At 36.2% G+C, this 140821-nt stretch overlaps 19 protein-coding genes across 20 annotated transcripts; 9 read left to right on the top strand and 10 right to left on the bottom strand.

The window, feature by feature from the left end:
• Window positions 1–6908: 6908 nt before the first annotated feature.
• On the top strand, window positions 6909–7976 carry LOC6643815 (telomere-binding protein cav). Its single transcript, XM_002066831.3, has 2 exons — window positions 6909–7101; window positions 7166–7976. The coding sequence occupies exons 1-2, from the start codon at window positions 6982–6984 to the stop codon at window positions 7811–7813; spliced, it is 768 nt and encodes a 255-aa protein (XP_002066867.1). The 5' UTR covers window positions 6909–6981; the 3' UTR covers window positions 7814–7976.
• Window positions 7977–7998: 22 nt separating this feature from the next.
• On the bottom strand, window positions 7999–9162 carry LOC6643814 (juvenile hormone acid O-methyltransferase). Its single transcript, XM_002066830.3, has 2 exons — window positions 8493–9162; window positions 7999–8425 (listed from the first exon to the last, which is right to left on the bottom strand). Exons 1-2 carry the CDS (start codon window positions 9145–9147, stop codon window positions 8175–8177), a joined length of 906 nt encoding a protein of 301 aa, XP_002066866.1. The 5' UTR covers window positions 9148–9162; the 3' UTR covers window positions 7999–8174.
• Window positions 9163–27155: 17993 nt separating this feature from the next.
• Window positions 27156–29449, top strand: LOC6643813 (protein disulfide-isomerase A6 homolog). The gene is made up of 3 exons (XM_002066829.3): window positions 27156–27390; window positions 27459–27679; window positions 28126–29449. The coding sequence occupies exons 1-3, from the start codon at window positions 27378–27380 to the stop codon at window positions 29200–29202; spliced, it is 1311 nt and encodes a 436-aa protein (XP_002066865.1). The 5' UTR covers window positions 27156–27377; the 3' UTR covers window positions 29203–29449.
• A 956-nt stretch (window positions 29450–30405) lies between these two features.
• Window positions 30406–31871, bottom strand: LOC6643812. The gene is made up of 2 exons (XM_002066828.4): window positions 31702–31871; window positions 30406–31603 (listed from the first exon to the last, which is right to left on the bottom strand). The coding sequence occupies exons 1-2, from the start codon at window positions 31739–31741 to the stop codon at window positions 31236–31238; spliced, it is 408 nt and encodes a 135-aa protein (XP_002066864.1). The 5' UTR covers window positions 31742–31871; the 3' UTR covers window positions 30406–31235.
• A 1260-nt stretch (window positions 31872–33131) lies between these two features.
• LOC26529869 (protein chiffon) lies at window positions 33132–43281 on the top strand. Of its 2 annotated transcripts, none has more exons than XM_023176779.2 (3): window positions 33132–33190; window positions 36499–41566; window positions 43108–43281. In XM_023176779.2, the coding sequence occupies exons 2-3, from the start codon at window positions 36518–36520 to the stop codon at window positions 43213–43215; spliced, it is 5157 nt and encodes a 1718-aa protein (XP_023032547.1). In that variant the 5' UTR covers window positions 33132–33190; window positions 36499–36517; the 3' UTR covers window positions 43216–43281. The 2 variants fall into 2 exon arrangements, with proteins under 2 accessions (XP_023032547.1, XP_046866544.1); XM_047010588.1 differs by lacking the exon at window positions 33132–33190 and adding an exon at window positions 36091–36363.
• A 44-nt stretch (window positions 43282–43325) lies between these two features.
• LOC6643811 lies at window positions 43326–43784 on the top strand. Its single transcript, XM_015178003.1, has 2 exons — window positions 43326–43566; window positions 43624–43784. The coding sequence occupies exons 1-2, from the start codon at window positions 43326–43328 to the stop codon at window positions 43782–43784; spliced, it is 402 nt and encodes a 133-aa protein (XP_015033489.1).
• A 119-nt stretch (window positions 43785–43903) lies between these two features.
• LOC124460344 lies at window positions 43904–51087 on the bottom strand. The gene is made up of 4 exons (XM_047010943.1): window positions 51027–51087; window positions 50583–50930; window positions 49162–50529; window positions 43904–49101 (listed from the first exon to the last, which is right to left on the bottom strand). The coding sequence occupies exons 2-4, from the start codon at window positions 50926–50928 to the stop codon at window positions 43904–43906; spliced, it is 6912 nt and encodes a 2303-aa protein (XP_046866899.1). The 5' UTR covers window positions 50929–50930; window positions 51027–51087.
• LOC6644346 (uncharacterized protein CG42266) lies at window positions 51001–54827 on the bottom strand. The gene is made up of 7 exons (XM_002066824.3): window positions 54146–54827; window positions 54009–54077; window positions 53894–53950; window positions 53772–53810; window positions 53671–53715; window positions 51833–51874; window positions 51001–51777 (listed from the first exon to the last, which is right to left on the bottom strand). The coding sequence occupies exons 1-7, from the start codon at window positions 54466–54468 to the stop codon at window positions 51084–51086; spliced, it is 1269 nt and encodes a 422-aa protein (XP_002066860.2). The 5' UTR covers window positions 54469–54827; the 3' UTR covers window positions 51001–51083.
• Window positions 54578–56595, bottom strand: LOC124459670. Its single transcript, XM_047010587.1, has 2 exons — window positions 55547–56595; window positions 54578–55488 (listed from the first exon to the last, which is right to left on the bottom strand). The coding sequence occupies exons 1-2, from the start codon at window positions 56511–56513 to the stop codon at window positions 54578–54580; spliced, it is 1878 nt and encodes a 625-aa protein (XP_046866543.1). The 5' UTR covers window positions 56514–56595.
• A 314-nt stretch (window positions 56596–56909) lies between these two features.
• On the top strand, window positions 56910–57960 carry LOC6644344 (39S ribosomal protein L4, mitochondrial). The gene is made up of 2 exons (XM_002066822.4): window positions 56910–57618; window positions 57688–57960. The coding sequence occupies exons 1-2, from the start codon at window positions 56948–56950 to the stop codon at window positions 57905–57907; spliced, it is 891 nt and encodes a 296-aa protein (XP_002066858.1). The 5' UTR covers window positions 56910–56947; the 3' UTR covers window positions 57908–57960.
• On the bottom strand, window positions 57903–58947 carry LOC6644343 (NIF3-like protein 1). The gene has a single exon (XM_002066821.4). It carries the CDS (start codon window positions 58853–58855, stop codon window positions 57968–57970), a length of 888 nt encoding a protein of 295 aa, XP_002066857.2. The 5' UTR covers window positions 58856–58947; the 3' UTR covers window positions 57903–57967.
• Window positions 58948–59069: 122 nt separating this feature from the next.
• Window positions 59070–76430, top strand: LOC6644342 (EF-hand domain-containing protein D2 homolog). The gene is made up of 2 exons (XM_002066820.4): window positions 59070–59648; window positions 75335–76430. Exons 1-2 carry the CDS (start codon window positions 59407–59409, stop codon window positions 75747–75749), a joined length of 657 nt encoding a protein of 218 aa, XP_002066856.1. The 5' UTR covers window positions 59070–59406; the 3' UTR covers window positions 75750–76430.
• Window positions 76431–77880: 1450 nt separating this feature from the next.
• LOC6644341 lies at window positions 77881–80949 on the bottom strand. The gene is made up of 2 exons (XM_023176625.2): window positions 80789–80949; window positions 77881–80709 (listed from the first exon to the last, which is right to left on the bottom strand). The coding sequence occupies exons 1-2, from the start codon at window positions 80857–80859 to the stop codon at window positions 78249–78251; spliced, it is 2532 nt and encodes an 843-aa protein (XP_023032393.1). The 5' UTR covers window positions 80860–80949; the 3' UTR covers window positions 77881–78248.
• A 755-nt stretch (window positions 80950–81704) lies between these two features.
• Window positions 81705–83833, top strand: LOC6644340 (L-2-hydroxyglutarate dehydrogenase, mitochondrial). Its single transcript, XM_002066818.4, has 3 exons — window positions 81705–82165; window positions 82265–83128; window positions 83190–83833. Exons 1-3 carry the CDS (start codon window positions 82044–82046, stop codon window positions 83575–83577), a joined length of 1374 nt encoding a protein of 457 aa, XP_002066854.1. The 5' UTR covers window positions 81705–82043; the 3' UTR covers window positions 83578–83833.
• Window positions 83819–86778, bottom strand: LOC6643946 (transport and Golgi organization protein 6). Its single transcript, XM_002066817.3, has 3 exons — window positions 86655–86778; window positions 84386–86596; window positions 83819–84329 (listed from the first exon to the last, which is right to left on the bottom strand). Exons 1-3 carry the CDS (start codon window positions 86713–86715, stop codon window positions 83830–83832), a joined length of 2772 nt encoding a protein of 923 aa, XP_002066853.1. The 5' UTR covers window positions 86716–86778; the 3' UTR covers window positions 83819–83829.
• Window positions 86779–86990: 212 nt separating this feature from the next.
• Window positions 86991–88136, top strand: LOC6643945 (protein YIPF6). The gene is made up of 5 exons (XM_002066816.4): window positions 86991–87108; window positions 87169–87388; window positions 87463–87634; window positions 87698–87855; window positions 87915–88136. The coding sequence occupies exons 1-5, from the start codon at window positions 87091–87093 to the stop codon at window positions 88025–88027; spliced, it is 681 nt and encodes a 226-aa protein (XP_002066852.1). The 5' UTR covers window positions 86991–87090; the 3' UTR covers window positions 88028–88136.
• Window positions 88137–88143: 7 nt separating this feature from the next.
• Window positions 88144–94204, bottom strand: LOC6643944 (alpha,alpha-trehalose-phosphate synthase [UDP-forming] 56 kDa subunit). The gene is made up of 5 exons (XM_002066815.4): window positions 94005–94204; window positions 90226–90766; window positions 89271–90163; window positions 88580–89201; window positions 88144–88514 (listed from the first exon to the last, which is right to left on the bottom strand). The coding sequence occupies exons 1-5, from the start codon at window positions 94136–94138 to the stop codon at window positions 88275–88277; spliced, it is 2430 nt and encodes an 809-aa protein (XP_002066851.1). The 5' UTR covers window positions 94139–94204; the 3' UTR covers window positions 88144–88274.
• A 3501-nt stretch (window positions 94205–97705) lies between these two features.
• On the bottom strand, window positions 97706–100415 carry LOC6643943 (protein asteroid). The gene is made up of 2 exons (XM_002066814.3): window positions 99389–100415; window positions 97706–99329 (listed from the first exon to the last, which is right to left on the bottom strand). The coding sequence occupies exons 1-2, from the start codon at window positions 100334–100336 to the stop codon at window positions 97773–97775; spliced, it is 2505 nt and encodes an 834-aa protein (XP_002066850.1). The 5' UTR covers window positions 100337–100415; the 3' UTR covers window positions 97706–97772.
• A 3525-nt stretch (window positions 100416–103940) lies between these two features.
• On the top strand, window positions 103941–135328 carry LOC6643942 (protein Star). The gene is made up of 5 exons (XM_023176567.2): window positions 103941–104058; window positions 123001–124064; window positions 134229–134740; window positions 134821–134985; window positions 135053–135328. The coding sequence occupies exons 2-5, from the start codon at window positions 123077–123079 to the stop codon at window positions 135278–135280; spliced, it is 1893 nt and encodes a 630-aa protein (XP_023032335.1). The 5' UTR covers window positions 103941–104058; window positions 123001–123076; the 3' UTR covers window positions 135281–135328.
• Window positions 135329–140821: the final 5493 nt, after the last annotated feature.

Genomic DNA, 140821 nt, shown 5'->3' with positions numbered 1-140821 from the left:
CAAAAATTTTGCAAGAGCATTGCAGGCGTATGTTGCAAAAGTCACCGTGGTTAAGATGGATTTGCTAGAAAATTGTTAGAGAAACTATAAAAGTGCTCCAAGATGTAACTAAAAGATCTTAAATGGACAACAACTTTTCACAGAATTTATATGTTTTTAACTTTTGGTAGGTATATTAAGGAGTTTAGTTATCATTTGGTTATATAGTTTATTTAAGAGCAAACTATATGTAATAATATATTAAGTTAAACAATGAAAAAGACTCACATCATTATGTTTGAATACTTTATTTTTTAAGACGCAGTTAAAATATAACTATATCCCAAACATAAACATTTTCAAATTTAATTTTAAGTTGTTATTCATTTCTTCTCAAGTCTTATTCAATGAAGCATTGATGTTTGTTTGGCGAGTATATGAAAAGGATTTGAAAAACATTCAATATAGATTGTTTGAACAGTTTAAAGTGCTTTGAAATATGTAGATTCCATGGACTTGTAGCCACCTTTTGAGAGCTTTTTTTCACTGGAAGATTCTTCTTTGTTAGCAATATTTATATATATCTTTTTAAAAATGTGTTTTTTAGTTCCAAATGTGTTTTCTAGTTATTAATAAGAAACAACCTTGAAGGGAACATTGAGAACTTGGTGAGATATCTGTCTATACCCCATTGAGTTATAAGAATTCTCTTAATGTACCCCACTGTATACAGTTGTTCATCTTTGGCATAAAAACACAAAAACTGTGGGTTAAATAAATTTACTATGTACACTTAATGTCTAGACAAAGCCTCCAATTACCTTATCCGATTACATGAAGATTTGCTCTCAACTCAACGAAGTGTTGGACGTTGACGACCACGAGGATGGTAAGCCTTCCCCTTTAGTTGGTTCGGCAAAACTGTCGAACCCTTGACCCGGCAGGAAGAGAGAAATCTTCATATTACTGTTGTCCCTTTTTGGTTTTTTTTTTTTTGGTTTCACTCTGTTTTGTTTTGTGGAGTGAACATAATTTTGGGCCAAAGACGAGAAATTTTAACTCACACCTTAGACGAAAAAAGGAGTTAAAAAGGCACTTAAGTGCCTGGGCTCAGGATACGCACAAACACACACATACATACAACGAAAGGCTTTTGGGGTTTTTAATTGAAGTAGTCCTTGTGTCGTTTTTCAAGCAGGTGTAAAGTTAAATCATAAAATGAAATTAAAATAAACCAAACAAAAACAAAAAAAAGAAAAGCAAAAAAAAAAAAAACCAACAAAGCTACGAAAACGTAATGAAGTACGGAAATCTGGAAAAGAAAAAAAAAGGATTAAGCAGGCATAATTCCCACAAGGTTTTCTTTATAGAGAGTTATAAGTTCCCTTGATGCCCATAATTAGCTCAAAAAGTTGGTAAAAATTTTTCTAGAATTTTTTTTCTTTCTGTTCAGTTTTGTTGGCAATTTTTTTATTTCAAGAATTTTTAGTTGAAAAATTTATAAGCAATGCCTAGGAACACACACACACACGCGGAGGCAGGGGGCGTGGCAACTCTTTTGTATTATACAATTAACCACGCCCACTCTCACACTCCCACACAAGCACAGACACAGAGAGAGTCGACAGACGCCCACTCAGGCGTTTTTGTCATATTACAATATAATTTATTAAAATTCTTATTTAACCAGGCAAAGGACAGCATCAAATGAAAAGTGGCAAGTGGAGGAAAAGTAGCGGGAAAATGGGTTTGCCGTAGAAGGAGAGAGACATGAAAAAGCTCTGCTTCTGGCATTTAAAAACAAAGGCATCTCGTTAGTGTTGCATTTTTAATAAAACAAAAAAAAAAAAAAACCTTTCTCACATGATATGCTTACAGACAACAACAACCAAAAGCCAAATTATTATATATCCACACTTTTGTTTATTTTTCTCTCTTAGTAATTTTCACAAATTTATTTCTTTACATTCTTTTTATAATTGCCACTTTCTGGAAGAGTTATTAAATAGATAGTCCCTTCCCTTCTTCTCTTCAGCATAGAAATAAAATTAGAGTCGAAAGTAAATTTACTTGCTTAAAGAGTTTCTTACCTTTTTTTTTTAATAAAAAATAAAAATATGGCTTTTCACAATTTTTCCATAATTAGAAAAATTTCGAAATGAATCATGCTGACATTGGTCAATCTATTGAGATTAGGCCACAATCTATTTGATTGAGTCCAGACTTTGATTATTTGTGGTATAAAGTCAAAAAATGTACACTTTTTGACCAATTTTGACAATTCTCTTTATATTTCGTAATGTAAGTCAAATTTCAGGTAAGAAATTTCTTTTAAAGTCTAAATCAAAGCAAAATTGGATTGATTGGTTTGTAAAAATATATAGCAATCAAAATTCCATTTTACATGAATCAACAAGATTGTAGTTTGAGTAGGTCCGTCCCACTTGAGCCACAGACCAGAATATTCCGATGATACAATAATCACACATATTTTACATAGAATTGGGATTCATATGCATTCGAAACATAATGAAGTAAGTCGTCTCGCCGACTTAGGTATACCATACACCAGTAAAGCAAATATTTCAACTTTATTAAACAAATGCATTTTCACATGCTTCTTACAAGCATATCTTAGTATCTCGCTCACTCAATCATACGAGCACCCTAGCGCCCCCAGCAGACAACGGCCAACTTCGGCCTTATGGAAAAACGTTTATATGCATAACTCGACTGTTTTTTGTCCGATTTTGATCAAATTTGGTATTTTGCTAGATTTTAGTATTAAATTTAAGTGTGCCAAATTTGATTGCATAAGGTAAAAAAATACGGAATATAATCAAGTTTTTCAAATTACGGGGGCGGAAAAGGGCGTGGCAAAATTTTTATACATACAAAATGTGTGCACTTACTAAGCGAATATACATACCAAATATGGTGTCTCTAGCTGGAATAGTTTTTGAGATAAACGCTTTTTTTAAATTGCGGGGGCGGAAAGGGGCGTTGCAAAAATTTGACTACATCAACTCGGCTGTTGATCGTGATCAAGAATATATATACTTTGTGGGGTCGGAGATGCTTCCTTCTGCCTGTTACATGCATTTTGGCGACTTTAATATACCATTTCACCCTATGGGTGAAATATATATATATTATAACTTGCGCTATATATTATAACTATGCTGTTATGTGAGCACAGGTCATTGTCAAGTTAAATCCTAATATTTCTAATAAGAGTATGTTGCTATGTGGGAACATGCCGATCGCACATGTCGGAGTTTAGATAGTTGGTATTATTGACAGCATGTTTATAAGCCGCCAGCCACTATTCTCTTTCTGTTTGGTCGATTCATTCTTATTGATCGTGATGGAACACAGTCGTTTTGTAGCTTGATTATTTGTATTATAATCAATAAATATTATAAAATTATTGGAATTAAAATATAAAATTATTGGGGATAAGATCCCATACCCTCCACGACAAAGGATTTAATTAACATGTATATGTTAGCATTAAATGCAAATAAGTTGAATTACACACATTTCTTATCTTTAATGTTTGTTAAACAAAAAAAAACAGATGAATGATTTGTTGATTGATATTTTCTCTATCCAAGGTCCAAATAAGGTAAGCAATCACATGAAACTATCAATAAATGAAATTTTAATTCAAAAGGATATTTGAAAATGTTCAGAAAGCTTTTCTATACTTTCGAAATCACATAGGTTTTGAATCAATCTGGAACAAATTTGTCATATATTAAATTTGCCACCACTTCCACATTCAATTTGCTCTAAACCTGCATCGTTAAATGTTTCCTTAATCTATGTAGATCTAGCTTTATATATATGCTATTAAATATATTTGTATCTGTAGGAGGCAGTCATCTGAATTCTCTGAAATGTTATTTCCAAGCCAAAGCACAAAAATGTAATGCCTTAAGAAAATTAGCTAAACAAATGATGCAATGCAAACGGCGAGTAACAAAAAGAAAAGAAAAAACCAAAATGCCAGGAACAGGGCAATTAAAGGACCACCAAAAACAGCTACAGCCAGGAACTGGAAATGGAGATGAAGTTCCTTCCGCTATGCCAACAGCCCCAAAAAATATCCCAAACCCCAGAGCCTAGGGCCAAGCAACGAAGCAAACGGAAAATTCATTACAAACAAATTAACAAATAAATCAAATTTCAATACGTAAATTTGTTTGCGAAAACAATTTGTGAGACTCTGTTTTGTAGATGGGGTTTAAAGGGGCGGGTGGAGGTGGAAGGCGATTTACAAATCGTCTGTGTGATGACTGACAGGCGGCAAATCGGTCTGAAGTCGTCTCTCGCTACAGCACTTGAGAAATCATTTATCTAAATTAATTCCTGTCGTTTACATTTGCCTCAAAAACAAAAATCAAAGATTAAGACAAACATTTACTACTTTTCAATCCACCACCACCACCAACGACGCCACCATTAACAACAACCAGAGAGGAATGGAGGCACTCAGAAGTCAGCATCAGGACCTTGACTACCGCTTGCCAATTGCCTGGAAGCTAGACAAACTCACGCCTTTGCCTCATCCCTTTGCTTGATAAATGACATGGCTCTGTTGTGTGTGTGTGTGTGAGTTGGATCAACATTTTGGCAAAAAACGAGCATCGCGTCTCATAATAACTGAACTTTGAAAATTCCAAGAAAACTTCTATATATATATATGTATATGTATATGTATGTCCGTAAATGGAAACACAATTAAAATTGTTCATTTTCAACCCTTTCAGCGGGTGGTCGCTGAAATCACTTGGGAATCGCTAAAACAATCGCGAATGTGTGTGTTTCCAAATGCTGAACAAATCGGTCGGAGTGGAGTGGAGTGGAGTAAAGTGCCGTGACGTAGCGCTTTATGGAATGAGTCAACTGACTATATATCTGTTGAGTTATATTCTTTAATAATTAGTTCTGTCAGTGGCAGGCAATTATCAATCAACAAATTGTAGCTTACTTTGAATCTGCCTTTAATCACATATATATTTATATGTATGTATGTATATTCATTCACATATATCACATATGAAATATAAAATTCTAATTGACTCTATTGTGTTACGTATAGGACAGGAAAAGTGTTACAAAAGCCATGTAATTCCATTGATCTAACATTTGTAAGGGGAGAAATGTGAAATAAAATAAACTAACACGCAAATGATATACACTCGTAATCACATGAAAAGTTGCCAAACTAGAAATATCATTGGGTGAGGTTCGAGCATTTGGTAGGGAGATGTTTGTTAAATTAAGAAACTCAATTATAATAATAAATTTTCATTTAAATGCAGGTATTTTGCTATTAAATTATTGCATAAATAAATAAATATAATTCACAATTTTATAGTTTGTCATTTGTGACTAAAGTTGAGTGAACAAAAAATAAGTTGTTCACTAATCTGAGCAATTGAACATGCTCTCTCCAAAGTGTTCTTTTTTGTTCCTCGTATTTATCAAAATTAAAGTCAGAATGCTTTTGCTAAGTAACTGAACAAGCGAGCAACTGAGCAGTGAGTGATTAATATTTACTCAATTCTATTTGAACCTATTTGTCACTTAATTTCGGGGTTCTTAGGCTAGACTATTCAATAATACAACTTTTTCTGTGTAATAATATAAAAATCCGCATACTTAATTGAATGAATAATAATTATAAGACAAAATAATGATTCACAGAGTTCAGGTAAGGTTAAGAACATCCCCCGTCTAGAATACGTACAAAGTTTAATTAGTAAAGTGAAATCATAGGTAAATTCAATTAGAATAAAAATAAATAAATTTACACATTTTAAATAGATTTCTAATTAAATATGTATCTTTAATTTTCAATATTTTAATAACTGGAATACAGGACAGAAATATGCATTTTCCACCCCCAAATGTTACTGATCTACATCAATAGACAAATCAATCGAGCCATCTGTCTGTTGGCCTAAACACCTAAATTTCAAAAACTTTAAAAACTTAAAATCAATAATTTTGATTAATATGAATTGTAATAATTTATTACAGGACATTTTTTACAGGACTTTATATTAATTTTTAAAATCTATCGGTTAGCTAAATTTCATAAAATCGGATAAAAAATAGCCCTAAAAGTTAAGTAGTTTTTCCTGACAGTAGCACCCCTATTATCCGGGATGAAGTTGAATTTGTTTCATTCTCACTGTTAACCGTGATTAGCCCTATTATCCGTGATTTTAAACGAACATTTTTTTCTAAAATAATAACGAATTCGGGGCTTCCCCGTTATAGTTAGCAATCAATGTGAAACACGCGTCTATACACATATTACATATTTTTAAGGTCAGTGCGCGGGACTTAAAGATATGTAGGTATGTACGTGAAATTTTTGCGGTTTTTCGATTTTCCGTGATGGCTCTGGTCCCGACCGTCCCGGATAATCGAGGACCAACTATATTTCGTTTTCTATGTACGTACAGGGTATTCCTGAGTCAATTCGACAGCTGTTTTTATTTACATACCTACATACATATGTATGTATGTCAGTTTCTACTATACATACATACATACATATGTAAGTATTTTCATTTATTCGAGTCTCTAAAATATAGGAACTTATTTAGTAAATGTATGTATCATTAAAATTAATGGTAATCTTACAGTTTTAATATTGCATTTATGTTCTTTAATCTGTCTAAATGATCAATTTTATATATTAGTCGTTTTTTATCTAATTCACTGAAAGTTGTATTAGCTTTGGATCACAGTTTGTATTTATACTGTTTTCTTTCTCTTTCACACTCATGGTAATCCCAAAATCATAGTGTGAAAGAGAACAATATGGTTTTTTCATTTCTTTTCCTCTTCTTGTTTTGTTGAGCAGAGTTGCCAACTGTAAAATAATCGTGAATCGATAACGATAATAAAGTGCACAATCTCAGTCAAGCTGTCAACACGTGAAATATTTAAAGAAATTTTGTGTAAAGTTTTGAATGCGAAATGTCGCTTTTGGATTCATGGGAGATTCTTCGACTCCACCAGGAGGAGGAAGAAAGTTTAATCTTGAGTAAGGCCACTGATGATAACCTGGAATTCGTACGCCATATAATTGAGAAGACAGTAAGTACATAATCTCGGTTTATTGGCACAAAGAACAGAACTATCTATGTAGTTTCTATTACAGAAAGTGACCGAGGAAGATTTAAGACGCGAGTATACCCCGGAAGAGGAACGGCAGCTCTGCCTGCGGACCAAAGTACGGGTGAATATGGCGTACGTCAATTGCGTATACGATGCCAAAAAGCGGTTGGACGCAAAGGGAAGCCTGACCAACAAATCCTATCGTTTCGTTAATGCAATGTTGATCAAGGCCATCAAGCGTCACATGGTAGTGCCCTATCCGGACGATGTTGTCGCTAGACATCAGTATATTAATCATTGCGAGCTCAAAAAAGATAACAATTTGCGGCTTGATCGTTGGAAGAAACAGCTGGAGCGTCAGAAGCTTTTGGAGAATCCACCTAAAACCGAGCCAGGAGATGTTAATTCGTCTATTATTGAACTATATGACGTAGATGGCATTGGCGATGATGATAATACGCAAGAAGCAGGTGTTCAGGCGGCGCCTTTGCCCCAAAAGAACCAGCAAACTGACTGGCTTCTTGCCATCGATGAGATCAATTCGGAATCCATGACTCTATGTGATTCCAATTATTCGCTTCAGTCTCAGATCTTAAGCCAAAGCGATGGCATGGCTGCCGATTACGCAACATTTAATACTCAGGTTCCAGCCAGTTCTACTCAGGATTCGGAGGCCGATAAGTTGCTGTAATTCTCCAAAGAGAAGATACAAATACTAGATATTAGATACATCATATGGAGTTTGGTTCGTAATTGGAATAGGATTAAAACATTTTATACCATTATAATTAATAAGATAATGCTTCAAATCCATTAATTAAACATGTTCAGAAAAACCTTTTTTTAAGTTAAAATTTATGCAACAAAAAGCAAGTATTCCCAGAATGAATATTGTATTTTTTGTTAATTACTAATAAAACTACATTACATTTTTAGGAATAACAATTTAAGTATGTAAAGGCAATAGCCATTTTCCTGAGTTTTAAAATAAATTTCTACACTAAACTTCTATTCTATTTTTGGCATTTCTAGATAATTATTTTACAAAGGATCTAATCCAAACCCTTGGCACTTTTTTGAGGTCTCATGGTATCGGCTAAAACACTATTGACAAAAGCAGGTAATTTACGAGCATAGGCCACAACCAGTTTATAGGCCGATATAAAACGCTGATCATCTTCATTCTCTTGATTTCCCTCTTGTAGGTTCATTGAGTTGACCACATCCATATAATCATCGAGGAATTCCTCATGCAAATTTACAGGCATCCGATCCAAAAACGGGCAAATGGCCTTGAAGTTGTCTGCAAGTGAAGAGCAAAAAAGGCTTTGGTGTTCAATGTTTTCCATTAATTTGGTTGATGAACTTACTCTTCAGAGTCCTTACGCCTTCGTAGACAAAGACCTCATTGCGTACTTCTACATTGTGCTGCACAAAGCCCACCTCGTTGAGCAGTTCACTGAATTCCTCTCCAGGATTGGAACTGTAGTGCAGGGGTGATATGAACCTCTCCACATCATGCATATATGCCGACCATTTGGATTGAGTACGCAAGATCTTGTACACTTCATACACAGGATTGGAGGCCAGAAATACTAGAAGGCAATCGCCACCTTCGTCGTTTCGCAACAAATTGTGTATATTAGTCACAGCTGCACGTAAATTTTGTACCCAATGCAAACAATAGAAGGAGGTGACATGATCAAATTTTCCCCTCAGCTCCTTGGGCAAGTGATCGGAGCCAATGTCAAGGACTTTGAATTGCGTACTCGGATCCTGATGATAGAATTTGCTGGCAAAACCAACCATTTGAGTGGATATGTCGGTGCCCACCAGTTGTGCCTTCTGCGGCATCAGAGGCCTCACAAAGTCCATCAGCACATTACCCGAACCGGAGCCGACATCCAGCAGCTTATCCTGACCATCTGGACGCCATTGCAGCGAGGAGGCATACTCATCCAATACCAATTTGGCATCGTGTCGCTGCACTTGGTTCGAGTGCTGATAGAGTGAGGCCTGATTCATATTAACAACTGATTCCGAAACGCATTCGAACTGTAGCTTTTATACCTGGACCCAAATATCTCCAAGCTGCCGTCGATCATGACGCTGGCAATGTCGTCAGCTCTTACAATCTGCTCTCTCGACAGAGAGATTCTCTGTTGCTCTCTGGGTTATGACGTTGCATATTAGAGATGGACTTGATTTATTTTTAAAGCTTCGCGGGGAAATTACGTTAGTTCCGGCTAAAGTTAAAGAGAGAGAGAGAGAGGGGAAAGAAAACTATTTACATTACTTACCTCCCAGTTTGATCTACACTAGCCTACAAGTTTTTAAGAGTTTTTTTAAAATAGGAAAGATATCATACCAAGTAGAAGCGAAATCTAAGAAGATCAATATATACCTCGAGGTACACTAACCTACAAATTCTTTAAAAAATTTCAAAAAGATTATACAAAAAAAAGATAGAAATATGAACATGTCTCATTGAATTTTAAAAATCAAAATGTTTTAAATGTTTTTAACAAAAATTGTGTTTCAAAAATGTAAATAGATCTATAATTAGTTGTCCTAAATACTGTATTAAGAAAAATTTCATTAAGTGTTTCTAAAATCGAGAAATTCAAATAATTATTTTGGCACTTACTTCATGTAGATTGAACATTCATCGAAGTTCTTATAACAATATATTTATTTATTTCAAAAACAAAAGGTGAAGTAATAAAATAAAGTACTAAAAGTCAATGGGCAGTGATTAAGCCTTGCAAAATTGCGTCGACATAATGGTAATCATTTTTAATGGCAAAAACCTACAAAGTATTGCAATATAAGTAATGGAAATGACGTAAACTCTCAGACCATAAACGTGATAAACTTGAGTAATTAGAAAATATGAGAGAAGAAAGGGTAAAAAAAAGCTTCTATGACACACCTTTGCTTACTTTATTTTACAATTCTTACTAAGATCTTTAATACGTAAAAGCTCGAGAAAGTTTCGACCACAGCTGAATTACAAATGTCATTCAATTATAATAAAAAATAGACAGTAAATCTTCGATAATTCGAAACAATTCTCACCAAACAAATTATATCGTTCGATATAACCTAAAAATATTGTCCATAATGAAATTGAGATAAAAACAACATAGTGACTTTATTGGTAATTATTTTAAATAAAAAGTAATTGAAATAAATTTATAAATATTAATAAGATTACGAAACAGACAAAAAACTTTGTACTTAATTAGAATTTTACACTACACTATAAAATGTTAAAAGTAATGATTGAAATCACTTTAAGACTAATCAGTAATTAAAATTTACTATATAAGAAATAAGTTTTTGGCAACTAATGTTAAAAGAATTCCAATGTAACCACTTCAAGACTGATCAGAGATTTTTAAAACCCGATATGGTATTCTTTCAATGATCATAGCTCAAAAGCTTATTTTATAAACTTTTCACTGACTTTGAAAATATATGAGAATGTTTATGCAATAGTCTTAATAATTTATTTTTTTCCTGTATGCCAGTGTCAGTGCCACATACTCGTAAAAAATGAACCTCGCCAGAGACAAAGTTGTTTTATTATTTTTTATCTGAACAGATCGGAATGAACAAGCTCAAGTTCTAGGTCAATAGAGCTTAGCTAATGCTTCCTCTCTCTCTCACTCTCTGAAACGTAATAGTTATATGTATTCGCTCGCGTCGTCTATAGAAATGTAAATCACATTGAACTTGTAGATCCCCCGATAAATAATATTAGCATATCGCTTTATTTGTTATTTCGATTTATTTAATTTTTTTGTTTCAGTGTAACTTAGCGACCCAGAGAAACGAAGTAGCCGAAATAAAATTTAAAATTATATTTTTGGTTAGAGAATTGGTATCTTCACATAACGGTTCATTGACCTACCTCAAGAAAAATATTTAGGTATATTCTAAAAAAAATATCCAAAAGAAATGGTTTTCTGTTTTGTCTTTGACAAAGTGCTCACATAAATTCTAAATATAGTCAAAATTTTTGATTTAATTTCAAGTTTGAGTCGGAGGCGGGGGAAGCCGAAGAGACGATGTAGTCACCCTTTTCCCGAGTTATTTTTCTTTTCTTTTAGTGGGGGGAATATATGTATGTACATAAATTCATTAAAAACATTCCATTTAGCTGCAAATTACATTTGTGTAATTGCCCTCAGTCCCGCTAGATGCTTATGGATATTCCAAATATTTCACATATGAGTGCGACGTTTGATGTATCCCATATAGAGGACGATGATGGCATTGATGGAATCGTCCTATGGATATGCGACATCAAAAAGCCAGGCAATCGTGGTTATTTTTTGGGTCCGTGTTCCCTTTGGATTTTAATGTGTGGGCGTCATGGCTGGTTAATTGCATTTGGCTTGGCTTTCTGCTGAAAATACTTTGAGGGGGTTTTCGCAATTACCAAAAGCTGTCGATTCGATAGCTGTCACAGAAACACACGGGGAATATCAATTAGTTTACGAAAAAGGGGTTTGGGGAATGGGTCTTGAATTCCTAAATTGACCGGAAAAAAGCGACATTGGAAATATTAAAAACGTTTTCGATTGATTTGTTGTGCATTAGGTGGTGGAATAGATACACTTTTATTTCCAAACCCTCAAAGGAAGACTAAATCATATCAATATACCATCGAGGGTATACTCAAAAATTAAGTTTTGGTACGGGTTTCAAAATAGGCTTAGTAAGAAGTTATCACTATTCAATTTAACCCTCATTGCGTTATTTACTATACTGGTATTTAGTTATTTAGTTATTGAGCACCTACTCAAAAACTTTATAATATACTAAGAAATAGTTTTCGAATTTGAGTAGTAATCAAATAAAGCTTATATTTTTGATAAATTATGATAATAATCCAATGATAGCTATAATAAATTATGATTGAATAAAATTTGCTTAAAAAGTAAAATTTTTTTTTGATATGGTCGAACCTGGATAAAAAGTACACACGATATAAGGGCCATACCTGACACTAGTGATTACTTAAATTTTTACAAAGTATACCACAAAAAACAGTAAAAAAAAACCCATTTGTTAATATATAAATACTTACAAACTCTTTTTAAAACCAAACCTTATCTATTTCATTACAAATTTTTGTGATTTATGTGCATAAATGTAAATTTGAAACAATTAAAACAAGTTTTTGAACATAAACTAGCAAACTCAATAGAGTGAACAACCTCAATACAGTAACCAAAATTCAATTCAAATTCAAATTGATAAAAAATTCACTATAAATAGAAGAGCCTTCATAAAAATCAAGACTTTTGTTTTGAAAATCAACGATTCTGTTCATGGGTATTATACTAAATTAAAAATAGAGTTTAAAGATTAAATCCTGCATCATTAAAGGGCAGGCTGTCTAAATCACAGGCAAAAATATACTATACATATATATTTAAATACAGCCACGTCGTCTAAAGAAGTAAGCTGCAAACGACCACAAAACTGTTTTAAATTGGGGAAAAGTAAGCTACAAAAAAAACTTACTTGAAAACTGTTTTTGATCCGATTCTGAATACTGCTGAGTAACAGGCCACCAAGCATTTCCTAACATTTCTGATAGCCCCCGAAGCTATTATTATCTTTCTAATTAAATAGGCAAAGATGAGCTTACTCTTTGATCATAAATGACTCCGACTGATCTGAATCAACTGTCTAAGACCCCTTCCTTTAATAAGTTTCGAATCCTTCTTGAGTCATATTTTTACATATATATGTAATTGACTAGTTTTGTCGATTAATCGTGTGCAATTTATTATATAATTTATTATTTATATTTTGTATCATATACAACTTCTTTTCAATTCGTATTTTAATCAAAAAGGAAAATTTAATCTTTGAATCTTCAAGAAGGTTTAAAATATACTCATCAAGGTGGTGTTGGTTAAAATAGTTATCCAAATGATAGGTGAAAGAGAACTTCTATAAGTTGGTCGAATTCGCGATGTTTTCAATCAATTATTCGAATTTTTTACTCAGTAAATTCAAGTAAGACACGTCCTATAAGCAACGTGTATCCAGTAGAACATCCTGGTAGAATCTCTCCTACCAAAATCGAGACAGTAAAAAACTCAGAGGCAAGTTTGAAAAGATTATCGATTACACAGAAAAACAATAGAGAACTTTTGTAATATTGCATGGAGTTTTTTCATTGTTTATTAAATTGGATTGTGCTGATCTCAAATCTCCACTCTTTAACTCTAGTTCTTGAGATCCAAATACCATTTTGAATTTTGATTAGTAAGTAAAAGTAAGTTGTTCTTCATTATTTAAGATGGGATAGAGGAAAGATAGTCTATATTACGGTGTCCTGATTTTTCTTCTGAAACCGAAATTGCCAAAACGATAGCTAGAAGATCTTGAAATCCCATTACATTTTTCATATTTTCGAATTTTATCTCATTTTACAATTCTTATTTATATTGACGACCTAATTTTTTGATTAATGATTCGCCCTTAAATGAGATATGTTATGTTAATATAAAATACAAAATTCATGAGATAAACATATGTTAATCTTAAGAACTACAAAAAGTGTTCTTATTATTGCAAATGGCTGCAAATTTTTCAAATTTATTTCTATTTATCAGTTTTAGTTAAATTTAATATCTATCAGTTATTAATGGATGGAATTAGATTCTTGAATGAATTGGCCGATTAAACCCTTTCCTTTTGGTCGTTTTCATAGTGTGTTCTTCTTAGTTTTCCCTTCGTTTCGATTCCTGAGCAAATGCAAATATTGACGCCCATTTGACTGAAGATGTTATGTGTTCATGTATGACCAGGCAAAACTTGTGGGTGGATCTGAACTATAGTTCGACCCCGTCAAAAAAGGTAATGCAAACAAATGCTCATAGTTTTATGTGATTTCTAATGGATTCACACACACTTGCCACACCCCCATTATACACCCACCTTCTCATCCATTTTATCATTCGCACACACTTGAGAATAATTTCAAGTTTATCTAACTGAACTGTAGACACACGTACATATATATATATTGTGAGGATATATACCAACATAGTAGTAGCAAAAACTTTTGCATATGTTAAAATAACAATAAGAAGAAAAGGCAGAAAACGGGGGTTGGGTTTCGGTCTATGCTACGAATAGTTGGCAGGGAAATGAGTTTTTAATGTCCCAAAGGGGAATACCACAGGGAAACTTATGTACGTATAAACCATATGTGAGCGGATTTAAAACACAAAGTAAACGGTGATTTGTTGTTATTGATTAGAACGGACATGCCACGGGAAGGCCAGAAGGGAGGACTGGGAGGCCTGGGAGGACTCGGAGCAGGACTCTAAGAAAGGCAAAAGATAGACCGACAACAGGAACTCATCCCTTTTCTTTGGCTCTCCCAAAAGAAGACGCATGCCGCAAACTTGATGAGTATTTAAAAGTTTTCCATTGTGTGTTTGATGAATATTTAATTAAGCATAAAAGGAGTTGAAATTTTCCTCTGTTGCTACAACATACAAAGAAAATAAAAACTGCCAAAGACTTGGGCTAAAGGGGTTATTCTTGGCTCTCACTCATTCTTGGCTCTTATTTTTTATTTGCCTTAAGAGTTTAGGCCAGGCAAAAGAATAAAACAAAATCAATTAACGCGTTTCTCTCTTCCTGCTTTATGTTTCTTTTTTTTTCTCTCTCTCTCTCTCTCTGTTTTACTTTTGATTATTTTATTATTTTATTTTACAAGTTGCAAGCAAAAGGCCAGCCTCAAATTAATTAAATAGTCAGCCGAGCCTCACAATACCCTTTCTATGTTTTTGCCCTACAACTCTTTGACTTTGCTGGTTTCTTACGATTTCTCGAGTTTTTTTTTATCGTCCTTTTCTTTGATACTCTTTTAGACGAAGGTTGCAATAAAAATTATGCTTTAATATATGCTAGGAATTAAAAAACAAAAATATTTAAAAATAAACCTGAAATGAAGCTTCTTTAGTATGCAAAGGAAAAATGTCCAAGTTTTTTACTATTTATATTTAGTTCTTTAGTTGTTTACTAAGTTAGGGATAATCATTTCTAATCAAATATCTTTGACAAATTGCTTTAGTTTGGCATAGCATTCCTATTTTGCAAAGAATTCCATCAAATCTTAAAAATAGTTTTGGTTTTTTTGATTAAAACTTTTCGAAGGAATCGAAAGAGTATTCCCAAGTCTTCATTTTAGTTCTCTTCGTTCTTAAATTTTTTTGTTTTTGGCAACTTCTTTTTGGCTACTCATTAAAATTAAAAGGGGTGAGGAGGTGGAAGCAGTGGAAGGATGAAGGGCAAAATAGCCAAAAGCTAGTGAGTGTCGATGGCAGCATGCAGCCTTTGACTTTTCCCCTTGCCTTCGCAGCACCCCCCACACTTTTTTTACCGCCCACTTCATGTTCGTGTTTTTCACATTTTTTTCTATATTTATATCTTCGTTCTTATATTAATTTGTTTTCTTTTTGTTTCGATTTTGCGGGCGATGGAAAAATTAATTAAAAATTAAATGAATGAACGTGAAATGAGAATGGGAAAATGGGTGGTTGGGTGGATGCTTCTCTTGGTGGAGGATAATGAGAGCCCCTAAGCTGATTTTGCGCTTAAAAAATATGCAGAAAGTGAAACAAAAAACGAAACAAAATGAAATGCCATACAATTACAACCCAGCCACGCCCACTTCAGGTAAATAAAGAGCAGCGACAACAACAACAACAAAAGAGAATTGTGCAATTTTTTGTCGCTACAATTTTTGTGTTTTTTTTTTTTCTTTTTTTATTTTTATTTAATATCATCGAGAGAAGCAGAAAAAAAAAACCCAAAAGAGAAAGAGAAGGAAAAGACAGGAAACCAGAAAGAGGAAAAAATGGTGAAAATTTTCTTTAACGTAACAAAATATTTTTATAAAATAATCAAGTTTTTCCTTTACTCGCTGTTTTTGTTTTGCTGCAACATTATTTTTAGCTTCAGGCCGGGGTGGAGGTAGATGGAGGTGCGGGTGGTGAGGGTGGTGAGGGTGGTGGGTGTGGTTTCCCTCTGGTTTGGGTGTAAATTAAAACTGTCCAGGGAAATTCAGGAGAAGCAAGGCACAAAGTTGGGAAAATGCTATTGAATATCCAGCATATCAGAAGACAAAAAAATAAATATATAATGAAAAAGAAGAAAAATTAATTAATAGCAGCGCGAGGCAACGGCCAAAAATTCAAAAGGAATCGAAACTCAATTGGAAAATCGAGAAAAAAACAATACTTCTAAAGAAAATATCTTTGCCCTCCTTTTGGAATACCATTGACAGACTGCGTAATTGTGAAATTAATTATGCATCTTCTATAGGAGATTCTCTTCAATTAAATTGTGATCAAAAGTTATATTTAATATGCGAAAAATTGGGTTATTGCCATTCCCAAAACGGCAGAATAGTTAAAAGAGCCTTTACATTTTGGCCTTGAATTCAGATAAATTTTAAAATACTTATTCTAGGTTGCCAAATATTTTGGAGAAAATATTATATATTATATTTTTCGACCAGATAACACGGACTCGAACACGGATCCTCGTTGTTCAGTTGTCTAATTGACTGAACCACTTATCTAGCGAGAACTGAAGTAAATTGTTCTCAATTTGTAACATTTGAAGCAACACTAATGAGGATATCTTGCTGATGCTTGAATTAAAATACTAGAAAACCATTTTTGGTCTAACTTACGAAATACTTCAAAAACTTTTTTTAAATGTCATATTTAAACTTTAAAATGAAACAAAAATAATATTTAGATCTTCAAATCAGGAAGCGTAATTGTAATAATTTTTGAATTGAAATTGAATTTAAATTATTTGAAATTTAAATAAACCGCAAAATTGATTTTTTTTCAACAGCTATCTTAAGTATAAAAAGTATCTGAAGAATCTTACTTTAGATTGAATTATATTGAAACAATATATTGAACAAAATAAAACACATTAAAGATTCGAAAACCCTATTTAATTTACATAATAAGTATATTGAGCAGGGTCGGTTCCGTTTCCAATTTCGCAATTTAGTAATCACAATTGACATATTTCTTCGCTTTTTTCCAAATGAATTTGCTTAATTTGCATTCAATTTAATACATCCGATCAAAAATATTTCAAATTCATGTTATATTTCTAAAATGCTTGAAAAATGAAACAGATTATCGTTTTAAAACAATTTTGAAAAAAGAACAGAACTGTATTTATCTGCATTTTGGTATAATTCGTATGACAGTTTATTAATACCATGAATTTGTATTTAGGAACTAGAGAGTTTTAAAAACTTGTACCATCTTAGTTCAAATCTTATTGAACAGAAAGAAATACTTGCTAACTTTTCCCTACAAACAGCAATTTAAATATTATGAGATAATATCATTGACACTATTCAAAGCTCTCTAGAATTGGAAAAAAAATATTATTGGAAAAATGACTTTCATTCACTTCCAACTTTAAGAATTTTTATTGTTACCATTTTTAGAGGTTTTATGAGTGCTATGTGGTTTATAATAATGTTGCTAGCAAAACTTATTGTTAGATGATAAATGATTCTATATTATAGAATCCTTCTCTTGAAGCTCTTTGGCTCAATTTTTAAATTAAACAAAAATTAAAGTTTGTCCACTGGAAATGCGCGTCGTGAATGAATAAAGTAGCCTACAACAAATTTTAAACTTATATTAAGAACCTATTTAATATATACTAGACTTCAATAATTCATTATCTGATTCCCTCTAATGATTCCTACAATCGTCAATGTCCAATATCCACACCCTAAGATCCCCAAGACATTGCCATCTTGTTTTCAATTTACTTCATTCAATCCCTGCTCCATCTTTTGGTAGGCCAACCAAACCAAACACTATCAAAAGTCAATTACAATGCAATTATTATCCGACACCCCCTCCCCCTGGCCGAGTCAAGACTTTTCGTAGTCTCTTTGCCTTCTTAGCTTGGCCATTTTTTGTAAAGCCATTGAAAACTTTAATTGAAAATATCAAATTATTTTCGAGTTAACGTCAGCAAGAAAAAACATTGTGAAAAACAAAAACAGCTCCAAAGTCAAAGTCAAAGTTGCAGATAAGGCAAAGGTATCACAAACAAGTATATAGATGTACATATATATATGTATATATATATCTCTGTCTTTATAGATGTATATATGTCATTAATTACATGGTAAGGAAGTTGGTTGGGTGAAGCAGATTGTTGCCCAAGAAAGTTGCCCAAGCCAAATTGTAATGAGTTGGCATTTTCTGAAATTGTCTCAGACACTTTACACCCACGAATGTGCCCCTTCCCCTCGTAATACTACTTGAAAATATCTTCCCCCAAATGAATTCTGGTTGTAAAGTAGCTGAAATGACATTAAAAAGGCAGTAGAAGGACGTACAGGATGCCCTGGACACGGACACAAAGAATGAGAGACACACACATGAAATGCTTTGCTAAGGATAACTCTCGTTCTCCCTCTCTCCCTCCCTCCCTCTCCCTCTCTGTCTCTTGCTTTCCTCTGCCTTTTCATAGTTTACAATCTTATTATCTTTGTTGGCATCTTACACATACCATCACCCCCCTTGTAACCACACACCCAACTCCTCCCCCTTGTTTGTAAGGGCAATTAAAAATCTTCCTTCCACACATTGAACGTTGAATGTCCTTTTTCGGCTGGTTTCTTGTTGCCATTGTTGCTGTTCTAGCGTATCCTCTTGATTTTGTTTATTAAACATATTTTGCATAAAATTCACTTTATTTGCACTTTATTTCATTTTCATAAGAAAATTATAAGGTTTTTGTTTTTGTTTCAGTGTGTGTGTCCCTTCACATGATAGTTTTCCGCCTTTCCCACCCCTCCACCTCGAAATAGAGAATAGGCTTTTTGTTATGGGGCCCAGCAGAGCGGAGAGATGGAGTACCTTTGTCTTTGATTATGTTTGATCACGTCCTGTTTTAAGGTTTATTTTAGTTGGCATAGTTTTCTGAAGATATGGACTGAAGCTGTGTGAAATGTTTCCCCTAGATGAGCATAAAGATTGCTGGGCAGTTAGAAGTCTCTGCAGTATTTGTACAAAATAGAAGCAAAATTTCAGGCAATTCTCGAGTGTAAATAAACAATCTTGGAAGGAAAGCCTCTGGATTTTTTTCTGGAGCTTGAAATGTGACACCAATTTTATTGAAAGTTTATTTCGTCCGAAGAAACCGAATTCAATCCTAATCTACACAGAAATGAGAAGTAGTCTAAGAATATCTTTCAATATCTTTGAGGCTTTTTACAAGAATTTTATTCGTTTTTTCCCAGAATTTTAAGTCATATGGGATAATCATTTATCCCGATATAATGAGACCTACAATCATATATCATAGTCTTCCGATTTTCAGGAAATTTAGGACAGATAATAGTAGGTGTATAAAGCTGACTAATATTCAACTTTATAAGAATAGTTTTGAAAATAGCAAAGTTATTATCGAAAATTCCATTCTCAAGCCATCATTTGAATCGATTAATGGAATCTATATGATTTATTCCTTCGTAGTTGGTGACGGACAGACAGACAAAGAAACATATCGATATGATCATTGCTGATCAAAAATATATATCCTTTTTGTAAAATTTATCTAAGAAAACAAATTAGTTCTCAATTCGCAGGTTTTACTGTAACCAAATAGTTGAAATGTCTCAGAAAATGTAAAACATTTTCCACGTTAATCTACTGAAACGAATCTTGCATTGTTTAATGTTTCCCTAATATAGACTTTAAACTGATGGAATGGTGTTATATTGAGAAAACCTCAAAAAAAAAAAATTAAGTTACTAAGTCGTCTTGACGACTTCGGTTTACCATGCATCAGGTGAAACCAGAGGGCCGGGGCTAACTTCGACCGCTTCAAAGTTTGTATACCCTTGCAACTTTTTTGGTAACTGTTTCCCTTTCTATGGCCATCAAAGGGGAAAAACGTTTAATCTAAATAAGCTAAAGTTTGCGAAAGAACGGCCTACAATATTAGCATAGGAAATAACGAAGATATTGATCAAAGTCACTGTTTTCCACCGATCCTTCCTATGGGAGCTATATGATATAGTAACCCGATCTTTATCAAAGTCGGCACAGTCATAAACAGATATATTAAACTAACAAATGTTTAATTTGAAAACAATCGCGTCAAAAGTAACGAAGTTATTGACAAAAGTCACTATTTTCGACCGATCGTTCCTATGGAAGCTGTATGATATAGTCACCTGATCTTGATCAAATTTGACATGGTCGTTTATAGCTGTAATAAACTCACTAATATTAAATTTCTTTGACAAGAGCTCAAAAAATAATGAAGTTATTGAGAAAAGTCACTGTTCGTGACTTTGCCTTTTGTATGCGAGCTATATGATATAGTGATCCGATCCGGCTGAATCCGAGATATACACTATATACAAGCCTACATGCGAAATTTCGGACGGACGGACATGCCTATATGAACTCGTCTCGTCGTGCTGATCAAGAATATATAAACTTTATATGGTCGGAGATGCTTCTTTCTATGCATTGCACACTTCTTACCAAAATTAATAAACCATTTTTGCAAGGGTATCAAAATGAAGTAAGTAAGTCGTCTTGTCGACTTCGGTATACCATGCACCAGGTGTAAAGGTGTATTATAAATTTCAAACACGAAATGTATGTCTATTAAATTCGCCTCACCCTCACAAAAACTCACGAGCACTCTAGCGCCGCCACTAGCTTGCGGCCAACTTCGCTTTTATGGACCGCCTAGTAAAATTCGTTTATACGTATATTTTCCTTGTTTCTAGTCCGATTTTAATAAAATTTGGTAGATATTTATAGGACTCATTGGTGTGCTAAATTCTGTTTCGATAATGAAAAAGGAGGAGGAAGTGGGAAAAGCTAATCTCCGCGCATACTTAGCCAGTACACATTACAAATTTAGTGTCTAGAGTCTTTGAGAAAATCGGGTTTATCCAATTTGCGGGAGCGTAAGAGCGCGTTGCAAAAATTCGAAATAAACTTGAACACCGTAGGTATTACAGGGGTCTAAGTACCAAATTTGGTGCTTTATGGGGTCGGAAATGCTTCCTTCTGCCTGTTACATACATTTTGACGACTTTAATATACCATTTCACCCTATGGGTGCATGGTATAAAAAGTTCGATCCCACAACAGTCGCAGGTTTCTATTTTATCTACAAATTCCTACTTCCTTTTACTCTATAGATATGGGGCATTAATAATGCTATGTACATATATCCACAAATCCGAAAAAAATTATATTCCATAAAATTAGTTATTTAACATTGTTCGGGCTTTTATGAAATGTAATTTTATATTTATAAAATTATTTATTAGTTTTTATAGACATATACATATGTACGTATATATGTATAGGTTACGAAAGTACAAAAACCAAACTTCTCCAAATTAATTGGAGATTATTATCGATAGATCATTTTTATTCCGTGCAAAGTTGAATGAAAATCATTTTTATTCCGTGCAAAGTTGAATGAAGATTGTTGCTAACCGGTTTAAAGAGTATTTTTCAGATAAATAAATGTAGCTTTCGAAACTCTATACGTTGGCTAATAGTTGTGATTAATTATTAGGTACTTAATTGCTGTGTCCACAACGTTGGCTACATGTTGCTGGAATGATTTTTCTTTTGGAATTTCTACCTCTTATAAGTGCTTGGTTGGGATTTTGTCTCTTCATATATTCAAGAAAGTTCCTTGAATTGCATCTGCATTGCCAAGGATTGCCAGATATTTTGACATTCATCAAATCTGATATGAAATCAGTCACATCGTCGTCAAGCGTTGGCAACTTGTTGTTTTGAATATCCAAAACATAAAGACTCGGGGGCAATTGGGTTATGCCGATGCTGGTTAAATTGTTATTGGCCAGATTGAGTAGAATAATGTTGCTGTAACCCTCTGACAAGATGTTGGGCAAATGGGTTAAGCCATTACCTTCGAAGAGGAGAACTGATCGTTGTGTAATTGGAATAGGCAGCTCCGGAACATTTGTTAGTCCTTGATTGTTACAATCTATGACAACGGCTGCAGAAACAGCTGCAGAACATTTACAACTCTGCGGACATCTTCTGCCATTAATGCCGTGATTGAAATGACATTCAAACCTTTTGAATTCACAGATAAAAGCAGTTGTATTCGTACTGGAAATACTTTGCAAAAAATTGGCTAAATTATTTTTGTCCACTATGATTATTATTAGTACCTAATAATTATTCTCAAGCTTTTTGAAATTTTCAAAATATTTAACTTCAGGCACGAAAGTTCCAACAATAAATATAACTTCCAAACTATTTTGCAAATTGCTGGACCTGAAAGTAATTAAATAAATTAGAGCATTAAGCAGAGATATTGGAAAAATGGCCAATATATACAACCTTAGAAATTCGGAATTCTCCAAAGTACAATTCTGAATTTTCAGAATTTTCACGTGTGTCATGTTTTTAAAAGTCTCTGCATTCAGATTATGCAAAATTAAATTCCCAAACTCAATCCGTTTTAATTGAGGATTATTTTGAAATAAGTTGTCGGGCAATCGAAATATTCCATGGCCTTCAAAATATAATTCAGATAAGTTTTCCGCACGCTGCGCAACGAAGTTAATAAAGGGAACTGAGAGATTTGTATTATAGTCGAGTTGAGTAAAAAACGCCGCTTCCGGTCCACTAGTCACATCAACAAAAGACTCTACTTTCAAAAATGCAGAAGTCACGTGGCGACACCTTAATACAAAGTCCAAATTGAGAGCTTTCATGTACTGACTGCAGCAAAGAGATTCATCATCTAATAGCCAAGGGGCATCATCTGATAAATGTTGTACAAGAAGAACCGCAGCCGTGATCTTTGTGTTGGATAAACTTAGTTTTTCAAGATGTTTTAAATCAACTGGATTTGTCTTCCATGTTATTGTCACTTCCATGTCAGAGTATTTCAAATCATATTTGTCAGTGGTAACGTATGTCCTGTAAAATCTGTCATTTAGTTCACACGTTGTGCCTTTGTAATCGTGGCAATAATCCTCTCTGATACGCTCTATAAATCCCTCGTCGTTTTCATTCGATTGACATGGTCCGATTGCCAGGACTAGGCAAAATATAATAAATTCTTTGGGCAACATTTAAAATGGTCTTTGAAAGTCCGAGACAAAAACTATACTAAAATGAGCCAAAAATGTCTACAAACTAACAAAGCTTCTCTGAGGCAGTCGTTCTTATCAAATTTTAGTTTGTACTTTTCTTTTCTATGTGAATTTGTGAGTACGAGGGGTGCCTTAAAGGTTTACCATCAAATCATAAGCAATTTCTTTTATGATTGTGGCACATCGATCGGCAGATTGAACTAATACCTCTCAATTCTATCATGGGTTCCACCTAACTCTTTCCCTCGCTGTTATATTAGATTATATTATATATAAGACCAAATTATCACTCAACGCTTGTGTGTAATTTGTAGTCGAATAATAAACGAAATATTTTTAATTTTATTCATTTTCAGATTAAACCTTGAATTTTTTTTTTTTGTTTAAAGAAAAGAACAAAGAAAAAAGTTGCTCTTAATTTATGTGTAAGTGCCAATTTTGATATTTAATAACAGCATTCGGTTATATAACATTGTTTTGAAGTTAATTCACAAATTAAACCACATTTTTTTGGCATTTAAAAATTCCAAAGCAGTTTTTTTTAGGCTACCTTTAGGGAAGGGATCGCCTTAAAAAATTGAAACAAAGTTAATCTACACTCAAATTTCGAGGATGTAGCCATTAGAATGTGTCTATTAATCTATTATAAAATACTCCTAGAGAATTATTATGTATATTTATATTATATTTTTTGTGGTGGATAACTTTTACTTTCTGCGTTTGCTAAATAATAAGGATGGCAAATAAATATGTTTATTTATTTATAATTGTGATCTTCTACTAGCTATAGCTTCTAGTTCTTAAGCTAGGCAAATAAATATAAATAAGCTCAAATCAACTAAAATCGCTACAAATCGTTCTGATACCCTCCATACCTACATACATATTTTGTTATATAGTCCATATTTATATAGTCCGATTGTCAGCCCATTTCAATAAGGGAAATGTTGTTGAAAATAAAAAAATTAAGGACCAACCAAACAACTAGAAACAATAATATATATATGTATATTATTTATTTATTCATAGATTCAGCTTACCATTTCCTTTACTTAATATTTTAGTGGAAATCTGCTTTACCCTTTTGTTGGTGGTTTATGAAAATTTTGTCGTTGATATATATGTTCGATTCCAAAAAATCTATCATTTTTAAAAATTTACCAAATGTAAACAAAAAAAAACGAAATGTAAGTTATGCTATTTGGTAGAAGCTACTACTACTACTACTAGTACATCTAAAGGGAAACACGCAAAGCAATTCGTTTCTAAATTTTCAAAAAATAAATGTTGGTATAGATACGGAAAACATGGTTTTGAAAAATACCATTTACATATATGTATACATACATATATCGCATTAAAAGTGTCAGAAGTCACCCTCAATGAAGCTCTTCAGCCGCAATAAAAATGATTTTATTCAACTAATCAATCTATTAATATATTTGTAAAAAGAAAGGACTCCATATCTTGAGTATTTCAAAATATATTCACTTATCATAGTTAGGTCAAAATAAGTCGGCAACAATAATAGCACTATGCAGTCACTATCCAGTCCTAATGCTATTGTACATACAAATCAAAATAGATTTCTTCCGACTTCCTAGTTCTAAAAGGGTATAAAATAAATTTTTGAAAATGTCTCAAGGACGTGACAAAATTTTGTAATAACCTCAGACTTAAGCTGCCGCTTTTTATTTTTAACTCAGATTTAAATTTTGGTAAAAACGAATAACCCAATAATTCTTAATCTTTGTAAGTTTTAAACGCCATCAAAAATCATAAAAACAATACGTTTTTGATTTTTAAAATCCGGTAGTTTGATTTGCATTGAGACTTGATCAAAATAGGCTTAAAATTTCTAACCTATTCAAAAGAATATCGAAAATTGTGCTTACCATTTCAAACGCCTTAGACCCAAACCATTTTTATGATCTTCTTATCTTTTGCATACATACATGAATTGATACCCTCGTATTGAATGGTAAAATGCAGTCACACATGAAAATCCCCATAAAATTTGACAATAATAACCCACACATATCATCATCATAGTCATCATTGAGCAACCATCAACATATGTACATGGCTTCCCCCTCCCACACACACTCGCACACACACACACACACATATGGATAAGAAGTCAATGTCAATGTCTGCAAATCAACCAGAAATCGAAACACTTTTCGACACTCACACCAAATCCCCCAGACGGACAACCCCATAGACAGTGGCAAACCCTACACTCATCCACGAAATCCCATAAAAAACAGTTCAATGATATAGAAAGAAAAATAGATAAGGCAAACAGCAATGAAGGAAGAAAAAAAAAAAGCAAAACATCGATGGTAACGAGATGGAAAGAAGGGAAATCAACTTTAAACTAAGCCGCAAAAGGCACTCCAACTGAAGAACTCGCAAAAAGAAAAAGCAACTGCTGCCTGTTGTCAAGTGAATAATGGGCCAAAATCCGTAAAGTAAATATGACACGTTGCAAAATGGTATTTGACGATAAAAATATGGAACACCCCCCGGAACACTGCCTACCATTGGTTATTGTATGCGTACTCAACCGCCGACTGCCTGGCAAGTGACAGGCGCATATCCGTGGCGAAAAGGTGTTTTGACATAACTGAATACCCATGGGCAAGGGGTTAATATGGGGCCATGACATTCCCCCTTCAATCTTCTTGCTGTATCAATAAAAATATCGCTCCGTTGGGCAAATGTTTGTTTCATTCGATTTTCTTTCTTTTTTTTTTATGCTAAAAGGGTTGTGACTTTTTGTGTCATTGAATCTTTATATACAATATTCCATTCGATATGCATTAAAATTCAATAATCATAAAAATAACACCGAAACAAAGTTCATTTCGTTTTAACCACCCCAACCCACTTATCTTTCCCTAGGACAAAACAAAGAACCCCAAAAACGAGAAATCACAAGGAGCAAAAAATAATTTCTTCGACTATGGCCAATATTAACGTCACATAAATCTTGGCAACACTACTACTAAGTCGCTATTAAGTAAAATTGACCACATATTTTATCTGAAATGCGCCACCACACACACGCAACACTCAATGGTTGGGAAGGGGACCATATGAGGGGAAAGCATTCGAGTTGGAACAGAAAGCTACAGTCTTTATATAAACCAATATTCCAAGTAAATTAAATAAAAGTCCCAGGCAGGACTCGTTGAATTGGTTACATTTGTTGAAGATTAATAAACAAAGCATACTTAAAGGGGCAAGCAATAAACGAACACTAACCAAAACGGAAATAGTCCTAAAATTTATAAGAAACTCATTTATTAATTTTAAGTGGGAAGTTATAGGGTCTACTTTTATTTATTTATAATGCTAACTACATAATTGCTTAAAAAAATGTTAACTATTAATAATAATTTAAAACAAAAGGGAGCATATTTTTGAGTAACGTATTTTTTTAATTGTGGCGACACTGAGTTAGCTCGTCTTGCTAGCCATCTGGCGACAGTTTTTGTAACAACAAAGCAGTGGTAAAATACGGTGTTGTTTAACACCAATATACACAGAATCGAAATTTAAAAACCCAATTTTATTAAGAATCAGTTTTGATTTTAGTTAGGACTACAATAAACATATTTACATAAACCTGCACAATGTTATATACGCTTTTCGTTTACTTTATGCTTAATTTCTTTACAAAGGCAGTCATCCATAACCATTTCTCTCAGTGTGCCACCGCTGAAATTTTGTCTAGAGATGGTGGCTTCACTCGTTACAAGGGATGAAACAATCGATTAAAGATGCCATAGATTTTTCACGAGCCGCCACTAATTCTTCTTGTGACGTGTACCCTGCCGCATATAAATTTATAAGCTACACGTCTCTCGATTCGCATTTATTTATGAAACACAAGTGATAAAACATTCGGCATACGCATTGTCTTAAACATTTACAGTTAAATCTTAAAGTAAACCTAAATATAGATAAGTAGAAGAGGCCACGTAAGCCAGAGTTTATACCGGCGAAAATTCTTCGTTTAGCAACAACAATGAAGCAGCTGTGTAAGATTTAAATGAAATTGACCATTATAAAGCAATTATTAACATGTAAATTACTTTGTTATAAGCAGCAAGCCTATTGTTGTTGGCATTTATTGCGGGGGCTGCTCAAGCCGCCTTCTATTCCCCCTCCGATGGCGTTGTGGAATTGACGCCCTCAAATTTTGATAAACTAGTGACCAACGATGATTCTGTATGGATTGTGGAATTCTTTGCACCCTGGTGTGGTCATTGTCAGAGCTTGGTTCCTGAATATATCAAACTGGCCAAGGCATTGAAAGGTGTTGTCAAGGTGAGTTTTAAACCCGAAAGAGAAATCTGAGTAGTTTCTTCTTTAATTTCTTATTTCTATTTTAATCATTTTATTTTAAATCATTATCTGTAATATCACATTCTCGGCTGTTAGCAGGCTCGTTCGCAGATACAGTTTTCATCCGATTTCTATAGTCAAATTCATCCATTTGTCTTATCATCAATACTATTATATCACTTCCTTTCTTAAGGGTATTTGTTTTCAAACTTGTGAATTTTCAATTAACCTTCTGGGGAAACTAAAAATATTTACTACTTTACTAAGTTTCTTTAATTTTACTATAATTTTCATTATCAAGCTTATAGGTAATGAAGTTAATCTTTAAGGGTTTTAAAATTTCGGAAATTTCTTTTTTGTTAAATATCGGAAACATAATTTTTCCTTTTTCATTCAATTAATATTTTTGGTCTTTTTTCTATTTCCAGGTGGGCTCTGTTAATGCAGATGAACATAATTCGCTTGGTGGCCAATTCAATGTACGTGGCTTTCCCACAATCAAAATATTCGGAGCCAATAAACGATCGCCCACGGATTTCAATGGCCAACGCACAGCTAAAGCTATTGCCGAAGCTGCTCTAGCTGAGGTGAAGAAGAAGGTGCAAGCAGCTTTAGGCGGCGGCGGCAGCAGCAGCAATGGTGGCAGCTCATCCAGTGATGATGATGTCATTGAACTGACTGAAGATAACTTTGACAAACTGGTATTGAACTCAGATGACATTTGGCTGGTCGAATTCTTTGCACCATGGTGCGGACACTGCAAGAATTTGGCTCCCGAATGGGCTAAGGCTGCCAAGGAGCTGAAGGGCAAGGTTAAGCTAGGTGCTCTCGATGCCACAGCCCATCAAAGCAAGGCCGCCGAGTATAATGTGCGTGGATATCCAACAATTAAGTTCTTTGCCGCCAATTCCAAACGGGCCAGCGATGCTCAAGAATACGATGGTGGTCGCACTGCCTCTGATATTATATCCTGGGCTAGTGATAAGCACGTAGCCAATGTCCCAGCCCCAGAGCTAATCGAGATCATTAATGAATCCACATTCGATACAGCCTGCGAGGGCAAACCATTGTGTGTAGTTTCTGTATTGCCGCATATCCTCGACTGTGATGCCAAGTGCCGCAACAAATTCCTGGACACTTTGCGTACTCTGGGCGAGAAGTATAAGCAGAAACAATGGGGCTGGGGCTGGACTGAGGGTGCTCAACAGCTGGCTCTTGAGGAATCATTGGAAGTGGGAGGATTCGGTTATCCTGCCATGGCTGTGGTTAACTTTAAGAAAATGAAATTCTCTGTCCTCAAGGGCTCCTTTTCCAAGGATGGCATCAATGAGTTCCTACGCGACATCTCCTTTGGACGTGGTCATACAGCCCCAGTACGTGGAGCCAAGAAGCCCGCCATTGTCAGTGTCGATCCCTGGGATGGCAAGGATGGTGAATTGCCCGCCGAGGAAGATATTGATTTGAGCGACATCGATCTAGATGATAATGGCAAGGATGAACTGTAAACATTTAACAGAATCCTTCAATCAAGACTGCTCAACTTTCCAACTAAAAACACACACAAATGAGAAACTTAAACATTTTTATACATATATCTAATATATCATAAGTCAGCCAGAGTATCTAAAACACATTTAGCTTTTTTTCTAATCAACCTCAATTTAGATGTATGTAATAAACGAGAAACCAGCGAACATGAGAATTGTGTACAAGAAATGGAAATAAATTAACATAAACTGTATAACAAAAAAATTAACAACTATAACTAATTTGAAATGTAACTTGAAAGTGTGAAACGTTTTGCGAGCCGAATTGGTCATTCAATCGTTATGAGATTTACTAAGAACTTCTGGTATTCCATTCATTGAATGAGGAAAAAACTATTTAGAAATAGAATACTATTTACGAATTCGAATGAAAATTGGCTTTGAAATCTAAAAGACTTCTGTGAATGAACAAAATGATGAATCATCCATTTAAGAGATACGAATAGAAAGAGATACGAATTCTTTAACTCAGATTAAATTTTTAAACGTTCAAATCAATTAATTGATTAATCGTTGGATAAACATGTTTTATAAGATATATTGTAGATGTTTAATCGAATATTAATTGCAATACTTTTGAAAAACTCTACTGAAGTTTTCTAGGAATTTGGGTTACATTTTTTTGAAGCTGAAGTGTTTGATCATGGTGACTTATTTACAGATAAGAGTTATATCAGTGTAAAGAAGTTATCCCTTTTGAATTGAGTACCAAGCTTATGTAAATAAGACATCTTCTAGATATCGATTGGCTTTTCTGATCCACCAAATTTAAAACTGCCCTAAAATTTTGACTATGAATTCTTTATCGAAGTATCTTTCGCATCGAAGAGAAACAATTAATCGAATGCTCTTATATCTTTATATAAAGAAATCAAATTTAACTCCTACTTCAAAATACTATTAATCAAATAATAAAGAACTAGGAATATTTCATGTCTAATTTAACCTTAAAAAAAGGTAATGGAAAATTATTTCTTGGAACAAAATCTTTGAGAACTAAAAAAAAACTTCATACACACGATAAAAACTTAGTGACTTTGCTTTACATTGGCTTTATATCGATTTAAAATAATAATTTATGTATATGGTGCTTCCCTCCTGAAACTCTCGAATTCTGTCCTCTTCTTCTAAATATTATTTAATTTTAACAAGTCAATAAACTACCGTAAAAGAAACAAAATTTTTGTTTTATTTAATTTTTCTTTTTTTTGTAAAAATTTGCATTAAAAAGGTTCAAAAATTTGTATAAAAAGGTAACTTAAACTAGAAGAACGTCTAAAAACGTTCGTTTGACACATTTGTTTTGTTGCTTTTGTTATTTGCTTTGTTTTCAATACATACATTTTGTATAATATTATGTACTCTAAATGCAAAATTTTATAAATTCTTTAATAATTAGTGGCGGCAGATCGGCACTTAAATAGTAAATTAATTATATAAAAACTAAATATAAACATAAGTACTTGGTTTCAAAAGTAATTTAAGTACAACCTGTGAGCAAAAATGGGGCAAAAAAAAAACAAACCGAGATTGCTTTTTAAATGCAAATTAAGGTTCAAATTTTAAATCACACACACACACCACAAACACATATACATATACTCGTCTTGTATATGGTCATATATACTGTATATAAAGGTTTCAAAAGAAACGTGACTCAATTGCCATACATTTTGGCTTTGTCTTCATGATGATGATGATAATGTTGGTGGTGTTGGCAGCAGCAAACATTTTCTACCTGCAGCAAAAAAAACGGACAAAGAAAACCATAAAAAACGAAGGGCCCGATAGGGAGAGTGAGCGAGAGAGGGGGGTGGAAGCCAACTTGTTGCGCTTGTTCAAGGAAAAATGATTCTAATGTACAATGATTGTTAAAGAATGCACTTTCCACCGTGTTTAAACACTAGTTACACTAATTATTTATGCATTTTTTTGAATTGTTTTTTTGTTTTGTTGTTGTTAAGTCTTTTTTCGCTTCTGAAGACCTGTAATCAGGCAAGTTGATGATGATGGTGATGATGATGCTTCTGGTCGACAGGATAATTCTCTATGGATTGTATGGATCGCGAGGTGGCCGCCGTTATGGTCGAGGATACATCCATAAATCGATACTTTTTCTCATCTCGACAGAGCAGAGGATAGCAAATGATGCCATAATAGAATATCAAGCAGAGCACAATTATCGTGAAGATAATTAATATAATGCCAAATGTGGATATACCAGCCTTACTATCCAAAAACTCCTTCGGCGTCTGCGGGGGTGGTGGAGTGGTGGGGGGCTCTGTTGTTGGTGGATTACGCTGATAACCGCGACGTGAGTTGCGCGATCCATGAGCTGTCGAAATCAGACAAGTGGAAGCTGCAACAAAAAAAAAAGAAAAAAAACTCAAGATAGATATCAAAAGAAATAAATAGATACAAAAGTATCTTTATTTAGATTTGATTGCAATTTCTCACCTATCACCAGGAAACACACTAGATATGCTTTATTCGACATGTTTAGCCCGGTGGTAAAATGTAAAATACAAATTTTAAATCACAGAATTCTCTTTTTCTTTCTTTTATTTATGCGACCAAGCACAGACGCAGGCGCAGAACGAGAACAAAGTGGAAATGAAAGATAAAGATACAACAAAAGAAGAAGAAAGATACCACGAAAACGAAATCACCACTGTTCCCAACTAAAGCGGTGTGGGAGTGGTGAATATTTATCGATGCATTAGAAAAATAAACATAAACAAATAATTCGAATAATTTGGCAATAGTTTTTCCTGCATCACCTTAAAAAAATCTCATAGTCGCCAAAAAATAAATAATACATAATCATTTACATTTCACATTTCAAGTACCGTTGCATTTAACGAAGCGAAAATGAATGCCAAAATAAAGTGCACACTAAAAACTGTAAATTGGCGAAATATTTTGTTTATTATGTTTTGTCAGTTCTTTCTGCTGGAAAAAAAATTAACTAAGGCAACGCTATGTCAAAATATATATGCCGACCAGTGTATAATACAATTGATTCATAATATTATGGAATAATGCTAAACTGTGACTAGAACTGTGACCGTATAAATTTGCAATTGCCCATCACTAGCCTATGCCTATCGAGTTGGCTCAAATGTTATCGAAAAGTTAATTCGGTCGAGCGTGTGTGTGCCGCAGTCGTAAGCATTTTCAATTACAATTGGATGTAAATTCGTTATAAAATCATTGAAAAAATATGTGAAAGCAATTTTAAACAGAAATTACATATATAGACTAAGCATGCACAACGACAAATGCAATGCCAGATACATAGAAATTAGAGAAATTGCACAAAAATAACAAAGGCGTATACAACGACGAATGAAAAGGCAACATACAAAAAAAGAGACGCTCACTCTCCTCTTTTCCTTCTCCTATATATCACTGTTGGCTCTCTCATCGTTTTTCCCTCTCTGCCTACTACCTACATAAAGTTAAGAAATATTTCGTGAGAGCCTTACAACTAATTTAATTTAAAAAGTAAACTAATTAAAAACTTGGGAAACAAATAACATATACAAATTAAAATAAAACAAACTAATAGGAAAAGTAAAGTGAAAATTTTTCAGTTGTGTCGGCACGACAACGAATAAGAAATCAAAAAAGCAATCGGAAGAAACACGAGCACAAAGTGAAGTGAAGAAGAAATAACAGGGCCAACAACAAAAGCGCCAAGAAAACCAAAAGTAAAAGAGAATTAGCAGGAGAAAAAAAAAACAACACAACTTTTGTTGTTGCTGTATGTGTGTGTGTAAACAAAGGAGGGTGAAACAAAATAAAACAATCGCAAACAACGAGTAAATGTGGAAAAATTAGAAAATGTCACATTTGCCTTTAGATGCACGGGCCATACTCCAACATTTAAATGAATTGGGCTATCGAAATATATCAGCCGAGCAACTACGTGAATTTCTAAAAGGTAAGACCGCCCCCCCTCCCCTTCTGAATGGAATATTCAAAATTCCCGCCATTGTTTGCATGTGCCAGTGTGTGATTGTATACAGATGTGTGTATGTGTGAGTATGTTTTTAAGTTAGTTGCTATATTATGCATCGAAAATAATGTTTAGTTTCGGTTTCGTGCGATTCGTCACCATCTTTTTTTTTTGTATTTGTACACTGCATTGAAATGAAAAAGAAACATGGGGGAAAAAATACAGAAAAAAAAACGAGTATTACTCGGAAATTGTGAATAAACCTCGCACACACAGGCCACCGGACAGAGAGGACAGAGGAGAAACAGAAACAGCGCGCAGAGCCAGCAGAAAAACAGGCAAAAGAGCCCAAAAAGTATGTTTGTGCGGCGGGGGTTGGTGGAGTGAGAAGCGCACAGCAAAGTGAAGTGAAGAAGCAGAAGAAAGAAGAGACCAAGGTAGGCAAAGATACATGCGGCTCGCGGAGTGTAACACAAACACACACACATACGCGTACAGTGGCAAACATAATTCTATATACAGGAGGAAAGTTTTACTACACATATAAAAATATCAAACGAAAGGGAAAAATTCCTCGAGCCCCACTTCGCCTTGGTGATTTATTGCATAGTTTTCGTATTATTAACAATATAGGGAAATACGCGGACTCTTCTAAGTATACTCTACAAACGAAAATAATGTTGAGTTAAATATGGCTAAAATATAGTTTAGTAAACAATATTCGGCCAAAAAAATGTCATTTTACCAACACTAAACCTTACTTTAACCGATATTTCCACTTGTCAACACTGAAATCTCAAAGCTTTAGTAAATCTTGACACATAAATCGGTACAAATATTTATAAAATCCAAAATATAAAATCAACTAAAGTTTGTGTTGCTTGCTATCCCTAGTCTATAACTAAAAACAGCTGTGACTAAGTAAAAAAAACGCTCTGTCCCAATTGAAAATTCCAAATTTTCATGAATTAGTTATTCATTAGTCACGATTCACTGAGTGAATTTCACTTATAACAAGGGTATAAAAAAAGTGCTTGGGAAATGGGAACATTGACCAGATTGTGACATTTCTGTACATTGATACCTCATTAAATTGTTGATAAATAACAAAATGGACAGACGTGTTAGCGTATCTATGCGTGACAATCTTTTCTCTCTGTTAAATAACGTGCTGTACTTATATTTATGAACATCACTGTATATGTGTGTGCTATGTACAGGCGGCGAACGACCGACCAACCGATTGCAGGCGGTTTTAGAGCAAAAGCAACGAATGTTTCGTATTTAGTTGCTGTTGTTGTTGCCCTGGGCTTCAGTGGTGGCTTGTATCTGTGTGTGAGTCTGCGTGTGTGAGCATGTGTGTGTGTGTCTTTCGGCCTCCACGTACAAAATGTAAATACATACAAACAATTTTATATTGTTAGTATGTGCATATATATATGTACATATGTTGCCATAGCCTCTGCTGTTGGCTGAAGTCGCTTCGGTTTTCGTTTCATCTGTGACTTTACATAAATTTCTATATACATTTGCTCCCCCTTCTCCCCTATATTTCTACTGCTGCCACTCTTTCTCCAACATTACGCGCGTGTATGTGTGAGTGTTTTTTTTGCCGTTCAATTTGTAGTGTTGTTTTTTCTGTATTGCTTTATGTGCTCTTTTTCTTCTTTCTTTCGTATATTTTGTTGTTGTTATTGCTGTTTGCTGCTGTGAATTCCAGATTTTTTCTGTTTGCTCTTCTTTTTTGTTTTATTTTTTGTGTAACTGCCAACACGGCTTTGAGAATAAATAAATGTAAAAAGAACTGTTGCTAAATTTTATTCAGTTCAGATAAAACGACAACAACGACGACGACCTTATTACTCAAGTTTTTTGTTTTTGTTATTTTTTTTGCTATACAAAGTTGCCACCTTGTCGAATAAAATGTCATCGCCTTCTTTGCTTTGGCTTTGTAATTCGCATTGTTTTTATGCAGGTTTTTCTTATTCGATATTTTGGTTTTTTTTAATGCATGAATAAGATTCTATATTATTGCATAGCAACTGTAAATGCATTTTGTACGTGTGGAGTCAGTCCGAATTGACGGCGGCGACCACATAAAGAACAGACGGAGGCAATAAAGACGATGACGACGGCAAAGGCAACGACGACGGCGACGACGACAACAACAAACGAAAGAGCAAATAAAGAAATCCAACAAAATGTGCTGGTTTCGTGCTAAAAACCGTTGCCCTTATGGTGTGAGTTGGTCGGGTGGGCACGCAGTGTTTGTAGGGGGTGGAACTGGTGTAGAAAAAACAATTTTTTTTTATATCTTTCATGCTATGTTCTATCTTGAAACTACTAAAAACGTCTTCTTTATCTATGACGGTACATGTATGTAAAAGTAGTAATCGATAACAATTTGTGAACTAATAGACCTTGCTACCATTTATACCTATGTATGTATGTGTGTATGTACATTGGTTAACGTTTTTAAATGTCTATACATATGCATTACATGTGTTCTTTTTTTCTGTTGAAAAATTAACAACAAAAAGTGTATAAATAAAACAGGTTTTGGTAAGGGAATCGGGCGGAAAAAAACAGTTCCTAAATGCGGTTTAAACCATCTGGCAACACATTTTTTTTTTATCAAGGATGAGTAATAAGGCGATAGTTTTTAAATTTGAGAAATGAAATTTTATCAAAGCTTACTTCGTTAAAAACTTTAGGAATAAAAGAAATTGGAGTTAAGTTTTCTTTGACATTTTTTGTTAATACTACTAAACATAGGTATAGGAATTATATTCGGTCTAGGTAAATTTTATTTTCTTTTTGTTACAATGTGACTGTGACTTGTTACTGTTATCGCTCATCTCTAGCTGATGATCAGTCCGGCAACGTTTCGTGCAGCTGCCGCCCGCTTGGGTTGCAATTCGCTGCCTGCAGCAGCTGCAACCTCAAACCCAATAAATTTTGTTAGTTTTGATATAAAACAAAACTTAACTCAAACTAAATACTTGTGATACATACAGAATGCTGCAAAATTGTAAAAGCAAGAATATATAAAGGCCAAATCGGAATTGCATAACCAAATAACATACACACTGGCATACACACATGTAAAAAGGATATAAAGCATCTTGTTTTTTTTTCTTCGAAGAACCAAAATTGCGGTATAAATTGAAATATATTTATAAAATAAGTATTCTACAGAAAAATAAATAAATACAATTTTCCCTTTTTCTCTCCCTCTTTTTTCCTCTCTTTTTGGTTTTTAACTATCGTGTTGTGTGGTATTCACCTTGTAGCTAATTTGCTATTAAAGGTATGCAACCGCGACAGTCGGACAAGCCCAGCGCTAGCAGCAAACCAGCAACAGCAACAACAACAGCAGAAACAGCAACAACTACTCCAACAACAACAACTGATCTGCGTCCCAAAGTAAAAGTCATCAAAAGCAAACGTCCACTTTGCCATTTTAAATTCTATTTGGATATTTGTGATCATCAGTTAGCGAAACGCGTAGAACAGGATATCAAATCTTTGGGGGGACAATTGGAATTCTTTTTAAGTGATAGTATAACCCACTTTATAACTGATAAGCCGCAACTTCAGCAGGCACAACAACAACAGGGTCAGACGCCACAGCCACACACTCCCTTGACGCCAAATCAATCGCCTCTTCATCATCAACAACAACAACTACAACAAGATGAGGTACGAAAGACTCGTCAATCACGGGCTGATGCGATTTTAAGTCGCGTTAGAAGACAAACATCGGTTGGAGGAGGATTAGCATCAGCGGGAACAGGAGGAGCAGGTGTAGCATCATCTGCTTCGCCGGTAACACGTTCATATATTGTTTGGCAAACGGATTATGCCCAGCGTTTCTTTAAACGCATACAAACTGAATTAAAGGCCTATTTAGAGGGAGCAGCTGGAGGATCGGGAACAGGAACAGCAGCCGCTGGGTCAATACATCTTAAGGGGCAATTTGTTAAAATTGAATCAATTAAACGTAACTATAGGCCATATTATCATTTGATAAAACAACCCGAAGATTGGCCCAAATTGCAATTGGATAGTGACGACGGAGCCTTTCGTTTGCAGGAGAAACGCCGTAGATCGAAATCACTTCAAAGCGGCATGACCACACGCAAGTCAACAGAAGATCAGCAACAACAACAAAATAACAAAGCTGCCGGTGCTGGTGCAGAAATTACAAAAAAGAAGCCGCAGGAGGAGAATATTATAAAGGAAAAGGAATCAAGCGATAAACAGTGTGGAGTCTGTGAGATTTGTAAATTGGAATACGATACATTGAGCTTACATTTACAGAGCAAGGATCACGAATTGTTTGCCAAGAATCCAGAGAACTTCCTTGCCTTGGATAGTCTTATACAAACCTCGGCGAATGTTAAGGAATTTTTATTAGAATTAAACGATTTAAATGAAATGGAAGAGCAACTAAATAGCAGCAGTGGCAGCAAATCCTCGCCAGCATTAAGAGAGAAATCGAAAAGGATAACAAAGGGTAAACATTCCTCGGAAAAGTTTGCCTCACCGCCAGCAACAAAACAAATCAACTCACCTGCCTTGGTGGCCAGCAGCCTCAATGGAGGAGCAGCAGCAGCGGCCACAGCCACAACTACGCCCAGTCGACGCTCTAAAGTAGTAGTACAAAACTCAGGCCTATCGCCACCCATACGAGCCATGTTGCCTCCTTCATCTCTATACAAAGTGGTTGAAACGATACCCAGAGATGATTGCAGCAATACGACACCCTTGAGACGGGGACGAGCGGCTAATAATCAAAATGTGGATTCACCATCTCTAATAGTGAAATTCCAAAAGGTTCGCCAATCCGAGTTGCAACGGCTCAATGGTGAGGCGGAAAATTTCATGTTCCCCCGGACAACTGCAGCAGTAGCATCGGCAACCACAAGAAGAAAAAGTTCCAGTGAACTTGCCACGGATATAGATCGGCAGACTACATCGGATATACGAGGTAGACATAGCATATCATCGGCAAGTTTGGATACCACCAGCACAAGCGAGGCTGAGATCGCAAGTGGTGGAGCCGGAGCAGGAGCAGTAATACCAACAGCAGCTGCAGCGTCAGCAGGAGGACGGGCCCAATTGGTGGCTAGAAGAAGAAAATTGGGTAATCAGCAACAGCAACATCAGCGCTTTCCAAAAGCCCCCATCCAGCCAGAAGTGGAACTAAAGCAAGACCAACAACAGCAAGAAGATTTACTGGTGGTGGCCACTAGAAAAAGCAGTCGCATGGCCACTGCCATAGTGACAGCAGCCACCACTAGCAATCAATTGCAATTGCGTCAAACGAATACTAGAAAAACCAAACTGGAGGATAGGATGGGGGATAATAATAGTAGTATACAAACTCCAACTAAGACTAAGAACAAAAGGGAAGTGAATAAGAAGCGAAAGGCTGAAGAACAAAGGCAGGCGGCGGCGGCTGCGGCGGATACCGATAATAACAATGAGGAAGAAGCCGCTCTTGACGAGGAGGAGGATGACGATGTGGAAGAGCAGGAGGATGAGGAGTCCAGTTGTTGTCCCTCATCAGGCAGTGACGAGGATTATGTTGCCAATCGCCGTCGCCGAGGACGACAAACTAAACAAACTAAAGCTGCTGCCCGGCGTCAATCTCGTTTAACCATTAATCGTAATAGTTTAGCTAACAAATCATCATTGAATCCCAACAATACGATCAATCAAGATCAAATATTTGATTGCTCCAAAAGCGAGAGACTTACCAAAATGCGTTATACTTTCGAATCCCTACCCACGGGGGAGCTGTGGCACAGAGTCTTCAATCGTCAGGATAGGGGAGAAGAGGAATATTATACATATTACGGATCCACACGATATCGTAAATTGCCCTATGAAATGGGACCCATACCCATGATAAAGACAACACAATTGGGCAAGCATAAGTGCCGTCTATGTCCTCCAGAAGCCGACGCGGAAGCCGAGGAAGAAATTGTGGACGAGCCACAGGAGGAGGATATAGGAGATCAGAGAAAGGAAACGCTCAAAATGAAAAAAGATGATGTCGAGGCAATAGTGAAAAAGGAACATTTAGATGAACTGCCAACCTCCTCCACCATCAATGCGAGCATCACTTCCTCCTCGTCCTCCTCATCTCTGTACAAGCACAAAAAGTTGCATTTACTGCAAAGATATCAGCAGGAGCAAATGCAGCAACAGCAACAACAGCAATGTGATAGCAAGGCCAGCACTCCGGAGCTCTTGGAACGTGAATTCGGCTCACTGGGTCCCCTGGGGGCCATCAGCCGAGTGAATCGGGTACGCAGCTCATCCAGTTCCAGTTGCAGTAATAGTCAAAAGAGTGTCAATACTTGCCGTAATAAGCAATTGGCACGTTTAACCGAACTGCCGCCACGTAAATCTCCAAGAGAACATGCCTCCACTTTGGCTCTGGTCAGTTGTATTATACGCCAACGACAGGATTCTCAGAATAGTAAAACAAATTCAGAAGCGGAAGATCCGCCACCGCCTCCAATTAAAATGAAGACTCCTCCTCCACGTGGATCAGTATCCGTTAAAAAGGAACCCGATATAGTAGATGTCGTGGTGGCCTCCAGTCCGCGTACTACTCGCTCTCAGGCAGCCACACCCATTGAAGAGTTGCGTTTTGCAACCGAAATTAGTGAGACGGTCAAACGTATGAGACGTGGACAAAACAAATATGATCATTCCCCGCCAGCTCCAGCACCAGCAACAGCTCCACCACTTGCCAGGCAACAGAGGCCAAATAATAATTGTTATTCCCGACGTCTACAGTTTAGTTCCGCCTCCGTAGCCACCACCAATTCAGCAAGACGACGACCTCCGAGATCTTCGGCTGCTGCTGCTGCTGCCAGATCATTGCAGTCATCGAATCATTTGTCCTTTGGCATGGGTATACGTAAATTGCCAAGCAAGAAGGGTTTACTCGAATACGAAATGGAACCATGTGCCATGAAGGCATTGGATGCATCTATGCAATATCGTAGTCCTCACCTGATGGCCTGGCAAATTGATAAATATCTGGAATTGGTGGGCAAAGAATACGACTTCAACGACAGTGGCATCAATGACGGTGAAGAGGAAAGCCAAGGGTCAAGGCAGGAGGAGGTAGTGACGCCACCGCCTACGGATTGTAATTTTACTAGCGAATTTGATTTGTGTGATTTGCTTCAGGGCGGCAGTGCCGGTAGTGGAGACGATGATCCAGACTCCTCATCCGCAGTTCCAGTGGGTGGCGGCAGTCGTCGGCTAAGCTCTACATTTAGTCTATACAGTAGTTATTATCGTAAACGTAAAAGTCTAAAATCGAATCGTACGGGTTGGCCGAAGGCCCAAAGAAGAAGACATGGCGGAGGAGGCTCACGTCATCTGGCAGCCAGCGATCAACGTATTTGCTTTAAGGAAATGGGTCTTAATGAAATAAGTACAGCAGTTGCGGTCAAGCAAGAGCCGCTGGAAGCGCCGCCATCTCAGACTACAGAAACCACAAATGCTGGAGTAGTCGAAGTCGAAAGATCTACGGGAGATGCTGTTGTAATGACTCCACCTGCTACTGATGTAGAACCAATTGAGGCGGAAAGTTTGCCAGATGTCGGAGATGATGACGATGATGCAGATGATGATGAGGATGAAGAAGATGACGACGACGACGAAGAGGAGGAGGAGGCAGATGAAGAAGCTGAAATTGAAGCCACTGATGCTGATGTCGAGGAAGAGGAGGAGGAAGAGGAAGATGTCTACGAAGATGCCTTTGAAGAGCCTTCCAGAGATTTAGTAACTCCTCCACCCAAAGAGCAACACAAAATGCCAAATGTCGACGAGGAACCACAACAAAAGAGATCAAAATTAAATTCATCGTCGACCACAACAACTCCGACAAATGCCAATGCCGCCACAACGCCCACAAAACCGGATTCGGGCAAGAAACTATTGCTCACCCTGCACAATGGCCAACGTCTGACCTCCACACCCAGTTCCACGCACCATCATCACCAACCGCAGCAGCCCCAACAACAACAACAACAACAACAGCGTCTCAATGGCAGTTTGGGTAGTTGCATTTCCCCTAGCGAAAAATTGGGTGATAATTCCGATATATTCACCGTCTCTTCGGATGGCTTGGATACAGATCTTGATTTAAGCAATCATCAGGCGGATTGTCCACACCAGCAACAACAGACAACGTCGCCGCCGAAGCGTAAATTTGACATCTCCAAGTATGCACCACCCAATAATGGAAAGGCGGCCAGCAGTTGTGCCGCTGAAGCGGCAACCGCAGCTGTCAAATCTTTGGCCATCTCTCAGTTTCTCAAGAAGGAGGTTCGTGTCACGTGCCGTCGTCTTAGAGCGCCCTTTCGACGCTTTCGTTATCGCCGATAAGCACCTTTATCATCATCATTATCTTCATCCCCCAAGTCACCATCATCAACTCAATATCATCTCATATATATGTATATACACATATGTGGAATGTAAAAAATGATATAGACTTTAGGTTCTTCACCCCCCGCCCCTCCACACCAATGGACACATTTGTGTTTAGCTTAAATTTAACAACAGATAAATCGAGAAATATAATACGTACATAAGCCTTAGTTTAAATCTTAGTTTAGCATCAATTTCCATCCCTAACACAAAAGAAGAAACAAGGATGAAAACCAAGTAAACTTTTCAGACAATTCCAAAAAGATAAAAACAAAAACAACAAATTCAAATCCAATTTTTTAGTCCATAAGTAGAAAAGTTTCTCCAGTTTTGATTTTTCATTGACTAATTCTATTAATTTTCATTTAATCTCCCCCCTTCCTCCTCCTCCCCATCAAGTCGAAGCTCAAAAACAACAACAAAAACAAACTACTATTGTAAAAGATTAAAAAAAGAAAGAAAAAAAACCAAAAGAAATTGTAAAAATATTAAAAAAAAAAAAAGAAAACAAAAAAAAAAAGAGTAAATTAAATATCAATTATAAATATAAATTACAAAGTTTTCTTTAATGGCATTTATTTTTCTATGTTGCACATTTCGATAAAAGGGAGAGCAAAATTCAAAAATCATCATAAAAATACATGGGTCACACACGGCATTTTCACATTAAAACCAAAAAAAAAAAAACACATTTATCATTTTATGTATAAATATTTTTTAGGAAAAACATTATTTATTAAACTTATAAAGTATTTTTAATAGTAAAATTCTGTGAAATTGTGAAAATCACAATGAAATCACGTGAATTTAGAAAGCCTTTCCACGAGTTATAGCTAAAAAGATAAAATTATATATAGAATTTGACAACGAATCGATCAAGGTTAAAAACATTTTAGATTTAGATTAAGAGAGACTTGAAAAATGATCTTAAGTCCCAAAATGAAACTAATCCCTGTTTAGTATGCATTTCAATTGGAAAGACTTACTAAATCTTGTCATTATATAGTAAAGTAGGTTAAAGATAAAAACTCTCTGGAATAACTATATATTCTCAAATTCATTCTAATGTTTCTTATTCATTTCGATTTTTGAAGTGAATACATTTCCTAGGATTGCATATTTTAAAAAGATTTTGCTAATTCAGTTTTAGCAATTCCTAAAATTTAGCTAATATTTCTTAGTATATTGATAGCTTATAGTTCACCTATTAGATTACATCTAAAAGGATAATAATCTTTCAAGTCATTCATGAAACATTTTGTTTGTTTAACAAATTCTCACACAAAATCGAAAAAGAGAACTTCACTATTTTCCAGGTCCTAGCACAAGATATTCCTTTCATGAGTCCCAAGCAATTGCGTATATTATTTTTGTTTGTTCTTTTTTCCTTTTGTTGATCTTTACCTTACCACCACCTCCCATTCCGAAATTTCTAGACCTACGTAAGCTCATCAAGCATGAAGAACGCATGGCGGCGAACACAAAGGAGGACTATTTCGGTAGCCTGCATAAGCGGGGCACAGTCAGCTCGCGTGCCAAATTAGGTGGAGATGGAGGACAAGGTGATGACAAGGACACAACTAAAGACAAGGAAAACCAGCCGCCGGCATCCGATGATAAGGAGAAGGCTCGCCTAAGCGCTGGCGGCACCAAGATGGCCGATTTGACACGTGAATTTTGCGAGAAACTGTTCATTGATGCTCCAGTCAAGTCGGCAAGTGCTCCAAACATTCGTCGTAGTCGCAGCAAAACCCGTGCATCGAATCCTCTGATCGACGTATGTCCCTCCAGTGGCGAATCCACTGTGACCAGTCCACCAACCAATCGTCGTCGTTCGAAATCTCAAGGCAAGGGCAAATCCCGTCCACGTAGTCGCAGTTGCCGTTCTGCTATGGGTAAACTATGCTCTATATAATCAAGAATTTAGATTAATGTTCCTTTTTGCTTTGCAGCTCGCCGTGCTCCGAAATCGAAGACGAAGCATCCTCAAAACGATCCTGTGGCTCTGTATCAGTACTATCAAAACGAATGGGCTCACTTTCGTGAACAAATACCAGGAGCTACTCAACATGCCGACGCACGCCGGAACATACGCCATAAGCTTCCGAAGTGATCCGAGGAAGTCCTTTAAGAACATTCCATTCACTTTACAAAGAATTTCAATTCAATTTCATTCAAATATTTATAAAATACATTATATTTGAGATTTCCATTTAAATTAATTATTTTATTTTATCTTCTTCGTAAATTACAATTACAATTTGTATTATTTGAATTTTGAGTTGTGAATATGTTATAGAAATGATTTGCATTTTGTGATTCGTCATCATTTTCATCGGAGGAGTCTGCCGAGGAATCGCAATCACATGAACTATTCGAACTCGTCGATTCGTAGCTCTCAACTGATCTAGTCGGAGGTCGACAACAAGTGTAAATTGGTGGCGATTCAAGTTTATTACATATCACATAATTGTGTCCTTCGTGGTCTGGTATCTGGCGAGTTCGGGGATTATAGCAGATGGTTACTTCTTCCTCACTGGAACAATCGCAGAATCGAGAACTGCAATCAAAAAGTACCTTGACCTCTTCAACTTGTCTGGGCTTAGGGCATGGGCATTCAATTTCCTCATCGTATATGTTTCCGGTTCTTGGTGGCTTCGGCGGTGGCTCGGGTTTTTCATTTTCCGACTTCTCTCCTTTCCAGCAAGGTGTGAAACTGCAGGATCTCTTTGATTTGACATCCTTGGACGTTTCTTTTTTCTCTTTTTTAGACGCTTTCGATTCTGCGTCCTTGGATGCTTCTTTTTTCTCTTTTTTTGATAATATGCAGCAAGAGAAAAGATTCTTGGAAGGCTTCGACTTTGGCTTAGCATCCTTAGGTGTTTCTTCCTTCTCTTTTTTAGGTCTTTTACAGCATGAGAAAAGATTTTTGGATGATCTCGCCTTTGGCTCAGTGTCTTTGGGTTTTTCTTCCTTCTCTTTTTTGGGTCTTTTACAACATGCGAAAAGATTTTTGGATGATTTCGCCTTTGGCTCATTCTCCTTGGGTATTTCTTTCTTCTCTTTTTTAGATTTCTTACAGCAAGGAAACAGTCCTTTGGATGGCTTTGACTCCACTTCTTTGGAGGTTTCTTTTTTCTCTTTCTCGCGTTTCTTGCAGCATGCGAAAATTCCCCTCGAAGGCTTCTTTTCCGTCTCCTTTTTCTCTTTCTCTCTTGTTGTTTTTGGCTCCATTTTTTTATCGCCTTTTTCCTTCTTGCAGCATGCAAAAAGTCCCCTCGAAGGTTTCGTCTCCACTTTTCTGGGTTTTTCTCGTCTTTCTTTTTTTGGTTCCACCTGTTTCGGGGCTTCTTTCTTCTCTCGTTTTGGCATCTTACAGCAAGCAAACTTTACCTTGGAGGTCTTGGGCTCAGCATCGTAATGGATATGTTCATTTTCTCTTTTTAGCTTCTCCATGCAGCCGGAACAGAGACATGCAGGTCTTGGATTTCTTTGGTCAGATTGATTTGATTGATCCGAGCAAGGGCATTTGGGAGGTTCCTCACATTCACAACCCGATGATGTCTCTTCAGATATTGGTTGAGGAACTTTTTTGGATTTCTCAGATGTTGGTTGAGGAACTCTTTTAGATTTCTCGAAATCTCTTAAAATGTGTTTATCATAACTGCTAAGTCTTGATAGGGCCACGTTAGAATTGGTATGCTTGAAACGGGAAACAGGAGTAGTTGGGATATCCTCTCTATTTTTACAATCGCAGTTTAGAATACTATTTTCCCCTGGCTTTTCACTTGTCCAACAATTTTGTTCCGTTAAGAAACTACTTTTATTTAAAGCAATCGTGGAATTTCTTCCTTGTAGCTTCTTAGGTTGCGGCCATATGGGTACTATGCCTGGATTTGACTCACAGTTTGGTAGGAAATCTCTTGTAATCATTTGATTGCGATTATCTTTATCCTTAGACGGCCAAAAGTGTTGCTTTATAAGAAAACTGTTTCCATTGAGGGTATTAATTGGATTACATGTTTGTGGCCATTTGGATTGGATTTTTGGGCTCAAATTGCTCCTCTGCCCATTTGCTAATTGCATTTGCATCATGTGACTTTGTTCATCGTTTAAAAAATCACCCGATTGACCACTAATTTTACGCAATTTATTATCCATTGGTACTTGAGGATCGGTAAAGCCTACGCGACAAGAGGAATTGGACGCTTGAAGGTGATGATATAATTTTTGTGGACATGGCGACTTATCACAGATATATTCTTGATGTTTTTTAGTTTTATATTCTACCTGATCTTGGCAATATTCAGGGTATTTATTATACTTTTGCATAGTCTGATTAAAAGGCTCGTTTAATCCATAAGGATGAGTAAATTTTACGTCTTCGATGCAGTCATTAGCTGAATACAATTGAGGTTTGGTTTCGTCTAAACTTTGTGAAGTGCTAAATATCCTTTCCTCATGCAAAGAGCTGGGATCCCGCTGGTAAATAGGCTCACTTACCTGAAATCTCACAGGTCTTAAGTGATACATATTAGAAGAATCTTGGGGATTTTGAATAGCTTGACCACTTTGTCGACGAGTTGGCATAGTTCTTCTTTCTTCCCTTTGGTCCTGATACGAAATTGGCGAAATTTGGCTTTGATAATTTTGATTTAATGGGGGATATGATGTTCTACGACCCTTAATATCAGGTTTTGTAGATGATAATATCTGACCTTGATAATATAAAGTCTGACCTTCAATATTCGCATTCCCATTCGGCATTATATTCGGATCTGAACCCTGCCTTTTGGTATAATTCTGCGCATCTGCAGCTGACGATTGATATATTGAAGCCTGATCTTGTTTAGACATTCGATCTTTGTGATTTATGTCTTCTATATGACGTGAATACTTTGCAGGTAATCCTTGGTCATCTTTATTTGTTTGAAAAGACATTAAACCTGGCAGTTTTGTAAGGTGCAATAATGGATACCTATCGTTAGAGTTTTTTCCTTGCGTATTAAAGTCCTTAAATCTAGGAGACTTGAGTTCAGGATTTGAAGAACTTAAAGTTGGATCCTGACTCCTTCGGTCTTGAGTATTAAAACGTTGATCTTTATAATTTGGAGAAGGAACTTTTGGGATAGACAACGGCAAACTGCGGTCCTCGCGTTGACTTTTTCGAATGGGTTTTCCTGAATTTTGGTTAATTGACTGTTGTTTGGAATATTCATTAAGGGCATATAACTGAACATTTAGAGGACATGCTTTATTATTCTGGCAGTAATGCGGTTGCATCTTTTGAGTAGCATAATGAGGATGATTTAGTGGACACGAATTTTTTATACAGGGTTGTTGTGGTTGTTGGTAGTCCGCATAGCTCCCCTGATTGCTTAAGGGTACATCTCGACCTCCCTTTGCGCCATTGCGTGGTGGAATTTCTTCTTTAGTATTCTGTTGAAGTTCCAAACCATTTACTGCTTTATGCAAGATATCTATGATCTGTTTCAGATCGCTCTGACTGCCAATTGCCACACTCGGATAATTGCATTCTGCCTGCAGATGGCTCGGAGTACAGCTTTTATCACCACAATGATATGCTTTTGGGTAGTTGGGAAAATGTTGTAGTTCAGTTTGTCTATATCTACGATCAATAGATGATCTTCGGCTATGATTAGTAAATTTGTTGAACATACTTTTCGAGGAATTTTTTCGATTTTCCGTACAGTAACAAAATCTATCTGGTCCGTACTTGGAAATTTGGGAATATTTACCACTAAATGTGCTTGCCTCTGTCCCACTATCCCTTCGGCGTGAGCTCGCCTCGCCACAGCGAGCTCGCCTCATGGCAACACCACAGCGCCGACAGCACAAGCATCGATAACTTGTTTGAGTCACTGCCTCTGCACAGGGACAATAGCATCTTAGCATGAATTCTGGAGAGAAATAAGTTTGTGTCACAGCCTCAGAACATGGACGGCATTGGCTAAAGCATTTTGAGTCACCACAATGTTTTTTATCCGGTGCATCTCTTTTAACATCTTCATTTGCATAATTTTCCACATTTACTGGAACTTCTCCTAGAGATTCTCTGGTAGTTAACTTACTAGTATTTTCCTTAGGTCCACCATGTCTGCTTATAGAACTCTCTAGTAGTCCTTCGCCACTTTTTGAATTCCTGCGGCTCTCTTTTCTCTTGGATTGATCATCCGATGAACTTCGATCTCTGTTCTTTGTGAAAGAAATATCTTCTTCGACCTCAACGGTTTTTGATATTCTGTTTCTGTAATCTCTAGAATCTGTCGCCTTGGTATCCATTGAACGTTGACTTCCCTCTTTTGAGAGATCAGGAGATCGACGTGTTTCAGTTATGGTACTCCTTCGGGATCCAGTATCCTGTGGACTTCCTTCTTTCGATTGACTTTCTATCTTTTTTGGACTGTCACGAGAACGGCGCTGATCATTTGCGGATGATCTCCGTGAATTGGTAGACCGATTATCAAGTGAACCTTGACTTTCTTCTTTCGATTGGCTTTCTATCCTCCTGGGACTGTCACGAGAACGGCCCTGATCAGTTTTGACGGATCTCGGTGAAGTTGTTGAGCGATTATCAACTGAACGTTGACTTCCTTCTCTCGATTGACTTTCCATTTTTGTTGGACTGTCACGAGAACGGCGCTGATCATTTGCGGGCGATCTCCGTGAATTGGTAGACCGATTATCAAGTGAACCTTGACTTTCTTCTTTCGATTGGCTTTCTATCCTCCTGGGACTGTCACGAGAACGGCCCTGATCAGTTTTGACGGATCTCGGTGAAGTTGTTGAGCGATTATCAACTGAACGTTGACTTCCTTCTCTCGATTGACTGTCCATCTTTGTTGGACTGTCACAAGAACGGCGCTGAACATTTGCGGGCGATCTCCGTGAATTGGTAGACCGATTATCAACTGAACCTTGACTTTCTTCTTTCGATTGACTTTCCATCTTTGTTGGACTGTCACGAGAACGGCGCTGAACATTTGCGGGCGATCTCCGTGAATTGGTAGACCGATTATCAACTGAACCTTGACTTTCTTCTTTCGATTGACTTTCCATCTTTGTTGGACTGTCACGAGAAATGCGCTGATCTGTTTTGCCGGAATTTTGAGATCCATTATCCAGTGATTGTTGACTATCAGTGGATCGTTGCTTGTCAGTTGAAACCGTTTTCCGGGAGCTTTTAGTTTGGCGAGGACTTTCTCTGCGGACATTATTGGTATTCAATTGACTGGATCTATCCGATCTGAGATTTGTAGATTGTTTTTTGGGGTTTGTTGATTTTTCATCTTGCTCTTCTGATGGTAATTCTTTTGTTAAACCTTCTTTGGATGTTTGAGTCATAACTTCACGACAGCGACGACATTTGCGATCGCATTTAGCAGCGGCACAAAACCCTCTATTATCTCCTAAAAAAGAACAGAACATAAATTAATCTTTCTAGTCTTATAAATTAAAAAAAAACTTACTATTTAATCGATTAGAACTCGGAGTCCTTGAACACTGGCAGCACTTGCATATGCCTCTGTTCGTATATCTAGGTGGTCCTCCATTTCTACCCCTGACTGAATTTTCGCAGTCGCATTCGGTTTCCCTTTGTACTTTCGAACAGTGTCCACATTTGCGATTGCAAGTAACATCCGGACAAAATCCTACATTTTTCCACTTTTTAGTTTTTGAACTATCCCTTTGGTGCGATGAATCTTTGTTCTCATCTTTTTTGTCGTCAACATCAACTCGAGAATCTTCATTGACAGGAGCTACTTCTTCCACAACTTCAGCATCTTCATTGTCATCGAGATCTTCCTGAGTGTTAGTGCTATTTTCATCTTCTTGGCCCTTCTCAGAGTTTTCCACTATGACAGATTTTGACGCCCAGTCATTGGCATCACCATCCCCATCCGCAATCCCATCTTCTTCGGCATCCCCATCTCCATCGTTGTCGTAATCATTGTATTTCTCATCATTATCATTATAATCCTCATCGTTATCATACTCGTCGTAGTAATCCTCATACTCACATTGGCATATATCTCTTTTGGGGCACACTGTTTCACAATAGTCACAATCTGCAGATCTAGCCGCATATCTCTCGATCTCTTTGACGTTAGCCAAATGTAGGCTCCAAGGTGGACCCTGAATATCACAATCCATGTGTCTTCCACTATTTTCTCGCTGGATCCTTGGTGGATCGGAAGGTCTACGTTGCGGTGGCTTACTGATCTTTTCGATTCGCGATAAATGCTCCGCTGGACGTTCTTGGGTATCTTCGAAACTTGTCTCGGATGGAGAGTAACCACCATAGTTTTTAAATTTGGCCACCTTTTTGTTGGTATTCTTGCTGTTGTCCTCTTCCCCACTGTACGCACGGCATTGATGCAAACTGGAATTGCCCAAGCTGCTGACCTTTCCTTTATGCGAATTACTCTTCAACGAGGTTTGCGTTTGCTGAGCCACGACGGAGAACAAATGCTTTGAGATCAAATGCTTGAGCCTTTTCAGTTTGCAAGAAGTCCGTGATCGTATCCGTGTGGATGGCATTTGAATGGCCTTCTCGCGACTTCGTTTCAATCGACACTGACACGCCGTATCTGTCTTGAGGGGAACGTTCAATCGATGATCGTAGGTCGTGCGATTTAGACAAGCACAATGGATTATCTCTTCGAGACTGTTTTTAGAATCAATTATCTTTTCGTTTTTCTTAATTGAATCATCCTCCAGCTGCCAGGTTGAGGGATAAAAGGATGAACTGTGTCGAGATCGTGAGCTACCACGGGAGCGTTCAAAAGGTTTCAAACTATGACCAGAGCGTCCGCTCATATAAGGATTGCCTGTAGCTGAGGTTTATTTATGATTAATGAGCTAAGAGTCTACTTCGAAAAGGGCTTACCACTAGGATTTAATGTACGCCATGATCGGGAATCAATTGGTGGCATTTTACCCGCTTCCTTTCTTCTTTGAAACGGTTTCACTGTGAGTAATTTGTGCAATTTCCGAGGATATCCTTTAGATTTAGGCCTATGACAACGGCGACTCAAGAGCGAGTGATTGGATAGACATTGTTGCATTGCCTGCACTAGATGAGGATCTCGTGAGAGTGAGGGCAACACCATTATGCCGCTATTTGTCGGTGGACTAGGCTTCACCAGGGTGGGCATCATATGCTGACTGCCATCTTGACTTTGCGTTGCCTGCTCCTGCTTGGTAGCACGTCTCCTCCTACGATGAGTGACCATTTCTAGACCCAAAATCACATAATATTTTGAAAAAAATAAATGAATTCCAAGACAGTTTAAGAAAAGACTAACTTTTTAGATGGGCTATGGATATTTACATTTTCATTTTCTATTTGAGAATTATAAAATGTGAATGCTGTGAGAATGTAGAGTCTTCACCAGGGACTGCATCCACCACCGTAGGATTGAGTGTAGCAGGAATTGCCCACGGGTTGGCAGCAGACTGTCCGGCAGCGGTTCAGGCAGCAGGACTTTGGCTCAAGCACATATGGTGGATTGGCGAAACGGTCATAGATCTTTCGTGGCGGCGGTGGCTTCCTTTTCTTGCGTTTCTTTTTCGGTTTCTCCTGGAAGCATATGCACTCCATATTGGGCATAAGATGACGCAAATGACGCTCCAATTCCGTCATATTGCACTCACACGCAGGTGGCTTCTGACGTCCTTGTGGTCCCAAACATATGCATTTCTCCAGATTATTGCAACAGCAGGTAGAAACCTGCTCTTCCAAGTCTTCGTCGTCCTGGTCATCACACTCGCAGCAGTCACAGCAAGCGGGTTTTCCATGAGTTATACATACGGGCACAGAGACACAGCGATATTCGCCCATTTGTTTTGTCTCTAATGGAGGCACTAGCTCCTCTTGAGGTGGACTTCTCGGTGGAGTTCTCGTTGGCGTAATAACTTTCTCTGGTGGTGGCGATGTTGGAGGTGGTGCCTCACATTGGCATACCCTCCGTTTGGCAGCTGCTTCATCCTTGCAACCACAGCGTTTCCGTGAAGCTCCCCCTGTTGGCAAACAACGACAGTAATTATCCGGTGTTCTAACCTGATTAGGTTGTCCATTGCCACTGCAAAACAAGATGACTATTAATTTTGCCCATGAAAGGAGTTGAAAACATTTACCCATTAGGTGAATTCCCTGGATGTGCATTGCCATATTGATACCTAAAAAAAGGTGGATATTTAGACAGTACATAAAAGTCAGGTGATCTCCAAGAAGGCTTCATTAAAAATTAGATGGCTATGTGTCTTTAAAAATAACTAAAGAATCAATTATTGAAATGTCACCAAGTCATTAACACTCTGTCTTTGACATTTAAATTATTAACTCAAGAAGTCCATGAATAGTTCAACATGTCAAGAGGAGCAGAAGACAGAAGAGAAGAATCATCTATCAATCTACCCATATAGGAGGATAGGTAAATGCTAATGAGAAGCCCCCTGCATATCAGAGCGTTGAAAAGTTTACACAATGTTTATTCATTTACCAAAATTCAGTTCTAAGCAAAATAGTTAAAATTAACAAAACCTTAAACTTCTAACTTTACAAATCTGTAATTTTATAAAATTTTAACCGATTTTCAGAAGTAATATCACGATTGAATGCTTTTTAATTTAACAGATAAAAAATGCCAAAGAACAAAGCATCCCATCTAACTAAATTTCAAGTTAGTCAATTTTTGAAGTATTGGAAAATTCATGCCTTTTGATCTGTATTAATTTTCGAAAACTAAACAAAGTTGGATATATCAAATAATATATCTTGGCGAAAATACAATCTGAAAAAATTCAGATAAAGCTAAAATTTATGTTTCAAAATTCACAGACATTTTTGCGAATCTTTTTTTTTTTTTTTAACGCTTTTCATTTATAGTCTCACATTTGAAAAGCGATCTTCTGATTTGGACGACCCAAAAAACCTGTGTTTAGGTACACTGTTTGCGTCGCTGCTTTATTAGTACTAATTTTTACTGTGCGTCGTTATATTCTTGTTGTTGTGAGTTCGAGTGTTTAACTTTTTTTTTTCTAAATCAGCCATTGTGGCAACGCCAATATCAACTTTTACCAACATTGCCTTTGAATTTTTGGCAGTTTTACGTTTTTCAACATTGACATCTAGCTTACCTACTTCTGTTTATAATTGCGTCTTGATATCAAAACTCGGGGATGGTTTAGTAGAAATGTTCGTAGAACAGTGTTTAACCTCCAAACAAACTTCAAAAACGATGGGCTTGATTGACGAAGCAATGGAGAATTTTGATAAAAAACGATCCTGACAATAACAGAAGTTTTAAGGTATCCCAGGCGGTAGCTGCAAACATCAACTGCTATCAAGAAATTTATTTAAATTTACAAAAAAAAGCTATTCACCAAACTCTGGACAAATTTTTGTTGAACGAAGCCACTAAAAACTCATAAAGATAAAATAATAGGTTGAATAGGTTATTTTGATTTAATGAAGCAGTTTTTTTTAATGAATGAATGCAATAATATTTTTGTTTTTAAATGTTTACTTTGTTCAATTTTTCTTTCTAGAAATTAGTATTTTCATAGCCCGGGAACCTATCTTTGATCTTTCCATGGTTGCCTATAGAAAATCTTAATTCACTTTGCGTCGTGTTTTTTTGGAACGTATCCCCAACGCAAAGCGAGGTCTAGGTATATTTAGATTGGTAGAGGCCCCGCGCTGGCTTAATTAGGCACAGTATATTGAAATCGGATAAATTGATTTCTCCAAAAAATGTTACAATACATTTTTTTTGGAAATACTAGAAAAAAATTGAACAGCTACTTAAAGTTTCGAATGGACGATAAATTTTTGGCCAACCAATAAGAGTAACAATTTCAATCTCCTAAATGATAGTGGATATAATTGAAAGACGAATAGTGAATGAAAGCTCTTCGATTCCCTTACGTCCCAATAGGTCATAAAATATTGATCTTTAATCAAGAAAACTTACCAGTTATTGGGACTCGGACCACGTCCATCGTCTGGATATGCAGCCCTAAGATGTAATTTAATGTGAAAACCCAAATCTATCTCAAAGTTATAGAGACTTACCCAAAGGAAGGTGGTCGATTATCCCGATAGCTTGGGTCACTGTGGATAGATGGTAAAGTTTGGTGGGAGAAAATCAAAAGCTTTATACCTATATCTTTTACTTATACTAAATCTATTCTTACTAGCGAGTACGATTGTAACCATAACCATATCCAGGGGGCGGTGGCTGATTGTACAAACTGTGGAGTAAATGCAGGTCAGTTATGTTTGAGTTTGATGTATGAAAAAACCTTTTACTTAGGTGGACCCGCTGCATTGCACCGACCTGGACATCCCACTTGACCTGGATAACCTTCAGGTGGTTTGCTAAGTGAATGCAAAAAAAAAAATTGTAATCATCTTTGCTGATTTCTTATACTCATTCTTTTCCTTACTTGACCACAAGGAGCAAAATGGTTGGCGGCTGCTGGTGATGGTGATGGTGATGGTGCGCTGGTGCAGGACTTGACCCTTTCAAGGAGGTACCTCTGGGCTTGTCCAATTCGTCGTTCGTTGTTATACTTATCATTGACGCTATAGTCGATCTGCGATCCGGATCAATTTCTTCTTCTATCGGCTTGACAGGCTCTTTCTGTTTGCCCGCCATTTCGTTATTAAGGGCCTCCGGCCAAGGGACAGTGTCGGGGTTACGAAAAATACAATGTTTACATCGACAAATGCGTTTTTCCGGCACTTCTTTCGGCTCTTCACAGAACATAATATAATTTTGTGGCCATGTCAAGTGCCAAATAGTATCATGTGTGTGTATGTGTGAGTGTGTGTGTTTTAAATGAAAGACATTTGAAATAAAGATTACTTAGATTTCTCTAACTCCAGCAGGTTGGATAACCCTTGTAGGGTGGTAAATGATATGAACCGCTTGCTACTCTATACCAGGTGGACTCTTCTTGCTTGCCAGCAGTTTTGCGGTCTAAAGTCTCGTCAAGAGTATTAAATTTCAGTCCACGTCTTTGCTGAGGTATTGGCATTTGCATTGAACTCGATTCGAGCATGGGACTAGTTCCTACATTTGCAACTTTTGGTTTTTCTCCCTCAAACTTTACCTTGATCTGAGAGCGATTTAAAGGTTTCTGATTAGCCCTTTTCTCGTTAGGGCGTTGGGGTTTGAGGGAGGAATTTTTGCATTGGGACACTATGTTTAAGGGTTTCATCTGAAACTCGGAGGTGCTTACTGCCTTATCGGTGGTGGCTATAATATGATGTATATCACTTGTCGATGTTGTGGATGCCGTTGACTCAATGTCCGTTTGTAGCTGCTTATTGCTGGTCTGTACATTAGGGTTTTTAGCCCTAAAGTAGTGCTCTATAACTTCCAGATTGTTATACCAGTCGTGGAGATCGAATTCGCGCCTATTTTCTATATATGAGGTAAAGCTCATTTCGTGCGATGAACTGGAGCTAGAACTAGAACCATCGTAATCGTAGTTTCTACTGACCACCTGATAGTCCTTTTCCCGAAGCAATTGCTCTCGTGGTGGTGGGGGCGTCTTGGGTAGCGGTGGTGGAGTTGTAATCGTATCATCCTCAAATGAAATTGTAGTCTCTATGGTCCTTGGTGATGGTTGCATGGGATATGGTACAGGGGTTACTATTTTATCCTTCTCTTCAAGGGGTTGAAATTCTTTCCCATCAGTGGGTGAGAGGCCACAGAAATGTTGACGGCAGCATTTCATGGGACACCACATCGTGGTGCCGCAGTCCCGTAAGTTTGGGGTGACTACCATGGGAGAAGACCTATCATTAAATGGGAAACTTTATATTAAACATGAGCTTACTTGCTTCATTTCCAGCCGGTGATCTGGCCAATAAAATGCGTGGCAACACCTCCAAGTCGTCAGTGCTACAACTTCGATTCTCCAAATGTATATAGGCAGGACGCAAGGGACGTCGTCGTCGTCGGGCATCTCCTCGCGGTGGGGTAGCTCGATATTGACGTTGGCCACTATTGAAAGAATCATTGCCTTCCATAGGACAAGCAGTTGGTTTTGGCGGAGGTGTCAGTGGAGGAAGTGCAGACGTGGGCGCTGCTGGTGGCAAAGTATGAACGAATAACGGTAATACAGGCAAATTACGTCGCTGTCGACCACATCCCTTCAGTTTACCCATTAGATTCATTTGCATTAGAGGATTTGATGACATTATGGCAGCCTGTTGCTCAATATATGCATCCAACTTGTCGTTGGTCTCACGCATAAGATGGGTCAATATATCTAATTGAGAACCCTGGAAAGATTCATTTTCCTCTTGGGGTCTCGGCTCTGGGTCAACTTTGGACTCTTCTTCGTTCTGCATTTTTATTTCCAATGCTTCGACAATAGATTTCAACTCATTTATGGTACTCTGTGTAATAGATTTATTATCATATATGGAATATCGTGATTCCTGTCGTGCACTGTCATCGCATAGAGTGGCTTGAGATGAATTACTTATGTGGCCAGTGTTTTCATTGGCTAACATTTCGGTTCTATGGAAAATGGAATAGTCTTGACCAGAGGATAAACGTTCCATCTGTTGCTGTTGCATTTCGTCATATGGACTGGAATACATCATAGATGGCATTGGGATTGTTATCGTATTAACGAAACGACGTCGACGTCTCCTCACTGGGGGATAACTGCAGCCATTAGCCTCAATATTAACACAAACACGACGCAAACGTTGGGATGTCGTCGCTCTTGTGATGGGTATTGATGCCATTGGCCGCATTTTGGAGAGACGTCCACTTGGTTCCATTGAATACATTGTATGAGACCTTTAGAATTTTCCGATTTTCTATATTGCAGCAAAATTTTGATAGTAATTTCATTGCCAAAAAGATTTAAGATTGTTCGGTAAATCAGCCAAAATCTATAAATCTTTATTATTTAAAAGCCAATAAAAACGTGTTGCTTAAGCTAGAAAAGTTTTGCATTTTCTTTTTCGTTAAGTCAAAATAAGTAAGAAAAAAACGGAATTCATTCTTAACTTTTATTGCAAAAAATAAAAAGAAGTCATGTATTGGTGGACGTTAAAATTTCAAATTTAAATACCTGCCGGTTACAGTAAAATTAATCGATAATTATCGACTATGAGAGCAGCAAATCGGAGAGAGAGAGCGCGTGTTTTCACTGTTGCCTTTCGATACGATAATAAAGTTTAATAATAATAACATTTATTGGTTGCGGATTTGTGGAAAAATGTTTAAAAACATCCTAACCAGATCCCGGCAGCTAATAAATCCGGTGGCTCGTAATCTATCCTTAACCACCAAACAGAGCAATGTAGCTGCCGAATCCGAGGCTGCAAGCACAGCGCCGGCTCCGTTGGCCGCTCCTTTGATTTTGGTCCAAAACTACACCGAATACCCGCCCGTGAATAGGAACGCAAATCGGCAGGCATGGATAGAGAATACGGATACAGTAGCCGAGCGTAAAGTAGGTCTCATAGAACTCCATCCGGATGTATTTGCGGCGCAACCGCGAGTGGATATCATTCAGGAAAATGTTGAATGGCAGCGTAAATATCGTTATGTAAGCATGGCTCATGCCAAGACCCGAGCTGAAGTACGCGGAGGAGGACGAAAACCTTGGCCACAGAAGGGTCAGGGAAGAGCCCGACATGGTTCGATACGTTCACCTCTGTTTAAAGGAGGCGGCGTCATTCATGGACCACGCTCGCCCACCACTCATTTTTATATGTTGCCCTTCTATAAGCGTGTTCTGGGCTTGACCTCCACATTGAGTGTTAAATTGGCCCAAGATGATTTACACATCATTGAATCAACAGATATACCCACTACGGAGCCGCAGTTCATCAAGGATCTTATCGACGAGCGTCAATGGGGTCCATCCGTGCTGATAGTGGACAAGTGAGTGTCAAGAAAGTGGCACAATTGCCTATAGACGAATTATAATTTGCTCTATTTGTATAATTTCAGGGCCGATATTTTCCCAGAGAATATTTGCTATGCCACTGACGAATTGGGCTTTGTTAATTTGATGCCTACCTTCGGTTTGAATGTCTACTCCATGCTGAAACATGACACATTGGTGCTGACTGTGGATGCAGTCAAACATTTGGAGCAGCGTTTGCTTTATCAATTGCATCGCAACGATGCGATCAGCAAGGGAGACAAATTCAAACTTGATCAAGTTTAGAATTAAACAGATTGTTGTATTTAATATTGATTATAAACAAAATCCAAAACAAATGCAAATTTAGTTCGTTTGTTGAGTTGCTACTGGAGCATCGCCGGCAGCTGAAGTCCTTGTCAGTGTTACCAATGGATCTTTGTCTTTCTCCGATACGAAAATCTGACAGGAACCATCGAGCATTATATTCAATTTGGGCTGAAATTCGCGTAGGAAACCACGTTCTGAATTACTGTGATTGCATAGCAAAACTGTAGTTCCTCTATGCTGGAAATCCAAGAGTTCGTGATGCGACATCTCACCAGTTATGATCAAATCCGCCTGGACGTCTCGTAGCAAGGAGGCTCCAGAACCCGCACAAATGCCCACAGTGTGTATTACAGTGCTACCAGTGTGACCCACAGCGTAGGCAACATGCACACAGTTCTCGATGTGTTCCTGCAGTCTATTAATCAGTTGGCCAATGGGCACATTGGTTTCTACCAAGCGTCCCGAACCGTTCCCAGGAAGGGCTCCCACTTCCTGAACCAATGGCTTTATGCTTTTCATAACCAAGACTTTGGCCAGCCAATCGTTTACCCCACCCACAACCTTATCCCAGGCTGTGTGTGGTGAATATAAAGCTATAGAATTCGCCAAACAGGCAGATACAACACGCTCCTTCCAATGGTTTTGGGTAATCTTGGTCAACGGTTTGAATATGGGTGGATGATAGCTTATAATAAGTTCGGCTTGCTTCTCAATGGCCTCCTTCATCACAGGCTCCGTTAGATCATTGGTCAGCAAAATCCTATTCACCGTATGTTCTTCGGCTCCTTCCTTGCGGTAGGGTTCTATCAGAAGACCAACGTTGTCCCATTTTTCGGCAAACACGGTTGGTGCGAATGCCTCCAGCTCCTTAATAACTGTGGATAGTTTGCTCATTCTCCTTATGCCGGTAAGGCTGCGTAACATTTAAAAATTTTAGAAATTCGAATAACTTTTCCCAATTGTCACAGATGTTTTCAGTTAGTGTTGCTTCAAAGTGCCGGTAGTGTTGACAAAGTATCGATAGACATGAATTCCAAAAACCGTCAGTGTTATTTTCAACACTGTATTCGCTTGCACGAAACCGTTAATGTTATCGATGTTTCTTCGATAGTTCTCCACCTCCGGCGCGTCATTGTTGTTTTTGTTTTCAAGCAAAGCGGTCGGTGTAGTCGGAATTTTTTTTGAAATTTGTCTTGTGCGCGCATAACCAAAATTGAAAGAAAACGGGGATGAAAAAACTTTAAAAGCCTGCCATCAGAGAATTAAAACAACACAAGAAAATTTAGAGCACAAAATTTTAGGTGAAAACTAAACACAAAAGCCAAAACGACTTGCACCTGTTTTTGGTATTATCCCTATCTCTTATTTGCCACTTGTCTTCTGCGTGCGTGTTTGTGTGTGTGACTTGTGTGTGTGTATCCTGTTTGTCCTGCGAGGGTGTGTCAAATTCCAGCACAAGGAAAAACATCATCAAAATGTCTGTCTCATCGAATGCCTCCTCCCGCAATGGCAGTGTGGATGATAGCACAACAACAAATACAACAAACACCACTGATAGCTCCGAATTGACGCACATTCTTAATCGCCGGCAGGAGATAATGGACTCACAGGAAGCTGGCATTGAATTGCCCAAAACATTTAGAGTGGTCAATGTCTATACGGAATTCCATGAGTTTTCCCGTAAACAAATCAAGGACTACCAAAAGACCTTCAATACGTAAGTCAAGGCCACATTGAAGCCGCAACTCTTAAGCTTTTCTTTTCTTTTGCTTTTCACTTTTTTTTTTTATATTCGCTTCTTCAATTTGCATTCTTCTTTCCCATGCATCTTGAGTGAGCATAAGACTCATAGGCTCCTCTTTCCACACAAGTAAATTGCATTTCCCTCCCCCTCTTACCCCTCTCAGACCCAAGCAATCCTCTTAAAATGCAATGGGGCATGACTCAGTTAAAGTGTTGGCGACTTTGTCACAGTCGCTTACATGTTTCCCTCCCTCCCCCACCTCCCTTTCTCTTCATGATTCAAAAGTTGCTTTCATATTATCATCTCAATGTAATGATGAGACGATCTTGCTCAGGAGCGGATTTCCAAAAGGTAATATTCTAAGACCATAGAAAATTTTGTTTCTCTGTGAAAAATATTGAACAATATTTTTTTCATATTTTAAAGAGTTATCTTGACTTTTAAGCAAATAATTTGAATGAAGACAAAGTTATTTTAGATATTTTCTAATGTTTTATTATGCAAATAATTATTATTTTTTTAGTTTTAAATCTTACTCAACTTTTATATTTTGACAATTTTTACAAAATTACACAAAATATCAGCTTTCTATCCATATTATATTAAATACTTCTTAAAACATAATTTTTATATATATTTTGAACGAAATTAAAAGAAAATCAAGTGGAACTTTTTTAAAAAACAGTTTGCTCTCTTTATATTTTTGATTTTATATGTATGTAGATTGTGTTAAATACAAAAATTGAACTATTGAATTGTTTTTCATACATACTAAATACATTTTAAAGTATTAAAAAGAGATTATGAATAATTATGTTGATATGATTTATAGATCATTCTGGGATAGATTTTATCTATAATTTTAGAAGGAAATCGGTTTTGGATATCGTCATTTTGGGAGTTTAAAATGTAAAATATTGTACTCATTTTCCGTCTCAAGAATCCGTCACTGAAGTTAGCCCCGATTTGGGAGGGAAGATGGGAAGAGAGGGGAACCATTCGACGCACTTGATAATCCCACCTTGATAATGAGGTTTTAGATTACTTTTCCGACCAATATCACCCACACACTGACACCTTCTAAATTGCCATAACGTTAAGTAATTAGATTTATATTTTGTTTTCCTCAACCTGCGGTTGACCGCACACATTTAGCTCATTTGATAGCCTCTCTCCTGACAAGAGATTGCGCAATTTGTTGCTGTCTGCTGTCGTCTGTAATCTGTTCTTGAAGTGTTTTTTTTTTTTTTATTATTATTCTTATTATTATTTAAATAAATTCTAGCAGCACGTAACGAAGGTCTAGGTCTTGATAAAAGCAACATATGACACATTATCTTAAGCAAAAACAATTTATCTCATATTTTAAATCTCACATTGTTCTGATTCACAAGAATATAATTTTATATTCATTCCGCTTAGTGTTGGAATTTTATACTATTGCTTTTCTGAATCATCGAAAAACCTGTAATAAAAAATTATATTCGACTTGACATGCCAATTAGCAAGTGTTTATGGCTTTCGACTGACTGACTGACAGTCCAGCTTTCCCATTGAATGTCGACCACACCGAATGTTTTGGCCCATTGTTAAAAACCTGGTCACTTCTTTTGCTGCACTTGTCTACAGATTTTACTGCATATTGGCAAATTGTCAAGAGCCAATAGCGCAAAAAATATATACATATACGAATATGTTTGTATGTATACGTGTGTATGTATGATGGTATTGCAAGAGTAGCTCCAGCAAGTCTGGGAAAAACTTACAATTAGATAATACATAGTTGGTTTTTTTGTTTTTCTTATTTTGACTTTTGTAAATTACCAAGACCAATTGCATTTGTGATGGAAACGAATCCAAATAAATTTAGTTACAAGGCTTTAAATCGTTTTCTTAAATATATATATGCACTTATATAGAAGCTTAAAGGTCACGCTGATAATTGAAAAGTTTAGAAAACTAATCGTTTACCATCTGTCGATGTTGTAAATAATATTTCCAAATTTGTACAAAAGAAACTACTTTTTGTAACATTTTATGTGTATCCACGAGTATTTTATAATCGTTCTGATCACAAAGGAATCCTCTTTTTGTTTCAAAAAGTCGTAGATGAGCTCAGTCTCCTGATCATATATGAATATTTGTAGGGAGAAAAGAAGTTGGATAAGATTTCTTGTGAGACTCTTTTAGTAAGGCGATAGCCTTACTTTTTGTTACTGTACTTTATAATTATTTTAATAAAGTATAAAAATAATAATTTTTCAATTCACATAGACTCATTAAAGTGATTCTGATAAAGCAATCTTGGGTGGGTTTAAATATATATATGTACATATGTATGTATTTATATTTTCTTTAAAAAATCGATAATTGGGAAAATATACTTGGTTGGGAAATTTTAACGATGACTAGATTGACATTTCCTGACGTTGGATCTTATATCTTTGGAGTTAGAATACACAGATCCTTATAAAACTTTTTGTTTTCTGTAAGATAATAGACAAATCTCGAAGTAATTTGCAATTTTGACCATAGTATTTCGCACTAATCTATATTAGACTTAATTAGTTGAAAACTATTCCTTAGTAGATCTAAAAAATGATTTCAAAATATTCCTACTCCAAGTTTTATACTTATACTTTAATACTTAATTTTATACTTAAACTTTTTTCGTCACATAAATTTCAACCTAAACGATTTAAACCACTTTAAAGTATAAGTTAATTAACTTACCATATCTGATGTGCTTTATCTGAAATAATATGCTTGGACTTTAGTACCTGCCTCTATTTTTGTTTTTGTACATTCACTTTTTAGTTTTTCAGTTTCTTCAGAATGTTTTCTGCTCGTCGTCGCTTCATTTAAATTGCTAAAATTCTTATATCAAATGCCAACGTTTTTAGCTGTTTCTTCAACTGTTCGACTTGTTCAGCCAGAGAGAATTAACAATAACAATAACAAAAACAACAACATAAAAAGAAAACCAGCTTCGACTTTTGGCATTTCCAGTCACGTCACACATAAATTTATGTGCTAAATTTGCAAATTAAAATGTGTATTAAACAATCAAAGCAGATTAACAGGAAACCCGTTCATCAGGTCGGAGAGGCTTTTTAAATACTCTATAATATCTACAAAAATCTTGAGTTTGATAATAAAAGATCGAGGACTTATCAAACGAAGAGTCTGATTCATAAACTGGATTTCTTTAGTTAAAGTTTTGTTTATCGTCCGATCAAATGACTATAGAACACAGTTGCAAGTCTTCTAACAATTTGTATATACCCTTAACATTTGTAAGTTGCCTGAGTCATGTCGGCAAAGTTTGCTTTTTGTTTAAACAATTGCATGAAGTAAAACGGAATCAATCGCTATAACATTTTATTGAAAACTACTGAAAATGATAAACAATTTCATATGGAAGAAAAACTACGTCATAACCTCATCTCAGTCTCTCTCTTTCTCTCTCTCTCTGTCCCATTGAAGAGATAAGAAGAGAATGAAAAACGAATCAATCCACGCGTTTGGTTTTGGATTACAACCAAACAAGCTTTATCTCACATCAGAGCTCATATTATGGGGGGCATAATGAATTTTTTAATAGCGTCTTAATTTTATTTGTTTGTTTGTTGATTTTGTTTCTTCTTTACTCTGTTCAGTTTTGCAGTTTCCTGCTTTTCTTTTCCATACATAAATTTAGACGCGCACTTATTCCGCACGGTTTTTGAACGTTTTCCGGGAGGCGATAAAACTGCAGAAATACGATAAAGTCAGCAAGGGATAGGGCGGGGGTGGCGTGCATCTTCTGATAATACAAATTTGTTTTGGTTTTATGCACTTTTGTACAATTTACGAGTGGAAAGAAGAGTATACATTAATTTGGGCAAGTTGTTTACACACATGAAAGAATGGGAAAATCTTCGACTTTGGACAGTTCCTGTTCCTGTTTTTGATTTCATATAAATTTGATCAGAATTTAAGTTGAAGTTTTGCTTTGCTTTCTTTTCCAAATAAATTTATTCACAATTAGTATTTACTCGAAAATGTTGCAATTACATTTTCTAGTTTCAAAATATTTGCAAAATAAAAGCGTTTTACGTTCGTGACAAAAACAGTTTTGAGTATATATTTAAATACAAGAGGTATATTCAAAAATATTCATTAGAAAGAGTCTAAAATTCATCAAAAAACATAGAATGTTTTGAAGGAAGTATTCAGGCAGATAGAATTCTTCTTTCATTCATTCACTCACATAAAACCGGCTTGTATTCTTTAAATATCTATGACGATATTATCGATTTGCCAGAATATAGAATTTATCCAAAAAAAAAATCTTAAAAGAAATCAAATGTCATCAAACTAAGTTTTTAAGAAAATTCTCAATGGGTTTTCTAACTTAATGACTATAACATTTTCTAATTTAAAGTCATATTTCCCCATTTATATACATAATCGGACTCTTCCCGAAAACATTTTCTAGATCCGTACATGGTTTTATGTATATCATTGCAATTCTTACCAATTATTGGATTTATTTCAATAAAATCGTTTCTAGAAGGACCCTAACATGAATCATTCCGCAATACAAGGACTAATCCAAATAGAGCTGCTCTGAGAGAATTTCAGTTACTTTTCTGTTCCGTTTGACAAAAATCAGAAAATCAGAAAACTTCTAAAAATCCAATCATAAATTCTCAGATGTGGTGCTTGGTATTCATTATTTCTATGCCCAGTACTTAATATATTGCAGATATAATATTTAATTATATATTTATATCGAAGTTGAGTAGTAATTAAAATTCTAACAGACTCCTGAGTATGTTGAGTTGTGGGCATTCTGTAGTTAAGTGAAGTTATGATAGTTCTGTGTTGCAAGACTGGCATAATGGTAATGATAAGTGGGATTCTAGAGAACTTAACTATGTCTGATCTGGTTTTGTTGTGGGTGGTTTGGTCGGCTATTGTCAGTTTTCTATTTTTTGATAAATATCAAGTCTTGTCATGGTGGGAGGAATGGGGTATATATCGGTTATATATTTTTGCAAATACATATATTAGTCCCTAAAGTGTATGAGAAACTTCGGTGCATGAAACATTATTATCATCATCTCCAGTTCTGTATTGTTAATTTCATTTCAAATTGATTTCTTTCCCACTTACCCCCAACGATGCGTTACAATTTGAGTTCATGGACAAGTACACACTCACGCACATATAATAAGTACACACTCACACACACACACAAATACATACATCATAGGGGGAGGTTTTTCAGTAGAAATTGTTTAACAAAGTGCCAGTTCGTGGTCACTATTATCATCATGCAAATCATATAAAAAAGAAACGAAACGATATTAGCAAGGGTTGCACCCATATTAAAGTACAGTCATGATGCACTCCCTCGATATTGCAGTTCATTCACATTATTGCAATGGAGACACACTCACACACACACTCATAGAGATGGATGGAGGCGACCAACAGTCTGACAGCAACAAAAAAAGAACTATTGGACAAAAGGGATTGCAATGAAATGAAATGACTGACCAACCTACAGTAAATGCGTCATTTTGTAACTAAATTGAGGAAATATCAAATTATACATATATATATATGTGTGTGTTTGTATGTGTGTGCATGTTGTAGGCACGCAAAGCAGAATCATAATAGACGAATGCAATTAGTCATTTGAATTTGTCACACTTACAACTTGTGTTTTATTTTTATCGTCTCAGTTGGAAAATTAACCACACAAAATGCATCAAGATTGGAGATGGAGTCAACAGCAATCATGTTGACGATGTTCATCCGTCCCTCCATCCGTCCGTCCGTCCGTCTGTCTGACCGACCCACGCAACGTTTTTACATCTTCCTTTAGCTATATATGTATGTTTGCTCCAATTTCGACATAGACGCATTTTATTTTTGGGGGCATCTGTGGGGGACCATAGAGCAAAAAAATAGTGAACTAAACTAAACTAGATACTTTATGTTTGCTGTGAAAAATATTTCTCTATATTTTTTGTTTGTTGTTCGTTCGGTTTTCGTTTTTATTGATTGTACCTTGTAAGCAAATGAACAAGAAGAAGACAGGTGCACGCATACACAAAATGTTTATGTTTATTTTGTATGCAAGACATCAGTTTTTTACGATAGATAAAGCTAAAAAACAAAAAAAATTGAAGACCTCGCACATAGACCACATGAAACTTTATTTAAGTATTCATTCATTTTTTTCGTCGTTGTTGTTGTTGTTGTTGTCGAGGCGACAACCCGCAATGCATTTTAAGCAAAATGTTACAAAAATAACCGTTACACGAATACCAAGACCAAAAAAAAAGCAGCACTAAAAATTGTTATGAACAATAAACGTTCTAGCCGCATAAACCTAACTAACAAAAAGTTGAGCCAAGTTGAATGGCATTAACCTGCTTCAACAACAACAACAACAACAAAACATGTAACTCATGGGCAGAAGAAACATTGAACACAAAAAAAAAACCAATGTGTGTTACAACTTCAAGTACCCATGCACTGTAAGAAAACTTACAACTATTCGATGAAAGTTTGCAAGTTTCCTCCCAGGTTTTGTATAGAGTTAGCTGGGTCTATTCGCCGAATGGGGCAATCCACCGCAATCTAGTTATCTGAAAATAAACAGCACCATCAAGCACCGGAAAGTGCTAAGTGTCTTAAAATCTCATGATGCATAATCAACTTACAATTAGACCTTACTTTTGGTGGCATCCAAATATCTGGGGTTTTGTATTTTCTAACGTAGATCATAATTTTTTTGCTAACGAAGAAAAGGTTTCCAAAATATTGTCACAATTTCTAATATTGTTTAATGTTAACTGAAGTACATATTTCATGATAGTATTAAGAATCTTTGAGAATCAGTTTTATGATCGTAGAACATGTCATATATTTTTTATATGGACATTTGTCAAGTCCTAAGGCTCACACATATTTTTTTGTCCATGAGTGTAGGTTCCGAAATGCATAAACTTGTCGTATGTGATTCGTTTATGTCAATTAATTCACACAATTTTAAAAGTTTTAATTTTAAATACTTAAAGTAAGGGTAGGCCAAAATGGCGTTTCAAAATCATAACTGTATTTGATTAAAAGTCGGTAAATAAAGTTTTTATTGATAAAAACAATACATATGAGAGAATCAGACGGATCAGAAAACTATATCAAATATGAGGATCCTATACAAAAGATGAAGTCAACAGTCATAAAAAAGGTCTTAGCCAGTCTGATCAACAATCAACATTGTTCTAAATTAATGTGTATTAAACATAAAACAAACTTTACATTTTTTTGAAAAATTGGTTTAATTTAAATAAAAATCATTAAAACGCCGACGCGTTACAATATGCCTCGCTATTTTGGACAATGTTTTGGAAAAACGCGATACAGTTTTTTAACTGCAAATTCCCTCTAAATGTATTATTGGTCAAAGATTGCACAATGAATTAACCTTTCATTTAAGGTGCTCATGTAAAACAATATGTGTTTCAAGTCAAGATATATAGACGATTAAAAAAATGCTCCAAATTTTTCGAGTCACTTTCATAATATATCTTGTAGTTCAAGTCGATATCTTCCCATAGCAAAGCGGTAAAATTTTAAACCATTCAATTAAACTTAATTTCAACTATATTCTAAAATAAAGATTTCAAAGAAAACTCATTGGGTTAATTTTTTATTTGTTAGGTCATCTTCTATAGAAATTCCCATTTTCTGATAAGCTTATTTTCCATTTAGCCAATATCTGACTTCCTTTTTTCACTCATGAATTCATTCGTCATATACATCATTTTATTTGAGTTTCCCATCGATGAATAAGACTTGAATAATATGATTAATCTTTAAATAATGCGATGACAAACAATTAAGTAAACCAGACAAATAAAACATTAAGAAAAATAATTATTTATTTTTATTTAGCATTATTATATTTGTGTACAAATATTTACAGTTTCCGAAATGTATGTGTATATCTCCTAGTAAAAGAATTAAATTCTACTAAATAATGTAGCTTATGTAGCTGTAAGAAAATATAATATTGTTTAATTTCAGCAATTATTTGACACTGAACGAATAATTGACTTAAATCTATATTAGTTATATAGATGAAAAATTTTTTGTTGTATAGATAATGTCAATATAATGTCAATATTTATGTTTATAAAGTAAACCTTCGATTTGAAATACTAACCTGGAAGTGAAGGAACTTAATGGACATCCAGGGAAAATCCAGCTTATGAGATATATAGGAACTATTAAATCTTGTGCATAAAATCTATCTTTCCATGAATAACTCGAAAACGGTGCTTTAGAAAAATAAATCGTTTTCAGCATCGAGTTCCCTAACTTCAGATTATTGTAGTCACGTCTTCGATTCGGAGGTTCATTTCTTGTATAAACTAATGTATCAAAGAAACTTAGGACCCTTTCAACTGACTTAAAGTTAGAACTTAAAGTATATTGTACGAGAACTCATTTTTTCGATTACGAGTTACTTATGAGTTGAACTCTATTCTAATCGTTTTCGAAGAACTAAGTATATTTTGGGTCACTCCTTTCTTTCTTTACCAGAATTTTTAGTCATGAATACAAGTAAATCATAAATAAAAATAGAATGTTTCCGAAATAAGTCAAAGATTATACCATTCAACATTTTTGAAAGTAATTTCATTATACCTCTTTTATAGAAACTCTATTACTTAAGATCAAAGTATTATACCTTAAGAAGCAAACCTTCGCATATCGTTACCTAGTCGTCAGAATCAGGATGTCAAGAGTGACGAGCAAATCCTTTCGGACCCTTTGGATATCATAACAGATCAATTGGAAAATTAGTCAACAATTTTGATATAACAATTAAAAAATTGAACATATTTGTTATGGATGTGGACACAGAATTATTATAAATAGTCATTTTATGTACATTTGCACCAACAAGTAAAAATAATATTTAAACAAGTGCAATTTGTTTTTCTGGACTGTGTTGTTTTTTCGCTGAGTGTAGACTTCACCGTGAATGGTAGACACAATATGCGATTGCAGGGCATGGGCATAAAAAGTGGCTAATAGAGAGGAAAAAAAGCTATGTTCAATAATTGCAATACACATGCATAGACATCGGCATACATATATACATATAGGTACTGTATAGATAGATACACAGACACATACACATATGCACAAAATATAAACACATGCAAATTGCGGCAACAACAATGGCCAGCTGACCCCGTTATTTGTTGAACTGTACCAAAAAAAAAAAACAAAAAAAAACTAACTCACACACAAAAAGGCAAACAAAAAACATCTCCAAAGAAACTCAACAAAATCTCATGTGTTTCTAGAAGACGCAAAGGCAAAACTGAAGCATTAATAAAATGAAAATGAATCAGTTGATGATTGAGAAAAATCAACGACTATTAGGTACCCATTAATCAATAGGAAATTGGAAAAGGAAAAACTATTTCAAACATCATATTCTGATTTAAAAAACTTTCGATGTTGCCTTGGTCTTCAAAAGAAACTCCCAAGATGCGCATAAGTTTGGCCTAATAGAATATTTTAAACAATTACGTAATAATTCCTACAAAGAAATTAATTTTAACACTTAAATTCAAATAATGATAATGATTTTGTATAAATATAATGAATGTTTTTAACATTTGGAAATATAAACACTGCAAAGTTTTTGTCAATTTATTCATAGACTAAATGACCTTTTTAAAATATCGAAAATCATTTTTTTTATGGGAAGTTTTCAATTCTTCAAAAACATCTTCATTTTTTATTTAAAAAAAAACAGGTTTGGGTGAATGTTTGTAAGAGTATTTGTTAGCTTAAAAATCTTTGGAAAGTATAGGAATTGTTGAGAAAAACATTTTAAAAAGAAATCCACTCACTAGAATTGAAATAATGCAACACTAAAACCAGTTGGGAATTACAACCCTATGAAGCGAATAAAGGAAAGCCAAGCTTACAATTCCAAACTTAATTTTTTGTTTGTTGCACATGTTAAAATATAATTGTAATATGTAGTAAACTCGTTCACATTTCACATCTCATTAAGTTGTCTTATTCTAAATGTAACTAAACACTCTGATTAGCACATTCAGAAACTACTGAACCGATTGCGTTCAAATTTTGACACACTGTGAAGTCAGGTTTAAGCTTGGTTTTTGTCTACTTTTTATGTCGATATCATACTCGTTAGTTATCAAATTTTATACTTCTAGCCAAAATTTACTTCTAGATAGCCAAAAATATATATTGTTTATTTTATTGACAAACATTGAGGGCTTAGGTACATATCTTTCATGAGATAAATGTCTGATTTCTTACGCAAAATAGTTTTTTTTACTTCCTTACTTTTTGAGTTTTATGATTGCAGCTTTTACAACTTACTAATAAAAAATTGTTTAAAGTTAAAAAGAATTTTTAGATATGAGTTTCGATCAAGAAGATGAAAAGGATTTTGTAGGACTTCAAAAAGGACGAGTACTTATTGCTAGCATTAGACTCATGCCTAAATTAAATAATATATTAAGTAAGACTTTTACCAATAATTTAAATATTCAAGCAGAAGTTTTTAAACGATTCTAACGAAATACACTTCTAATATACCCAACTTCTAAAAAGCAAAAAATGTATTCGAGAAAGAAAAAAAACAGATAAAAAAATAAAACCAAATTCAGTGAAATGAAAACAAATCGATAAAACGTTGTTCAAAAATTACAAGAGAAGATGGTGAGACATAGATAGAGAGAGAGAGAGAGGTGGGGGGAAAAGAAGGGCACCTGCTGTCAATGAATTTAAACAGCTGCGGGGGAGTTTTCAATTGCAATGAAAGCAACTTTATTTAATTAGAAAGAAAACAATGCCAAGAAAAAGTCGAAAAAGATGAGGAAAGCGTCGTCATATAGAGAGAGAGAGATAGAGAGAGAAAAGTGAAATACATAAACATTAACAATTGTCACATTGACGCAACTAACGAAATGTGAGGCAATTGAAGTTAATTAAAGTCAACAGCGTAACACTAGTAGTAGCAACCAACAATAGCAATTAATAATAATTGCCCATCTATGGGTGATACTGTGACACCTTCTCCAACCGATTCCATGTCTATCATTCAGATTCGGGCCTTCCATCCATCTGCAGACATGTCTCGGAGTAGTAAACAACAAATTACTTTCACTCATTGTCTGTATATGTGTGTGTGTCTATGTGTGTTTGTTTACACTCACGCAATTTGTATCGATACATGGAATTGAATTAATCATCTAATATGATTAACCAATTGAAAGCAAAAACTCAATTGAAATAAAATGATGGAGAAAACTGAAATTGAAATCCTATAAAGTTAAAAACTCTCTTTTGTAACAATTATTACGTGAAGCTTCTAAATAATCTCCGACTATGTGAAATCGAAATTGAAAGTTATGCTTTAAAAGTCAACATAAATACACTATGCTACATACACTTATATAATGGAATAAGAAGGGTAAATTGAAAGAAAGAAATTAGGAAATGACTTAGGTTGGTAAATTTAAGTTAGCTAGTTTAATTTACTTAATACTTTTTCGTAATAAGATCATAGATGACCTTTAAAAACTTAAATAATTTCATATAAGCAGGATGGGAATCTTTAAACTTTTAAACTTCAAACAAAACCTGCGTGATTATTGAACATTTTTTGATTATTTGCAATAACAAATTAAGCAAAAATAAAATAATGTAAGAGAAATTAATATGCGTAATTTTCTGAAATATTAAATATCAAATATATATTTGATCCGTAATCAAAAAGTGTGTTCTTAATCGATTGTCATATAATTTAAGAAATAATAAAAAACAATACATTGTTTTTTTTTTGTTGGATAGTTATTTCCATAGAACATAGAAAACTTAAATTGGTTTCACAAATATTTAAAAAAAAATGGTCAGTTTTAATGATTTTAAATAATATTGGATTTAATGATTTTAAATAATATTGTATCCTGAGGCACTCTTAGGTCTTATGTTGGAGGGTGAATAAAGAAAATATTTACTTATTTATATAAAATGTTAGATGAAGTTTTTATACAAGACCCAGAAAAAAGACTTTGAGCACTAGTTACAAGACCTTTAATAAGAAGATTCGGGAATTTTTTAAGGTCCAACCAAAGTTTATGTTTTGTATAGAATGAAAAGTGAACTTGAAACAAATACAAATCTAAAGGCAATTTTTTTTTTTGCAGAATATATTTTATAATTTAAATTTTTTTGATGGAAATAAAAGTCAAATAAACCGTTTAAGTTAATATTTTGTATGTAAAAACGAAGCGAAACTAAGAAATTAATTTTTGTTAAAATCAAAAATAAGTTTTTTTGTTTTGTACAAGAAAGAAAACACAAACATTGATTTTTTAAAAATTTCTACAAACATTTAAGTTAAATGTCGTAAATAGTTAAGTTTTTTCTTTTATATGATTATTCTCAAGTTTATTTTTGGAACAAATCAAAAAGTTCTCTACCATTTCACAACTAAAACCATTTAAGATATAACTGCTGTAAACCATTTAGAGCAAGGGCTATTAGGGTTTCTATAAATTTCTACCTGAATCTGGAAATTGTCTTAAAAATTGTGGAAAAACTTGGTATGTCTTCGAATAAAAACAAAGAAATATAATTGAAGTATTTGTTCTATGTTTTGACTCTCGTGAATCTAAGGCCCTTCATTCCTTGAGAAGTACTAAACAAACCTAAAATTTGTTAAGCAGTGTTATTGACATATTTGTGTTTCCTTTGCTCATGCATGAGACGCAACCTGCTGACTTTAATGGCAACTTGTATACATAGTTAGATAAACATATAGTATTTTTAGCCAAACTAACTAGTTTAACTAGTTTCTAGTTGGTTAGTTAGTTGGCAGTTGATGGCTCTGGCATCCTTTGGGTTTAAGTTGTTGTTGTTTGTTTGCTGGTTGGTTGGCTGGCCTGGCAAGGTCGAGGAGCCTGTTTTTAGCCATAATGTTTCCGCCATAGTTTGCTTGGCTGTGGCTCATCTGCCATCAACTCAAAGGCGACTCATCTCTCTTCTCTGCGTTTTCTCTTTCTTTTGCGTTTTCATTTCATTTCGCTTTTTTAATGTATTACACAATTTCAAAGATAATAAATATATGTATATTTTATTTGCATTTTTATTTTATCATACAATTTCCTGGCCGACAGTCAAGTCGGAAGTGGAAAAGAGCCACCAAATAACGGCTTGAACTCTTGACTCTTTGACTGCAAAACACTGAGAGACAGCTAAAATATTGCCAATTTTTTCATTCAACGGTCATTCAACTTATAACAAAAAAAATAAAAAAAAACTGTTTAAACAAAGTTGTTGGCTTCAATGTAAAAGATATGAATTTACATTACTTTACATTGTTTGGGGAATAGAAATACATTGTTTAGTCTAATGTCGACCCAAATCACCAAAAATCCTCAAAACAATGGAAGAATATAACAAAAAAGGCATTATTTATAGGAAATGTTTCAGTCTATAGTAAAGTTAAAGTATTAAGGGTGACACCTTCTGAAAAATACTTAAAACGAGTTTTAAATAGTTTGAAATATTTATTTTCCACAATCATTTGAAGTCGAGAAACACAATAATCGCATATGTTTATTTAGGAATTGTATTGCTTCAGGTATTTGCAAATCAAACCTAAAAATAACATACAGTGCCGGATTAAGCCAGCGCGGGGCAATAAAAAAAAATATATATATTACTTGTGGGGGTTTTAGTCGAAATTAATCGATCACTCTCCAATGTAAATGCTAAGACACGAGAAAAAATGACAAAAATTCAAAAAAATCTTCTTGAAAAGTCACATTGGTTTATAGAAAATAAGCCAAAAACTTTGTTTTCAAGTTTCTTTTATGTTAGAATGATTGAAGGAAATATTTCTAACTTTACAAAATGCATTTTTTAAATACGCCAAGATTTAGTAAATTAGAACTTTATGATATTAAACTTTATTGGAAAACTTTGCTATTGAAAATTGAAATTAAATACATTAAAAGGGAATAACTTTGTGGAAAAATGAGTAAAATTTTTGGTAAAGTTATAGATTTGCAAAGTTAAGAGTTTTTCAGATTTTTCCAATTTCCAATTGTCAATTCATATGCAAAATAAAATGCTTTTTTTGTTAGTTTGAAAGAAATTAGTAAGAAATTTGTTTAGTTTACTGAACCTTATGAAAAAAAATTTTTAAAAACTTACTATTTATTGTTTTATTTTCATCTTGAGGTAAGGAAACGAAGAACTTATTCCTTGTGTAAACACTTTCTTGCCAAATTCTATGTATTTTGTTCAGATCCGGCGCCCTAAAACTGCAGGGTCATTGATATGTACATATATGAAATCGACTTATTAGAAATTTGTTTTGCATTTAGCAACTTTTACTACCCTAATGTTGAAATTTTGCAATTTTAAATTTAAAATAATTCAGTTAGTTCAAAAATGTGAACTATTTTAAGCAATTTAGAGTGTTTGGAGAGGCTTTCATTTAAAAATTCAAAATTTGTTCTTTAAAGAACTTTTTAATAAAGTCAATATAAGGCAGATAAATGCAAATTAATAACTTCATTTGTAGTAAAATCAGTGGTTAATCCGAAAACGGTATTTTATGGACTGAAGGCGCTGCTTTTTGTTGGACCTTGGTTGATTCTTGGGAATAATTTGTGTTATTATTATTATTATTATTAAAGTATAGGATATAGTTATAAACTATCAACCTAACTATATTTTACAAGCACTTGCAACAAACAAAGGCCTTCGGCTTAGACGAAAACCACATCCATACACTAGCCTGGGATTCGAACCCGGATCCTCTTTGTTCAGTTGACTAAATGACTAGGCCACTTAGACAACTCGTCTACCGAGGACTGCATAATTTGTGTTATATTTTGGATCTGTTCTGAAAAATAAATAAAATTTTGGTCTAAAATGATCCTATTTTCATTCGTTTTTTGTTACTTTTTAAATGGAATTTGCCGTTTCCCTTAATCTGGCTCCCTCCCCCTGAAAGCCTAAGGGTGTTAGTTGTACCCCAAATCCGATCCTGTTCAGAAAAAGGTTTCAGTATGGTAGAAATGGTTAATAAACAATAAACTAAGCTACAGTACTTAAGTATCATATAATTCCTCATTCGAAAAACCCTCGTATGTATGTATGTATAGGTTGAATACTCCAAGATAAAGAAAATAATGAGAACAGATAATGGTGATAATAAAAATAGTCAATAATGAAATAAAAACTTTACGTTTGCTGCTGTTAAATTGCATCCAACAAACTTATCAGTGTAAATACGGCCTAAACATGCAATTAGGTTAAACATTTCCCACCCGCCCCATTTGCCACCCACTCACTAGCCAGCAGAGAAGGAAAGAAAGGGGGATATTGAATGGGTTCAGTGATTGGCCATGCGACCTCTGACGCTTGTGCCCACGTTTTATGTTTTTTTGTTGCATTATCGATTACTAATCCGGACTTTAGGTCGGTCTCGTGTTGAGTCTCGCCTCTGTGTCAATGACCAGATGGTAGTGTGTCTGTTGAATTTTTCTCACTAATTGATTTTTGTTTACTTCTCTTTTTAGCTATGACACTGCACGTGATGGTTTCTTGGATTTAAATGAGCTCAAGTTCATGATGGAGAAACTGGGAGCACCACAGACCCATTTGGGCTTAAAGAAAATGATTGCCGAGGTGGATGAGGATAATGATGGCAAAATCTCATTCCGTGAATTTCTATTGATCTTTCGCAAGGCTCAGGCCGGGGAATTGGATAATGATTCTGGGCTAAATCAATTGGCACGTCTCACCGAAATCGATGTGGAACAGGTGGGCGTAAGTGGTGCCAAAAACTTCTTTGAGGCCAAAATCGAACAACAGATGCGCACGAATAAATTCCATGATGAGATCAGGCAAGAGCAGGAGGACCGTCGTCGCGAGGAGGAGGAGAGGGCTCAGCGTCGTCAACAGTTCCAGCAGCGTGCGGCCATTTTTCAATAGATAGATAGATAGATCGACATTTATCTGTCCATAAGGATGCAAGGCAATGCTGAATCCAATTATACCTAAAGTAGTTTAGAAATAAAATACATTTTTCTGGGCGTAGGTTAAAATAAATACATACATGTATGTGGCATGATGAACCACGGGTTAAAGCATTTTTACAAGCACATCACCGAACTAAATATTCATATAATACCTATATTAATTACTGATCTATCCATACACACATACATACATATATATAATTCATATACCATGCAATACAATATACACGATATGAGATGATGATACGCTGCATCACGTTTATACCAAAAGCCTAAATTCTAGTTAAATAATAATAAGTTTTGCAAATTGTTTCTAGTTTTAAGTTTTATGCGTTTTTATTTTATCACACTTTTTTTCTATTTTTATTTGTTAAAAAGCTGGATTTTTATTTTATTATTTCCATTTTTACACGTTTCTTTTGAGTGTTTTCTTTTTTAAATGTAGTGTGCCATTTTTTTAAGTTTTCCGTTTATCAATTTGCTTTATTTCCTTTATTTTTTCTTGTGTAAATGTTATGTTAATAATTTAGATAAATCAAAATTAAGTCCATTTTTATGTATATATTCGAATTCCGAAAAGAAAAAACTCTATGTGTCGATCGTTGGGAATCATAATAAATTTTGTTCTATTTAAGTTGCAAAAGTTCAGTATTTTGATGTCTTACATGTGTTAGCAAGAAGCAATATTAAATGCATAAAATTATATACATATATTTAAATCAGATGCAGATGCATTCAAGCTATAATAACTTAATAATATTTCAATACCGAACACAACTGACAACATATACGGAAACTAAATAAATAAATGTATATAATACAGAATACACTCAAATGTTTTTACTATAACCAATAGATTTACATTCGAATTTCATAAAAGATGGGTTAGAACGGTTAGAAATTCTTGATTGATTAAGGACTAAAAACCGATTAAAAATAATTTTTTTAATTTGTCGTCACTGTTTGTATTGAAAAGTATGCATTAAAAAACCATATTTACGTTCGTTCAGAGCGTAACTTCGGATACAAACTATGACCATTTCGTGTATTAATGGTTTTTGATCAATTTCAAAAACGAATAAAACGATCTTACCTTTTACAGTTTAGTTTCTGAGATTTATTTGCACAGAAAACACCAAAAATAGTTTTCAAAATATTTAAATTAGTTTAGATAGAATTTGTCAGATGTTCTAGGGTAAGATATAGACGTTTTCGACGTTTCGAATACTTAATCAGCATGAGAAGCCGAGTCGATATAGCTTTTTTTGTCTGTCCGAATGAACTTCACGCCCTCAATCAGAAAACTTCTGAAATGAAACGTGGTATTTCAATTTCTTCTTGCCTCTTTGGGATAAAGTTTGACAACTAGTCGGAGCGGAGAACTATCTTATATAGACTATCGGAAGTCTACTTTATTGCTAAATATTTTGATATTGTAGAAGAAAATATAGAAAAATCTTATTAAAGTAGATAGAGAAAAATCTTATAAAATACAAAAATATTTGAGAAACGGAAGAAACTTCAAGGAAACTTATTAAAGGAATTAAAGGTTAAACAATTTAAAATGAAAAAACATAGAAATAGTTAAAAGAAAGAGTTTTCTGAATCCCTTCAGATTACCAGTAATACATTCTCTAATATGATTTTCTGTATAATGCCTTCTGATCCAGTCTGCATTTATTATGGATAGGTTTAACTATCGAATCGATAAAAAATTTCAGTTTAATAGAACCGTAAAGGATCAATATTCACACGTTAAAACGTAAAGAATCCTGTTTTCAAAACTTTATCATTTTTATACGTTAACCGGATATTGTTCTGGAAGTTTTTAAATATTTTTGAAGTGAATTATATGTAATTCGGTATATGTACCGACAAAAAGAAAGCGATTTCGAACGTGTTTCCAAACTGAAAAACCGATTTGAAATATATTTTTGAAATATAATTTTTTTTTATCTCTTTGTACACCCAAAAAGTGAATCTTTCAAATGGTTCGGTAATTTTTATATATTCTTAATGTAAGAAAAAGCGCCCCCGAAAATAACTGAATTTCGGACACCCCCCGAAAATATTTTCAAGATCTGTCCATGAAGTATTAAATCATTTTATTCCAAAACTAAAATTCCGACAATATCAACGGAGAGAGTTTTCATACTACATTTTTTTAGGGTAATAAAATTCTTCGGTGCAAATGCAAGATTTGATTCTACATAAAAACATCTGTTCAACCTAATTTTACAAGTCAATACGAATATTATTACATGTACTTGTTTTAAAGTTCGTATATACATATAATATGTAAAATATTTACATTTTAAATTAAGTAAAATACTTTGCTTTGTCATTCTAAATGAGATAGTTAATAAGGAAATCTTAATTCGATTTGATCGAGTCATCTTATCTTAGTAATAGCATTGAATTTGTGTGTACAATTTTCTTAAAGATGCAAAAATTACACTCCAACCACTGTGGCGGCAACTGTAGAAGGGGCAGTTGCTGCCGCAGATGGTGTGGCTGCTGCACCTCGTCTCTGGGAATGGCGGCACCTTAACATATCACACTTGAGGGCATAACGATGCTGGCAAACTGGACAGACATGCGGCTTGAGCTGCAGGTGGTAGCCCTTGATGTGCTGGGAGAGACCATTCCGTCGCTTAAACACTCGCTCACAGATGCCGCACTTATGTTGCCTCTCGTTGGAGTGGGTGATGCGATGTTGCCTTAGGCCAGTCAGCGAACGAAATGTCTTTTGGCACATGTTGCAGAGGTAGGTATCCGAGATGGTGGCACCAGCCATTGGGAGTTTCTTTCGCTTTGGACGACCTTTCGTCGACTTCCTTGTATGCTGGCGACATTTGACTTCGTGTCGACGATACAAGCGCCAGTGGGTGAAGGTTATGGCCTGGCAATGACGACACTTGAAGCTCTGCAGGCAGCGGCGTTGGGTTCGCAATGGCAAGGATTGGCAGATGTAGCGCATATGTTGACGCAGACCCAATCGAGTGCTGAATATCTTCCAGCAGCCACAACATTTAAGGGCCAATGTGTGATGACTACGATGTGAAATTGCATAATGGGCCTTTTTTCTATGATTTATCAGTTTCCGTCGATTGGCAAAGATCTCACTGCATTGAGGACATGGATGGAGACTCGATGCATTTTTTGTTTGATTCTGCTGAAGTTTTTGGCATTTGAGCTTAAGACGGCGATAGCGCAGAGCCAATTTTTTATAGTTCTCGTCCATTTCTGTTGGATTCGATTGACTTGGCGAAATTGTTGAAGGTTCAGGAAGAGGCGCTGGTAGCGGGGCTGGGGCAGGCGGAGGAGGAGGAAGCGTTGGAGGAGCAGCTATTGGTGGTGGTTGGGGTAGTGTTTGCGGTGGTTGTTGTTGTTGTTGTTGCGATGGCAATGTTGGCGCCACCAGGAAGCTCCTTTGCATATCCAAAATATCAATTTTCTTCTTCAAATTCGTACTGGACGATGTTGTGTTTTGCCACGTATCCGTTTGCCAGTGACCGCCAGTCGAGGGCAAAGTTTCGAGTTTAAGGGGAATGCTTGGATTTAGATTCAATGGCGGAACACTAACCATTGGCATGGGATTGGCATGGATTTGATTGTAATGCTGATTCAGGCTATCAGAAGTTATGAATTTGGCCATACAATAATTACAGTTATGCAGGCGAAACGCGGCCGAAGATTGGACTACACTATCGTTGAGTACAACAATGTTGGGCTTGACTGGTGTGATGGAGACTGGAGCAGGTGCTGGCGCAATCGTTGTTGAGTTGACACTCGAAGGAGGCGGTGCAGCTGGTGGTAGTGGCTTTGATGGCGTTGGCATCAAGACACATTGCAGGGAATTTGGTATCTGACTGACATTGGTCACTATGGGTTTGCAAGAACGCTTCTCTGCCGTCTGGTGAGGATTCGCCGCAGATTCTGTATCTATTCCTTCAACCTTTTCCGTTTTGTACGGCAGCTGGTGCCATTCCTCCTTAGCATAATTGTGTTCCTCGGTCAACAATTCAGCCTGCAGCATTTCATTCACCGTGGGCAAAGAAGCTCCATTAGAAGCTGACTGTGAGATACCTTCATCCATTGTCACTCCAGCAACAGCGGCAGCAGCAGCAGCAGCATTGGCTCCACTTACATCAGCATCATCGGTTATGTTTATAAACGGATCATCTAAATTAATTATCTCCATAATATCACAATTGTTAATTATGTCCTGAGCATTCAACAGGGGGAAATCACAGAATGGAAACTTATGTTCGGTGGGATCGGCCGAATCTCCGCCAGCATCGGCTTCATCCAAACCAATATCTAGCTCATCGGGAAACAGGTTATCCAAGCTTTCCTGCTTGACTCGAACAAAAGGTTCTTGTTTGATTTTCAATTGACGCCGATACTTTCTTTGCAGTTCACTTTGAGTCTGCATAACCACATCAATGAATTTATTAAAATTCTCCAATTGCTTACAGCATTCCAAGCATACATCCTTGGGCAGTGAATCGTCTTGTAGTATCTGCAGAGTTGGAAAACATTTTTGGATTTTGCCAAAGAGCTCGAAATTCTTCTCAAAGGACACACAATTCAGGCATTGTCCACAAAACCGGCAAATGCTCTTCTGGCCATTGGGCGTGGGAGGCTCGTTGGCCACACTGGCGAGAGTCTGTTTATCCTGCCACCGACTGACTTGCTCCACCACCACATTCAATGACTCTACCGTCTCATCGCCAAAGACACTTGGTACGGCATTTTTCTTGAGCGTCTTGCGATTGTTGCTACAATTGAAATCGTCATCTACAAAATGGCGACTGCATACGGCACTCCATTTGCTGGGCATCCATTGTCCTTGACGCTGGGTAAAATTAATCCACTTCTGTAGCAGATCTTTGCGCTTAAAGGGGAACCTTTGGAATGCACATACATATGTAAACATTTTGGCGAATATTACAGAAGTATTTAATACGTTTCCAATTGTTACTTTACCTGTGAAATGATATGCTGCCCTTATGTACATATTTATCGCTACAATTGACAACGGCGCAGTGGGCGGGCATGGCCAATGGAAATCCTTAAACAATTTTCAGCATTTATCTACAACTTTGTCTTTTGTTTTGCTCTTTTCTTCCTTTGCAACTTGCTATCAGCTGAGTTTAGAGATGACAGCGTGACGAACAATTTCGCCATACTCACGAATCATCATGTCACTATTAAAATATAAGAAAAAATCAAAGAATAAACTGAATAGATGTAAATATTCTACATATATACTTTGGAATGATAGACAAACGAAAAAAACACTAAAAAAATCAGTGAAAATAAAATTCTTAGCAAGCTTTTTGAAACCATAATAAATATTTTAAATATTAAAATTTGATAAAATTAAAAAAAAAATTTTTTTAACGAACAAAGTTTTGGATAAAGACCACCGAAAAGGTTGGAAATCTTAAGTAAGGCCATTTTACCCCTCTGGAAAAAATTTTTTTCTTCAGAGCTTTATCTTTTTTCATTCATTAATTTAGAAATATACGTTTCACATTACTTGTAATTAAACCTGAATTTAAAATATGAATATTGGTGAATTTTTTATGCATTTAATATTTTTTCCTTAAATAACAGTTTATATAAGAACATAGTGTATTGTTTTTCAACTGTAAACGCATTAATTCGTATTAAATTGATTAATATAGGAAGAGTAGATTGGCTTTTGGAACAAATTGCTGGAACAAATTGTGTTTGTTAACCGAGGGTCTACTGTATGTTCACACTACAAATTTATTAATGAAATATACTCTTTCTGCATGTTTTAAGCACGAAGTCATTACATCCTTTCTGCTATCTCTATTCACGACTCAGGCACGAAGACTTGTTTCCCACCGCAAGCAAACAGTGTTTGTTAACAAAGCAAAATGATTCTTATCAAAACAAAAACAGCTGATATGCGGAGGGGTAGGTTAATAACCCTCACCAGCCCCTCATCGGTCCACCGGCTGGGACTTACACTTATCAATTAGCGTCTTTATTACTGACCCGCCTGGTTTATGTGCTAGCGTATTTATTTTTGCCTCCTAGACGAGAATTCTTCGAGTTCTGTTTTCAGTCTATCTGCTCGTGTGCTCGCATCTAGCAGCCGAATTCGAGGAAAATTTGTCAATTTGGCAAGGTCAAGCAAGGTCTTTGGCATAGTTACGAACGAATTTTCTATTAAGTGTGTGGGTGGAGAAAGTAAAGTGTATCAACAATGGCACAGCTGAGACAACTGAGACACCTGGGACTGGGTGCTACACTGACTCCAAGGATAAGTCATTTGGGATCATCGGCAATAGCCCAAAAACGTTGGCAATCATCATCATCATCCATTGGGTATGTAGTGGCCAAAGATAAGAGTCTGCGTCGTCGTCGTCGTCTGCGCGTGTCAAATTAATTTACTTGATTTGTCTGTCTCTTTCCCTCTCAATATAGAGATTACGATCTGGTTGTGGTAGGCGGTGGAATCGTTGGTGCAGCCTCGGCCAGAGAAATCCTACTGAGACATCCTACACTCAAAGTGGCTGTTGTGGAGAAGGAAAAGAAACTGGCTGTCCATCAAAGTGGGCATAATTCGGGAGTAATACATGCTGGCATTTATTATAAACCGGGCACCCTCAAGGCCCGCCTCTGTGTGGAGGGATTGCATTTGGCCTACAAGTATCTAGATGAGCGTAAGATTCCATATAAGAAATGCGGCAAACTGATTGTCGCCACCGACGAGAAGGAGGTCAAATTGCTGGAGGATCTGCATCAACGTGGCATAGCCAATAAGGTTCCCGATCTTCGTATGATTGACGGTGATCAAATCAAAGAGATTGAACCCTATTGCAAAGGTGTTAAAGCTCTGCATAGTCCTCATACAGGCATAGTCGATTGGGCCTTGGTCACTGAACATTATGGCAATGACTTTAAACTGGCTGGTGGTCACATTTATCTCGATTACAATGTTAAGAAATTCAGTGAAACCAAGGAAGGCAACAGTGCTGAATATCCAGTGACCATCCATGGATCCAAACCGGGTCAAACTCTGCGTACACGAAATGTTTTAACCTGCGGAGGTCTGCAATCCGATTTGCTGGCCGAGAAGACGGGTTGTCCACGATCACCGCGCATTGTTCCCTTCCGTGGAGAATATCTGCTGCTCTCCAAGGAGAAACAGCATATGGTTAAGGGCAATATTTATCCAGTGCCCGATCCCCGTTTCCCCTTCCTGGGTGTGCACTTTACTCCACGCATGGATGGCTCCATTTGGCTGGGACCAAATGCGGTGTTGGCCCTTAAGCGAGAGGGTTACACGTGAGTGGAATGGCTGTGGCTTGATTGGCTACCAGATTAACTTATTTCGAATCTCTTTCAGCTGGGGCGACATCAATCTGTTGGAGCTGTTTGACGCATTACGCTATCCGGGATTCCTTAAGATGGCCAGCAAATATATTGGATTTGGCCTCAGTGAAATGTCCAAATCGGCATTTATTAATCTGCAAACGAAAGCCCTACAAAAGTATATCCCGGATATCAATGAATATGATATTCAACGGGGTCCAGCCGGTGTTCGGGCTCAAGCCTTGGATCTGCAGGGCAATCTGGTTGATGATTTCGTCTTCGATCGCGGCGAGGGTGAGGGAGCATTGGCGAAACAAGTTCTTCATTGCCGTAATGCTCCATCGCCGGGTGCTACAAGTAGTTTGGCCATAGCCAAGATGATTGCCGATAAAATCGAAGTGGAATTCAACATTGGAAAGTAATCGAAATACAAAAAGGACAAGTGTTGATATTGGGTTGGAAAATTGCTTCAAAAGTGGTAATACCAAAACCGATTTCGTAAAAAGATAAAATTTTCAAAAATATGAAAATTTCAAATCAATTATGGCCTTAAGATGCATTTTTAGCCCTCTGACTGTTCCATCTAGAACTATTAATTGTTGTGCATTTCTTTGTTTTAACTTATAAAAGTGTCATTATATTTTCATACAAAAAAAAAACGAATCATGCTTTATCTAATTTAATTCCAATATACTTTTCTTTCCCGTCTTTGGCTTATCATTAATGCCCAAAATTTGGATCTCCTTTACCAAAGACTGCTGATCGATCACAGATTTGATTAAATCTCGACATTTTTCATTCAAGATTTTTAAACCATTTGATGCATGTTGACGCATTTGTGGATCACCCGATTCCTCTGCTTCAATAGCCTTTAAAAGGCGATAGATTGGCAACAGCATCTCTTGGTAGTCCAAGAGATTTTCCATGCCATTTAGAAGTTCGGCCAAAACCAAAACAGCAGCCCGTTTGGAGGGTAGGTAGCCATCGGTTAGATTTAATTCCGCATTGATGAGTTGAAGTAGCTCTTGAAAGAAATTGTGCACTTGATAGGCCAAAATGCGGCACAATTGCGCCAGATTGGCAAACGATGACATGCGGAATTCTGGCTGATGGGAACGACAACCAAGCATAAAGCCATTAAGAAGTTCTGCCTTATAGCGATAGCACAGCGGTCCTGAAATGAGGTTAATTTAAAACGTTAATCGTTCGCTTAAGAGTGCATAAACTTACCCAACTCTTGTGCTGATTTGAGTATAGCTTCACCAACTACTAGACGATAATCCAAATCAGATGATTCCGATAGATATTCATCGCTTAATTTGTCCATTACTTCAGCTTCCATTGTGTGGGTTAGGACCACAAATAGACGCACACAATTGAGAAATGTATACGATTCCTTATCTTTAAGAGTGGCTAAAGCTAACGCTATTATCAGATGACCCTTGGTCATGGTTGTGGGATCTTTTTGATGCAATAGCTTTAACAGCAATTGAATCCCATAGACCTGCAAATGTGATTCCTTTTCCTCAATCAGCGAGCGAGCTCTATTGAATGCTTCCGACTTGTACGTTTCAGTTGGACTCCAAATGCCTTGTAACTGGCTGAGAAGAGTTTCAACGGATTGTTGAATCAACAGATTCGATGACTGCATTTTCACCTGTTGCAATTGCTCTTGCAGTCGCTTGAAATGCCCGGCAATAAGTAAATCTTCACTTTTATCCAAAACTTCTTGCAGTAAACTGAGTATAAGTAACAATATTTGATCGTCAGAGTCTTTAGATTGCAAGTCCAAACGTTGTTGTAATAACTTTTCAATTAGTTTTACGAATTCTTTACCATTCAGTGCAATTTGCGAACGTAGAGGCTTATGGGCCACCATTTGATTGAGTAACAAGAGCAACTCCAGTTTTGAATTGTATGTGGCATATAGAAATAATTCCAATTCCTCTTCAGTGGAAATAAAATCAATGCCGGAGGAAGCTTTATCTTTGAGAAGGTCCCCCAAATGTGAAAGAAGAGCCAGAAATGCATTACAGGTAAGTGAGTGATTTGAATTGGTTAGTAATATTTCGCCAAGGATCTTAATTAAATTTCGTTTTGAGTGATGATCGTCGGGATTGGTAGGACCCATTTTCACAACTATTTTAGTTGCATCCAAAGCAGGCACTAACAGTATACGAGGATGAAGATTTAACCAATTGCTTTCTTTACTTTCTATTATATCCCAGTTGAATAGTTTCCTCAAAAGGTCAGGTAATTCCTCACGCGTCTCTCTATTATCTAGGCATCGAATAATTAATGCTGAAATTTGTTTACGTTCATTTAACTGCAAGGGCAAACTATCATAGAGACGCAGAAGAAGGGGCAAGTAACTTATAAGCAAACTACTGGGCAAACAGGCAACTGTGGAGCTACAAAAGATGTGATACCACATTCTAATGAGATGGCATAATTCATCATGCTCTTGCAAAATCACACCAGTAAGCAAATCTTTTGGGCTTATAAGAATCTCCCATTGTTTGGCCATTATATCTTTGATCTTTGATTGATTTTCAACATTTTGATCGTAGAGACGGCGTAGAGTTAAAGATCCTACTTCGAAATCATCCATATCCTGCTTTAAGCATTTTGAGCAAAACTCAAAAGCTTCGAAAATTTTCATTTTTTGATTTTGTTGACTTCGACATGAACGAATAATCGTATTGGCCACGATTTCGGCAAGGACATTTGGGTTATCATTTTGTGACTGCTGACGCAAAGATTCTATTAAACTCTCAAGTCCATGAGGGGAATTCAACTGTCTGATTAATGTATGATGCACAATTTTATCTCGATGTGGCTCCATCTGGCCAGTTGCTTTTAGCAGCAACAAAAGAGAAATGAAGTCCGCTTTACTAAGATTTGCAATACTTAAATCCGGTTGATCTTCATCCAAACTCAGAATGGCAGACAATAGATCGCGTTGTACCATGTGCATAGAATCGGCAATGTGAAATTGTCTTACATGCATCAATTGCCTAAATAATTGAACGCTTAGCCACAGCAATTCCCGATTCGGCGACTTTTCAGGGTAAGTAGCGCGGGGAAAACTTATTTTGTAGAAATCTTTGGATAATTGGCAACGCAAAGCGTAGTAGGACAACTCCTGAACAGCTTGTATGCATAGCTTGAGATGGGCCACCGATATTAAATCCTCCTTGGCATCGCTATCAAATTTTGTGTTTGTTATGATTAGGTGGAGGACATAAGAGAGTCGCACAATGTAGCTATATTGTGGTTGTCCTTGCAATTTAATGCATTCGGCCTGATCAGCAGGTAACTTGTACTGAGAGCATAGCTCTTGTAATTGCTGATTTATGTCTAGGGTTATGAATTGCTCCAATGTTTCCAAATTGGTTTGAAGACCGCTTGAGAGGATTGGCTCTGCCGAATTCTCTTTTTCTGTCAAATTATTTCGATTTTAATATTGTCTTTCATACTGAAGCAATTTGTCACTTACTCAAAGCGTGTTCGAACTTCAAACTGCCCAAGAGATTGAAATAATTTAATGTATTTGTCATTTTTTGTTTTCTAAAATTAAAAATTGTGCATAATGTGCTTTTGTATCGATAAAAATAAAAATAATCTACCGATTGCAGTCTCTTAGAGATGGGAAAAAATTGCAATTAAAATATCACAACTGTAAATTGGTCAATTGACACAGGCAAGCTGATCAAAACAAAAATGTAGAGCTAAAATAAATATAAACATATTATAAAATAACTTTAACACAGTTGTAGCTAAAAGTCTTGTGACAAGAAGATAAAATACTCACGCCTAACACTGCCATCTCTAATGAATTTGCATTGTCACGGTCACACTAACTGACAGCTGGCGGACTATTTATCAATTTTTTCTATGTAAACGTAATTCAACAAATTGCATTATCTGGCAGAATGGATGCAAAATTAGATGTAAGTATTGTGGAACCACAAAGATATATTGTTAATGCATCTTTTCTATTACTTTTCAAGATGTTCGAAGATGTGAGCACATCGCCAACATATTCGCTAGAGGGCGACATGTCCATACCAGGCCGCAGGACAACAACTAAGCCTACAGAGAACGGAGTACCCGATTACAATACTCTAGATGAACCTATTAGTGAGACTGTGCTGCGGGATATACGGGCTGTAGGCGTTAAGTTCTATCATGTTCTCTACCCCAAGGAAAAGTCAAGTCTTTTGCGTGATTGTACGTCATCATTATCAATTGGTTTGCAGTCGTAAGCAAATTACTCATGACATTGGTTACTATTCTAATTGCAGGGGATCTGTGGGGACCTCTCGTGTTGTGCACCTTCATGGCCACCGTATTGCAGGGTTCATACTCAGCGGACAGCATGGCCGATAATGGACCAGAATTTGCCCAAGTCTTTGTGATTGTTTGGATAGGAGCAGCTGTTGTTACTCTAAATTCCAAACTGTTGGGTGGCAATATGTGAGTAACTTTAATGAAATTGATTAGTAGAAAGTTTAAGTAATTAAACGCTTCTGCCAAAAGATCCTTCTTCCAGTCTGTGTGCGTTTTAGGCTATTGCCTAACTCCGGTGGCCATCGCTTTGATTGTTTGTCGTGTGATCTTGTTAGCCCAAACGACACGTTTGCTATTCTTCTTGCGTTTTGTGACCACCACTGTGGGTTTTGCTTGGGCTACATACGGTAAGTGCATCAATTTTAAAATGATCTTTTAATTTTAGATTTCCACTTTTATGTTTTAGCTTCGTTTGTTTTTCTGGGTCAAAGTCAACCGCCGCATCGTAAACCCTTAGCTGTCTATCCAATTTTTCTATTTTTCTTTGTCATTTCTTGGCTGGTTTTATCTCATAACTAGTCGTTGACTAATTAATTTATAAGTAAACTGTGCACGTTCCCTTAAATGTAATTTAAACAAACAAACAAAACAACAGAAACGAATTAAGAAACTTAAGAATCCAAATTAATAGTCCATTTTGTATTTTGATTTTTTTCTTTTATTTGTTGTATTTTTTTATTCTTACGAAATCTTACAAGTAATCTGTGTTAATGCGGAATAAGAGATGTTTGTATATGTGTGTGCGTGTGTGTGTGTGTGCTGCTTGTTAAACCTCTAGATTATTGGCCGATGTCGCCACCTCGAGAGACATTTGCATTTGAACGCCATCGCCCTTGGTTGGCCTATAGGTTAGCGAATTAGCTCTCGCCTTCCGTCCCATAAAATGACGTTCGACCCATTTGAGAAGCGTGTAAACGGAATCCGTTGAGGGCAAACGATGATCGGCAACAGTTTTCACAATATCCGACGATGTCACACGGAAAGTACGAGCCATACCTTTTAGTGCCTGCGATGCATAAGAATAAAATGAGAATGAGATGGGTTAAGGATGTCTCTGGAATTTTTACTTACCACCATGGCGTCCTCATCGGTAAGATCGTCACCTACATAAATGATTTTGATTCTCTCATTCCAATCCACACCGAATGATGTGCGTAGAATGTATATCGATGCTCTGCCCTTGTTCCATTGCACTGGAGGTCGTGCCTCCAGGGCACAATGGGTTTCGGTGGCACGGAAACCATACTTCTCAATTAAACCACGCGCCTTCTCCACCATTGCGGGACGCAATTGATTCGGTGTCTCACGATAATGGAATGTGAGCAGAGCTCCCTTGTTCTCCACCCAGGCGCCATCACGACAAACGGAGTCCTGCAGAGCCTTCAGCAAATGACTAACCTTATCCTCATACTCAATGGGCATGGGATGAACAAATTTACTGCCATCGGGATGCAAAATTTCCAGGCCATGATTACCGGCATAGGTGATGCCTTCTATACCGACCATTTTCTTAACATTATCCACATTACGTCCAGAGATGACAGCCACATAGACATCCGAATGATTGGACAGTTTGTACAATACGTTCTTAATCTCTGGCGAGAGCGTGGCCAAATCTGGATGAGGTGCAATGGGTGCCAAGGTGCCATCATAGTCCAACAATAGAGCCAGCTTATGGTTATAGCCAATATATCTAAATGAATAAGAAAAAGTTTCCTAATGAATCTTCTGCTACTGGGCCCAGAGGCTTTGCCCCACTCACTTGAGTAAGTAGTCATCGAAATCATCCACAGACACCGGTTGCATAATGGTAGTGCCCAGATCATCCATTTCCAGAGCCCCAACTGCCTTCAGGAAGCAACGCATCCAGTGACTGACATCACATTCAGCCTCGCGACGACGCAGACGCGCCATACGCAAAGCACGCTCATCCTCCGGCATGGTCAGGGCACGATGAATTACCTCAGCGGCCTCATTCACCTCATACGGATTACAGAGCAATGCCTCGTGCATCATCTCACCGGCTCCGGCGAATGGTGAAATCACCAAGACACCGGGCACTTCATTTATCTGGCAGGCCACAAACTCCTTGGCCACCAGATTCATGCCATCGCGCAGTGGTGTGACCAGGCAAACAGCCGCATCCCGATACAAGGCCGCCAACTCATCCTGACTGACATAGTCATAGATGTAGCGTATAGGTGCCCAATTGGCTGTGGTGAAGCGTCCATTGATGCGTCCCACCAGTTGATCGACCTCCTCCTTCAGTTCCCGATACTCTTTGACGTCTGTCCGTGAGGGCACTGAAATTTGCAATAGACTCACTTTCTCCTTATGCTGTGGATACTTTAGCAACAAGGCCTCGAATGCCATCAGACGATGGACCAGACCCTTGGTGTAGTCCAAACGATCCACACCCAAGATAATCTGTTGCTTGGATGTTTTCAACACCTTGGGAGCATTGTGAGCCAAATTCACGAAACGCTCATAGGGTATACCAATGGGGAGAGGACGGACACGAACAGTGCGTCCGCCATGCTCCACCAGCAGATTGTTGCGATCGACACGACAACCCAAATTACGTTGGCAACAGTCCACAAAATTGAGGCAATAGTCTTGGATATGGAAGCCAACCAGATCACAGCCCAACATGCCCTGAGAATAAAGAATCATCATCATGACTAAAATAAGTCTTTGGTTCTTATAGATTTACTCACTTGTAAGATTTCATCGGACCATGGCAGCAATCGGAAGATATCCCACGGCGGGAAGGGTATGTGAAGGAAGAAGGCCAAACGACAAGGAAGATTCTTCTCCTCGGCATGCTCACGCACCCAATTGGCGGCCAACATTAAGTGATAGTCATGAATCCAAACGATTGGTGGATTCTTTTCGCTACCATTATTCTTGGCCAGACATTTCTCCAGTGCCTCAATGGTGCGGACAGCAAAATGCTTATTCACCGTCACATAATCATGCCAATGTTCTCCACCAAAGTTGGCTCGACCCGGCATCGAGTGGAAGAGCGGCCAAAAGATCTTGTTACAGCAACCATTGTAGTAGCTATCAAAGATCTTGGCATCGATGTTCACCGACACCACTTGATCCGATTTCAAGCCCGCTGTCGGTGTCTGATCATACGGATTCGATTCGGGTATCGCCTCATTGGGGTCCTCCAAATGAATGCCAGACCAGCCCACCCATAAGCCGCTGCCCTTGATCACAACCGGACAGACAGCCGTGACGAGACCACCAGCGCTGCAAAAACGTAATACATAATAAAATCATTTACCAACGCGTATGTAACCCACCACCACACAGACCCAGCCCATTTTTATGCAAAGTGCTTGACACCATCTTTCTTGATAAGCAAAAATAATCCATTAAAAAAAAAAAATAAACCCACACAGAGACAAATGAAACGCAAACACACGAATATATTGAATATATACACCAGTGTAGAGGCTTCTGATACGGCGTGTAAACAACCTCGACTACGGCTTGTCGATCAACCTTTGGAAGCCCTCAATCTTGGTTTTTGTGTAGGGTCAGTACGAAACAGACTAGCCAAAAACTGAATCTGATTAATCGACACCAGTGATACAAATGGAGAGTTTCAAACAATCAAGTTAATACATTTGCCTAACTGACCCTTTAATGTTTCGGCAAGACTTAAAAAGAATCCAACAATTTAGATATAATCTGGAAAAATCATTATTTGACAATTGCTATCTCTTAGATAAGGGAACCATAATATCTATTTTTGACGTGGCAATTTTGGATTGAATTGAATTTCTTTATAATAATCTTAAGATCGAAGGTTTTTATTGGTAAAATTTAAAGTAATAGAAGTCAATTGGAAAAACTAAACCTTGAATCGTTAACTGTTTTTTTTTTATATTCTAAAATTAAACACTCGATTTTTCAAATTTAGGTTTAACATATGCATACATACAATATTGAAAAATCTACAAATGTTAATTACTTATTCTTTTTCACAATTGAAATTTTAAAATTCCCAGTATTTGAGTCAAGAATATTAAATATTAAATTGTAAAATAACAACTATTAATGAATAAAAACGTAAATACTTAATAAAAAAGAGGAACATTTTAAAAATTTTTGATACTTTTGTTGAAACATTCAATCCATTCAGTGGCGGATCATGTGATCTATTTTGTAGGGGGAATATCGAAGTCAAAATTTTTTTCGACCAAGTAAAATTTCTTAACCAAACTCGTATTTTTTACCACTTTTTCACTCCCCTTAGATCCGCTACTGAATCCAATAATGATATATTTATAAATACATTTTATTTTGGGTATATTTATCAAGGGGAATTTCAAAAGATTAAAGAACAAATAAATTAACAATTTAAATAAAAATCCGTTGTAATAGTTTCGAAAGAGAAGACGCATTTGTAGACTATATAAACACATTAAGGAACATCATTTAGAAAATCGTTTTGGTTTAACTTTTGGAACAAAAGATTTCAAAAAGTGAATAGAAAAAAATTAAGTTCGTTTAATTACTTTTTGGTAAGTAAGTTCAAGTTCTATTACCTAAATTACTAGCTAAATTACTTTAGGAAACACTACTACTTCTAGAAACCTTAAAAATTTCTTCATTTTAGAAGCCATAACTACTTCTTTAAAAGCTCTTGTGACTACTTGAAAACAAATTTTAGTTAAATTAATTTATTGATGATTAAACTATTTGTCAGAATTTCTATTTATTTAACATTAAGATTTGTTGTTGGTAATTAAAATCACCAAATCCAGTTGAACCAACGATTTCTGTTGATAATTTACCAAAATGGCTTTAACCTCGCCAAATTCTTTTAACTACAATTCCTTGATAAATGTTTTTTCTCAAGACTCTGCGAACTGTATTTATTTCGATTTGTATTTAAGAATAATCTTTTTAAATTAGCAAGGACTTGCCTTTTAAGTACTGAGTTAGATCCATGTCATAAAATATTGTAGAGAATTTAAATATCAATTCAAATAACAACACAAAAGGGATAAATTATTGAAATTCTTCTTTAATAAAACTGTTTTCATTAATAACAACAGCAAAAAAAACAAAACAGATTTTTATCCCTTAAACAGGAATTTGACCAAAAGTTTGAGTTTGAACAAAAAAAATTTTAAAACGAAAAAAAGAGATAAAAATTTTATATATGAATTATATTTTTATACTTTAACCTCGAGCCGGCTAACTAAACATTTGATATCAATCCAAAAGGTCGCAAAAAAATCACAATATATTTTTCATATTACCAAAAAAATATTGATTAAATTTGAGAGAAAAACTTGTTAATTAAAGTCCCTGAAAACTATTATACTGTCAATTCAAAGTCTGAAGTAAACTGCCCTCTGAGATATGCAACGCTTATTTTTCGTAGCTTTTTAGATATATGTGATTTCCGTTTGACAAAAAAAAAAGAAGCTAACAACAAGGCAAAAACCAAGCTAAGCCATTCACGTGATGCCATTTCAAGTTTCATTGTCAGGTTCAATATTTTGTTGTTGTTGTTTTTACATAAGCCTTGAATAAATGGCTTTTCATATTGACCCCTTTAACACCATTTTATTTGCTGTTGTTGCCCATCATCATCATCATCATCATCATCATCATCATCACCCAGCAGCAGCAGCAGCAACAGGAGGAGCCGCAGTTGCTGTTGCTGTTTTTGGGGTCAAAAACGCGTAATGGACCTCACTGATAAGCTAGCAAAGATCGACGTTGTCGTTATAGTCGCTGTTTGTCAATTTAAATATTATTGAATTTGTTTTCTAATTTAAAATTTTTTGTAGACACACGTTTGCTCATCTCTCATCTCATCTTTCACTCCCTCTATCTCTATCTGTCGCCTGGTGTTTGTTTGTATTTTGCGCTGATAAGATTTTGTCAGCTACAAAATTTTTTTTTCGGTGGGGTTGGGTGCTGCTAAACATTATCAAATTATTTCAAATGCAAATTGTAGGCCTCGTGCTTTTCAAATTGGGTTAGTTTTTCAATTTGTACAAGTTGGAAACTAACCAAATTTTGATACAGTCGAGAGCAGAATGAAAGAGAGAGAGATTCGACGGGGATTTGTGATAAGAAATTTGTTTCTGTACAGAAATGTCTATTATTGACATTTTTCAGCTCAAACGACGACAGTTTATTCAACTTGAATTTAATGGTCTTTGTGTTTTTAATGTATTTGCACTATGAAAACTACTGATAGTTAATCAAATTCGTCAACTCGTCAACTGACAAATAATTCTTATATATTTCTATAACTTATATAACCAATTTGAATTCACAGAGAGAGTAAATGAAATATTACGATCAATCGTTATTAATTGAACTTTTTTAAACTCAATCGAAACATCGTAAGTAACGAATTTGACAATAAATAACATTTAATATTTAGATTAAACCATTGCGTAACCGAAATTCGAAAAGTCTAAATGAAAGGGCACTTTCTATTTTATTTTTAACTTACCTTGCTTTACGTTCGAGCTCCTTAGTTTTGGCATTTCGTGTTAGAACAAAAGGCAAACGATTCGATACCACAATGAGACTGGCCTTAGTGGAAGGCTCACCAGCATTGGTTACTATAATCTCGGTGTCGACCATATTGACGGTCCTGTTTGTTTTTTATCGGTTGTTTTTTTGGTGCTTTTGAACTCTTATTTTATTGTTTGGTGTTGTTGGTTGTTGTTAATGTTTTGTTTTTTTGTTGTTGACCAAATTAAAGCATAGTTTTTTTTTTTTTTGTTTATTGTTCGAATTGGACTAGACTTGACACTTGGCTATTCGCAGTTCGACTAAATTGCATTCAAAATGCAATGAGAATCTATACCTGGAATGTCAATCCGAATCAGAGCCGATCTGTTCTTATCAACAACAACAGTAACAACAACAACAACAAGAGCAACAGTCAAAATTATGGCAATTATGGAAGAGCTCCAGAGAAATGCACTGACGGAGAAATGTTATCTATTTATATATACTTTATTTTTTTTTTTTTTTTACTGATTTTTCCTGTCTAACGAGAGCAAGACGTTGGAGTAGCTTTTTGCTCGCGAGAGCGGAGTCTGCTCCGTTCTGTACCCTGCCGAAAATGGTACTAAGCCCATCGATCATTCAAGTCGCACTTTTTCTGCTAAAATTCCAACGTATTCTGATTTGAAGACCCTGATTATCAGTGAAAATCATTGCCGCCTTCAGTTTATTGTCTCGCTCGCTCTCTGGCACTCTGATTTCCAGAGTCTGTGTTTGTTCATTGAGAGAAACTGCTGGAAAACTGCAGTCACGTACTCATTTTCCACACAGATCCTTCGACAAAGGCCAATGGGGTCATGATCCAAGCGAATCCAATTTGGTTGCCAACATAAATGCTTATAAACTGTTAGAATACCTTGTGTAAGGCTTAAATTTTCTAGTATTAACTGGTCGGGCCTGGTATTATCAGCATGCCAAACTCCTCCCCCTGCTTGCCTCTGCTCCGCCATCTTCTTTATATTGTCTTTTTAAAGGCGATAATACTGAATACATTGATTTTGTAGGCTGAGGCGTTGCTTGTTTACGCTGATTTTCAATGTACTCGTATTTTCTTTTTATATCCGTACATTGTAGGGTAAAAAAACGAGTCCATTGGGTTCATCCAATGAATGGCCAAAGTATAACAATTTGCAATCTTATCTTATAGATTATTTTGAAGCTACGATCCTTGTTAGATGTCTAAAGTTGAGACAAAAACAATGATTCCTTTAGTTTTCTTTTTTTGGATACGAAGATATATAATTAATGAGACTAATTAAAGATTCATTTAAATTGGACTTTCAACGGTGATTAATCATACTATTACTAATTAGTATTTAGAAATACCTTATGAAAGAAATTATGAAGATTGCATCAGACATATTCTGCCCCATTCAAGTTTTTTTCAATTGATAAAATTATATAAAGTATGATTATGAGTCCGGGGCTATAATTAAACATTCTTAACTGTTTAAGCCTAATATTAGAATTAATTAAAATTTTTTAATTATAAACTTCGAAACTCATCATAAAACAAAAACAATCCTAAACATTTTCCATGTTTTAAGAATTAGTATAAGAATAAGATTTATTTAGAACTGAAAAAACGATCGGATTTTTTTCCTGATTAACAATTTGTGCGAACGGTTTTAAGTTTTGTTTAAAAATTAATTAATAATGTTATTTTTGTTATGTAGATATTAACATGGGTGAATTTAGAGTGGGGTTATGAGGGAAATTTACTCTTAAAAGTATGCAACAATCGCTTTTTAAAACATGTAAAGAAGTTTTGAAACATTCTGTCGATAAAAAGAAAATCTTTGAAGCAAACATTTCTTGTAGGTAATTATTAAAACGGCTTTGAAAATATTAAACATATAAATTTTAATAGATTTATGCACTATTTCAATTAAAAACTACATTCTCAATATTGTATTTAAAACTTATGACTAATTATAGAGCAAAATGTTGAATTCCCAGTTGTATTAGGAAAATATTTACATGCCAAGTATCTCTGACAAATGTCAAGTTAACAAGGCATAAGGGATCACCTTGTTCTGACCGTCGTATATGGTAGATAAGATTAACGTAAAAGTAAGTTGCATTTGTTTATGTGTTTAAATGCATTTTTTATAGAGGTTTTCGGATTTGGTTAATTGGTTGGCTTAGCTTGGCTTCTTCCCTAATTATATATGTATGTACCTACGTATATATGGAAAACTTTTGTTGAACTTGAACGTTCCTTGATCTAAACATGATTATGATGATGAGGATGAGGCTGATGACAATCGTCATTAGCATCGTTTCGCGTCTGGACCTAAATCACGTGCCCAACACGATGATGTGTTTTGCGTTTTACGTGATTATCGTTTTAGTTTCAGCTGTTAGTTAGATGTTGGGCAAGGCAAGCAAATTAAAAATAAAACGACAAAAACAATACGTAGCATTTGCCACAAATTAGTCAGCCAAAAACACTTTACATTGCAATTGCAATCGATTTCGTATTTGGGTTATCAATATTGGACAAAGGGTTAAAATAATTTTATTTTTAAATACGAATGCAATCAACTGAATTGTCTATTGACGTAAGTGAAATTATTTCGAGTCTGCTAGAGCAAAGGTTTAAAACATTTATGGCACCTGCTGAGGACGTGTAACGGTTACTTTTGAATCAGGGCTTCCAACTCGAGAAGAATGTTCATCTTCTCGCAGTTTACAGAAGAAAGCCACACAAATAGAACAAAAAAAAACATTTAAAAAAAAATTAAAAAAGTGCACAAATTCAAATTCGATAGGTTTTGCTCCGAAATGTCGATTAACCGATAGGTTTTGCTCCGATAATGTCGGACTTAACGTACATGGAGGCGCCAGTGTGCAAGGCGGCAAATTGAATTGTATTTTTTTAAAGTAAAATCTATGAATTTTGCCACATATTAAGACAGTCGACGAAAAAGCTTAAGCTAAACAGATAACAATTAATTGAAGAATATGTAAACAGGAAAGCGTTGCAAGCAATGCGATGTCCAAAATGTATTCAGCGGTTTCGTTTTAGATTATTGAAAAGTATGGAGCGAACTGAAGTGATAGAAAGATAAGGAGAGATAAAGTGAGAAAGGTTGTTAAATGAAAAGGTTAGTGTAGAGAGTAGTTAGTGAAACATCTACTAAGGTAAATAGGAAAAAAACTTCTGGTCCGACGTAAGGGAACACAAAAATTTGGAGTAACTAGTAAATTAGTAGGTAGGCGAAGACTCGGGTCCCAATTATTGCTTGGATATTTGTGTTCTATGGGGATTCTAGTGGAGTGAGATTGGACTAGGATAATCTGTTAAGAAATCTATGAAAAAATGTAATATTCCAGCAGAAAATGTATCTTTAATTAACAAACCCGAATAACGAACATTGTTTTGCATAATGACCAACAAAAAGGAGTAAACGCTTATTGCATGTAAAATTTCTGTCTGTGTTTAGCAATGAAACAGGGGAAACCCCGAATACACATTTTAGTTTTGTTCAGTGTAATCGTTTAAGCATTTTTTGGCTTCCATTTTAGCTGCAAAATTTGTCATTTCCCATAACAAATAAGATCCTAGAACCAAATGTGTTTATTAATCGAGGATCCACTGTATAATGACATAATATGATATTAGAATAGCTTATATAATTTATATACAACTGATCGGTGGAAGCACTTTATTACAAATGATTTAAATGTAGTGAATTTATATTTACATCTTAAGGCCACAGAATTTATTATTTAAATCATAAAACTCATCCTCCACGTCGTCTTCCTCGCTTTGCTTAATCATGTCCCCATTGGGATCTGCTGAATTCTGCTCAGTTTCAGCTTTACGAGCCGCTTGCCTCTTCTTTTTAAGTCGTTTCTTTTCCTGGGCTTTGGCAACCGCCTGCTCTTGGGCATCCGATTGCTTCCACGATGGTATAAACTGACCACACCAATCCAATAGAAAGCCATAGAAATCAAACATAAGCTGAGAGTCGGTTAACAGAAAATGTTCCACGTGATAGCGTACATCGAGACGATTTCGCAAAAGATCGTAAAGATTATACAGAAATGCTCCACAATACAATTGATTCATGCGGGTATTGAGTAAGGGAAAACTGATCAGAGAATTTAAAGCGTTTAACTGATAGATCACAGCCTGAAATTCCGCAAAAGCATGCAAAACTGTTGTGGAATAGAGATCGTATTTCTTCTTAAATATCTCCTGCATATGAAAATGCGGAAGGAGACGTTCTTGCACCAGATAGCAATCCGATTTAGGCACATGTTGCATGCGGTCTGGCACAGATAATTCCATTAGAGATGGTTTTACGCCACGTTTAATGCCCTCCAATAGTTCCTTATTGCGCACGGCTCGTTCTTGCTTCAGGATTTTGCCGAAACGACGTTGAAAAGTCTTCACCTCTCGCTCGGCCGGAATACGTACATCGATGGTCCTTAAAACCACCAGGCACAAAATAATGGCATTCAAATGATACAGATCACAATGCTCGGAACGGTGTAGCCAATAGACAATAGCTAGAAAATATAATTGCAAATCCTGTGGCAAGACGTCCAACTCCTTGAATAGTTTTTCCGTATCCAACTGCGGCAGATTGCTCTCAAATATGAAACGCAGATGACGTATATCGCTTACTGAAGGATTGAAGCTATACGGCGGTGCTTGCTCAATGGCCAAGCGATTATATCTTACATTTGTGATTCTTTGGGCTCGGGTTAGATACGTGTATTCGATCGGCAGTTCGACAGGTGATGATTCTTCTACGTCCACATGATTTAGCAGGGCATAGATATAGTTTAGTATAGGCAATGCCAATTCATTGGAATCAGGATGGGGAAAATGTTCAATTTGGGGATTATTGATGTACTTGCGCAAGTGGATTAGATCCACAAGGAAGCGTGAAAGGTGGGCGGGATAGAGTTTGTCAAGAAACCATTGAGGAAAAAGTAACGTTTTGTCTTCCACTTCGATTTCTTCTGCATCATCGTCATCTTCATTTTCCTCTTCGTTGCTGGAGGCGGATTCGTTTTTATCATCGTTCTCTAAGACTTCTTCCCCTTCCGAATCGCTGTTCTTAGCACTTTGTTCATCTTCCTCCTCCTCCTCCTCCTCCTCATCTTCGTCTGAGTCACTAGATATGGTAATATGACTAAATGGATTATCGTAATGTGTCTCAAAGAACGCATAGGCATGACACAGTTCATTGGAATAACCAGAAATGGCTGCCTGGACCTGGGCCACCAAAGAGTCCCGTTGACCCTGCAATAAATCAAATTTAAATTAGACACTTTTTGTGATCCTCAGTATGCAGGAAATACCTTTTTGAGACGCGACAAAACTTTCGATAGAGCGGATTCGGCAGTCTCCGTCTTTAGCCATTGGAGAATCACTCGTATACGACGCTGTTGTTTCTTTAATTTGCGACTGCGTCCTGCTTTGCCCATGCCAGCATCAAAGAAATTGCGAAATGCTGATCTGGCTATATAATCATTACCAAGTAGGGCGGCAAACAGAGGCAATTTCTCGGCACTCAATGCTCCACGGCCGCATAGATGTTCCACACGATATATGCAGCAGTCTAAATATTTATAGGAACCCGGTTTTTTCACTTCACCCGTGGTGCTTTGCTGTATTCCGGTCATGATTTTGTGGGCTTTGGTGCGCTTCTCCACATGCTTAGCCTCCTGGCGACGTAGATCTCGTGGTTGGGTTTTCCTTTGCTTGGTTAGCACTTTCACTGTCAGCGTAATCAACGGTATATATTTCACATTGTGTATATAGAAATCCGAGTCGTAGGATAACACGGGACAATTGAGTTTTCGGGCCAATGCAGCCAACTCGTCGTCGGCCTCGAAGACACAACGCATCACTGGAACTCCACAATCCCGTACAGCGTCCACGAATACCTCTTTGAGATGCAGTGGGAACAGAGTAATGGATGCATTGGGGTTTATGCGCTTGATCACTGCAATTTTGCCTCGCAGCCGCTGGCCAACGGTGCGTAATTTGCGCTCTTCGTAGCCACCGTCCATGAGGACGAATGGTCGTATTGAGCATTCAGCCAGTACCTGAAAGAATTGTAGCACTGCCCGGTAGAAATCATCATAATCGCCTCCAAATGCTGAATAGGATCCAGTGACATCTTTATATAGATTGCAAGCCAAATTATCTCCATCTATTACCAGAGCCGTGGAATGGAGTTCGTACGGCTTTAAATAGACTTCTGCCCTTTGGGCTATATAGCTGGTAAGACCCCGAACGCCCATTTAAGATATATATGATGGTGAATTATTGTTTTGGTTTGTTTACATCAGCATACGCACGTGCGATATTAGTGTTGGAAAGTACGAGAAATCGGCCAAAACAGTTTTTAGTGTTGATAAACGCGTCGAATTTGCATTGGCGGAGCGAAAGGAGTTCGTTGCGGTTTGAAGCGAATACTCACTGGCTGGGCGAATTTGTGATGTTGTTGCAAGCGAATGTTCGAGTTGGCATCATCGATTGCAGTCAGTGTTGCCGATTTGGCTTATTTTTGGACAGATCTGGCTTATTTTCAAAAGCGATTGCGGATGAAATTCGAAAATTGAAACTGCTAATTTTTAGATTAATTAATCAGGTGTGCTACAGAAATCACTGCCAGTTTCAATTCCGCACTGAATTTAAATCGCTTCAAATAAAACTAGGCGCCACAGAACTTCGAGAGATTTGATTTTTTCGAACATAGTTGGTTGGTTTTGGTAGGTATGAATATTGATTGATCCAGAATTATAATTGACAACTTGCGATGACTGGAGACTAGGGCTTTTGGCATTGCATATACGATTCCCACGACTGCAACTTAATATCGACGATTCCACAACTAAAATCCACGACTTGACAACTTTTTAGTCGACGATTTAACAACTTTCCGACTTCAACTTTTTCTCTTCACCACACGTCTGCTTTCTTTAACTGCTGCTGATGACACCTCAATCGCTGATTAGTGTGATTTCTAGTAACACTCCCTTTTCGTCGGTGAAAAGATGCTAAAGAAAACTTCCGCATGCACCAAGATCTAGAATATCATAGAGCTGCAATCGTTTCAGCAGAAAAATTCATTGCCATCAGAAAATAAAAAGGTGGTTGATGTAAGTTTGCAGTTGAATACTGTAAAAAGTGCTGAAATTCAACGTAATCGAGAGATTTTACGTTTCATCGTCGAAACAATCATTTTTGTCGGTAAGCAAGAAATTGCTTTAAGAGAACATTGTTCAATATCTCTCCAGACTCCTCTTCAGAACGATGGAAACTTTAGATCTCTATTGAGATTTCGGATGAATTCTTGCGACCAAATATTAAAGCAACATTTACTTCAAACAGCAACATTGAAAAATCGTGTTTCAACTTACACCAGGATTGTTCTATTTTAAAAACACCGACAAAATTACAAAAACAGCTCGGCAGAAGAATATTATCGCCAATCAATATTGATACCGTTCCTCGATCACTTCATATCCTCCTTATCTGACAGATTCGACAAACACAAAAAGACATTGTCAATTATTGAAAATATCCTCCCTGAAAAAATTGTTAAAAAAGAAGTTGAAAAAGACCAAGTTGCCACCGAAAAAATATATGGTATTGTTTCTGAAACTGTCGAAGTAATAATGGATCAATGGCCAACAGCAACTGAGGCAGCTGTTTCCATAGTAATAAATTAAGTCCTATTGTGGAGACAACGTTGGGTTGGGGCAGAAATTCATCCGAAGACATTCATCAACGCATTAAATCTTTGAATCTTCGAAGGACTTTTTCCCAACGTTTCAAAATTTTTGAAGATAGGAGCAACATTAGCTGTGATCATTGCTAGCAGCGAACGGAGTTTTTGAAGTTTGAGGCGTTTAAAAAATTGGATAAGGAATTCAACTGGAGAAAATAGGCTGAACGGACTTGCTCTAATGAGTATTAACAGAGATATTGATATCACGGTGGAAGAAGTTATCGACAGATTCGCTCAAAAACAGAGAAAAATTGATTTGTGATTTCATACCTTAATGTTTTTTAACAGTTTTTTATGCTACAGAATTATCAATAAATTGATCAATACTTATTCAATACAATATGATTTCAACTGTTTTTTTCCACGAACAATTATTTACATGTAAATTTTGTTTAGTTACTTATTAAAAATGTTTTATCAATAATTATTTAATTATAATTAAACTTAGTATAAACTACAATGGAAAATCGTAAGTCATCTGACTTCTTCTATCTTGAGAAGCTGTGGAGTGTATATATCACTTTATAAAATTAAATTTTTATATTCTATACAGCATTTAAATATACAACCCCTATATATTACATACTCATAACACATTAACTAAATGATATATCATATTTGGAATTTCGTTCAATATCTTTGATCCTAAAACATGTTCACCATGTTTCACATTAGTTGTCATAACAAAGTTTCTCAAATGCAGATTAATTGATAAAGTAACAGTCTGGAAACAATAGAAATCTTACATCATTAATTTTTAATTATAAACATTAATATCAGAACAATAACAAACATTTTTAAATTCTAGATCGGGATTGCGCTGACACAACACATGTTGCTTTAATTGCAAAGTTTCTCTAAACTGCCTCAAATCTATAAAAACTGAGGAACATTTAGATAATGAGCCCGAATGTATAAAGTTTAAATTTCTTTGGTTTTCGTTTTATGTTTCATAAATATGAAATTGTGTTAAAAATATATGTTTTTGATAATATAAAAAAGCTTTAAAAAATATTCTTATTTTTCAGCTATTTTTTCTTGAATTTATCTTATTTTGGCTTGTTTTTGCTATTTCACGGTATGAGTTGGCATCAATTGCTCGATGTTCGACTCAATTGCTCGAGTTCGAGGTGGCTTGACGGCGAATTGTAAAATTACGGCGAAGGGGTAAATTTGGCCTTATGGTTGTTGTTGCATTTGAGACTAGAGCGAATTCGCGGCGAATTTTTTTTTATTGTTGTTTTTGTTTTCAAGCTGAAGAGTCGTGCGGCCGCCTGTCGGAAAGAAATTTTGAAAAGAAATTAAAATTTTGTGGAAAATATGCGTGTAAATTGATATTGCCGCAACGGAATAGTAATAATATTTAACAATAATTTTTTGGTGCGTAAAATAATAGTAAAGAGAAACGTGAAATTTCGAAAAATTGAGTCTGCAAAGCGCGTGCATATATACGGGTTCCGTTGCTTTTTTCTTCACCTCTTTGCGCGTGTGTTGGTGTGTTGCGTCGCTGTGTGCGTGCGTTTACGTGTGTGTCTGTGTTTGTGTGTTGTTTGCGTCGCTGTGTGTGCACAGGTAGCGACAACGCCACGAAAAATGATGAAAAACCAAAAATATTGAAATTTGAAATTTCCAAATATCTTGCACAACAACAACAACAGAATAGAAGAAAAGAAAAAAACCCAACCAAACCTCACCAGAAAGAAAGAAAAAACCAGTCGGGCGCCATTTTTACACAATTATAGTATTATTATCTATTCTTCAAGACCAAGCAGCAGCAGCAACAGCAATATGGATGAGAGAGCGATCGCGAATATCATTAAATACGTACCGTAAAAATCCCGTATAGTGAATGAATATTATTTACTTGTTCCTGTGTGAGTGTGTGTGTGAACGTGGGTGTTTAAGTTAGTGAGTGTCGTCCGTTACGTACTTGCTGTACGTGTGTGTCTTGCTCTCCCCTCTCGCGTCTTTCGCTCTTTCTTCACCCATCTATCTCTCTCTCTCTGTCGGTGTGTGAGTGTGAGTGCTCCAGAAAAGCATTTCAAAAAAAATCATCCCAAGAAATAAGCAAAAATAAATAATAATACAACCATCAAAAAAAGAGAGAGCAAAGAAACAACCAAACAACAAGGAGAAGACAAGATTTTTTTTTTTGGATAATTATCTCTTCAAACATTCAACAACTACCAACAACTACAACATCAACAACAACAAAAAGAGAACATCAAGGTGCGTATTTCCCATTGGGCAAAAAACTAAAATTCAAGAAAATTCCAGGAAGATTCTCCGTGTCATATTTCCTGTCTTCCGTTTTGTATTTCCCACATTTTCTTCCTTCATTCTGCAATTGCAATTCCCACGCCCCTCGCCCTCGTCCTTGTCCATGCCCTTTCCCCTACCCTCTGCACTACCTTCCTTTTCTTTTCTTCTGCAGCAGGTAGAGCAGCAGCAGATGAACAAATTTTCCAAAAAATTTTCACATTTTCTTTTCCATGTCGTGCTCTGTAGGTGGCCCGCAAAAAGAAGCAAAACGAAAAACCCGAAACGAAAATTTTAAGGCACACTCTGAGATAATGAGAGAAAATGAGAATGTTAGAGAAAGGGCCACCCGTTGATATTTGTTTGGCGAAAAATTATCAGCAAATTATCCAAAATCCAAATTGAATAGGGGAAGATTATAAAGTGAAGCTCTATATTAATGTGGCGACCACTTTTCCCCGATTTCAAATTATATAATCATGTTGATTGCCAACAACAACAACAACGATCTGGCGACATTTTTCGTCTTTTGTCGATTTTTGGCAACTGCCAAATTCAGCACAAAAGTTCAAACCACAACTAAACGAAACTTCTTTCTAGTGGCAGGAGGGAGAAAAAGGGGAAAAAAAGGTTTCAAAAATGGGAGCAAAGAAAAGGCGTTGTCCTGTGGAAATTTTATTTTAATTTTTCCATTACGTTAAGTTTTCTATATTTGAACGTGCTTTTATTTCAAAACTTCCACTTTTCCCCAATTCAAATCAATAAACTGAATTGAACTGAATGTTTTGAATATGCTAATTGAATTTATTTTATATAATTATTGGGTTATTTGCGATATAGAACATTGGTCATTGCTAATTTCGTTCCGTTTGGAAGAATTTTCCCAAAAAGGAGAAATTGGGAGAAATGTGTAGAAGCATGGACGGACCCAAATAAGGTCTTGACACCCCCCGAAATGCCAGAATTTCAAATAGTCTTTGACTTTTTTCGGCTCTTTATGGTGAGTCTTCGATGTGATCGTACAAATTTTGATACATCCTGATAAAAAGTTACTGAAATCTTGATATTCTGATCAGACGCTCTTCAAAAACATTTTCCAGATCCGTCCGAAGAACAATTTGTTCATAATGTTTATATTTCTGAAATGATTTCTAAAGCGGTTTCAAACATATTCGTTCAATATTTAATACTCCCGACTTTGACTTTACTTACTACTGTAATCCTGTAAAATACCAACGTAATACAAGCACTGAAATACAGTCCTGTTTTTGATTTCGAATCGTTTTCCAACGTTAATCGAGAGCAATTCTGCATCATTTTTTAATTCGGAAGGATACATTAATCATTTTCGAAGCCCTTTTGTTTCGCCTACTATTTCGGCTTACAGGGTTGCCAAGCTTTACAATTAATTAGGTGCAAATTTGTTCTTGACTGCAAATCCTGATGAAAAATAACTCGGATTTCATTTGTGAATGATTTTTAAGCAAATTTGATTCAATTTAATTTTGACACCGTTTTGAACAAATGTAACTTTGTCGTGTATTGGCAACCCTAGAAACTGGCATAAACGTTTGTCTGCTAATAATAATTCTTGTAAAATAATGGTTGGAACAAAATTATCCACTAAAACTTGGAAATGTTCTACTGATTTTTGGAAAAGTCGTAAATTTCATGAATTTATAAGAAAATTTCCATTTACTTTTCATTCCACTGATTCAAAGTCAAACGACTTGTTACGAAATCAGGCCTATATATTATTTTTTGAATATAACTTGGAATGGCCCTAATCTGTGTATTTTCTGTGTCTATCCAAATATTATCGATCGTTTTAAGTCATTTAAATTTTTGTGGCGCGTGGAAAATTCTAAGAGACTTCCTTATAAAGTGAAGTTATCTTAGAAGGAGTGAGAGAGAAAGAGAGACGGATAGATTAGGAGTAAAAGACGCAGCTGCTGCAGTTGCTTCTAGTCTTAAAGTGTATATGTATGTGTGTGTGTGTCTCAAATGACACTTGCCAACGTTGGTTGGTTTTTCTAAAGAATTTCCTAGTAGGAAGTGCAATAGCAGCACTTGACAAATGTTTTGCTGCACTTCTAGTGCCATCTCACTCATACAGTGGAAAAGAGAGAGAGGTAGACACAAGAAAGACAGACAGAGAGAGAGAGAGAGGGAGGGTAGGACGAGGTGTTTCTACGTTCTTCCTTTAGTTCAAATTACTCTAGTTTATTTGTCTTAATTATTTTAATTGTCTTTGATTAATAAAACTGTGCAAATTTGTCTAATATTCTCTCTTTATCTCTCGCTCTCGCTCTTTCTGCATATGTGATTTCTGCTGATTGCGGAAATTGTCGCTTAAAAAAAGAAAAAACAAGAAATAGACATAATTTGTTTGTCTCTTGTGTGTTGTGATCTCACTTTCCTTCTACATAATTATGAGTCATTAGAAATTAAATACCGTTAGTCTGTGTATGTATGTTTGTGTGTGTGTGTGTGTTAGTTAGCCATTGCAACACAAATTCTGTGCTTCTTCTTGACCTACAAGAGTCAATCACAGACAATTTCCTGTGTCTGGGGCCACACCAACCACCAACACCCACACTTTAACCTCCTCAAATCCCCCCCGCCCATCCCACCCACAACCATTTTTAAATTTTATTTACTGTTAATTATTTTGGCTAAAGCTTGCAAACAATTTTTTCCTCTCTCTCGATATTTCTCAATTATTTGAAATGCAGCCGAAGCAAAAAGAAGAAGAAGCAAAGGCAGAGGCAGCTACTGATTCCGCCATGGGCGTCGTTTTAGGGGCAAAAATAATTTCAGAAGTACTTGGAATGGAAACCCGTTGTGCGGTTTAGTTCCCATCCCCCCCCCCAACATCTAATTTATGGACCCCTTTAGATCTACGTCCATGCTCAAAGCACACACAAATAAAGTAATTATTTCCTTTCACATGCGGAAAGACATAAAAAATATCAAATACTAGAAGAAGAAGCAGCTAAACCAAACCAAAAATAACACCCAAAAAAACTAAAAACAAAAAAGAAGAATTTCAATTTCACTCGCTGCTGGCGGCAACAACTTTTGTTGTTGTTGTAGTTGCTGGTTACCCCAACACGTGCGCGGGAAGAGGGCCCCTCCAAAAAACAAAAAAAAAAAAGGAAACACAAAATGCACACAGAAGAATACAATAAGAAAGAGAGAGATAGAGAGAGAGAAAACTAATTTTTACCTTGATCGATCTCTGTCACTTAAGTGAACCATTTAATTCTAATTTTTATATGAGATATGTCGAGTTAGGCCTGGATTTACGCTGGAAATGTATGGAAAATGCCAAATAAACGGGCCAAAATCGAGGAGAATTTAGCGGAAGGTTTCGAAAAAGGATTTATTACAAAGTTTAAACATTGATTTGGGTAAATTCTATCTTTAATTTGATGGTCAACGCAGTTTTCAAGTTCATTTGCAAACTTTCCATCGATCACTAGAAATTCCTTTAAAGATAAGGTCAACTTTCAATTGATCGATAACCTCAACTTTCAATTGATCAATAACCTTATCTTCCAAAGGTATTTCTATTGATCAGTTTATTTCGCGTATTTATCAAAGCCGGAACCGGACATAATATAATTTTGTTTATTGAATGAGAATGAGTCTTGAATGAAACTTACGTTTCCATATTACTTTACGTTACGACGCTCTCTGCCTGTCTCTCTCTCGCTCTCTCTTTCTAGTTGTGTGTGTGTGGGTAAACTTGAGTTGTAATAATTTCGCAAACCAAAAAAAAAATGTCTTTGGCAAAATAAAATTCATAAATCATTGCCTTGTTGGTAGATTTTCTCTATTAAGAAGAAGGGGGGGATGTTGGGGGAATGAGGGCTACCGGTGTGTGTAAGCTTACGTCATATACATACATATATGCACATATATATGGCCATGTCTTGTTGCCAATTGATTGGTTGCCGCCTCATTTCGCTGGCGTCAACATTATAATATTGAAAGTAGGTAAAGTAGGTAGACAAAAAAGAGATTGAGTCATCGTCATCAGTTTTTATTTTTGCTCACAATAAGTGTCCATTCTGTGTTTCACAATTATATTTAATCGAAGCGATTCAATGGGGGAAGGTGGGGAGGATGTTTTTTAACTATAAGTCACTCTGTTTAAATTTTAAAACAACACTTGCTATCTTTCCATTCCAAGAAAGAGCTCCCCATTCCCATGTATGGAGTGCAATTCCAAAAGATTTTGATCTAGGCTATTTTTAATCTTTTGTTACCCAAAACAAAGGGTTAAGCCGGCTCTTAAGCACAGTGGAGCAAAAGAATTGTTTAGTTTCTTTTGGTCAAAACTTTGTTGACAATTTGTTACTTAAATAGTGAATATTTTGTCCCATTTAAAGGGCGAATTCCCTCAATTTTATAGTCCTGTCGCTTACCATGGGAATAATGTTGCTTGGAAGCTCTAAAATGAAATAAGAAATGAGCAAAATGACGTTCCAAGTATTTCAAAAAGATCAGACAAGAATTTGAACTAATTTTACTGAGTAAGATGTTTGCTAGCGTCTTGTTTATGTAATCCAAACTAAATGTTCTCTGGCAATTGTGAATTTTTAGTTATGTGGTTTTATCATAGATCTTCCAACAAATTTCGCACATCGTCGATTGTCAAATCTTGAAATCCCTCACCATCAATTATTTAATTCGCATTGTGTCGACTGTCAGTTCAATTGTGCACTACTTTTTCGATTCTGTGTGCTATTTTTTCTACGTTTGCTAAAAAATGCCTCATTTAAAAATGCGTTTCAGACATAACTTTGGACTATTTACCATTTTTAAGATTCTGATCAAGAATATATGTATATACTTTATGGGGTCCTTCTGCCTATTACATACATTTTGGCGACTTTAATGTACCATTTTAGAACTACAACTTTAAAACGACAAAAACTATCGAAAAATAGTTATAACAACATATTCTACAAAGATTATCTATAGATTCGATTTATGAACATTTTTTTAAACGATTTTTTAAATTTATCCCATTGGCCAGACCTTTTTAAAAAATAAAGCAATGTTAAATTGCTCAATAAATATTATTTTAGTTCTATGAATATGCTTAACACATTTTTCAGTGTTTTATTAACATTAAAATTAAACAGAGTTCATCGAAACGTCTTGGAAACGTTTAAGGCTTGGATCAGGTGCACTTAAATAAAAATATAACTCACATATTTTCTATATTAGACCTACTAAAACCTAAACTAAACTGCTAAACGTCTTGGACGATAACTATATCCATACAGATTCAAATTTAGTTATGCAATAAAGGTCAGTCCTAGGATAATGCCAAAAAGGATTGTAAATATAATCCAAATTCGTTTTGTGTATCAATTTACTAAGACGCAACACTTATTAGACATAATTAAACTTGATGGATTGCCTATAATCGTTATAATCGTTACATTTCCAATAAATAATGACTTCCAAGAACAATCTATTAAACAAAAACAAAACAAGAACATGGAAAGTTTTATTTCTCCAACGATTTTGATTCCGTTCCACTGATCGGAAAAGTCGTTAATCTTTCTTTTCATTTGTTTTTTCTTGTTTGGCAAAGCAAAAAATTAAAAACATTTTTTTTTTGCTTTTTGAAATTACCGAATAAACGCGATTATAGAGATCATTAATTGAGATAATTATAACAGACTTGGCCAATAAATCATGTGGGTTGGGGGGAAATGGGAGGATTGGCGGGAAAGGAATTGAATGAATTGGCGCTTTTCGTTTTTCTCTCTTTTTTTTGTTCTTGCCAATACGCGTGACGTCAGAGACTAATGAAATACATGTTTTTTAGTAGTCAGTTGTGATTTATATAGAATTTATCATAATTTTGTGCAAACAACCAAACAGCTGACTAGAAAAAGAACAGCCTACAGTTGGCTGACTATTTTGGCTCTTTTTTTGGTTTTTTTTTCTGAATTAAATTCAATTGAATGACTGTGGGTGGTGCAGCAGCTAACTCATTCTCGCTGGCTGGCTCTCTCGCTCTCTCTCTCTCTCTCTCTCTCTCTCTCTCACTTGTATTCAGTTGGATACTGCGCCAATATTTACTCAACATTGATGGACATATACAATATGTTTACCTACTTTGTGTCTGCTTTCGGTTTCCTTCTCGCGTTCTTTTTCGTTTCTTGTTCATATTTCTCTTCATCGTTTGCTATTTATAACTGGCATACTAATTTGTAATTTGTTTAATGATTCACTTAGCGTGCATACTCATTTTTCTTTAATAAAGTGTGGGAACCCTTTATCCTATCCTCCCTCCCCCTCACCCAACCAACTCGCTCTATATAAACCAATTGACTAATACAGTTGACTCTAACGATGGATCTATAGATAAGATTTCTAAGAAGAGTCCATAAATATTATCTGCAAAATGTACTTTTATTTTTATGATATATATACATAGTGTGTCTGTGTGTGTGTGTGTGTGTGTGTGGGTTACCACATTCTTGACCAATCAATCAGCGTAAACCATCAATCGACGCTCACTGCTGCGTTCAGTGTGATATATTGGCATAAACAAAGAGATTTGCAACAATTTATTTGCCAATTTTTTTTCTTAAACCAAAAAACAAACCACAAAAAATGGCTTGACCGATTGAAATGATCGATTATGGAAGTGAGTTGTATATCAAAGTGTTTTATTGATGTATATCGGAAGCAGATTTTTAAGTATTTAACCATTTATCCAATGATATTTGTAGAGAAAAGTGTCGTGGTAGTAGTTAATATTAATAGCCGATAAAAAGTGTTATCCATGGATTCCCTAGATCTAGAGTGGCTATGTTTTTTCGAATGTTTTTACGAATGGAAGTTATTCCAAGATGCCGAACCGATTCATTTTGAGTAAGTTTGGTTTGCATCCGAAAAGATCAATGTTATGCTATGGCCGCCTCAGTCCCCAGATCTTTATCCGATCGAGGATTTATAGGGAGATGTTAAGCGGGTTGTGGTAACATCAAATCTATCAAAAACAGCTCAGATTTGGCAAGTAGTTCAGAAAGCATGGCCCTTGAAGCGTTGTCAGGACCTAATCAATTCATCTTTGTTTCATATTTTTTGAAAAATATAAAAAAAAATTTAATTTTTAATGTTTAACATATAAAGGTTGCAACGTGATGCCCTATGTAAGAATATAGTTGAAATTCCTTCCTTTCAAGACATTGGAAATTTTAAGTCTAAAGTATTGTCCAACACTAGTGAAACACGTTTTAGTATTTTGCCACTTCAAATATCCAAAACGATGTCTATTCCCAAACCATTTAACACTAAAAAAAAAATTGAAATCAGTTGACATTTTTATGCTTATGTTTTACCATTTACCAACTGAATTAGCCAAAGTCCAAAAGTTTTCCCAGACACATTTTGTCGACTTCTTCTTATCATCGATTACATCAAAAACCAGTTTGCTTTAGACTTAACTTAAATTGCGCTACCCCCAAAAAAGAAGAAGAAGCGAAAGATACCAAGATACCAAAATATAAAAAACCACACAGAGTGAAGAAAACCACAATAATAATTCCCATAATTATAACAATGCCCCACACACAACACACAACCAACACACACACACGAGGAGACGACGAACCAAAACCAAAACCAAAAAACCAACTTCACAGATACAGAAAATCCAAACCGCCCCAAAACGAACCAAAAAAATGATATCCAAGTGTCGTCTTCTTCAAACTCCAACTTGAAAGAGAAGAAGCAGAATGAGAGAGAGAGGAGTTGGATAAAGATGAGGTGGAGGAGTTGCAGAAGAAGAAAGAATCCAAATGTGGTTTTGCTTTGAAATACAAACTTTTTTCTTGTGGTTGCTCACTGACTTGACTGTGTTTTCTAGACCACAAAAACGAAAACTTCAAGCCAAATAAAAAAACAAAAACAGAAACACAAAAAAAAGAGCTGCCAAAACAAAAACAAGCCAAGGAAAAGCAAGAAAAAGGTGTGTGTATTTCTCTCTTTGTGTGTGTGTGTGTGTAGGAAAAGAACTAAAGTAAAAATCGGAAGAAGCGAGATAGCATTAAAAGTTTTCTCACTGGGGTGTGGCGACAAAATTCACAACAACAACAACAAAAGAATATATCTTTGAGATAAAGACACAAAAACTTAAGCTTAACTAAACTAAACTAAACTCTTTTGCCCCCCCAACTCTGCTGGTCCCCCTTCTACCGACTTTTCTTTGTTGGTATCATAAAATATGGCAAACGACAATGACTGAACAGAAAAAGAAGAAAATACAAGAAAGTGGTAAGAATCTTCTCAACATTGACGGAAGTTTCTATGCGCTTTATAGTTGTTTCTTTAAAATCTACTTAAGTTTATAGTGTTTTCCGTCCTAAATTATGAAGAGCTCGAAAGTCTCTAATAGTTGCAATCCAAAACAATTTTCAAACATATTCATAACTAATCGTAGTCGATTACTTTTGCATAGTAATTTATTCCGAATTGATCGTGGAAAAAGTTTTTGCCACTAATATAACAAAATTTGTAATCTAACTTTAACCCGCTAAAATGAAGTTGTCAAGTTTTGAGATAGTGTTGGAAAGTATCTTGAAACATTTATCGTTGAGATCGTGGTGTTTTTCCTTTTGTTTCAGCCCAAATTTACGTACCTTTATAAATATTTACCAAAACTTATTATTTAAAATCAGGAAATAAAAGAAAAGTAAATTCAACTATTTATGTACCGCTAATGGCGATAATTTCGTATCATTTATCAACACTGCTTGTGAAACCTAGCATTTGTCATTTTGATGTTGACCAACACTAAAATCTATAGTAGTTAAACTAAAGATTTAGCAACATTTACCATTTATCAACCTTTAGCCAAGCTCTTCTTCACATCTTACACAAATCTAGAGGTGCTAAAGCAAATATTTATTAAAACTGATGAATCTTTTGTAGAATCTTGAAGAAGAATTTATAATAAAATGTGTCACTGCCCACCAATTTTCCCCGTCATCCCGTTAGTCTACAGTCGTTTGAATCATTTAAAATACTGCTGCAGATGCCTTAACTTTTTACTTAATTTTTCAATTACCTACACAACTGAAGAAAAGCGAGAGAGAAAGGGGGACTAGAGTGTGATTGTCGTTGCGCTCCAGAAAAAATGCCCGGTAAAAAAGCAAAAACAAAAAAATGTGTCATGGCAGTTTGAACTAAATTACCTAAGCTCAATCATGTTGTCTCGTCTCGTCTCGTCGTCATTGTCGCACCTGATGATAATTTGTTGTGGCTTCCTGCAACAAGCCGCTGCACATCGTTGCATAGACCACGTTAAGGTTCAATGCCTCCTCCGCCTACTTCTCCGACTCCAAGCTTCATGTTCCGCTACTCCTCCAATTGATAAACTAAATCATTAAAAACTAAAGCTGAACTTACTCTAAGGTTAGGCAACTGCTACTAACTTCCCTTTTTTTTCTCATTTAAATCACACAATAAAAGTTTTTTTAGGGTTTTTTCTCTCATCAAATTTTATGCGAATTTTCGTCAAGTTTTGCTTTTTTAATGTTTCGCACACGACGATGACGACTCTGGCCAAAAGGTCACACACCCCACGCCTTGGTTCCCCTCCCCCTCACAACCCCGCTCTGGGGCAGTCTTAACCCTGATTTTTGCAATCATCGTGGAAGTTACCTAACCAACCTCCCTTTTGTCGCTTCTGTACAGGTGAGTGCGCAGGTGCAACGTGTCGACGAGTCGCCGTTTACCGTTTTGACCCTCTTGGTTGCTTTTTTTTGGTTGTAAATTGAGTTTACATTTTCGATTTATTGACAGAAACCCTTCGACTTGTTACTCTGACTTCGATTGTGCACTTCTTGACTGACGTTTATTGCCATTTGTGTGGTGCCTTCGCTTGACACTGCCAAAAACAAGCACAGGGAATTGTAAATCAGGTGAATAAAGGGTTAAAAATACCTGCCATCGATCGATTTATGTGTGTGTGTGCGTGAGTTTAGTGTGAGCTTCAAGAAAATTCATTTTTCCAGCAGCAGCAGCAGCTGCTTTTTTGACAAATTGCCTTGAATTCGTTTCGTTTCTGTTCTACTTCTAGTGAAATCTCTTGTTAGGTTTTATCTTTTATCTGCAGTAATTTCAGTGTCTGTCTTTGTGTGTGTGGCGAAAAATGATATGTCATGGCATTTAAAAATAAAGTCCAGCAACAGCGAATGGCATGAGATGTACAAATGTTGTACGTGTTGCAAACAAAAACATCCTAGGGTAAAATTTTCCACTTGAGTTTTTCTTTTTCCTCTCTATGCATAGGGTCTTTTCCGTTTTTCCCTCGACGACGACATGTGTTTGAGTTGGAAAAATCTCGATTTTCATTTTTCACCTGCCCTGTTTAAGCCGCCCCGCATCCATTTTTAGGGTCCGCCTAAGCGGTCGGCGTCTTGGCCTTATCAGTGTGGCAGCAAAGCGGCTAACAATTTGTCTATGGCTTGAACTGAAACTAGAAAAAGATAGATGAGTGTGAGTGTCGGTGGCGGCGGCGGCAAATCCGTTGAAGCCTGATTAAGTGCAACGCTCCATCTCTCTCTCTCTCCCGCTCTCTTTGTCTCTATCTCAGTCTTCCTCTTTCAGCCATTCGTCATGCATGTGTAGACACACAAGAAGCAACAGCAACAGCAGCAGCAGCAGCAGCCACCACCAAAGTCCATCAAATATTGTTTATGTTTCCAACAAATAGGCACACACACTTACACACTCACACACACTTGGAGAGTTGTTGTATTTGTTGCACGCACATTGCACTCTTTTTTCTAATCAGCCGAGCGAACCAACGCTTGTTGCATTTGTGTACCTGCTTGACCTGCCGTTGTCTCTCTCTCTCTCTTTCTCTCTCTCGCCCTCTTTCTCTTTTGTTGTTGTTGTTTGTGTATCTGTTGCTCTTGATCCATTTCCATTACCAATTCATTCTGTGCGTGTTCTTCATTACGCGCAATGGAAAAGAAGATCTTCCATCATCTCATCTCCTACCTCATTGAGCTTACTTGTACTTTGGTTGACTGCAGTCACGTCATCATCTACAGATATCGACATCTATATCTTACGTGGTGTGCCTTATGCTTAGCAAATTAATATAACGTTCCTTAGATTCTAGTGAAATGTGAATGCTCATTCTCACTAATGCCACTCAACAGTCTTCAATTTCAATTTAATTGCCTGGCATGCCTAGATGAGTATTACATAATTACCACCAATGCATCTACATACACACACATGCGGCCAAAATACTAGTTCCATTGTCTATATAAGCATTATGAAAGAAGAAAATTGATTTATCGTAAAACTCTTAATTCTATCTTTAAGTAAAGTTAATGAAATCGGTATGGGATATCGAAATTTAGCATAAAATATCATTCCTGGGGTAGCAAATTTTACTCATGTTCTCCCTTGAGGATCTGCAACTGAAAGCTTTTAGTAAAAATTACTTAATTGAAATGAAAACTAGGCTTGGAAGAAGCTTAAGGGAGCTTAAAGGGTACTAAATTATATATGGTTAGACTTGATTATTTGATATTTTCAAAATTTTTCTTTGCTGTACAAATGGAACGATAAAGGGCAAAAATATATGTAGGTACACATCTGAGGTTTCTATTGACTAACATGTTTTATTAAGCTAAGCTTCAATTTGTTAACAAAAATTTCAAGAATTTATCTTCTTTAGTTTTCACATAATCTCTAAAATTGATTCCCATTCAGTTGTTATACAACAAGTAACAAATCAATTTACTCTAATTTATAATATATTTTTCCTTAACGCTTTATTATTGCGTTAAAAACTGATTATTGAAATCGAAAAAAGTGTTTGCCAAGTTAACGTTGGAATTTATCTAGCTTACAGCTATTATATCACATAAATGGACACAAAAAAATAATATTTTTAGGAGAATTTTTTAGTAAATAGTAAAAAAAAATAAACATATATTGGATTTGAATTCGTAAACTCAAAAAAACTTAAAAACTTAATAAAATCGCAAAAATTGCCTGTATATTAGTATTTCGTACTATATCCATTATTTCGATGACTGTCTGACATCTTCTGTTCATACTCTCGACTAGCTTCTGACATTTGAACTTTGGTATGGAATACCACGCTTCCTTGACTCCAGACCATAAATTTTCCAAATTCTTCAACATTTTCTTATAAACTTCCACTGTGATATCGTTCCACAAATTTTCGATAGGATTGAGGTCTGGGCTTTGAGGTGGCCATTCCATAACTTGTAGATTCTCTTCTTCAAACCAGCGTTTAACCTTGATGTGTATTTCGGGTCACTGTCCTGTATGTCCTGCCACAGTCATATTGTCGAAGGCAAAAGGATCCTATTTAACTAACTTCTCATTTCGTTTTAACAAATCGTTACAAAGTGAGAAATATTTAGTAAGAGGTTAAAATTTCTTCCACACGATCAAAGGTCTTATATAAAACTCATTGCAGAGTTTCAAGAAGTGTCTAAAATATTAAAATTATACAAAATTTTACTTCTTTTTGAGTTAGGTAATTAAACTAACTGCGCATAGACATTTATCTTGAACTATTTGACACTTTTCTAAACACTTGATTTGAATTTAATTAAATTTTTAGTTAAGTTTTTCCGTGTTAGAGTTCTTTTTTTTTCAAGTGTAAAGCATTTCCAAATAGAAATGAATTGCAAAATAAATTTTGTAATATTTATGGCCAAGTCAGAATAATAATTTTTTGTTCGTTTTCAATGCAAACAATTGTTAGTTTAATCAGTCGGTCAAAGTTATGGGCCCCTTAGTCGATGATGATGAAGATGATGGGGTGCAGTAGTCAGTCGTGTCAGTGTAAACAACAAAGACCAGCAGCAGCACCCGCCAACACCCTGTGGCCAAAAAAGAAAGAAATATTTATAGCGCAATTTGCCAAGTAACTCCCACAATTTTATTGACTTGCCTCCCTCCAGGGTTTGATGGCCACCATTTAATGGCCATAAATTTTGCTGATCTGCGCCATTTTGCGGCACATATTAAGGCAATTTTTTGTGGTTTTCTTTGCTCCGGAAGGCATGCAAACACGTCAACTTCTCATTAAGATAAGCGTTTTTTTGTGTTTCTACTCGGAGGACATTGATAGGCGATATATGTATATGAAAGGAGAAAGCACGATGGAAGATGGAAAGACCAAGAAGCATGCAATTGCAATTGCAATTTGATGTCGTCTAGGGGCCGTTGACACAAAGTGCTGCAGGCAAGAAACGTCTTGACAACAAAAAACCAAAAACCTCCTGCTGGAACGTGCTGTTAGTTCTGGTCCTGGCGCTTTTTGGCACACGCCCGCCGCGCAGCTGTTGTTGTATTTGGTGAGTGCCAACTGAAGCCTATCCAGACCTATCCCTGGCTTTTGGCTCTGACTCTGGTGTAATAAATTTTCCCAACATGCAAAGGCAATAAAATAGCAGCGCATTCCTTTTTTTTTCTTTTCGGTTCTCTTCTCTTTGAGTTTACTCTTGCAATTTTACCCTAGATTCGAGACTATTTCGTTTTTGTTTTTCTCTTTTTGGCAACTTGCCATTTGCCGCACATTTTATGTGCTAATTTACTAGAGAAACAAGCAGCGGCAAGTAGCCAGAGTGGCGGGGGGCAGGTGGCAGGGGACACGACACTCACACTGACAAGAATAACTGTTTGCCTTTGGGTCTGCAAACAATTAAAATGCCGGCTATGATTAACAAGGCAAGATAAGTTTGACGGCGACGACGACGACGACGACGCCGAATGACGGACCTCACACAGGAGGCAGGTCCCCTCCCTCACTCCCTCGTCCCTTGCTCACACTGGCAGCACTTGCAACAACATATGCTGCACCACATTTCGTCGACCATTTCTTCACTTATTTCTTTGTTTTTTTCTTCTCCTTCTCTTTTCGTTACCAATAAATTTCAAAAATACCTTCTTTACCTTAAGTTACCTTAGAGAGACCAAAGGAAAAAAGGGAATTTTTTCATTAGCGCTTGGCTGGTTGCTAGGCTACTTTTTTTTTGTGGGGAGGGGGCTAAAAAGATCAAGTACACAATTGCTGCTACAATTGGTAAATTTCATCAGCTATTTAAAAACGAAACGAGGGTTTGTCGGTCGGTCGGATAATAAGGTAGAAAAACTCAGAAAGAAAGAAGGTTTCATGGCATTTCTATGGAAATGCAGAAATTCCAGAGATACTTCCACTTTTATATGTGGTAACTCTGAAATAGTTAAGTTGTTATATTGATCATGGACGGATCCAAAAGGGGGGAGTCTGGACAGTCACAAAATATCGATATTTAAATTTTTTGCTTTTTTTTACGTTGCACTAATGAATTTGCAACTTTAATACATATATCCTAAAACTGATGAGTTGAAAAATACTGAATTTCCTAAGCCTAAAATCTTCATTCTTTGAATCAGACACAACCTGAAAATATTTCCCCAGTGTAATAATCATTACTTATAGCTATCCATATTTAGAGATCTAAAATTGGTTTTGATATTAACTAGAAAATTAAACGCTTTGAAAACCTTAAAAAAAACTTCAAATTATAAAAGAAATTTTAGCCAAGTCCGTCTGTATAGATCTCAAAAAATATTAGAGCTAGTCATTTAATTTGGTATGTTAACTTGTGTAGTTTGTAGGCAGTTGAAGTTTGTTTCAAATTTTTGCCACGCCCCTTTTTGGTCTTTTAGTTGAAATAAAACTAGTTTTTCTCCTAGCTAAAGCCATGAAATTTGGTATGTAGACTTGCTTAGTATATGAGCAGATTTAGTTTGTTTTATAACTTTGTAGTTCGAATGTTATTCAAGTTTCTAAAAACTTTCTTCTAGAATATATAAAAATATATGAAGAGACCCTCGATTTGTGACCAACGAACATTATCATCATTATTGGTAGACCAAGTTCCCTTCCCCCTCAGAGCGTTGAGTAAGAAGCAAACGAAAAAAAAAAAACAAAACAAATTCCAAGCAACATTTATTCTTCTTGGTCGATTCGACTTGTGATAGTCTTCTTCTTCTTCTTGGCCAAGCGTTGTCGTCAACTGTTCTGTTGGCTGTTTGTTGTTGTTGTTGTTGGTTGTAAGTTTTCAGAATTGCATTTTTATTGTCTTGCCACTTTGTTCAGTGTGTTTATGTATGGTGTTTGTGTGTGTGTGCTGCTGACTCTTCTTCTACTATGGTTATTCTTCATGTTGCTGTTGTTGTTGTATATAAATAAACCATATGGTTAAAAGCGTAGCAGGCCGAGTTGCTTGCCGTGTGTCTTACCTCGTTTTGGTCTCTTGGTCGTCGTCGTCGACGTTTACTTGGTGTGGAGTTCTGCTTCAGTGCGTTTGTAAATGTTTATCAAAATGTCTTGTGCCGTTCTACCTCTCTTTTTCTCTATCTCTTTACCTGTGTGTTTCTGTTGTAGCTGTTGTTGGAACGATCATTAACCGCAAAACATTGCTAGTGTTGTTGTTGTGGGTTCTCTAATGTTTCCACCTCTGGGCAACATGTTGCTGCTGTCCTCTCCTCAATGTTTATTTGGTTTTCTTAATTCTTGGAATAAAGTATCTCAAGTTGTTGCAAAAAAAAAAAACCAAAACATAATTGTTTCTACTCTTTGCTGTTTTATCCTTTCATTTGCATAAATCTTTTTGAACTCTGTACTCTGCAGCAGCTTCTTCTCCAACTGCTGCTCCTGCGACTGCTGGCGCCATTTGTTGGCCTGCCAACTGCATACACAAAATTTTTCCCAGACATGGAGCAGACACAAAAAAAAAAAACATCAATAAAAGCCGTGCCGGCTTTAGATATACATATATAAATGTAAGAGATACAATTTTTCCTATTTTTCTTTAAACGATCGATTTTATGCACTGCGACAAGTCGTAAATCACACGGCAGTCGTTTTCCCTCTCCCCCCCACCCTCCTCCATTCATTCCTCTTAAAGTTTTTTTCCTCTAAAGAAGTTCCATTTCATGGTATTTTACGATTAAAGCTTACACACATTGAGGAGAAACAGATAGAGGAGATAGATAGTCTAACTAATTACTAAATTAAAAGCACATTATGATGGCTTGCCATCGCGTCGTCGTGTTGTGTTGTGTCTTTTCTTTCAATAAATCGAAAAACTTAAGTTGTAAAAATGCTGCTGGTACTTTAATACAATGAAAATCGAACAATACGAAAGTGTAAGGAATGCGATTAAATTTGTTAAGTGTTGATTGGGAAATCGGATTCAAAGTCACTGATTTGATATTTTCGCCAAATATTATATCAAAGAGTCTTTGTTTTTATAGGGAAAGTCCAATACTGCGTCTAAAATAGTTGAAACTAAAGCAAATTTACTAAATTGAAAGTCAGAAAGAAGTTGAAAACTATTATTCATTATCCCCACCCCACCAAACAAATTCCCAGAACAATATCGTTTAAGACAACATGACATACAAAAAAAAGGAGAGAGGAGATTTCGGTCCTTAGGTATCATTAAATGCAACAGCATCCTTAGCAGCAGCAACAGGCCATTTAATCACAGGTCTCCGTGTACGAGTCCGACTCTTGGTATATATTTCAATAAATTCCTCCAACAAATCCAACATTGAAGACCTGAGATTCCTGGACGCAATCTCGTTGTTGTTGTTGCTGCTGCTGCTGTTGTTGTTGTACTCTGGGCACTGGGGCGCACGCGTAATGGATAATGAATGCGCGGAGTAAATGCCTTGCGGCAGCATCCACACATAAGTCAATGTGGACCCAAGTTAATATGTACACACATACATTTGTATACATATATGTATGTGTAAAGATCGTTTGGAGCAATCTGCCTAGTGGCTGCTGGCTCTTGATGGTAGCCTTGCCCTTAGCACAATCAAAAAGAGAGCGAAAAAACACAACTCAAAGCAAACTAAACTAAACCAGAAGACGTTATGGTTCATAAAGACAGAAAAAAAACCTACAAACTTAACCTGAGGGATAGATACAACGAATAACAAATACTCTCGAGTAAATATATAGATGTAGCTGAGATAACAAGAAAACTAGAACAAGAAATAAAGGTTAATTGCTAACTAACCCTGGTAAATGAGGGAAAGTATGAAATAATTAGTCACAGACCTCGGGTTTAAATTTTGATATGGCATTTGAATAAAACAACATTTTAGAAGCAAACATTGTCTATAGACTATGTTTATTATATATGGAATACGAAAACTTATGAATTTATTAAAAACAATAAATACTTTTACAGCGTACTGCATACTTTAAGGGGAAAGATCAAAGATCTTTCTCGCATATTGCGTCTGTTTCTAAAACTTTTTAATAATGTCTCGGACTGACCAAAGTGCTTTAAAATCAAATCGTTTTTAAAAATTTCAAAAGTCCAGATTTTCCTAAATGGTGACGTTATGAAAAGTTATTTAATCTTTCTGTATCCTACAGAAAATCAAATCGATTACATCACAGCAAAAGGAATCTTAAAGAAAGGAATCTAGAGATTTAAATTTTGATCATTGATTTCCGTTGAATTAAGAAATTGAAATCGACTATAGAGGAAACCATTTAATATATGACTCAATGTGAATTTTCAAAATTTTACCCTTTACCTATTTAGTGTCAAGGAATCATAGGATTCAAGAGAATCTCAAAAAAGGAAATAAACAGAACTAATCGAACATGAAAGAAACCCAATATAACCTAATCTTACAGTTATTGATCGTTTCATTTCGGCGAACTGTTTGAAGCATCGATTTGAAAAACGAAGCTATCTATCGATATTTTCTATTCTTAATTTCTAGCGGGGTTACGACCTCTTAAGACCAATTTTTCTCAGATTTTTGCTATTCTCTTAAGTCTGCAGTCTCTCGGTTAACAGGTCGGTTTAGGCCTTGCTCAAGAAGTGTATTGTACATTTATCCATAACGTAAGAAGAGGAAGATGAATCTGCCTGAGCAACAGCCGCCGCCAAACATTGGAAAAACATCTGCTGCTGTCGCTGTTTTTTTGTTGTTGCTGTCGCTGCTGCTGTTGCTGCCAGTTGATGAACTCGATTCATGTTATTGTTGTCTCCCTCTCTCTCTCTCTCTTACTCTGTTTTCCCTCCTTCCGTACGCTCGCATAGCAATGGCAAACGATGATTCCCGTCTCGTCTGCTGTTGCGCAGGCGCATTTACAAGTACATGAGAGAGCTGGTGTACAGAGAGTGCGAGAGAGAGGGGGGAACAAGCAGACACACACACACACACATAAACACACAAAAAACTCACAAATATACCTAAAGCGGCTGCCATTTCCTCCTCGTCTCACTACTGCTCGTCAATGTTGTTGTTGTTGTTTTTTCTTCTTCTCCATTTATATTTCTCATGCCTCGCTGCAATGCATTTTATGCCCTTCTCTCTCTCTCTTTGCATCTCTTTCTCACTTGTTGTGTCTCTTTTTAATTTGGTTCACAAAATACCGCGCGTTGTTGTTGTTCTTGAAATTCTTTTGGCCTCTTCAAGAGTCTGGCTGTGGTTCGGTTCTTTTTGGGTTTTTGTCTGCTCTTTCGATTTTTGACAGGTGGTGGATTTTTTTTCTCGTATTCAATTTCTTTCATTTTTTTTTTTGAGCGACTTTTGGCCCTTGAGTTCTTTTAATATAGGTTTTTTTTTTTTTGCCTATTCATAAAACTGAAAATGAGTTCAGACAAAAGATATAGCATGCCAGACATATGGAAAAGATGCTGGGCATACCGAAGGATGCTTTTTGGTCCCTCTTGCTCTCTCTCTCGCTGTCTCTGTCTCACTATGGTTCAATAAACCTTATAAAATTAGTTTTCGGTTAGTCAAAACGATCAAGACTAATTGGATTCTTGTTTCCTTTTTCTTTTGCAGAAACTACAAGGATGCGGCTATAGAAGAAACAGTGTATCATTATCTAAGAAGACCCGAGCCACAGACAAACACAAACATGTCATCACAGCAAGTGTTTTCGGCTCATCCAGCGCTGGCCGTTGAGCAATTACAGCGTGCCGAACAATTGGAGGCTTCCTCTGGCAAATCTCATCAAAATCCACAATGCACTAGCAACAACAACAACACCAGCAGCAGCAGCAGTAGTAGGCGACCCTATGCCAAAACTATGCCCAAAAAGTATGCCATTAGCAGAACTTGTGCGGCAGCCCAAACACACAATATTATGGCCAATAAGACGCAACCGGTGCGAACCAAGAGTTATGCAGCCGTCGATGATGATGATGACATTGAGGGCGAGGACATTGATGAGGTTAATTTTGCAACTGCAACGACAACAACAGCAACAGGAGCAACAGGAGCAACAGCAACACCAGCCACAACAAGATTAGCAACAGATAAAACCAAAGACTGTGTGGGTCAAAGCTTTGATGAGGTCGATCATGTCCAGTTGCGTCACAAGCGACACCAAAGCACGACACGTTTGACACATAAACTGGAAGGCGGAGGAGCAGAAGATGTTGGTGGCGGCGGCGGTGGTGGTGCTGGTGGTGGTGGGGATGTTAGCGATGACAGCAGTGTATTAAGCTCACCGTCGGTTAGCAACATGTCCACGCCATTATCCACGCCCACTAGATTGCCGCCCATGCAGCAATTGCAACATTGCTGTCAAAAATCAACAGTAGCATCAAAAACATTAGCCAGCTCCGAATCCAGGGCGAGACAACATCATCCGCATCATCATTCTCATCAACATCAACATCACCAGCATCATAATCATCATCATCATGCGAATACGCCGTGTGGAGGTGGCGGTGGTGGTGCCAACGGTGCTGGAGGAGCTGCTCCTGGAGCCTGTAAAGCCAACAAGAAACTAGATCCGCGTCCCAGCCCTTCGCCCTATCGCCAGCTATTGCCCATAGTCCTGTGTCTGCTGTCATTTGCCGCAGTTTTTGCCACTTTAATTGTTTACATGGATACGACAGGTGAGTCCTTCGTTCAGTCCCCTCCCCACCTCCCTTAGCACTCTTAACTATCTATATATATTCTTTAAATTTGATATCTTTTGGCATATGTCTCATCTGTTTAAGTTTTTTTTCCTCGTTGTCTCTTACCGGATGTAGGCTGTGTTTGTTTTTTGCTCGATCCTTGCAAGGATCCTTTTTCCTGGCAATGTTTTTTTTTTTTATTTGGGCACACTTTTAAGATTAGTTTACCATTCTAAAACTGGCCAAAGTCTTAGATCGTTTAGCATTTTAGTTTTTGCATGGGCGTGGTGTTTTTTTTTTTTATGTGGCGCAGTGGCGCTTCCTGTCACTAAACCAACTAATAATAACAACAACAACAACAGCGACAGCGATGTCTCACTTGGCAACAGAAGTTGCAGCTGTTGTCGCTCCCCAAAGCCAGACACGTGCCCTCCTCCTCCTCCTTCTCCTACTACTCTATACAAGTATATATGTATCTATGTAGGTGTATATATAAAAAAAGGAGGAAAAAAAAGATACCCAAAGAGAGTAGAGAGAAGAAAGGCAGCCGACACCAAACGCTAAAGGAATATCTAATTGCCATTTTCCATTGTTGATGTCTTCAACTGAAATACTTAAAGTGGGAGGAGCAGTTAGGCAAATAAAGAAGCAGCAACTCTTTATTTCTTCCCTATTTTTAGCATGCTAATAAGAACTAGAACTAGCAATAATAATAGAAAAGTTTCAAATGCGGAAACACTAGGCTTTCAGACATGACATTAATCAATTCAATTAGTTTAGTAATGGGGAATATGTTTCTGGAAAATAAATGATAACAAAAGTAGTTTTCAGTACAGTAGACGCCGGTTATAACTATGCCATTTACAATCATATTTCTCTTATAACAAAGAAAGGTTTGATTGGCTTTATATAAACTTGTATACAAATATATTTGGTTATAACGAAGCACCGGCAGGACTAATAAGTATCGTTATAACCGGCATCTACTGTACATGCAATAGATGATTAGAAATATTACTAGAGATAAAACCTCTTAAAGCATTCTAGAATACTTTTTAAAAGTGTCGTAACTGACTTAAATGTTGAAAATTTATTTTAATTATTATAATCATTGTCGTTGACTTCTAAACTTTTTATTGCTTTTAACATAAATTTAAGTTAAGAGTTGCGAAACGTATTAAAATGTGCCTGTCCCAATATTAAATATTTTCATCTTAATGTCTCAGAATGATAGTTAACTTTAAAAAAACTTTTTAAATAACAAAATAAGAAATAGCTAGCATTTTCCAAATATCTCAAAAACGTTTCGCGTAAATCGTGGATGGGTTTAGAAAATATATTCGGGAAGGGTTCGATCAAAATATTTAGACTTTCGCCTCAGTAATTTTGCAAGGAAGACACTACTGCTCTCAAGTAATTACAGAATAGTTAAAGAGTATTAGTATTTTCATCGAAAATGACCTAAAAGCTAAAGTTTCCAATTTAAGTAGCTCGTCTCAGAATCGAAATCGTGGTTTATCAAGAGATTTTATATCATTTATTTTGATAGTTCTCATATCCTCAGGCTTACACCTACTTATCTGGCCAAGAGTGTACTTGGTTAAAAACGGATTATAACTGTCGGAATTACGGATTCATAAGCCCACGAAATGTGTACTTTAATAATGAATGTGATACACATAGGATGTTTATAAGAGCCTGCTTTATATAAGACAAAACCTAATACCATCAAGAGTTTAATATTTCAGAAAATGCACTAAAAAGTTTCCATAGAGCTAATAAGCTCTAAAAAAACAAATTGTTATTAACTTTTAGCAGTTTTCTATTAAAATCACATTTTATATGTGTTTTGGATTACTTTGTGGCCATCTAATACATATCTATTCAAGTAAACTTTAAATTCCTGTCCTACTTATCAGTTAAAAGTTGAGTATTAAAAATATTCAGCCTCGTCTCAATGTGTTTAAAAACTTACTTTTATCACCTTTTATAAGTTTGTCATAAAGAAAGATAAGAAATAGGTCTTATTGAAAGTGTTAAAAATGGTTTTTGCATATTTGTTTGCATATTTATTGTTATCTGTTCTGTTGTAGCTGAGTCACCAAGCTAAACAATTTAGTTTTTAAACTGCTGGAGGTTGTTTAGTTATGTAGAGAGTCTAGACTCTAGACGACTATGTCATTTAGTTGTCGGATGAGACAATTTTCTTTTAATTCGCTAAAATATTTTGTTATTGCTGGCAAACTTACATGTGGCACACAGAGACGACAGAGACTAGTACAAATAAATTTGCTTAATTTGTTGTATATGGCTCTGAGTTGCTCAATGAAAGCGGAAAGCATTTAATTTGTATTTCTTTTTTTTTCGCTTGTATTTTGCATCTGATGGATTGCGGAACGGTTGGATGGATGGATGGATGTGATGGGATTGAGTAGAAGTGAGTCATCAGCGCTTAAATCGAGACCCAAAAATCAATGTCAGACCATTGTGTGCGCCAGCTGTAAATTTCCAACAACGACAAAAAAAAAAAAAAAAAAAAAACCAAAAACAAATTTCACATTGGCAACCTTCGCTGATTTTGCTGCTAATGTCGTTGTTGTTGTTGTTGTTGCTGGGGCGACAATTTTTTAAAATTCCACTCAAGTGCCGACAATTTTCGCTTCATTCATCGTCTTCCTTTAGTCAGAGGGAGGGAGGGAAGAACAAAACATGGAGGAGAAGTTGTGTCAATCTCTCTCCTGCTGCTGCTGGCTGCTTCTTCCGTTCCAAGTCTTTGTCTTAAGAAAATTATATGCAAATTTAAGAATAATTTTTACAGCACCCAATCATCATCATCAACATTATCATTATTATCATCCTTATTGTCGCCATCATCAGTTGATTGAATGATGAGTAAAGTAAACAAAAAGTGATACGATAATGAGGCTTGAAATTTCAATCATTGAATTAGAAGAATTTACATAAATATTCGAAAGAAATGGAAAATATATTTAGCAAAAGGAAATCCTCCAGGAAGAAGTCCTTCTACTAACAATGGAAATAGAATCGTTTGAATTGTAGTGTCGATAATATTTTTAGATGATTTAAAATCTATGACTTCTTGTTTTAATCATCGCTTTAGTTCATTTACTTCCAATGGATTTATGATTCCTTTCATTTTAATAACCTTCTGCTTAAGCTGCCTGCCACTGGTATTGGGCGTGGCCAGTCACGAATCGGTGGCGACGCGGCAGCTGCTGCGCTTACCCCTTGACTACGGCTCGGATATTCGGTCTTGGGGCACGGCCCAGACCAGCCTCATTTTTATGGCACATTGATGACTCTATTAGGTTTATACGACCGAACGGATTCATAAACCATAATAATACAAATGGGGTCTGGTGCATAAATTAGAATCTAGTCGTTCTCCTCTCTCTCTCTCAGCATCGCTCGTAGACTTAAAAAGGGGGTGAAGAAGAAGATGGCGGAGGAGGAGGAGGAGTAGGGAATGTGGAAACACGTTCTGCATTGGAAAGAAAATTTTCTTTTAGTTTCCTCAAATCATGCACTTGGCGGCAGCCGCTCTTAAAAAGTAAAATGCGCTTATTAAAGTGACAAATTTTTTGTGTCTTCTCTTTTTTTTTTTTTTCTGACCATGACTTTCAAGAATGTGAAATACCAAAAAACTCTCACAAACCAAAATCGGTCTTTTCTTTGGTTCTTTTTGCTTGCCTACGCTCTATTTGGTTTCAGAGGTTGCTTTTATATGATTTTCGGATGATGTTGTTGTTGTGCGGTCTTTAGAAAATCCCTTGATTTCTTGTTACAGTCACGTTTTTAGCTTTGATTGTCTTACACACACACATCGACTTCTAGAGAACACACTAAACTAAAAATGCGATAGAAAGAAAGGGGGCTAAGAGGTAGATGGATATCGAATTTAATGTGATATGATGATGATGATGATGATCTAGAGACATTTTTAGAGCATCTAAGGGAATGTGAAACACAAACCAAATATGGAAAATACGTAATACGATATTCGTATATAATCGATATAATCTTATGAACATAACAAAGTTATAAATATCCAGTTCTTTTAACTAATTTATTTAAGAAAAAAGAAACTACTCTGTCTGTGGAGCATTCTTTCCAGCCTATCCCATTCAGCAGATTGTAAGCCAGAACAAGTTGAGAATTACAATGAAATTATGCAAAAAGTGATCATTATTTCTTCTTATGTATGTAGACTTAATAGGTCTAAGAGCATAACCTTTTGAAACATTAAAAGTGTGTTCTAAAGTTTGTTATTAGGTTAAAAACTATTATAATACATAACTTACTAATAGTTTTTGGTACTAAAATCCAATGATATGACTTGGCAGTAGTCTTTGTCTATTGAAAAACCACTTTGTGACATCACAAACTGCCTTTTGGTTACGTCTGCTATATATCCATATAAAGCCTACTCATTGATGCCCTGAAAAATTGTCTATATTTTTCATATGCATTTACTAATTGGTAATCGATTACAGGTTAGCGCCAACCGACAAAAAAGATACAAAGTCACGCCTTTTACACCTTGTGGAAGAGTGGGGGCGACAATGTTGCCAATTTTCACTTGTTCTTGTTGTTGTGGTTGTCGTTGTTGTTCACATGTCATTAGCCTCACCTTGTGAAGAGACAAGAACGAAAACACGAACATAAATCGCATTAGCCCAAATCTTAAATGGCGCAAAACTGAACTTTTGTGCAGCATATTTCGTAAACAACAAATGTTTAATACAAAAACAAACACTTTTCTTTTTTCTGTTATTCATATGACTTTTGCATTGTGTCTGTGTGTTGTGGTGTGGCAACCCTGGGATCTCGAGGTCTCTCGATGGCATTAATCATGTTAAGACCGTATTATCTTCACACTTGTGTGGTGATTACACCATGTGACAATTTGCAAATTGCAATTTTAATTGAAACCTAGAAAAAGAGAGAAAATGGGAGACGTCAAGAATGTTAGAGTCATGGCGCATTTACCAACACTAATGACTTAATTCCCGTTAAGCACGCAGTGCAGCTCTCTCTGTCTCTCTCCATCTGACTTCCACCCGCTGTTTGGTCTAAGCTGTTTTTACAACTATTACATTTACCCTTACATACACAAGTTTCATTCCCACTTTTGCTCTGCTAACCACCGGATGTCATTCGAAATTCCCCCTCGCACCGTTCCCCAATTCACCATTCCCTTTCCCTTGGCTTGTGATTCATAATTTTCCTGTGGCAATGCAAACAACATTGTTGCATGGCTCTCTCGCTCTCTCCCCCTCACTCTTCTCTATGGCTCTGTCTCAGTCAGTGAAAAGCCACCCCCGCTGTTTCGTCAACGATGTCTGATTTGTCCATTCTTGCTGTGTCATAGCTCTGACTATTTTCTTTGGCGAACGATCATCCTCAGCCCCCCCCCAACCTCTCTATTTCTTGCCAAGCCCAGCGAGTGCTCAATTTGAAAAGTAAAGCTCAAATGGCATTATCACAGCATGCCCCATTCAGGCACTACTTCACTTAGTCACTTGCCACTTGCCACCCGCATTTGCTTCTTAGGTTGTTTTCTTTTCCTTTCCTCTTTATTGCAACCCTTGCAGCAATTGCGCAATTTCTTATGCGTTGTCGTCGTCGGCGTCGGCGTCTTCTTCTTCGTGTGAGTTCTTGCTTTTCCCCCCCCTGCGCGTTCCATTGAAATTGTGCAAAATTGCCACGCGATAAGCCACATGATTAAGGGAACTGAATCGCCCCCTTAAGTCATGCAGAAACTGCAGGCATTTGAAATCTGCTTTATCGCGATTTTGTTTAAGAAATCGAACTAAAAGCATGATTAAATACTTACTCACATGCGACAGACAGATTTCATTACATTCTGATAATACTTAATGGAAAATTCTTTGTTTTGAAAATGAAAGGCCTGGCTAATTGAAATGTGTGGCAAGAAAAGAAAAGAGTTGATTCATCTTAACGAACTTTAAAGTATAAAGACGATGAATTAGTGGTTGATGATTTAATCTGAATAAAAGTATTTTATAATTGTAATAACAATTCTATTTATATTACAATTACGGAGAGCTAAGTAAATAAAGATATTCAAATTCACCAACAAATTATTTAAAAGATTTATTATAGAGTCTCTTCAAAAGCAATTTATTATCTCAAACTTAATTTTTTGATGTTAGAAAGTTAAAAACTGATTTCCTAGACTGAGAATTGTATGATTTCACTCGGTAAAAACCTAAACCTGAACCTAAAACCTCTTTAATATTACATTCACTAAGTTGTCTAGTTTTTATTTCTAATGTAAAAGTCCTAAACTATAAAAATCAATCATGAAAGTTGACAAATTTAAGTCATTTCGGTTACATGTTTCACATATGTAGAAAGCGATATATAACAAAGTCTTGGGTTAATTATGGCATAATGATTAAGGACCTCATTCCTTTATTACATATTCGCATTAATTTACAAATATTTATGTCATTTCGACACGTTAATAAGACATCGTTTGATTTTGTTGTTGTAGAAACCGACCAATTTGGTTGTAAATATATTTCTTTGTTTCCATTTTCTACCTGCCCACCTCCATATATTTTCATGTATATACCTTTCCCAACATTCTCTAAAGATAGTAGATAGCAGAGGCCCGATTCCTCCCCCATAGCCTTGCTATTTCTGCAGTGCAGCAGTTTGCACTTGAGCACGTGATGTGTGAGTGTGAGTGGGGAGTGTGTGTTGTTGTGTCTCTTGTGTGTGTGTGTGTGCGTGTGTGTGTATGTGCATTTATTGTGTGCCCTTTTGCATTTCACCACTTGCCAGGCCAGCCCCGGCCAGGCCAAGCTAGGGCAGGCAGCAAATTAAGATCGACCTAGTTAGATTACAGAGCAATAAATCAGCGTCATTGTCGACTGGTAGTGAGAATGAAGCATTTAACCAATATATAGTATAAATATATGGAAAACATGTGCCGTTATCATTCCACTAAAGCAACTAAAACAAGTCAACATTATGGCTGGTGATGGGGCGGGGCAGGGGAAAACAGGCCATTTTGAATTATACAAAGAGCCTCTGCACAAATCAATAAAAAAGGCAATAGAAATGAATTACAAGCATTGGGGAGTAGCAGGAGCAACCAGGACACGCAACTTGGTCGTGGCAAAGATTACACAACAAGGGTAACATTGCGCCGATGTCGCCACCAAAGTTGTGTGGCCTCAAAAAGAATACGTCCGTATACATACATGCATACGTAAATAAAGGAAGAAAACAAAGAACAGGAAAAAGTTTTTCATAATCATTTTCTTCAACTTTTATACATAATTGAAAATGCATTAAAAAAAACTTTTTTATTTGTCCTGATGGGCTCTGCCTACTTCTTAATTTCTTTTGTTAAACTTATTGAATAGGGCGTGTGCTGGCTGCTTGCTACCCCTGAAGCTTTGAGTTTAAGTTGATGCCGCTGCGGCCGCTTAACCGCAATTAAACATCGTCCCTGCATCGTTACTTATCCACCGAAATTACTTACCATATATATTCGGGGGTCTTGCCCAGTCATTTGTCTTGCCACCACCACCCTGACGTCTTACGTCGTATGTCCCACGGCTGTCGGTGACGGTGACGGGGACTGACGACCCTTGCAAATTAGAAATGTCAGCTTTTGACGCCGAAATTGCAGACTTGGCCCTTAGGGCAGATTTTTATTTCATTTCTCTTTTTTTTTTTGTTTTGTTATCCTCCGTTTAGTGGATTTACAAGGGCCCGAAATTTAACGGTTAATACCAGCTGCAGCAATTTCTCTGTTTCAATGCCATTTCGTTTCTGTAAGATCAACGGATCGAATTTTCATGCTGGTAGACAAATCATAAAATAATTCGTTTAGCATTTAATCGCTTGTAATTCAAAACCTTATAGATGGTATCAAATTTCTATTCAAAACGACATCAACCAAAAACCTATAATAGATGGAAAATTTCTCTCCCTCACTCTCTCTATACTTTTGGCCAGGGTTAAGCGGGCCGACATGGTGTTAATTAGTTTAAGTTTTGCCATTTGTGCGCTTTTGTTGTTCCATTACGTCAAATTACGAAAATGTCGACGATGGACGCATAGACGGACGGACGGACGGAAAAAATATAATGTTCATTTTTCGGTTTTAATGGTCGCCGCTCGTTTGTTTCTATTCCTAAAAACTTTATGGCCATTTTGTGACCAGCAACAAATAAAAAAATTTATATGTATACTGTATAATAAAATTAGCATTTGGAAAACATTTGGCAAAAAGAAAATTCATTGTATATGGGGGTGAGTAGGGGGACCTGTGGAGGGCATCTTAGAAACTAGCTAGAAAGTGAATTTTCGCCATAACTAGTTTGAATATTAAAAAAACAAAACATCAAAAGCTTGTTCCATTTTTCTATGTACCTAACCTCACAAATTGCATGGGGAGGGCACGCCTTCACAAGATGATGTGCAAGTACATTAAACATTTTTATACCATACACCCATAGGGTGAAATGGTATATTAAAGTCGCCAAAATGTATGTAACAGGCAGAAGGAAGCATCTCCGACCCCACAAAGTATATATATTCTTGATCAGGATCAAAAACCGAGTCGATCTAGCCATGTCCGTCTGTCCGTCCGTCCGTCCGTCCGTCCGTCCGTATGAACACCTAGATCTCGGAGACTATAAGAGCTAGAGCCACCAAATTTGGTATGCAGTCTCGTGTAGTATGTACGCTTATCGAGTTTGTTTCAAATTTTTGCCACGCCCCCTTCCGCCCCCAGAATTTACATAAAACTGTTTTTCTTAAAAAGTATAGCAGATAGAAACATCAAATTTGGTTTATATACTCGTTTAGTTAGCGCGCAGAAAATAATTGTTCCAACTTTTTGCCACGCCCCCTTCCGCCCCCGGAATTTACATAACTCTGATTTTCTTAAAACCTATGAAAGCTACCGACATTAAATTTGGTATGTAAGTTAGCTTAATAGACGCGCAGATATTGACTATTTAAAAATTTTGCCACGCCCATTTCCGCCCCCGAAAATTAATCAAAACTGATTTTCTCGAAAACTAACAAAGCTAAACTCACCAAATTTAGTATGTATATTGGCTTAGTATGCGCGCAGAATACATATATTTTAATATGTTGCCACGCCCACTTCCGCCTCCATAATTTAGAAAAAACCGATTAGCTCTTGCAATTTTTTGACCATCGCGATCAAATTTGGCAGACTAATAAATATTATCTATTTCTATCAAACTACAAAATTTGATTGAAATCGGACTAGAAACGTACAAAATATACGTATGAACGTATTTTGCTACGCGATCCATAAGGGCAGAATTGGCCGTTGGCTAGTGGCGGCGCTAGAGTGCTTGTGTGTTTGTAGAGTGAGCGAGATAGCAAATGGTATGAGGCATGTTAAAACAATTTAGTAGACATACATTTGGTTTTCGAAATTTTAAATATTTGTTTCACCTGGTGTATGGTATACCCAAGTCGGCGAGACGACTTACTTACTTCATTTAATTTCGTTTTACTTTTTAATGGCGAAGTATGGAGAGCATAGCAAAAACCAAAGAAGAGTTGAAAATTGGCACAAGGAAAGTGTGAAAAGCAGTCAAAAGAAGTAAAACAAATCGTTTTGATGTGTTTTTTTTTTTTTTTTTGCTGCTGGCTGAGTAACTTATGTGGACAGGTTGGGCCAGCTCGAAATATCAAAGGTTAGACTAATTCATATTGGGCCTAATGCCGACTGGTCGCCGGGGCAAGATATGGCGAGGTCATGAGGTTTTCGAGGTTATGCCAAGTTTAAATTACGAATGTTTCCTGCCACGAAATTCGGCCTTTGCTGAATCAGTTTATACCTTGTTTCTAATGCCAAAACGTTCCGCCTACAAGCATTCTCCTCCTGGTCTTGGCGCTGCTGCTGCTGCACAATTGGCAATTGAAATGCAAATCATAAATATGGTCAATGCGCTCCAATTGCCAACGAAGCGTGGCCAAGTTAGAGCCTGGCACGCCAACAACGTCCACTAGAGCAACAAGTTTTAATTAAATCTAATTACTATCAAGTCCAGCAAAAACATACTGACTTTACCATTATCTCTCTCTCCCTCTTTCTGTTTCTTGATTCCACAGAAATCCGCCATCAACAGTTTCGTTTGAACATGTCGCGCGACTATGAACTGAATAGCGTTGCGCAAGATGATCCCGCACTCATAGCATTCCTGCGCCAGATACATATGCGCAACTATCTGGGCAAAACGGCGGCACAAAAGACAACGCCATCATCATCATCATCAGTAAGAGCCGATTCCAGTAGTGGTGGGCCCGCCGGCACGGGCTCGCTTAAATTTGGCGGAGCGGCAACAGCAAATAGCAGCAGTAGCAGCGGCAATGCAGCCGATCAATTGGCTCACTATGTGGCTGATCTGGTGGGTGGAAAATTCAATGGCGCCGTCATCCAGTCTCTAAGTGGACCATTGGCCAAACTGATAACAGCTCCATGGTTGAGTGAGCATCTCGATTGGATGGGTGTTCTCGTGGAGCCGGAACCGCGTTGGTATTTCACTTTGCGTAAGCAAAATGCTCAACGAGCACGCATGCAGGTAGTGCATGCCTGTGTATCACCCAATACGTATCCCAAAGAGGTGAGTAAAACGATAATTTTGCCACGACAATCGATAACTCAAAATTTGCTAACCCAAATCTCTCGTCTGCTTTTCCACAGATTCCCATACACAATGAGGATGTGAGGATTAACAGTCTGCACGATGAGGCGATTTCATGGTTCAATTCGCGTGTGAAATGCTTTCCGCTCTATACAATCATGCTGGCATGTGAGCGCACCGAATATGATTTACTCAGTCTGGGTGTGCAGGGCCATGAGCTGGAGGTGAGTGGACCCGCAAAAACTTTCGCCAACGCATTTGCTAAACTTTCTTTGCTTTTTTTATCTTTAGATACTGCAAACTTTGCCCTTCGATAAAGTGCAAATCGATATCATATCGATACACTTGCTGGAGGATCATGAGGATGTGCGTGATTATGTGCAGAGCATAACAAAGTTCCTAGCCGGCAAATCGTATAAAATGCAACGAACAATCGGACGAAATTATTTCTATCAGCGCCTGAACTCAAACACAAGTCGGACAAGAAAGAAAGATATATTGCTATTGAAGACTCCCTAAACTCCTACAACGAATGCGATCGAACGTATCGGCTCGAAGAGAGAGAAACAACGAAATTAGTAAAGATAAAAAACAAAGAAGAAAGAAAAAAACACAAAGCCTTAACTGTTAGACAAGAAAGAGAGAAATGAAAGCGAAAACAAAATAAAAATAATAAAAAAAAAAACAAAATTAAGAGAGAGAGATGAAGCAAAATGAAAAATGCAAAAACTTTCAACTTGCAATCGAAAGTCTATAATATAATGATAATTATTATATGTAACCCATAAACAAAAAAACACACACACACACATAAATACAATACATGTTACATACGATTTATATACGGCTAGACGATATATATATATAGATAAATATATATCCCATAAACATTTACCACTTACGATATATTGTATAATTAGTTTAGTTTAGTTTTTTTTTGTACAACCTTTTTTTTTCTTCTTAATTACAAAATTTTTGTGTTTTTCATGTTCCCTTTCCCATTTATTTTTCTTTTTTGTTTATTTGTTTGTATTTCTGTGTGTGACAGATGCAAAAATAAAGCCTACTATATATGTATATATAGGATATAGGCCAACCTAACTACTTATATGTAATGTATTATGATTTATGCTATAAGCTAATGCAGGAGACTATTACCCTTCTATATATAGATTTATATAAATATATATACTAAATACATACACATATATATATATATATATATATATATATTTCCGTTTGTCTATGTATAAATTAAAATTCATTAATGAAATATACAAAATTTGTATTTGCTTTGCTCTTTAGTTATTTAGAAACTATCAAACTTTATAAATATATATATATTATATCTTTATCTATCGAATGCTTTATTTAGTGAAACATAAGTCACAAACGAAAAATTATTATAAAAAAGAGAATTAAAAAAAAAAAATTCATATACACACACACTTACCCATAATACACACACAAACACCTAAAACGCAAAAAATAATAATAGTAAAATTCTAAATTATTGAATCATGCAAAAACCAAACCGCATACATAGACACATACAAACCAATCACATATACATACATATATAGAAATGGATAAATCTGCTTTCAAACTCATCTCATAACTCATAGCTAAAATGTAAGCGAATCGAATATCGAAATCGAAAATCAAAATCGAAACGAGGCAAAGAAAAGATAAACTTTACATAGAACCATCCACACATACACACACACACACACCTACATATACACACACTCATGCACTCATTTTTTATATGTATATTTAGTATAAATATGAAATAAATGTAAATGTAGAACAACGAGCAGCTTATTAAATGTAAAAAAACCAATTCGTATTTCAATTACATTTTAGTAATTATTAATTGTACTTGTATTATTTTTATGCAAAACAAAGACACACAGAGTGACGGTTGCTGCTAACTAATCATCAAGATGATAATTATAATGACGATGATGATGATGATTATGATATGTGAACTCGTTAAACCTCGCCCACTTCCACAAAGCAAACAACAATACACAAACAGACACACTCACACTCACATAGACATATGCATATATGGCCTAACATTAGTAAGCGACTAATTGAATTCAAGTATATTAACAGAATCAGTGCCTTCTTCTTAGACTTTAAAACGAAAACACAAAAAATAAGAAACATTAAAAGAAAAATAAAAACCTAGCATAGATCAATAGTTAATGTTCTTTATATACAAATCACACATATATATCTATCCATACATATATATATGTATATATGGTATGTGTGCATAAAAAAATTTACAATTATTTGTTGTACATACTAGAAAAGCCTAGCAACAGCCGTCACTTTGTTGCCTACACTTGCCTTAAAAAACGAAAAACACTCAAAAGTTACTGCAAAAACAAAAATAAATCCGTCTCAACTTGTTTCACCTCAGAACTTCAGCCAATCAATCATTTAATCAATTACTCCAACACATACAAACTAAACATCACTTTAATTTATTTAAGTTTTTTGTCGGTTTTTTTTGGCTAAACAAAAGAATGCGAATTATATATATTTAGTTGTATTTTGTGTAAAATCTAGCATATAACCAAATTTTAAGTAGGTTACATTCGATTAACTACATTATCCCCTCACACATACACCAACACACTTACATACACATACATTTACAACAACAACAAAAAAAAAGGCTAACTCATGCTAAGCTCGAAAATTATATAGAAATTTTTAATTGAAAATTGCTTAAACACTTAAGAGAAACAACAACAACAATTTATAGTTAATATATAAATATATATTAATAAAATAAAAAATAAAACAAAAATTTCCAAAAAAAAAATAAAAAACAAACCATTTATAAATTTAAAAAAATTTGCATATATCTTTGGCAAGAAACTGAAAAATTCAATGGATTATCTTATGAAACTAGACTTGAAACCAAAAAATAACTCAAACTGTTGAGATATATAGAGAAACACACAAACTATCTACATACATATATATGAATACATATTCAACTATTTAATCAATTGGAAATCACAAAATAAAACGCATCTACATCCAAACAAATATAGTTAGATACTCGCTAAACAAATTTGCAAAAGAAAGAAAAAAAAAATGGAAACTAAAGTCCTCAACAAAACGATTAATCAGAGAATTGAGCATATGAAGCTAAACTATATGCCACACTCTATAAACAATTGATGAACAAAATATACACACAACTTTAATGAATGAATAAAGTGAATAAAGATTTACATAAAATGTAACAATAATCACAAAATTGTGTTTTCCTAAAAGTATGCTGCGAAATATGTGGAGCAAAAAGGTATTTTCTTGGAAACTGAACCAAATTCGCTTATCAGTTTGCAGATTAAGTGTTTATACTGGCAATTATTTATTGAAACAAATAGTTTTATAGAAGATTAGTTTATTTCAATTTAGGAAAATCGAGTTAAATAATTCATTATTTTTGAATTTTTTTTAATTTCTTATCTTTGTAGTTAGAATCGTTTGTTACGATTTCTGTTTTTGTTATTAGATTTTGTTTGTTTTTGTTAGGATCTAGGAGGGAAATTCAGGGAAATTAGTTCCCAAATTTATGCATTAAGCAGTGAATTCGCAATTGAAACATATAAAAAAGTTTTTTAATATTATATTGATAAAATCCTCAAATCAAGCATTGCAATTTTTAAATACAAGGAATAAAAAAATTTATAAATCTGTTGCAAATAACGAATACTTTTCCAGCAAGTTGCATATCTTTGGAAGATAATTTCTCTCGTTTAAAATTAACTAAATATAGTCTTTGATTTAAATCTCGGCATCAACCATTTCTTTCTTTAATCTTCTTCTGAATTGTTTGCCATTTTTATTAAGTTTAAACAATAAATATCTAAAATGTCTCTATTCAAATTTAACAATTATTAGCAAAAACTTAACATTTAGCAATTTATTTGTGAATTCTTATGAAATTTCTGATTCATACAAATTGGTTTTTAGTGGTGATAAATTTCATTTACATATCCTTATTGCGCATAGAAGTATACTAAGCATTTTGTGCAACCTGTTGCTATGCCTGTAGAGCCATTTACCAGTCCCTCGCTGTTTACTCCGCACCCATTTGAGTTGTGTCATTGCAAATGGCTGAAAGGCCAAAGTCTAAAGCTCAGCATTTAGTTAGAGCTTAGCGTTTGGCTTTTGTCCCAAGAGCCACAATGCACACAAAGGAGGATGAAGACCATGAAAGCATTCAAAGGAAAAACTCATTAAAGGGGTATTAGCATGCAGCTCGCTTTATCGTGTAATAAAAATTAATTTGTGCAATGCCTAACTCAGCTATGTCAAGTATGTGATGCCTTGGTGGCTGCCGTTCATGCATGGTCATTGTCTAGGACTTCCAGCGCATTGGCGCCAGTAGTTAAACCCATCATCACTACCTGGAACTTAATGCCCCTTCAACAAGAACATTGTGATTCAATATAGTCTGGGTAGGTGTGTGTGCCTGTGTCTGTGTGTGTAAAATGGGCGCCGCCTACTTTTTGAGACTCGGGCCTGCAACAGGCTGTTGTTGCTGAGTATCTAAAGCTTTCCAAGTGCTTCGGCGCAGGCGTCAAAATGGCACACTAACACATATGTAAAGCAAGGATGCTGCTGCCTGCTGGCCACGAAAGTGAAAGCTGCGACTTTCAAACTGTTGCGCCCACCAAGAAGAACAACAACAGAAAAAAACGACTGAGAAATACTTCCATTCGGAATTCGGAGCAAAATCAATAACAATAAAGTTTGTGCGTAAAGGCAAACAGCTGTCAACCTACGTCAAAATCTAGAACCAACAAAAGCTGCAAAGGTGTGAGCATAAGGGCCACACAGGACCCGATGGCACGATGTGTGTCATAAGATGTTTAGATGCTGTCATAGAAGGAGCTTTAATCCAAGTAAAGTCTGTAAACTAAATCACATTTAATTAAACACTGATATCTTAATATAATGTAAGTTTATACATTTTTGTTTGGGGATATATTTGTTTATAGTGACCCCGATGTTGGCAACATTTTTCTGGCCTTTACTGTAAGCCGCATATGCATTGACATTTAAACTTCAACAGCAAAGAGAAAGCTTGCCGAAGCTTTCATGTGCCTAACCTACCAACACAAACCCCGAGCAAAATGCGTAGGAATTTTTTCATTCTTTTTGTTCGTTCGTAGGTTGTGTGTGTGTGTGTGTATGTGTGTGTAACTCCGAAGACCACTTGGCATGTTGATGCCAACGAATGGCAATTTCAGTAGGACAGGCAGTCCTTCGGCTGACGGTCAAACGCGAACTAGAAGACAGAAGAAATCACCAGTCAGCGAGCAACGAGCAACACAAAAAAAAATACATATATATAATCTAACACTAGATAAAAGATTAGAAGAAAAAAAAACCAAAGTAAAGATAATTTTACACTGTGTTAAACGTTTTAATATTATATATTGTGTTGTATGTGTAAATGCCTGAAGAGTGTGAAACAACTAGAAACGATTTACATAAATATGGCGACGGCAAGCAAAGCTTTTGATTTCGTTTTCGTTTTTTACGCTTTTTTTAAAAGAAAATAAAATTTTTGACACTGAACTTCATTAAAATACAAAAGTCAAATACACAGTTGAGTACTGTGTGTATGTGTGTGTGCGCTGTGTGCTGTGTGCTGTGGGTGTATGTGCATGTGTATGTGTGCTTGTGTGACGTATAGTTGTGCGCTTACTTAAAGTGACAGCCTAGAAGTATGCTTTAGAGAAAAATAACAAGCATATGGTGTGGCCACAGCATCCATTTAATTAGGCGTCTTTCTGTCTCTTCCTCTCTCTCTCTTTCTCTCCCTCTCTGACTCTCTGTGTCACGTTTATTGCGTCGTTAAATAGCCAGGACATTTTTTGCTCAGTGGGCGTGCTTTAATTTTTCCACCTTTCTTCTTGTTTCTTTTTTTTTTTTTGGGCTCTTTTGTTAAGGCATATAAAGTATACAAATACAAATATGTGGGCAATATTAACAGGCCGTAGCGGCAATTAGACGGCA

This window comes from Drosophila willistoni (genome assembly GCF_018902025.1).
Source record: "Drosophila willistoni isolate 14030-0811.24 chromosome 2R unlocalized genomic scaffold, UCI_dwil_1.1 Seg167, whole genome shotgun sequence".
Classification (NCBI taxonomy): Eukaryota; Metazoa; Arthropoda; class Insecta; order Diptera; family Drosophilidae; genus Drosophila; species Drosophila willistoni.
The sequence above is the reverse complement of the archived record's forward strand: the minus strand, read 5'-3'. Positions and strand labels throughout refer to the sequence as shown.

Excerpts from the sequence above, each read along its gene's own strand:
- LOC6644341 (XM_023176625.2), bottom strand. The coding sequence starts at position 80,859 with ATGCCCGCCCACTGCGCCGTTGTCAATTGTAGCGATAAATATGTACAT. Across the intron at positions 80,710-80,788 it reads GGCAGCATATCATTTCACAG|GTTCCCCTTTAAGCGCAAAG; the intron begins GTAAAGTAACAA and ends TGCATTCCAAAG.
- LOC6643814 (XM_002066830.3), bottom strand. The coding sequence starts at position 9,147 with ATGAATCAGGCCTCACTCTATCAGCACTCGAACCAAGTGCAGCGACAC. Across the intron at positions 8,426-8,492 it reads AGGCGTAAGGACTCTGAAGA|ACAACTTCAAGGCCATTTGC; the intron begins GTAAGTTCATCA and ends CTTCACTTGCAG.
- LOC124460344 (XM_047010943.1), bottom strand. The coding sequence starts at position 50,928 with ATGGTCACTCATCGTAGGAGGAGACGTGCTACCAAGCAGGAGCAGGCA. Across the intron at positions 50,530-50,582 it reads GCGTACATTAAATCCTAGTG|CTACAGGCAATCCTTATATG; the intron begins GTAAGCCCTTTT and ends AATAAACCTCAG. Across the intron at positions 49,102-49,161 it reads GAGTTCTAATCGATTAAATA|GAGATAATAGAGGGTTTTGT; the intron begins GTAAGTTTTTTT and ends GTTCTTTTTTAG.
- LOC6644346 (XM_002066824.3), bottom strand. The coding sequence starts at position 54,468 with ATGTTCTGTGAAGAGCCGAAAGAAGTGCCGGAAAAACGCATTTGTCGA. Across the intron at positions 54,078-54,145 it reads ATTTTGCTCCTTGTGGTCAA|CAAACCACCTGAAGGTTATC; the intron begins GTAAGGAAAAGA and ends GCATTCACTTAG. Across the intron at positions 53,951-54,008 it reads AATGCAGCGGGTCCACCTAA|TTTGTACAATCAGCCACCGC; the intron begins GTAAAAGGTTTT and ends TTTACTCCACAG.
- LOC6644343 (XM_002066821.4), bottom strand. The coding sequence starts at position 58,855 with ATGTTACGCAGCCTTACCGGCATAAGGAGAATGAGCAAACTATCCACA.
- LOC6643945 (XM_002066816.4), top strand. Across the intron at positions 87,389-87,462 it reads GTCAAGTCTTTTGCGTGATT|GGGATCTGTGGGGACCTCTC; the intron begins GTACGTCATCAT and ends TTCTAATTGCAG. Across the intron at positions 87,856-87,914 it reads TTTTGCTTGGGCTACATACG|CTTCGTTTGTTTTTCTGGGT; the intron begins GTAAGTGCATCA and ends TTTATGTTTTAG.
- LOC6643813 (XM_002066829.3), top strand. Across the intron at positions 27,680-28,125 it reads CATTGAAAGGTGTTGTCAAG|GTGGGCTCTGTTAATGCAGA; the intron begins GTGAGTTTTAAA and ends TTCTATTTCCAG.
- LOC26529869 (XM_023176779.2), top strand. The coding sequence starts at position 36,518 with ATGCAACCGCGACAGTCGGACAAGCCCAGCGCTAGCAGCAAACCAGCA. Across the intron at positions 41,567-43,107 it reads CTCAGTTTCTCAAGAAGGAG|ACCTACGTAAGCTCATCAAG; the intron begins GTTCGTGTCACG and ends CGAAATTTCTAG.
- LOC6644344 (XM_002066822.4), top strand. The coding sequence starts at position 56,948 with ATGTTTAAAAACATCCTAACCAGATCCCGGCAGCTAATAAATCCGGTG. Across the intron at positions 57,619-57,687 it reads TCCGTGCTGATAGTGGACAA|GGCCGATATTTTCCCAGAGA; the intron begins GTGAGTGTCAAG and ends GTATAATTTCAG.
- LOC6643943 (XM_002066814.3), bottom strand. The coding sequence starts at position 100,336 with ATGGGCGTTCGGGGTCTTACCAGCTATATAGCCCAAAGGGCAGAAGTC. Across the intron at positions 99,330-99,388 it reads TTTTGTCGCGTCTCAAAAAG|GGTCAACGGGACTCTTTGGT; the intron begins GTATTTCCTGCA and ends GATTTATTGCAG.
- LOC6644342 (XM_002066820.4), top strand. The coding sequence starts at position 59,407 with ATGTCTGTCTCATCGAATGCCTCCTCCCGCAATGGCAGTGTGGATGAT. Across the intron at positions 59,649-75,334 it reads TACCAAAAGACCTTCAATAC|CTATGACACTGCACGTGATG; the intron begins GTAAGTCAAGGC and ends TTCTCTTTTTAG.
- LOC6643815 (XM_002066831.3), top strand. The coding sequence starts at position 6,982 with ATGTCGCTTTTGGATTCATGGGAGATTCTTCGACTCCACCAGGAGGAG. Across the intron at positions 7,102-7,165 it reads GCCATATAATTGAGAAGACA|AAAGTGACCGAGGAAGATTT; the intron begins GTAAGTACATAA and ends TTTCTATTACAG.
- LOC6643946 (XM_002066817.3), bottom strand. The coding sequence starts at position 86,715 with ATGACAAATACATTAAATTATTTCAATCTCTTGGGCAGTTTGAAGTTC. Across the intron at positions 86,597-86,654 it reads GAAGTTCGAACACGCTTTGA|AAAAAGAGAATTCGGCAGAG; the intron begins GTAAGTGACAAA and ends ATAATTTGACAG. Across the intron at positions 84,330-84,385 it reads CAAATCAGCACAAGAGTTGG|GACCGCTGTGCTATCGCTAT; the intron begins GTAAGTTTATGC and ends ACCTCATTTCAG.
- LOC6643942 (XM_023176567.2), top strand. The coding sequence starts at position 123,077 with ATGTCATCACAGCAAGTGTTTTCGGCTCATCCAGCGCTGGCCGTTGAG. Across the intron at positions 124,065-134,228 it reads TGTTTACATGGATACGACAG|AAATCCGCCATCAACAGTTT; the intron begins GTGAGTCCTTCG and ends TTGATTCCACAG. Across the intron at positions 134,986-135,052 it reads TGCAGGGCCATGAGCTGGAG|ATACTGCAAACTTTGCCCTT; the intron begins GTGAGTGGACCC and ends TTTTATCTTTAG.
- LOC6643811 (XM_015178003.1), top strand. The coding sequence starts at position 43,326 with ATGGCCGATTTGACACGTGAATTTTGCGAGAAACTGTTCATTGATGCT. Across the intron at positions 43,567-43,623 it reads CAGTTGCCGTTCTGCTATGG|CTCGCCGTGCTCCGAAATCG; the intron begins GTAAACTATGCT and ends TTTGCTTTGCAG.
- LOC124459670 (XM_047010587.1), bottom strand. The coding sequence starts at position 56,513 with ATGTATTCAATGGAACCAAGTGGACGTCTCTCCAAAATGCGGCCAATG. Across the intron at positions 55,489-55,546 it reads ACCGGCTGGAAATGAAGCAA|TCACCCCAAACTTACGGGAC; the intron begins GTAAGCTCATGT and ends CTCCCATGGTAG.
- LOC6644340 (XM_002066818.4), top strand. The coding sequence starts at position 82,044 with ATGGCACAGCTGAGACAACTGAGACACCTGGGACTGGGTGCTACACTG. Across the intron at positions 82,166-82,264 it reads TCATCATCATCATCCATTGG|AGATTACGATCTGGTTGTGG; the intron begins GTATGTAGTGGC and ends CTCTCAATATAG. Across the intron at positions 83,129-83,189 it reads CTTAAGCGAGAGGGTTACAC|CTGGGGCGACATCAATCTGT; the intron begins GTGAGTGGAATG and ends AATCTCTTTCAG.
- LOC6643944 (XM_002066815.4), bottom strand. The coding sequence starts at position 94,138 with ATGGTCGACACCGAGATTATAGTAACCAATGCTGGTGAGCCTTCCACT. Across the intron at positions 90,767-94,004 it reads GAGCTCGAACGTAAAGCAAG|CGCTGGTGGTCTCGTCACGG; the intron begins GTAAGTTAAAAA and ends ACGTTTTTGCAG. Across the intron at positions 89,202-89,270 it reads TTCGATGACTACTTACTCAA|ATATATTGGCTATAACCATA; the intron begins GTGAGTGGGGCA and ends TTATTCATTTAG.
- LOC6643812 (XM_002066828.4), bottom strand. The coding sequence starts at position 31,741 with ATGTCGAATAAAGCATATCTAGTGTGTTTCCTGGTGATAG. Across the intron at positions 31,604-31,701 it reads AGTGTGTTTCCTGGTGATAG|CTTCCACTTGTCTGATTTCG; the intron begins GTGAGAAATTGC and ends TTTTTGTTGCAG.